The 141,331-nt window shown below is 42.0% G+C and overlaps 2 protein-coding genes across 2 annotated transcripts; one reads left to right on the plus strand and one right to left on the minus strand.

The window, feature by feature from the left end:
* Positions 1-8,106: 8,106 nt before the first annotated feature.
* Positions 8,107-110,273, minus strand: ATXN10 (ataxin 10). Its single transcript, XM_070755262.1, has 11 exons — positions 109,993-110,273; positions 105,240-105,431; positions 99,511-99,593; positions 86,281-86,377; positions 79,973-80,137; positions 77,836-77,916; positions 72,024-72,168; positions 62,919-63,027; positions 59,206-59,372; positions 43,186-43,249; positions 8,107-8,392 (listed from the first exon to the last, which is right to left on the minus strand). The coding sequence occupies exons 1-11, from the start codon at positions 110,136-110,138 to the stop codon at positions 8,202-8,204; spliced, it is 1,440 nt and encodes a 479-aa protein (XP_070611363.1). The 5' UTR covers positions 110,139-110,273; the 3' UTR covers positions 8,107-8,201.
* LOC139169305 (tigger transposable element-derived protein 1-like) lies at positions 110,002-114,676 on the plus strand. The gene is made up of 2 exons (XM_070755260.1): positions 110,002-110,113; positions 112,799-114,676. The coding sequence occupies exon 2, from the start codon at positions 112,856-112,858 to the stop codon at positions 114,551-114,553; it is 1,698 nt and encodes a 565-aa protein (XP_070611361.1). The 5' UTR covers positions 110,002-110,113; positions 112,799-112,855; the 3' UTR covers positions 114,554-114,676.
* Positions 114,677-141,331: the final 26,655 nt, after the last annotated feature.

Here is a 141,331-nt window from a genome sequence, read left to right on the forward strand (position 1 = left end):
AGTCCTGCAAAATGCACCATTTTCAAGAAACATTAATAATAACAATAACAATAATAATACTAATAACAACAACAACAATTGATCACATACTAAGCTGCTGCAAAAAGATCGCACAGACTGACTACAAGCATAGACACAATGCTGTGGCACAGATGATCCACTGGAACTTGTGCCAGAACTGCCCTCTACCAGTGGCAAAGAACTGGTGGGATCATAAGCCCGAAAAAGTGGTCGAAAATGAGCAAGTAAAACTACTGTGGGACTTCCGACTTCAGACTGACCGAATTCTGAAGCATAACACACCAGACATCCTGATTGTGGAGAAAAAGAAAGTATGGATCATCGACATCGTAATCCCAGGAGACAGCAGAATTGAGGAGAAGCAGCTAGAGAAATTTGTGAAATACGAAGATCTAAAAACCAAGCTGCAACGACTCTGGCATAAGCCCGTGAAAGTGGTCCCAGTGGTACTTGGCATGCTGTGCGCAGTGCCAAAGGATCTCAGCAGACAATTGAAAAACATCGGAATTGACAAAATCTCCATCTGTCAACTGCAAAAGGCCACTTTACTGGGGTGGCACACATAATTTGCCACTACATCACACAGTCCTAGATACTTTGGGAGCGCCCGACTGGTGATGAAATATGAAATCCAGCATAATGATGTTGTTTGCTGTGTTGTATTGTTGATATCAACAACCTGACCCCACTTCAGACAAATGGTTATCCAACATCTTAAAAACTTCCAGTGTTGGCGCATTCACAAACTTTGGAGGAAAGTTTTTCCACTGATTAATTGTTCTGTCAGGAAATTTCTCTTTAGTTTTAAGTTGTTTCTCTCCTTGATTAGTTTCCACCCATTGTTTTTTGTTCTACCCTTAGGTGCTTTGGAGAATAGTTTGACTCCTTCTTCTTTGTGGCAACCCCTGAGATACTGGAAGACTGCTATCATGCCTACCCTGGTCCTTCTTTTCATTAAACTAGACATACCCAGTTCCTGCAACCATTTCATATGTTTTAGCCTCATTCCTGTATATTTTATTATTATTATTAATAATTATTATTTTGCTAAACCAGATTTCTTTTCTGTTTTACTTAGGGGAGTGAAGGAATATTTGCAAGAGGTTAATTTTAAACTAGTAGTGTAATCAGACCCATTTAAAAGGAACGGTATAGGATGGCATATGTCCATCCTAGTTTATATCCCCAAACCCCCAACACTTTACCCTTAGATTACCTACGGTTGACCTATCCAGATTCCTAAGAGGTCAGTAAGGGGCGAGTACAAGTGCACTAGAGTGCCTTCCGTCCCCTGTCCTACTGCTCTCCTATATCTCCTATACCTTTCTTCCATTCCTATATCTCTTCTTCTATTCTTTCATTGATACGTTCTATTACTATATCTTCTTTTCTATTATTTCTTAGATATATTTTACTATGAGTATCTCCTCTATAACCTTCATCATGTATTTTACTATGTATATATAGATACCCACTAAAACCCTCATTGTATATTGGACAAAATAAATAAATACAGGAGGAGAAGAACGGAGGAAAAACTAGTGTCTTGAAATAACCCTTATCTCGAACAAGATTTGTTCTTGTGAACTTTTGAGCACACAATTGGCTACATGAAATCACAAAATTAGATATGTGAAATTAGTAAAAATGGTTGCAGGAACTGGGTATGTCTAAATTAGACATACCCAGTTCCTGCAACCGTTTCATATGCTTTAGCCTCATTCCTGTACATTTTGCTAAACCAGATTTATTTTCTGTTTTACTTAGGGGAGTGAAGGAATATTTTGCAAGAGGTTAATTTTAAACTAGTAGTGTAATCAGACCCATTTAAAAGGAACGGTATTTTATAGCATATGTCCATCCTAGTTTATATAGGAGGAGGAAAAACTAGTGTCTTGAAATAACCCTTATCTCGAACAAGATTTGTTCTTTGTGAACTTTTGAGCACACAATTGGCTACGTGAAATCACAAAATTAGACATGTGAAATTAGTAAAAATTGCTGCAGGAACTGGGTATGTCTAAATTAGACATACCCAGTTCCTGCAACCGTTTCAATTGCTGCCAACCTGCCTTCCATTGAGGACCTGTATACTGCACGAGTCAAAGAGAGGGCGGGGAAAATATTTACTGACCCCTCATATCCTGGACACAAATTGTTTCAACTCTTACCCTCAAAACATCGCTACAGAGCACTGCACAGCAAGACAACTAGACACAAGAACAGTTTTTTTCCGAACGCCATCACTCTACTAAACAAATAATTTCCTCAACACTGTCAGACTTTCTACTAAATCTGCACTTCTATTCTACTAGTTTTTCTCATCATTCCTATCACCCATTTCCTCCCATGTTGACTGTATGACTGTAACTTGTTCCTTATATCCTAAGATTTTTATTAATATTGCTTCTTCATTGCTTATTTGACCCCTATGACAATCATTAAGTGTCATACCACATGATTCTTGACAAATGTATATTTTATTTTATGTACGCTGAGAGCATATGCACCAAGACAAATTCCTTGTGTGTCCAATCACACTTGGCCAATAAAAATCTATCTATCTATCTATCTATCTATCTATCTATCTATCTATCTATCTATCTATCTATCTATCTATCTGTTTTAGCCTCATAGCTGTATATTTTGCTAAACCAGATTTATTTTCTGTTATACTTATGGGAGTGAAGGAATATTTGCAAGAGGTTAATTTTAAACTAGTAGTGTAATCAGACCCATTTAAAAGGAACGGTGTTTTATAGCGTATGTCCATCCTAGTTTATATAGGAGGAGGAGGACGGAGGAAAAACTAGTGTCTTGAAATAACCCTTATCTCGAACAAGATTTGTTCTTTGTGAACTTTTGAGCACACAATTGGCTACGTGAAATCACAAAATTAGATATGTGAAATTAGTAAAAATGCAAAGCAAACCCCACCCACACATACACACAAAACCCTAGAGGCAAAAAACAGTTTGGGGCATGGGAAGTTAATTGACTGCTGTCTCTCTCTCTCTCTCTCTCTCTCTCTCTCTCTCTCTCTCTCTCTCTCTCTCTCACCCCAATTCATTTTCACCACCCCTCCTTTCCAAAGTGGCTGAGTTCAGTAACAATGCAGAAAAAGTCTACAAAATAAGAGAGGGGCAGCTCCCATTCTTCGAGCCCTCTTGAATTAATTAACTGGAAATGGGTTTTGTCAATGTTTTGGGAAGGCAGGGGGTGGAAAGAAACAGGGTAGAATTAATCACAGTGAGAAGCGATCACTTAAAGCTCCCAGAGTTCAGAAACAGCCCATGAGAAGCAAAAATTAAGAAAAGGGGGAAGTGGGCTGCCTTACCAAGGAAACTAATAAAATTCAAACAAGCATCCCATTTTCTAAGAAACAGATAAGGCCACCAAGCTGCCTGCCTGCCACAAAGCAGTTTCAGTACTTCGGAAAACATAAACAACGACCCCCAAATGCAAGGGGTACTTATTGCTGTTCTATCCTTTAAAAAAAAACAGCATTTAAGACTTTTGGGGGTTTGCATTTTGGTAGAAGAAACAGACATTTGTCAAACAAGTACAGTGGTAACTCATGATACGTACCCCTCATCTTACGAACAACCCGAGATACAAACCCGGGGTTCAGAAAAATTTTGCCTCTTCTTACGAACTTTTTCCTTCTTATGAACCCGCCGCCGCCGCCGCTGAGAAGCCCCGCCACCCGGCTGTCGCTTTTTGAAACAGCCCGGGGGCTTCCCAGCGTCCTCCTGAACCCGAACGCCAAACCTGAACTTCCGGGTTCAGCGTTTGGGAGGCCGCCGAGAAGCCCCTCGGCTGTTTTAAAAGACGACAGCCGGGCGGCGGGGCTTCTCGGCGGCCTCCCGAACCCAAACTTTTGCCGAACTTCCGGGTTCAGCGTTCGGGAAGCCGCTGAGAAGCCCCGCCGCCCGGCTGTCACCTTTTAAAACAGCCGGGGGGGCTTCTCAGCGGCCTCCCGAACGCTGAACCCGGAAGTTCGGGTTTGGCGTTCAGATTCAGGAGGACGCTGGGAAGCCCCCCCCCCGGCTGTTTTAAAAGGTGACAGCCGGACAACTGCGGGTTTTTTTTTGTTGCACAGATTAATTGATTTTACATTGTTTCCTATGGGAAACAATGTTTCATCTTACGAACTTTTTGTCTTACGAACCTCCCCTGGAACCAATTAGGTTCGTAAGACGAGGTATTACTGTACTGATAAATATATTGCTCAAAAAAATGAAGGGAACACTCAAAGAACCCATCCTAGATCTGAATGAATGAAATATTCTCACCGAGTACAAAGTTGAATGTGCTGACAACATGTGAAATTGATTGTCAATCAGTGTTTCTTCCTAAGTGGACAGTTTGATTTCAGAGAAGTTTGATTTATTTTGGAGTTACACTCTGTTTTTAAGTGTTCCCTTTATTTTTTTGAGCATTTCATCTTTTTGGTGTATTTCATCCCTTTGGGAAGCAGCTTTTTAGACTTGTTTAAATGTAGAAAATATGACTTCAGCACCCGAGTTGTTAATGCATGGAACTCAATACCGGACTCTATTGTTTCCATCACCAAACTCCCAAAAACTTTACCCGTAAGGCTGTCCTCACCTGATTCCTAAAAGGTCAGTAAATGCACCTACGTGCCTACCATCCCTGTCCTAGGTTTCTCTCTTATTAGTATCAATATCATGTATAAAAAAAATGTTATTTCTTTATATACTACCAATACCTATTTGACAAATAAAATAATTGGGGGGGGGAACCTGAGTGAATCTAACTGACCTTTATTTCTAAGTCTTTTGCAAAATGAGAGCTTGCGTTGACTTAAATGCAAATACAAGTACAGTGGTACCTCTACTTACAAACATTTCTAGATAAGAACCGGGTATTCAAAATTTTTCAAAATTCAAAATTTTTCAAAATTCAAAACAAGAACCATTTTTCACTTACAAACACAAGCCTCCGAAATTGTAACTGAAAAAGGCAGGGAGAAGCCTCCGTGGGGCCTCTCTAGGAATCTTATGGGAGGAAACAGGGCCAGAAAAGGCGGGGAGAAGCTTCCGTGGGGCCTCTCTAGGAATCTCCTGGGAGGAAACAGGGCCAGAAAAGGCAGGGAGAAGCTTCCGTGGGGCGTCTCTAGGAGTCTCCTGGGAGGAAACAGGGCCAGTAAAGGCAGGGAGAAGTCTCCGTGGGGCCTCTCTAGGAATCTCCTGGGAGGAAACAGGGCCAGTAAAGGTGGGGAGAAGCTTCCATGGGGCCTCTCTAGGACTCTCCTGAGGGAAACAGGGCTGGAAAAGGCAGGGAGAAGCCTCCATGGGGCCTCTCTAGGAATCTCTTGGGAGGAAACAGGGCCGGAAAAGGAAGGGAGAAGCCTCCATGGGACCTCTCTAGGAATCTCCTGGGTGGAAACAGGGCCTCCACCCTCCCTGTGGTTTCCCCAATCGCACACATTATTTGCTTTTACATTGTTTCCTAGGGGAAAAAATTGCTTCTTCTTACAAACTTTTCTACTTAAGAACCTGGTCATGGAACAAATTAAGTTCATAAGTACCACTGTACTTAAATACAGACCACAGTTATAGATCTGGTTCAATTTTCATTTTACATGTAGTTTTGTTCGCACTCTGGAAGGGATGAAGAGACTTGTGTCTGTATTTTTCCATCACCGAGCGAGCATCGTAGGACAGCAGCATGAATCTCTTGCAGGCAAAATTCAAAAGGATTCTGGTGGCAACTTTTATTACCTTTCAACACATTTTATTAAAAGCCAGAAGCCTTAAAAAGCTTCAGCTCACTTCATCGGGAGCATCGTAGGTCTTAACCAATGTAGGATTAATTTGAGAAGAGGGGAGAAGGGAAAGGAAGTGGGGGGAAAGAGAAGAGAATGGATATGGAGTTATATGCAGCACATCAATCACAATTTGTGTTCCCAATAGAAACATAGAAGACTAACGGCAGAAAAAGACCTCATGGTCCATCTAGTCTGCCCTTATACTATTTCCTGTATTTTATCTTAGGATGGGTATATGTTTATCCCAGGCATGCTTAAATTCAATAGAAATCTCTCTTGACTATAGGCAGTAATGCTTCTGCCCCCACTTGGGGTTAGTAGGTTTATGCACTATTTACTGAATACTTAATAGTTTTTTAATTGTCCTTTTTCTAGTACCTTAGTAGGATCCTTAATTACTTTTAAAATAGGAAATTAAATAGTATGTTTTTAGAAACATAGAAACATAGAAGTCTGACGGCAGAAAAAGACCTCATGGTCCATCTAGTCTGCCCTTATACTATTTTCTGTATTTTATCTTAGGATGGATATATGTTTATCCCAGGCATGTTTAAATTCAGTTACTGTGGATTTATCTACCACATCTGCTGGAAGTTTGTTCCAAGGATCTACTACTCTTTCAGTAAAATAATATTTTCTCATGTTGCTTTTGATCTTTCCCCCAACTAACTTCAGATTGTGTCCCCTTGTTCTTGTGTTCACTTTCCTATTAAAAACACTTCCCTCCTGGACCTTATTTAACCCTTTAATATATTTAAATGTTTCGATCATGTCCCCCCTTTTCCTTCTGTCCTCCAGACTATACAGATTGAGTCCATTAAGTCTTTCCTGATACGTTTTATGCTTAAGACCTTCCACCATTCTTGTAGCCCGTCTTTGGACCCGTTCAATTTTGTCAATATCTTTTTGTAGGTGAGGTCTCCAGAACTGAACACAGTATTCCAAATGTGGTCTCACCATCATTCTATATAGTGGGATCATAATCTCCCTCTTCCTGCTTGTTATACCTCTAGCTATGCAGCCAAGCATCCTACTTGCTTTCCCTACCGCCTGACTGCACTGTTCACCCATTTTGAGACTGAACAGTGCAGTCAGGCGGTAGGGAAAGCAAGTAGGATGCTTTTTACCCCATAAACGCTTTAATCATTTTAATCATTATCTAGAATTGAACTTCTATAGCAATTAAATAAAATTGAGCTACTTGCCTAATCTGTTATCGCACTGTACCTTGTGGTTTCAGTACAAAACCTGAAAATGTTACGGTGCTCCTCAACAAATAATGCCGTCTATCATTTGTCCTTTTTGTGGGGGTGGCTATTCAAATAATGTGACTTAATCCACTGAAAAAAAGCCCAAGCACTTCTCTGAAAACTTATCTTGGTCGGTAAGCCACTCCCAGTCACATGACCTTTAAGCCACCCCCCGCGGACACATGATTGTCAAGCCACTCCCACCCGGTCGCATGACCATCAAGCGACACCCACAAAACAAGCCACACCCACAATGTGGCAGTAAAATTTTTGGCAGCCCATCACTGACTATAGGTAACTAATGAGTGATGGAAGCTATAAAACCTATAGCTTCAAATAAATGTTTAAGAAACAAAGACCAGGGAAGTCTTAATACCACTCTACTATGCCCTGGTCAGACCATACCTGGAGTACTGTGTTCAGTTCTGGTCACCACACTTCAAAAAAGACATTGAAACTCTGGAGAAGGTGCAGAAAAGAGCAACCAAAATGATCAGGGGACTAGAAACCTAGACTAACGAAGAGAGACTGCAGGAACTGGGCATGGATAGCGTAGAGAAAAGGAGGGCCAGAGCAGACATGACAGCAGTCTACAGGTATACGAGAGGTTGCCAAAGAGAGGAGGGGATCACTTTATTCTCCAGGGCTCCGGAGGATCGGACGAAGAACAACGGCTGGAAGCTGACCAAGGAGAGATTCAACCTGCAAATAAGGAAGAACTTCTTGACGGTCAGAACGATCAACCAGTGGAACAACCTACCAGCGGACATTGTGAACTCCAATACTTTGGACATTTTAAAGAGGAAATTGGACTGCCATTTGGCTGGGATGCTATAGGGTTCCTGCTTAGGCAGGGGGTTGGACTTGATGACCCGCATGGTCCCTTCCAATTCTAACAATAAATAAACAAACAAACAAACAAACAAACAAACAAATAAACAAACTACAATTTCCATGTTCCTTGCCTTGACTCCAAGACTCCCATAACACCAATGGATTCCTTTTGACTTATTTTCAAAAACAGTCCCCAAAACACCACCGAAATGTTCACTTGATATTTTTTTATTGATCTCCCATCTAGCACAAATATATATTTCCTTTACGGGAGGAGGAAAAAGTCTTTTGCAGGTAGCAACCTATGGATCTGGCATCCGTTTCACAGATTTTAAAACCATCTTCTGGTCCCTCGACTCGATTTTCAGCCCCAGGCTCTCAAGGACTGGGTTATCCGCGGGGCCTTGCTGTTCCATCTGGGCAATGAATTCCTGGTTCCTGATGTTTTCTTCTGTCAGGTTATGAATGGCGTAAACGGCCCACTGGTTTATAACTGTTCAACAGTGTCAAGGAATTTCTGCAAGTTCATTTTTGGTGTAAGCTAAAGTCTTAAATATGAGGGAAAGCGTAACTTACATGCATTGATTAAGCAAGTCGTATTATATAAGTATTCCTACATGGCTTAGGACCAGATTACTTATGGGACTGTCTTTTGCCTCACCTGTCCAGAGTGACTGGTTAGATCCCACAGAGTTGACCTTCTCCGGGTCCCATCAGCCAAGCAGTGACAGTTGGCAGGACCCCGGGGAAGGGCCTTTTCTGTGGTGGCTCCAGTCCTCTGGAATCAACTCTCCCCAGGGATTCACACTGCCCCCACCCTCCTGGCCTTTTGAAAGGCTTTAAAAACATAGCTGGGGGCGTTGAGCGACAACATTCTGCTCCGCCCAATGGTAATGAATGAATGATGGATAAGCATTTTTTGAATATTGGGGTTTTAAATTTTGTATTTTCATTTGGTTCCTGTATGACGCCCTGAGATGGGCAGCCTATAAATTGAAGGAAGGAAGGAAGGAAGGAAGGAAGGAAGGAAGGAAGGAAGGAAGGAAGGAAGGAAGGAAGGAAGGAAGGAAGGAAAGGAAGGAAGGAAGGAAGGAAGGAAGGAAAGAAAGAAAGAAAGAAGAGTTAGTATGATTAGTATTATGAGATAAACCCAGAAGCAAAACAGCACACAATACCTTTAGATAATTAATAGTGGTTTTATACACAGCTAAACATATACAAAACTTATACAAGGTTAAATACTTTATCATACAGCTATTGATTCATGGAGAAGAGCAATGCCAGCACATTATTTTATCCCCTGATTAGGGCCTTAAAAAAAACTTTATTCAGAGAGAGTAACAATGAAAGAGCTTGCAAGCCAGTAAGAGCTGGGAACATCATTAACACCTGGAAAGAAACATTCAGAACAAGTAGAGCAATGGGGGGGAAAAACCCAGCAAAGACTTAGGGCTTGGAAAACATACATACATACAAGGAGCCATAAAACAAAACCTTTAGGAAACAGAAATCCCTCCATATCTTTAAATGATCCATTTAAGAACAAGCTACTAGAAGGATGTCAAAGTTTATGCCAACACCCCAGAGCCTAAAATGAAATGAGTTTAACCACAGAAATGAGACTCATAGCACGATCCTATATATGTCAACAGAAATGTAAACACCACTGTACTTAAACACGATTTACTTTAAATGTCTGCAAGATCACTGCTGCAAAACAATAAACCCAGACGGAGATAAGTGTTTCTCCCAACCCCTTTAAGTTTTAATGGCTTTTTCCTCTTACTCTGCATCATTTCAATCAGAATAGAGCCGGAAGGCCCTTTAGAGGTCTTCTAATCTAACCCCTTGTTCAATCAGAAGACCCTATGCCTTTTCAGACAAACGGTTATCCAATCTCTTCTTAAAAACATTCCGTGTTGGGGCACTTACAACATCTGCAGTTGTGGGCCTTCCAAGGCATACCGATATTCATCCAACACTCCGCGGACTGCATTGGCTGCTGATTGGTTTCCAGACGCAATTCAAAGTGTTGGTAATGACCTATAAAGCCCTATCGGACCAAATTACTTCTGGGACTGCCTTCTGCCATATGAACCTCAACGACCGGTTAGGTCCCACAGAGTCGGCCTTCGCAAGGTCCCAACAACTAGACAATGTCATTTGGTGGGGCCTAGGGGAAGATCCTTCTCTGTGGGGGCCCCGGCCCTCTGGAATCAGCTCCCTCCGGAGATTCGTACTGCCCCTACCCTCCTCGTCTTCTGTAAAAGCTTAAAGACCTATTTATGCCACCAGGCTTGGGGCCTTTAGACCCTAGCCCCCTGCCCAACGAGTGTAGTATGTTTTGCTGTGTGAATGGTCATGAATGATTTTAAATCTTATTAGAGTTTTTAAAAAGTTTTTTAGTATATTAATTGTATTTTTAGATATGTACATGGTGCAGTATATTGTTTTTGACATGTTTTGAGCCGCCCGGAGTCCTCGGAGAGAGGTGGCACACAAATCCAATAAATAGATGATAGATAGATAAATAGATAGATAGATAGATAGATAGATAAGATTAGATAAGATTAGATAAGATTAGATAGATAGATAGATGATTGATAGATTAGATAGATAGATTAGATAAGATTAGATAGATAGATAGATAGATAGATAGATAGATAGATAAGATTAGATAGATAGATAAGATTAGATAGATAGATAGATAGGATAGATAGATAGATAGATTAGATAGATAGATAGATAGATAGATAGATAGATAGATGATTGATAGATAGATTAGATAGATAGATAGATGATTGATAGATAGATTAGATAGATAGATAGATTAGATAGATGAGAGAGAGAGAGAGAGAGAGAGAGAGAGAGAGAGAGAGAGAGAGAGAGAGAGAGAGAGAGAGAGAGAGAGAGAGAGAGAGAGAGAGAGAGAGATAGTGTTCTGCCGGGCTCTCTGGTAGAAGCCTCCCGAAAATTCACAGGTACAAATTTCAGACACACACACGTTTGAAAATTCAAAACAATGTCCTTTATCACAAAATTCAAAAGAAACAAAGCACCCTTTTTGTATTGCAAAGAACACTCTTCCCCAAAACAACCTTGTCGGCTGTACAAGTCCCTTAATCAGTCCTTAAGTACTTAGCTAGGTTCCCCCTGATTTATTCCATTTTTTACCCACAAATTCCATGATAATTTCCTGATATTCCCCGAGTCCTCAGAGAGGGGCGGCATACAAATCCAATTAATAAATGAATTTCCCGAACCGCCAATTTCCCTCATAATTCCCTGATTTCCCTGTTTTCCAGGTTTGCTGGACACCCTGTTGTTAGATTTATAAGCGGCCCGACTCCAAAAACGGACTCTGGGCGACGAGAATTTTTATTCTGCACCTCTGTTTATTTCATTGGCTGTACTTAGTGCAAATGCTTAGTTATAGCTTGAAACATATTTCTTTAAAATATGTAAACTATGATTTTTTTTTTTTAAAGAAAAAACCCTATCAAGACATATTTGCTCAGGATACTAAGACGCAAGATAGCCTTGAAACGATCCTTTCACGGTGGTCCCCTCCGAGCAAAGTTGGAGGCAAAACATTAGACGGAGGTTTAATCATTTCCATTATCATCGATAGAAACTATTTTTCTGAGCATATCCATTAAAACTACTTACGGAAACGCTGCAAGGGAAATGTTATGTCACTAAAAATATATAATTGCTCTCAGTGCACCGACAGAAGGAGGAATTCTGACTCACAAAGCGGCGTGCCTGTAGGGCACCAATTATTTGCTACGTGTAGCTTCACATCTAGGAGAAAGCTATGCGCATAATTCACTCGGAGCCTTCATATTTTCTTGCTCAGTTTCATAGGGCCATATGCCTACAGGGAGACTTAGCCAAGCAAGACTCTTCGCAGTCTGGGTGGGGCAAGAATGCCAGCTGAAAATAGGAGAAAACCTACAGAAATGTCGGAGAACGTGGAGAGTGAACATTGCTTTGTAAATCTGACAAATCCAAGTTAGTACAAAGTTGTGGACGGGTTGTGGTTAGCTCTGGCCCAGCTCCTGCCCCAAGGACTGTGGATGTGGGGGAGACATCCACATGCTGCAGGCCTGTTTTGCCCCCGGTGGAATCTGCTGATGAAGGCTCCTCTGACCAAGAAGACATGAGTGACAGGGAGGAGGAGAGTGTGGCAGACAGCTCAGAAGGAGATCAATTATCTAGCTCCTCCTTGGATTCAGAACAAGAGTTAATGATACAGCCACGCATGCGGAGAGCGATGCATAGGCAACAACAACTGAGAGATTATTATCAAAGAAAATGAGGCCACCTGTGGTTGGGGGGGGCTGTGGTAATTAGTGAGGCTGCTATAAATAGCAGCCTGTGGGTTTGGCCATTGTGGAGGATTATCTGATCCTTGTGTTTTGTGACTGCTTTACTGACTTTGACCTTTTGTGTGCTGATTTCCCACCGCTTTGAAACTAAACCAGGGCAAAGTGTGTTTCACTTTGTGAAAGAAGAAGGACTGTGAATTGCCTCACAGCTGCAAGCTAAGTATCACAGAACTGATAAGGGACTTGTACAAATTACCAGTTTGTTTGGAGACGAGTGCTTTTTGCTATACCAAAGAGCTTAGGTTAAGTGAATTTTCCTTATAAAGAACATTGTTTTGAATTTTCAAACGTGTGTGTGTCTGAAATTTGTACCTGTGAATTTTTGGGAGGAGTCTACCAGAGAGCCCGACAGAACAGGACGAGACTATTTATTTATAGGGTTTGTTCCCAGTATTCCGAGAGCAGAACTTGTTTTCATAAAAAGAGAACTTTTATTTTATTTATGTATTTATTAATTAAATTTGTATGCCGCCCCTCTCCGCAGACTTGGGGCAGCAGCAGTAAAAAAGACAAATATAACAAATCTAATATAAAAAGTAATTTTAAAAACCCCAATTTAAGAGACCAATCATACAAACAGACATACCATGCATAAATTTTATAAGCCTAGGGGGAAGGGAGTATCTCAATTTCCCCCATGCCTGACGACAGAGGTGGGTTTTAAGGAGTTTACGAAAGGCAAGGAGGGTGGGGGCAATCCTGATATCCGGGGGGAGTTAGTTCCAGGGAGTCGGGGCCGCCACAGAGAAGGCTCTTCCCCTGGCTCCCGCCAAACGACATTGTTTAGTCGACGGGACCCGGAGAAGGCCAACTCTGTGGGACCTAACCGGTCGCTGGGATTCGTGCGGCAGAAGGCGGTCCCGGAGATATTCTGGTCCGATGCCTGAACTAGTTTTTAGTACCTTAAAAACTTTAATATTGAGCAATTAATCTAATTTTTTTAGATAGATTATTTTTTTCAGTGACACAAGGGCCTGAGCTAGAGATATTCTCTTCTAGATTCTTCTAGATTTCAATCCTAATCCTATAACTATACACTGCCATTACTTCACTGGGTTGAGTTCAGCTTTCAGAATGATCTTTGATTGGGACTTTTTCAAAAAGTCATTACTGACAATAGCTACATTATTAGCACTTTAATTTAAAATGAGAGATCATTAGCCGAGATAATAAGGTACATATCACACAGGTGATTTATTGCAAACTGAATTTCTACTTATATAACTTTAATGATTATTAAACAAGAAATAAAAAGTAAATCTGTCACTAACATCTAATATAGGCTCTTAGTGCTTCAGCGTGGATTGATTGATATCCTACCTTAAAATGAATACTATGAGCATCATAATAAGGAGCATATTATTTCAATTACATTTAGAATTGGATTATAAATCAGCTTTAGATATACAGTGGTACCTCTACTTAAGAACGCCTCTACTTAAGAACTTTTCTAGATAATAATAATAATAATAATAATAATAATAATAATAATAATAATATTATTATTATTATTATTATTATTATTATTATTATTATTAATTAGATTTGTATGCCGCCCCTCTCCGTAGACTCGGGGCGGCTCACAACAGTGATAAAAACAATACGTGGTAACAAATCTAATAATTAAAATCTAAAATAACAGTTTTACATTACAAAGTCTAAAAAGAAAAAAAACCCCAATAGATAAAATACATACACACAGTCATATCATGCACAAAATTACATAGGCAAGGGGGGGATGTCTCAGTTCCCACAAGCCTGACGACAGAGGTGGGTTTTAAGGAGTTTACGAAAGGCAAGGTGGGTAGGGGCAGTCCTAATCTCTGGGGGGAGTTGATTCCAGAGGGTCGGGGCCGCCACAGAGAAGGCTCTTCACCTGGGTCCTGCCAAATGGCATTGTTTAGTCGATGGGACCCGGGGAAGGCCCACTCGGTGGGACCTAACCGGTCGCTGGCATTTGTGTGGCAGAAGGCGGTCCCGGAGATATTCTGGTCCGATGCCTTGAAGGGCTTTATAGGTCATAACCAACACTTTGAATTGTGACCGGAAACCGATCGGCAACCAATGCAGACTGCGGAGTGTTGGTGTGACATGGGCATATTTATGGAAGCCCATGATAGCTCTCGCAGCTGCATTCTGCACGATCTGAAGTTTCTGAACACTTTTCAAAGGTAGCCCCATGTACAGAGAGTGACAGTAATCGAGCCTCGAGGTGATGAGGGCATGAGTGACTGTGAGCAGTGACTCCCGGTCCAGATAGGGCCGCAACTGGTGCACCAGGCGAACCTGGGCAAACGCCCCCCTCGCCACAGCTGAAAGATGGTTCTCTAATGTGAGCTGTGGATCGAGGAGGACGCCCAAGTTGCGGACCCTCTCTGAGGGGGTCAATAATTCCCCCCCCCCGGGTGATGGACGGACAGATGGAATTGTCCTTGAGAGGCAAAACCCACAGCCACTCCGTCTTATCAGGGTTGAGTTTGAGTCTGTTGACACCCATCCAGACCCCAACAGCCTCCAGCTTATTTATCTGTTAATGTTATTCTCTTTAGTCTACTCCAAGGAAATTTGCCAAGTTCTTTTTAAAAAGGGACTTGGGTGTTGTAGTGGGTTTATAGCTTTCTTTCTTTCTCTCTCTTTTTTTCCCCCCCTTGTGCAACTTTCCCATTCAATGCCATGAATACGCACGATTTTCCTTAATCCACTGCCTGAGCTGAGAGCCAGAGACCTCATGGATGGCCCATAAGACCCAAGTGTCACAGGAGATTAAACAAAACCCTCGGTTAATATTCAACATCACCCTCTTGTTCTTTTTCAAAAGACAGATAGAAGATTGGACATATTCTGAAGTCTATAATCCAACCAGCACTTTAAGCCCTTTATTGTATAGGCCGCATTTCAATGGCTGCTTCTGGCGTTTCCATGGTTACAGCAAACAGGAGCCTGTTTGTTGCCAAATGCAACAAAAGAAAATAAAACATACCAGGGTCGCCCAGAAAGTAATCCACCACATTTTTTTCCCCTCAGCCTACAATAATGGTACGAACGTGAAAATTTAGATATACGTTATTTGAATTGTCAGGAGTGCAGTGTGTAAATTTGGCGTTTCTTCAGACTGGTAGCGTAGCTGCAGCAGTGCTTCAAAATGGCGTCTGTAAGTGAGGCACGTTATTTGTTTATTTTATTTTATATTTTATATATTTTATTTTATTTTTTATTATATTATATTTTATTTTTTATTATACTTTATTTTCTTTTTTATTATATTTTCTTTTTTTTATTTATTATATTTATATGCCGCTCACTCCAAACGGACTCTGAGCGGCTAACAATCAGAATAAATACAACAACAAAATCTAATAATAAATAGCAATAATAACTATAATATACTTGCAATCAGCCTAATTCCAGGCCTGCCGGAAAAGCCAGGTCTTAATGGAGGTAGTTGGTTCCAAAGGGTCGGAGCCACCACAGAGAAGGCTCTTCCCTGAGGTCCCACCAACCAACAAGAAGCCGGGGTGGCGCAGCAGGTAGAGTGCTGTACTGCAAGCCACTGAAGCTGACTGTAGATCTGAAGGTCAGCGGTTCAAATCTCATCACAGGCTCAAGGTTGACTCAGCCTTCCATCCTTCCGAGGTGGGTAAAATGAGGGCCCGGATTGTGGGGGCAATAGCCTAGCTCTGTTAAAAAGTGCTATTGCTAACATGTTGTAAGCCGCCCTGAGTCTAAGGAGAAGGGTGGCATAAAAATCGAATAAATAAATAAATAAATAAATAAATAAATAAATAAATAAATAAATAAATAAATAAATAGAACGAACGAACAAACAAACGAACAAACAAACAAACAAACAAACAAACAAATAACATTGTTTGGTGGACAAGACCTGGAGAAGGCCAACTCTGTGCGCCCTTACTGGCCGCAGAGAGGTATGATTATAAGCAGCTTATAGTCATTGAATTTCTCACAGTAGAGAAAAACTGTTGGGAACATTCACAAACGTTTGTGTACACCTTATGGAGAATCTGCAATCGACAGAAGTACGGTTAGTTGCCGGGCACAGAGGGGGAGGCCATTAGAAGACAGAAATAGCTTCGTGAACAGGAGTGGTACCGACAGGGCATACACGCCCTTGTGTCTCGCTGCAGGAACGCCATAGAACAGGATGGCGAATACGTGAAAAATAGGGAGTGTAGAAGAAAAGGCATTCTTTCTTGTGTGTAAGTTTCATTGTGTTCAATATATAATTGTTGAAGAAAAAAAATGCAGTGCATTACTTTTTGGGCGACGCTCGTAGTAATCACTGTAGCTCCAGTTTGACCCATTTCCTTTGGGTGCCTTAAAAAACAGGAACGCAATGCAGCATTACGATGAACCTGGTTAATGGTATGATAAGATGAACATTTTTCCATCTTGCTTCCCCCGCAAAAAAATACTGGATGCTGGATGCAAATACAGGAGAGAGCCTTTACCAAAGCAACCCAAATTCATGTCCCTGGCTTAAGCTACAATCTTAATAATACCGTAGAGTTGAAATGTAATGCTAATTTGCACCATTCAGAAGAACCCTTTCGGTATTTTTTTAAATGTTTTCTTAGGATTGTAGGAAATGGTTTTCCTTACCTAAAGTAATCTAGGGGAAAAAAACTTATGCCAGACCCATTCTGGAATACAGCTCATCTGTCTGGAACCCACACCACATCTCAGACATCAACACTCTCGAAAACGTCCAAAGATATTTCACCAGAAGAGCCCTTCACTCCTCCACTCGAAACAGAATACCCTACGAAAATAGACTAACCATCCTGGGTCTTGAAAGCTTAGAACTGCGGCGCCTAAAACACGATTTAAGTATTGCCCACAAGATCATATGCTGCAACGTCCTTCCGGTCAACGACTACTTCAACTTCAACTGCAACAACACAAGAGCACGCAACAGATTCAAACTTAATATTAACCGCTCCAAACTTGACTGTAAAAAATATGACTTGTCGAAGCGTGGAACTCATTGCCGGACTCAATAGTGTCAACTCCCAACCCCCAACATTTCTCCCTTAGACTCTCCACGATTGACCTCTCCAGGTTCCTAAGAGGCCAGTAAGGGGCGTACATAAGTGCACTGATGTGCCTAACGTCCCCTGTCCAATTGTCTTTCCTTTTCTCATATATCATATATATTCTCTCCCTCTCATCTACTTCTCTTCTTTTTTTACTTACTCTCTTTATATATATTACTTAATGTCTATTCTCTTCCATATGTAGAAAGATAGAAACATAGAAGACTGACGGCACAAAAAGACCTCATGGTCCATCTAGTCTGCCCTTATACTATTTCCTGTATTTTATCTTAGGATGGATATATGTTTATCCCAGGCATGTTTAAATTCAGTTACTGTGGATTTACCAACCACGTCTGCTGGAAGTTTGTTCCAAGGATATACTACTCTTTCAGCGAAATAATATTTCCTCACGTTGCTTTTGATCTTGCCCCCAACTAACTTCAGATTGTGTCCCCTACTTCTTGTGTTCACTTTCCTATTAAAAACACTTCCCTCCTGAACCTTATTTAACCCTTTAACATATTTAAATGTTTCGATCATGTCCCCCCTTTTCCTTCTGTCCTCCAGACTATACAGATTGAGTTCATGAAGTCTTTCCTGATACGTTTTATGCTTAAGACCTCCCACCATTCTTGTAGCCCGTCTTTGGACCCGTTCAATTTTGTCAATATCTTTTTGTAGGTGAGGTCTCCAGAACTGAACACAGTATTCCAAATGTGGTCTCACCAGCGCTCTATATAGCAGGATCACAATCTCCCTCTTCCTGCTTGTTATACCTCTAGCTATGCAGCCAAGCATCCTACTTGCTTTTCCTACTGCCCGACCACACTGCTCACCCATTTTGAGACTGTCAGAAATCACTACCCCTAAATCCTTCTCTTCTGAAGTTTTTGCTAACACAGAACTGCCAATGCAATATTGTATATTGGACAAAGAATAAATAAAATAAAATAAATAAATAAAAACTTTCATCAGGATCCACCTAACTCTCCAACTCAAAACTTGGTGAGAAGAAATCATTACTGAGTAAGGCAAAGCAATTCCAGAAAAGGCAAAATGCGGGGATTATTGCAAGAGAGAAGAACAATAAAATGGCAAATACTTTCGTGTTTTTATAGAAGTAGCCACACTCGGAACAACATGTCCAATCCTGGACCCAATAAAAGAAATGGATCCCAAACCATAAATCAGAAGACGTCCTCTGCAAAACCTATTTAACTCAGAAACAAGAGCACAAAAGATGAAAGTTATAGGCAAGTTTAAGGAAAATTGTATTAGAATCCAGGTACAGCCAAGATTTAGTAACGGTTCTGCTTCTCCTGAAAACTATTTTGGGGTTTTGGTACCATCAGACATCTAAGAGACTAGTATCCCAAATCCACCAAGGTCTTCCTCTGTTTCCAGGCTTGGGGCAGTCTGCTTCTACTGCGGTCCTTCGAGTCAAAAAGAGGGCTGTGCAAATATTTACTGACCCCTCGCATCCTGGACATAAACTGCTTCAACTCCTACCCCCAAAACGCTACAGAGCACTGCACACCAAGACAACTAGACACAAGAACAGTTTTTTTCCTGAACGCCATCACTCTGCTAAACAAATAATTCCCTCGGCACTATCAAACTATTTACTAAGTCTGCACTACTATTACAAGCATCTACAACTCTTTCAGTCAAATAATATTTTCTCACATTGCTTCTGATCTTTCCCCCAACTAACCTCAGATTGTGCCCCCTTGTTCTTGGGTTCACTTTCCTATTAAAAACATTTCCCTCCTGAACCTTATTTAGCCCTTTAACATATTTAAATGTTTCGATCATGTCCCTTCTGTCCTCCAGACTATACAGATTGAGTTCATTAAGTCTTTCCTGATACGTTTTATGCTTAAGACCTTCCACCATTCCTGTAGCCTGTCTTTGGACCCGTTCAATTTTGTCAATATCTTTTTGTAGGTGAGGTCTCCAGAACTGAACACAGTATTCCAAATGTGGTCTCACCAGCGCTCTATATAAGGGGATCACAATCTCCCGCTTCCTGCTTGTTATACCTCTAGCTATACAGCCAAGCATCCTACTTGCTTTTCCTACTGCCTGACCACGCTGTTCACCCATTTTGAGACTGTCAGAAATCACCACCCCTAAATCCTTCTCTTCTGATGTTTTTGCTAACACAGAACTGGCAATACAATATTCAGATTGAGGATTCCTTTTCCCCAAGTGTATTATTTTACATTTGGAAACAATAAACTGCAGTTTCCATTGCTTTGACCACTTATTTAGTAAAGCTAAATCATTTGCCATATTATAGACGCCTCCAGGAATATCAACCCTATTGCATACTTTAGAGTCATCAGCAAATAGGGATACCAAATCTTCCTCTATGTCACTCACAAACATATTAAAAGAATAGGACCCAGAACAGACCCTTGTGGCACAGTCTCGGCTCAGAATACTCGCCATTAACCCCAACCCTCTGATATCTATGCTTCAGCAAGCTGCAAATCCACTGAACTATCCAGGGATTAAGTCTAAACCCTGAATAGTTCCTTGGATAGAAGATAATTGGTCCCTCCCACAGGACATAAAAGGGAAACACACTGATGTGCTCATTGCAGGAAGCAACTTAGTTCCATTCTGGTCAGTGTAACCAGAGGTCCTTGCCAATTAGGTCTTTGGCAACGTGTCAATAGAGATAAAGGTTGGTGCTTATCTGCCTTCCTCCGAAAGACCTCCGTCAGATTCATTAATATTGATTGGAACTTGTTCTGTCGGGCTTTCTGGTAGAATCCTCCCAAAAATTCACAGGTACAAATTTCAGACACACACACGTTTGAAAATTCAAAACAATGTTCTTTATAATGAAAATTCACTTAAACTAAGCCCTCTTTTGGTATAGCCAAGAGTACTGGTCTCCAAACAAACTGGTAATTTGTACAAGTCCCTTATCAGTTCTGTGATACTTAGCTTGCAGCTGTGAGGCAATTCACAGTCCTTCTTCTTTCACAAAGTGAAACACACTTTGCTCTGGTTTAGTTTCAAAGCGGGGGAAAATCAGCACACAAAAAGTCAAAGTCAGTAAAGCAGTCACGAAACACAATGATCAGATAATCCTCCACAATGGCCAAACCCACAGAGTGCTATTTATAGCAGCCTCACTAATTACCACAGCCCCACCCAACCACAGGTGGCCTCATTTTCTTTGATAATAATCTCTCAGTTGTTGTTGCCTATGCATCGCTCTCCGCATGCGTGGCTGTATCATTAACTCTTGTTCTGAATCCAAGGAGGAGCTAGATAATTGATCTCCTTCTGAGCTGTCTGCCACACTCTCCTCCTCCCTGTCACTCATGTCTTCTTGGTCAGAGGAGCCTTCATCAGCAGATTCCACCGGGGGCAAAACAGGCCTGCAGCATGTGGATGTCTCTCCTACATCCACAGTCCTTGGGGCAGGAGCAGGGCCAGAGCTAACCACAACAGGAGCTTATTACAGATGGGAATGAATATAATGCACAGCCATTGAAATAAAAAGAGGGAGTGTTCGGGATTAAGTTTGTGTTTTATGATTTATCAGGAAGCCTAGGTCAGAACAGGTTTGCATGCTTTTATGATAACCAGCGCATTTGCTAAATTTCCTTTGGGGGTCAATAGGTCCCCATAATACAGGAAAAGAAAGGCAGAGGAGTGTACAAACTGAATGTGACTTTCAACAAAGGCACATCATCTGTAAGGATAATCTATATTTATATCTTTGGTTCACTTTAGGATTTTTTTCTTTTTGGAATGGTTAACAATTTGTCACTCCAGAATTTGAGAAGCCACTCATTCCTGATACAGCCAAGAAAGGAAATTTCAATTTGGAAAGAGTGATGTTAATAATAATTCAAGGCTAACCGAATACTTGGAAAGAAAGATTCATAGTGATCGTTCAGATCAGAGCAATTAATTGTTTTACATCTCTTGGAGGAAGGCAGCTTTTAGATAGGGAGAGGTTCCTTTGAAGAAATTTGCAGCTTTTAAAAGGAAAGTCAAGCCTTAAATGCTAGCTTAAAACCAAAAAAATGGTGCGCGTACAATCTTGCCGCAGCAGCTGCCCATATTTTCAAGTGACATTTTTAATCGAAACCTATAATTTATATGTAACTGAAAATCCTTGGCGTTTAAAAATAGGGAGGAAAAATCACACTCTTGGACAATATGAAGCCAAACATTCCATGCCTATGATATTCAGTTTTAAAAGCTATTTTTATTTCAACCAGCCCTTCTTTAATGTTCTGGAGGACTGTGCCCAGATAGGTTCCGCTACCAAGAATTCTGCACATTGCTACATTTTTCAATAAAAGAAAACACCCTTCAGCTATTATTACTTAACCATCTGAAATGCAACACTTAAAAGTATAATGATGTAAAATGGCATTGAAACGCCAGCTAATACAACATGGCTATCTCAAGATCCAGCAAGATCCTACGTGCTCCTTCTGTTCATGCTTCCCAGATACATACGACTAGGCTGCCCTTTCCGTATGTCGACATTGACCTAAACCCGGATCTCAAATACATTTTTCAAAATTGGTGGGAAAGCATGAGAACTATCCCTTGTTACATGCTACATACCGTATTTTTCGGTGTATGACACACCTTTTTCCTCCCTAAAAGAGGCTGATAATTAGGGTGTGTCTTATACTTTGAATGTCGCTTCCTCCAGCCCCCACCCCCCAGCCCTTACTAGCTGCTAACAATCTTCCTAGCTCTTACCTTGCAGGCTCTTTCATTGTTTCTCTCTGTGAAGAATATTTTCCAAGCCCTAAGTCTTTGCAGGGTTTGTTTCATTACTCTAACTTGCTCTGAGTAAGTTTCTTTCCAGCCCTGACTAGGTGCTAACAATGTTCCCAGCTTTTACCGGCTTGCAAGCTCTTTCATTGTTACTCTCTGCCAAGAATGTATTGTAGGGTTTTTTTTTCCCATTGCTTTACTTGCTCCAGATATTTATTTCCATCCCTAACCAGGTGCTATTAATGTACCCCAAGAGAGACAGAGGGAACTGGGCATGGATAGCCTAGAGAAAAGGAGGGCCAGAGCGGACATGATAGCAGTCTACAAGTATATGAGGGGATGTCACAGAGAGGAGGGGATCACTTTAGTCTCCAGGGCACCAGAGGGTCGGATGAGGAACAACGGCTGGAAGCTGACCAAGGAGAGATTCAACATGGAGATAAGGAGGAACTTCCTGACGGTCAGAGCGATCAACCAATGGAACAACCTACCAGCGGATGTTGTGAACTCCAACACTCTAGACATTTTTAAGAGAAGATTGAACTGCCACTTGACTGGTGTGCTATAGGGTTCCTGCTTGGGCAGGGGGTTGAACTTGATGGCCTTCATGGTCCCTTTCAACTCTAACAATAAATAAAATAAAATAAAATTAAATTAAATAAATAAATAAATACCCAAGCTCTTTCATTGTTTCTCTCTGTAAAGGATGTTTTCCAAGTCCTAAGTCTTTGCAAGGTTTGTTTCATTACTCTAACTTGCTCTGAGTAAGTTTCTTTCCAGGTGCTAATGATGTTCCCAGCTCTTACTGGATTGCAAATTCTTTCATTGTTACTCTCTCAGAATAAAATTTTAAAAAGCCCTTAATCAGGGGATAAAATAATGTGCTGAAGCTGACCAGACTAAAGACACTAGCTAGATGAATACCTGGTAAGCAGATTCTTTTCCCTATTTTCCTCCCCCAAAACTAAGGTGCGTCTTATATTCCGGTACGTCTTATGCTCCGAAAAATAAGGTAGTTGCCTGCACAGACAGATGGGCTATGAACAAAACTGTTTCAAATGACTGCCGTGATATCAAATGATATCAAATGCAGCAGAAGCCAAAAAAGCCAACTCAATCCTAAGCTGCATCAACAGAGGAATACGCTCCAAGACCAGGGAAGTACTAATACCACTCTACTATGCCCTGGTCAGACCCCACCTGGAGTACTGCATCCAATTCTGGTCACCTCACTACTAAAAAGACATCGAAACTCTGGAGAAGGTGCAAAAAAGAGCAACCAAAATGATTAGGGGACTCGAAACCAAGACTTACGAAGAGAGATTGAGAGAACTGGGCATGGACAGCCTAGAAAAAAGAAGGTCTAGAGGGGACATGATAGCAGTTTACAGATACTTGAGGGGTTGCCACGGTAAGGAGGGGGTCTCTTTATTCCCCAGGGCACCAGAGGGCCGGACGAGGAACAATGGTTGGAAGTTGACCAAGGAGAGAGATTCAACCTGGAAATAAGGAAGAACTTCCTGACGGTCAGAGCGATCAACCAATGGAACTGCCTGCCAGGGGAGGTGGTGAACTCCCCAACTCTGGACACCTTCAAGAGGAGATTGGACTTCCATTTGGCTGGGGTGCTGTAGGGTTTCCTGCTCAGGCAGGGGGTTGGACTCGATGACCTAACGGTCCCTTTCAACTCTATAAATAAATGAATGAATGAATGAATGAATGAATGAATGAATGAATGAATGAGAGTTTTATGCATTTCAATACTGCCAAAGAAAAATAATAGTCCAGGATAATTTAATAAAAGGCAAAAGAACAAAAACAGAATCTTCGCAGATACAGATTATTTGGGGGAAATATCTGCAGAATTGTGAAGGAAGTGTGCAGATTACAACTGCTCTTTGGATGTGAATTTAAAATTTTTTTGTATTGTTTAATACTATATGCCCAATAGTGGGTTATAAATCCCATCACTACCAGTTCGTTCATGTGGGCGCACCCCTGCGCATGTGCAGAAGCATCCTGGGAGGGTGGGTGGAGCCTCTTGCCGCCACTACCGGATCGCTGAACTGGGTCAAAACGAGAGCAACCCACCACTGTATGTGCCCCCAGGTTGGTTAGATTTAATTAGCATTATTATTATTCTGTGGATGCTGTTTCAGAAATAACTACAGTGATACCTTGTCTTACAAACTTAATTGGTTCCGGGACGAGGTTCTTAAGGTGAACAGTTTGTAAGACGAAACAATGTTTCCCATAGGAATCAATGGAAAAGCGATTAATGCGTGCAAGCTCAAAACTCACCCCTTTTGCCAGCCAATGTGCCCGGTTTTGCGCTGCTGGGATTACCCTGAGGCTCCCCTCTATGGGAAACCCCACCTCCGGACTTCTGTGTTTTTGCGATGCTGCAGGGGAATCCCAGCATCGCAAAAACAGGTGCTTTGCTGGCAATGGAAGTCCGGAGGTGGGGTTTCCCAGTGAAGGGAGCATCAGTGAAATCGCAGCATCACAAAAACACCAAAGTCCTCGAAACCCCACCTCCGGACCTGTGTGTTTTTGCGATGCTGCAATTTTGCTGAGGCTCCCCTCACTGGGAAACCCCACCTCCGGACTTCCGTTGCCAGCAAAGCGCCCATTTTTGCACTGCTGGGATTCCCCTGCTGGGATTCCCCTGCAGCATCACAAAAACACGGAAGTCTGGAGGTGGGGTTTCCCATGGAGGGGAGCCTCAAGGGAATCCCAGCACCGCAAAAATGAGTGCTTCGCTGGCAATGGAAGTCCAGAGGCGGGCCATCCCAGCGGTGGCAGTGGGTTTGTAAGGAAGCAAAAAAATCTTAAACCCCAGGTTTGTATCTCGAAAAGTTTGTATGACGAGGCGTTTGTAAGACGAGGTATCACTGTAGTTGGTAAAACGATTAACATGCCTTCTAATACATATCCTTCTTAGAAGTGCATCCTTTATTTTCAGAAAGGACCTCAACATGAATGTAAATCTGCCCTTTTAAATGTTCTTAGTGGGTTTTTTGAATCAGAATATTAACATTATTAACTTTGCATGATGCGGCTTCATACCATTCTATATTTATTTATTCATTCATTTATTCATTCATTCATTCATTCATTCATTCATTCATTTAATTCAATTTTTATGCCATCCTTCTCCTTAAAATACTATATACTATTCATATGTGCTACTCAATTGTAAACTATACTCCTCAGTAAGACCTCAGTATTTACAGCCCCTACTTGACAAAATCATACACTGGGACTGTAATAAACAATTATCATATATTCTTCAGGGTACAAATATGTATGTAGTTTCTAGAACCGCTAAGTTTATAGTCAGGGCTGTTCAGATGAGAATACGTTTTATAGAACATATTGGGGTGGCATGCAAAGGAGATGAACTCACTTAAGAGTATTTTATATCGGTATCTTAGATTTGTTTAATATAATCCTTTGCACGAGTTATATTCTCATGTTTTACTACTCAATTTTAGCATATTATACTGCATTTTAACTTATTTATTTAAATTTCCTCTATTTTAGCCAATTTTATTGTATTTTAACCAGTCACAGTTTTATGACGACCGATGTGGTTCTTTTTCTCGCTTTGATATGGTCGATTGACTAATCAAATAAAGTTGATATTGAACCTATTCATATAGGGTATTTAGCTGAAAAGAGATAGAAATAAAGAAATGGAACACAACACACTTTATCCAAAGATCTCGCACTACTAATTGCGTAAAAATAATCCAAACAATAAAACCAAAAGAATATATTATATTTCATTAAAAAAAAAGCATTTCCAAATCTTGGTGACAGCTTAGCCCTGAATGGATAGTCACATATCTTGTCTGGAGCAGAAACTGGCAATACTGGGAGCTACCACTAAGTCTTGGGGATTAAATCTTTTGAGTGCCCAGCAGCCATTAGTTTATCATCTGAAGCTAAAATGGTTCTAGGTAAAGGACCACCAATCAAATGCCATAAATTCATGCCTCTTCCACCAAAAAATAAGTGCTGTCTTCATTTTCCAGCCAACAAAGAAATGAATTCTTCCAAAATTAATAAACTGTGAGAGTCCCAACTTAAGTTCTCTTGACACTTAACTCTCACTGTGTTTTTTTATATCTTTTCCAGGGATACAGCTGAGCACAGAAGCAAAAAAATCAACGAAAATAGGTGAAATCTCCAAAATCTCACAGTCGCGAATTTTGAACTATTCAAAAATTTAAAAATATGAAGTTCCTGTATTTTGACAAATGCCGTCATAGTAACATTTATTTATTTATTTATTTATTTACTTACTTACTTACTTACTTACTTACTTACTTACTTACTTACTTACTTACTTATTGGATTTGTATGCCGCCCCTCTCCGTAGACTCGGGGCGGCTAACAACAGTGGTAAAAACAACATGCGACAATCCAATACTAAAACAGCTAAAAACCCTTATTATAAAACCAATCATATATACAAACATACCATACATAAATTGTAGAAGCCTAGGGGGAAATAATATCTCAGTCCCCCCATGCCTGACGGCAGAGGTGGGTTTTAAGGAGCTTACGAAAGGCAAGGAGGGTGGGGGCTATTCTAATCTCTGGGGGGAGTTGGTTCCAGAGGGCCGGGGCCGCCACAGAAAAGGCTCTTCCCATGGGTCCCGCCAAACGACATTGTTTAGTTGACGGGACCCGGAGAAGGCTAACTCTGTGGGACCTAACTGGTCCCTGGGATTTGTGCAGCAGAAGGCAGTCCCTGAGATAATCTGGTCCGGTGCCATGGAGGGCTAAATAGGTCATAACCAACACTTTGAATTGTGACCGGAAATTGATCGGCAACCAATGCAGACTGCGGAGTGCTGGTGTAACATGGGCATATTTGGGAAAGCCCATAATTGCTCTCGCAGCTGCATTCTGCACGATCTGAAGTTTCCGAATACTTTTCAAAGGTAGCCCCATATAGAGAGCGTTACAGTAGTCGAGCCTCGGGGTGATGAGGGCATGAGTGACTGTGAGCAGTGACTCCCGGTCCAAATAGGGAGTTTCTTGAACCGCTAAGTTTATAGTCAGAGCTGTTCAGATGAGAATACGTTTTATAGAACATATTGGGGTGGCATGCAAAGGAGATGAACTCACTTAAGAATATTTTATATCAGTATCTTGGGTTTGTTTAATATAATCCTTTGCACGAGTTATATTCTCATGTTTTACTACTCAATTTTAGCATATTATATTGCATTTTAACTTATTTATTTAAATTTCCTCTATTTTAGCCAATTTTATTGTATTTTAACCAGTCACAGTTTTATGACGACCGATGTGGACCTTTTCCTCGCTTTGATATGGTCGATTGACTAATCTAATAAAGTTGATATTGAACCTATTCATATAGGGTATTTAGCTGAAAAGAGATAGAAGGCTCTTTCCCTGGGTCCCGCCAAACGACATTGTTTAGTTGACGGGACCCAGAGAAGGCCCACTCTGTGGGACCTAACTGGTCGCTGGGATTCGTGCAGCAGAAGGCGGTCCTGGAGATAATCTGGTCCGAAGGGCTTTATAGGTCATAACCAACACTTTGAATTGTCACCGGAAACTGATCGGCAACCAATGCAGACTGCGGAGTGTTGGCGTAACATGGGCATATTTGGGGAAGCCCATGATTGCTCTCGCAGTTGCATTCTGCACGATCTGAAGTTTCCGAACACTTTTCAAAGGTAGCCCCATGTAGAGAGCATTACAGTACATTACAACATCATGATCACGAATAAAGCAAAATGGTTAATAAAATGACTTCTAGGTGATTCTGCCTGAGACGATGAATACGGGTAGAATACTTGCTGGAAATGTCAGCACCTATTCATTATCTCCAAGAGCCTGACCACTTCACCAATAAAGGGCTGCCCTGAAACCCTACACTTTATGATTAAGCTAACATTGCATTTTTAAATTTTTATTCATTTTATTAATTAACTGGCAAAAAGACAAATGACTCAGCAACTGGAACATTCTTTCAATTGAGACAGAGAGCCGCACGGTTTAACCCATTCTAGCATTGGATTAAATACACACATTCGGCTGTTCTCCACGTTGTTTATCTTTTTGGGACCAGATCAGGAGAATCTGTGAATATTCCCTGGGCTCCATCTGTGAATCTTGTGACAGGCAAACTCTGTTTGGCCTCTAAATGTTGAAACATAGAAACATAGAAGACTGACGGCAGAAAAAGACCTCATGGTCCATCTAGTCTGCCCTTATATTATTTCCTGTATTTTATCTTAGGATGGATATATGTTTATCCCAGGCATGTTTAAATTCAGTTACTGTGGATTTACCAACCACGTCTGCTGGAAGTTTGTTCCAAGCATCTACTACTCTTTCAGTGAAATAATATTTTCTCACGTTGCTTTTGATCTTTCCCCCAAGAAACTTCAGATTGTGTCCCCTTGTTCTTGTGTTCACTTTCCTATTAAAAACACTTCCCTCCTGAACCTTATTTAACCCTTTAACATATTTAAATGTTTCGATCACGTCCCCCCTTTTCCTTCTGTCCTCCAGACTATACAGACTGAGTTCATTAAGTCTTTCTTGATACGTTTTATGCTTAAGACCTTCCACCATTCTTGCAGCCCGTCTTTGGACCCGTTCAATTTTGTCAATATCTTTTTGTAGGTGAGGTCTCCAGAACTGAACACAGTATTCCAAATGTGGTCTCACCAGCGCTCTATATAAGGGGATCACAATCTCCCTCTTCCTGCTTGTTATACCTCTAGCTATGCAGCCAAGCATCCTACTGGCTTTTCTTACTGCCCGACCACACTGCTCACCCATTTTGAGACTGTCAGAAATCACTACCCCTAAATCCTTCTCTTCTGAAGTTTTTGCTAACACAGAACTGCCAATGCAATACTCAGATTGAGGAAATTGAGTATTACAACAATTTCCATTTGTTCGGCTTACTTTTAAACAAGTTACTTTTTTTTTTCTTGTAGATGACATTTTAAATTTTGCTTTTATCTGCCTTTTTATTCAAAATCCATTTTGAATATTATGATCCCAGAAATATGTAACATACTGTACCGTCTTTTGCTATGATGGTGCAGCTGATTTCCAACAGCACCTGATTGTTATTTTGAAATTACCGTGTTTTTCGGAGTATAAGAGGCTGAAAATTTGGGTGCCTCTTATACTCTGAATTTAGCTTTTCTGAAGTTTTTTTCCCCTCCAGCCCTAACTAGGTGCTCATGATCTTCCTGGCTTCCTAGTAGAATTCGAGACCAAGGTATAAAAATAAATTAGAATTACTTTATAATATGTAAATAGATATATTGCTCTTAAAATGATATATGGAAAATATGTCCCCATTTTGGTGGAGGGGTATGAATGGTGTTTGGTGGTGAGCATTTTGAACACTGAGCACATTGTTGTGTGTTGTGTGAATGTTTTATTGATATACAGTGATACCTTGTCTTACAAACTTAATTGGTTCCGGGATGAGGTTCTTAAGGTGAAAAGTTTGTAAGACGAAATAATGTTTCCTATAGGAATCAATGGAAAAGCTATTAATGCGTGCAAGCCCAAAATTCACCCCTTTTGCCAGACAAAACCTCCGTTTTTGCGCTGCTGGGATTCCATGAGGCTCCCCTCCATGGGAAACCCCACCTCCGGACTTCTGTGTTTTTGCGATGCTGCAGGGGAATCCCTGCAGGGGAATCCCAGCATCGCAAAAACGAGCGCTTTGCTGGCAATGGAAGTCCGGAGGTGGGGTTTCCCAGCGAGGGGAGCATCAGTGAAATCGCAGCATCGCAAAAACACCGAAGTCCTCAAAACCCCACCTCTAGACCTCTTGTGTTTTTGCAATGCTGCGATTTCACTGAGGCTCCCCTCACTGGGAAACCCCACCTCCGGACTTCCATTGCCAGCGAAGCACCCATTTTTGCACTGCTGGGATTCCCCTGCAGCATCACAAAAACACGGAAGTCTGGAGGTGGGGTTCCCATGGAGGGAACCTCAGGGGAATACCAGCAGCGCAAAAACGGGTGCTTCACTGGCAACGAATGCTTCGCTGGCATCCCAGAGGTGGCGGCGGGTTTGTAAGGTGAAAATAGTTTGTAAGAAGAGGCAAAAAAAAATCTTAAACCCCGGGTTTGTATCTCGAAAAGTTTGTATGATGAGGCATTTGTAAGATAAGGTATCACTGTATTGTTATTTATAAAAATCAATTAAAAATTATTTTTATTAAAAAAAACTATATTTCTGGCTTTCTACTCCCTTCAAAGAAGGTTTTTTCGGCCCTAAGTCTTTGAATAGAATAGAATAGAATTTTATTGGCCAAGTGTGATTGGACACACAAGGAATTTGTCTCACACACAAGGAATATGCCCTCAGCGTACATAAAAGAAAAAGATACATTTGCCAAGAATCAAGTTACAGTCATACAGTCCTAAGTATGGAGGCTTATTTTCATTCCTACTCCTTCTGAAAAAGTTTTTTTCAGTCCTAATCAGGGGATAAAATAATATGGAGCTGAACAGACTAAGGATGCTAGCCAGATAAATACCTGGTAAGTGTTGTGGTTGGCTCTGGCCCAGCTCCTGCCCCAAGGTGTGCAGGTGGATGTGGGGGAGACATCCACATGCTGCAGGCCTGTTTTGCTCCCAGTGGAATCTGCCGATGAAGTCTCCTCTGACCAAGGAGGCCTGAGTGACAGGGAGGAGGAGAGTTTGGCAGACAGCCCAGGAGGAGATCAATCATCTGTATCATCTCTGGATTCTGAACAAGAATTAATGACACATCCACGCATGCGTAGAGTGATGCATAGGAAGCAACAACTAAAGGATTATTACAAGAGAAAATGAGGCCACCTGTGGTTGGGTGGGGCTGCTGTAATTAGTGCTGCTGCTATAAATAGCAGCGCGTGGGTTTGGCCGTTGTGAAGAATTATCTGATCGTTGTGTTTCATGAATGTCTTGCTGACTCCGGCCTTTGTTTGTTGACTTTTCACCACTTTGAAACCAAAGCAGAGCAAAGTGTGTTTCACTTCGTGGAAGAAGAAGGGCTGTGACTTTCTTCACAGCTGCAAGCTAAGTACTTACGAACTGATAAGGGGCTTGTACAAACTACCAGGTTGTTTTGGGACGAGTGCTCTTTGCAATACAAAAGAGTGCTTAGTTTCTTTTGAATTTTGTGATAAAGAACATTGTTTTGAATTTTCAAACGTGTGTGTGTCTGAAATTTGTACCTTTGAATTTTTGGGAGGCTCCTACCAGAGAGTCCAGCAGAACAGTAAGTAGATTTTCCCCCCCCCCCTATTTTCCTCCTCCAAAATTAAGGTGGTCTTATACTCCAATAGGTCTTATACTCTGAAAAATACGATATTCTCCTGTACTAAATAGAAAAACCGCAAAAAGGCTCCCACCCTCCTTGTCTTTCGCAAATTATTCAAGACCCACCTTTATCGCCAGGCATGGGGCAACTGAGACATCCTCCCCCAGGCTTGTATATTTTATGTTTGGTATGTATGTGTTGTATGGTTTTAAATTGTTGGGGTTTTAGATATGTTTTATTTTAATATTAGATTTGTCTCACTGTTATATTGTTTTGGTATTACTGTTGTGAGCCGCCCCGAGTCTTCCGAGAGGGGCGGCATACAAATCTAATAAATAATAATAATAATAATTAAAAAAAACATTCACACCTTTAAAATATAACATATCCATGTTTTCCTTTTCATTGGCCCAGATGGATTTCCTAACACATAGCTGTACTGTAACTATCTATGAAAAACGGGTTGCTTTCCCTCCGTAAAAGTCTGTCCTGGCAAAACACAAAATAACCTGCCATTGTTGTACACCGCAGCAACTTGATTTCTCTCGGATTTAACCTAAGGTTTCATAAACCACAATTATACTAATCACTGCCATGAGGTCAAAAGTATTTCGCCTCCGCCTCCGAGATGATTGGCAGATGGAACAAAACGATGGGAAACGCTCTTCGAATGGAGATTTGAAAAAAACCAGCTTTTAAAGTGTATTTTCAGCATCCTCTCCAAGGGTAAACCGTCGGTGTGCAGATCTCCCATAACCAATGCAGAAGGAAAACCACAGGTTTTCTTAGCGCAAACGCTATCAATTTTGGTTCCTTCTAGGTAGCCAGCAAGCCTGATCGCTCAGAGAACGCAACCCAATTTCTCTCCTTTAAAGTATTCCCGATATTTCAGTTGCGGGACAGTTTGCACACCAATGTTAACACAACACAGAAGCTTTTACTACAGGTCAAAAGCCACTTCCCTTCATCAACCAGACATTAAACTGTCTATCATCAGAATTGTCTGCTACCAGCTAACACAAAACCATGTGTGCAAGAAAGCTAAAGGCATTTATGAAGATCATCTTGGCTGAAATCCTGAATCCACTTATTCCGGAGTAGTTCCAGAGAGGGTGGGTGACTACCGTAAGGAGATCTTCTTTTCTCCCAGCTAATGCAGAACAGATTTTCTGTTTTTTCAGGAGGAGGAATCGAGGAAAGAAATTATCGGATTGTAAGGAAAGGTTTTGTTACAGGGCCCATAAATTGGACAGAAACCGACTTCATGCAAAAATGTCTATCTCAACTTTTTAAGGCCTATGCGTCAGTTTAAGTTACCAATTCTTAAAAATTGCTATTTGGAATAGGATAAAGGTCTTATGAGTTGGAGGGGGAAATGGGGAAGAGGAACAGTTGCTGTCTAGTCCAGAATTTATTTTCGTAGATTTTCACGGGGATAGGTATGTAGGTTTTGGTGTGTTCGGGTCTTTTCCCGTGTAAGGTTGAGAGCAGTGGTCCCCAAACTACGGCCCGCAGGCCGGATGCGGCCCGCTGAGGTCTTTTAACCGGCCCGTGGCAGCACACGAGATTTTAACGATTGATATAATTAGAGAGAGAAAGAGGGAGAAATAGAGAGGGAGAGAGAAATGAAGAGGAGAGATAGAAAGGGAGAGAGAGAAAGGGAGAAATAGAGAGAGGGGGAGAGAGAGAGTGAGAGATACAAAGAGTTAGAAAGAGAGTGAGTGAGAGAAAGAGAGAAGAGAGAAAGAGAAAGAGAGAGGGACAGAGAGAAAAAAAGAAAGAGAAAGAGGGAGAGATAGAGAGGGAGAGAGAAAGGAAGAGGGAGAGATGGAAAGAGAGAGAGAGAGAGAAAGAGAAAAATGAGAAAATGGTGGAGGGAAAGAACGAGGGAGGAAAATGAAACAAATGAGAGAAAAGGAAGAGGGAAGAGAGAAGTGGAGAGGAAGGAGGGAGGGAGGGAAGGAAGGAAGGAGAAATGGAGTTTGTTGATTTAAGTTTAAATTTACTTGTTAATAAAGAAGTATAAATTACTTAATTACTTTATTATTAATTACTTAATTACATATTACTTCTTCTTTATTTTAAATATTGTATTTGTTCCCATTTTGTTTTTTACTTTAAATAAGGTATGTGCAGTGTGCATAGGGATTTGTTCATAGGGTTTTTTTATAGTCCAGCCCTCCAACAGTCTGAGGGACAGTGAACTGGCCCCCTGTGTAAAAAGTTTGGGGACCCCTGGTTGAGAGTGTCTTTGCGACATTTCAACGATATCACACTCGTCATCTTCACGCTGGTATTTTGGGCTTCGCGCTGGTGCGAATCAAGCGTGGTTGGTTTTTGCATTTGGAAAAATGGCATTTCCAACCACGCTTTATTCACACCAGCACGAAGCCCAAAACACCAGCCTGAAAATGACAAGTGTGATCTTGTCGAACTGTCACAAAGAAATTCTCAACTTACACGGCAAAAGACCCAAACATACCAAAACTTACTTACATATATATATAAATTACACTGACATATCTATATATATATATAATAATAATTATAATAATAATTATAATAATAATAATTATTATTATTATTATTATTATTATTATTAATTGGATTTGTATGCCGCCCCTCTCTGTAGACTCCGTAGACAAATATATCTTTGCCCAGGTTCGCCTGGTACACCAGTTGCAGCCCTATCTGGACCAGGACTCACTGCTCACAGTCACTCATGCCCTCATCACCTCGAGGTTCGACTACTATAATGCTCTCTACATGGGGCTACCTTTGAAGAATGTTCGGAAACGTCAGATCGTGCAAAATGCAGCTACGAGAGCAATCATGGGCTTCCCCAGGTATGCCCATGTTACATCAACACTCCGCAGTCTGCAATGGTTGCCGATCAGTTTCCAATCACAATTCAAAGTGTTGGTTATGACCTATAAAGCCCTTCATGGCATCGGACCAGAATATCTCAGACCGCCTTATGCTGCACGAATCCCAGCGACCAGTTAGGTCCCACAGAGTTGGCCTTTTTCGGGTCCGGTTGACTAAACAATGTCGTCTGGCGGGACCCAGGGGAAGAGCCTTCTCTGTGGTGGCCCCGACCCTATGGAACCAGCTCCCCCCCAGAGATTAGGATTTCCCCCACCCTCCTTGTCTTTCGCAAACTCCTTAAAATTGAGACATCTCCCCCAGGCCTATATAGTTTTATGCATGGTATGCTTGTGTTGTATGTTCTTTAAATAATGGGTTTTAGATATTTTTAAATATTAGATTTGTTCTCTGTACATTGTTTTATTATTGTTGTGAGCCGCCCCGAGTCTGCGGAGAGGGACGGCATACAAACCTAATAAATTAATTAAATAAATAACTAAATAACTAAATAAATAAATAAACAAACAAACAAACAAACAAACAAATAAATAAATAAATAAAAATAAATTATACTTACATATACAGTAATACCTCATGATACGAACTTAATTGGTGCAAGGAGGAGGTTCGTAAGACGAAAGGTTCGTAAGATGAAACATTGTTTCCCATAGGAAACAATGTAAAGTCAATTAATCCGTGCAACCAAAAAAACCCCCGCAAAAAATCGGCTTTCGGCGACTGCTGGGAAGCCGCGCGGCTGTTTTAAAAGGTCGCAGCCGGCCTGGGGGGCTTCCCAGCACCCCCCCCCCGAACCCGGGTTCGGGGTTCGGGGGGGTGCTGGGAAGCCCCCCAGGCCGGCTGCGACCTTTTAAAACAGCCGTGCCGCTTCCCATCTGTCTCCTGAAGCCGAACGGCAAAGCCGAACTTCCGCGTTCGGCTTCAGGAGACAGGCTGGGAAGCAGCGCGGCTGTTTTAAAAGATCGCAGCCGGCCTGGGGGGCTTCCCAGCACCCCCCCGAACCCTGAACCCCCCCAAACCCCGAACCCCGAATATATGTGTGTGTGTGTGTGTGTGTGTGTGTGTGTGTAGATTGTTCTGAGTTCGGGTTTTGCCCCGTGTAATATTTTGAGTGTCTATGCGACGTTTTGGTGAAATCACATTCACCATCATCAGGCTGAAGTTTTAAGCTTTAAGTTTTAAGCATAGACACTCAAAATATTACACGGGGCAAAACCCGAACTCAGAACAATCTACATACATATACCCGTGAAAACCTACGAATATATATATATATATATATATATATATATATCTGTATAATTTATATATATAGTCAATGACTACTTTAGCTTCAACTGCAACAACACAAGAGCACGCAACAGATTCAAACTTAATATTAACCGCTCCAAACTGGACTGTAAAAAATATGACTTCAGCAACCGAGTTGTCGAAGCTTGGAACTAATTACCTGACTCAGTAGTGTCAACCCCTAACCCCCAACATTTTCCCCTTAGACTATCCACGATTGACCTCTCCAGGTTCCTTAGCGGTCAGTAAGGGGCGTGCGTAAGTGCACCGTCCTCTGTCCAATTGTCTCTCCTTATCTCATTTATCTTTTCTTCCTTTCAAATTTGTTCACCTATACTTTTAGATCTTTTCTTCTATTCGTTTCTTTAGTTACATTACTAAATATCTATTCTCTTCCATGCGTATTACATATTGGACTAAACAAATAAATAAAATAAAATAAATAAATAAATATAAAAATTAATGAATTATGTTAAGTTTTCAAAAATCAAGCTGGGGAGGTCATTTACTCAAAAGCTTTATTCAAGAATGAAGAAACGACCCAACACGGGTATTATGCAGACAAACCAAGGTTAAACCTGCCTCACTAACCCCTTTTGCCTTGAAGCGGATGTTAAAAACCCTGCAGGCAGATCTGGAAGATCAGGGAGGCAAATTCTGACCCTTTCTCTAACTCAAGAGAAGCCTGAGGCTTCTGGCTGAGCAGAGAGAGAGAGAAAAGTCCATAATTAAGACATCATCAAACAATGGAGGGATGACCACCAACTGAGAGAGTTTTAAAAGAGGATTAGACAAATTCATTGAGGTTATTCATGGCTGCCTGCTAGCTATCGCTCCCTTCCTTCATATCTTAGACGCCATTCCTCCCAATTTTACCGTCAAGGGAATATAAAACAGTTGTTAAAAGAATAAGCTCTAAATCCCCAGATCATGTTTGGGGAGGGGAGCGACAACTGGCTTGAAGCTATGTGGATGGAAAGATCAGTGGAAGATGGGACCTCTTAGGGGAACAGAATAGAGGCCAACACCAACAGAATTGGTGTTCAAAGAGAGGAATGATGTCACCTGCACCATGAAATCACCACACAAATGACTTAATCGCACAATAATAACAATAATAATAATAATAATAATTTTATTTATTTATTTATTTATTTATTTATTTATGCATGCATGCATGCATGCATACCGTATGGACAGTTGGCAGAACAAACATTGCATGGCCAGTTCTTGGAGAAGATTGAAGGCAAAGTGGATAAAGAAAAGACCTGGTCATGGCTTATAAGTGGAACACTCAAAAAGGAGACAGAAGGACTAATACTGGCAGCACAAGAACAGGCCATTAGAACAAATGCTGTCAAAGCCAGAATTGAAAAATCAACAGACGATCCAAAGTGCAGACTCTGTAAAGAAACAGATGAAACAATCGATCACATACTCAGCTGCTGCAAAAAGATCGCACAGACTGACTACAAGCATAGACACGATGCTGCGGCACAGATGATCCACTGGAACTTGTGCCGGAACTACCATTTACCAGTGGCAAAGAACTGGTGGGATCATAAGCCCGAAAAAGTGGTCGAAAATGAGCAAGCAAAACTACTGTGGGACTTCCGACTTCAGACTGACCGAATTCTGAAGCATAACACACCAGACATTGTGATCGTGGAGAAAAAGAAAGTATGGATCATCGACATCACAATCCCGGGGGACAGCAGAATTGAGGAGAAGCAGCTAGAGAAATTAGTGAAATATGAAGATCTAAAAATCGAGCTGCAACGACTCTGGCATAAGCCTGTGAAAGTGGTCCCAGTGGTACTTAGCACGCTGGGCGCAGTGCCAAAGGATCTCAGCGGACATTTGAAAACCATCGGAATTGACAAAATCTCTATCTGTCAATTGCAAAAGGCCGCTTTGGTGGGATCGGCAAACATAATTCGCCGCTACATCACACAGTCCTAGGTGCTTGGGAAGCGCCCGACTGGTGATGAAATGCAAAATCCAGCATAGTGATCTCGTTTGCTGTGTTGTACTGACATAATAATAATTTATTAGATTTGTATGCCGCCCCTTTCCGAAGACTCGGGGCGGCTCACAACAATGATAAAAACAATATTGTAGTGGCACACATCTAATATTAAGAGAAATAACTAAAACCCTATCATATTAAAAACAAGCAAAACATACATACCAAACATAAATTATAAGGAGCCTGGGGGAAAGGTGTCTCAAATCCCCCATGCCTGCCGGTATAGGTCAATGACATAGAAATGGATTGTAACAGGCAACCATGCATGAGGCTAAATGGACCTTATTCCAGGTCCAGATCTTGCCACAAACATGCTTCGTTTTTCTATTTTTTGAGGAGAAAGTTGAATCCAGCAAAATTAAAATGAATTATATTGAACGGGTCCAAAGACGGGCTACAAGAATGGTGGAAGGTCTTAAGCATAAAACGTATCAGGAAAGACTTCATTAACTCAATCTGTATAGTCTGGAGGACAGAAGGAAAAGGGGGGACATGATCAAAACATTTAAATATATTAAAGGGTTAAATAAGGTCCAGGAGGGAAGTGTTTTTAATAGGAAAGTGAACACAAGAACAAGGGGACACAATCTGAAGTTAGTTGGGGGAAAGATCAAGAGCAACATGAGAAAATATTATTTTACTGAAAGAGTAGTCGATCCTTGGAACAAACTTCCTGCAGACGTGGTAGATAAATCCACAGTAACTGAATTTAAACATGCCTGGGATAAACATATATCCATCCTAAGATAAAATACAGAAAATAGTATAAGGGCAGACTCGATGGGCCATGAGGTCTTTTTCTGCCGTCAGATTTCTATGTTTCTATATTGTATTAGATCGTTTACTATTTTTTGTTTAAACACAAAATGCTTTCAAACCAGCATCAAAATTAAAACTGGCTCAAGGAGGCACCAGTTCGTTCTCATTTAATAAGAAGACACGAAGCTTAGAGCTAAGTCTTTCTTAGGGGTATTCACTAAGGACACCCCCATCCCCAATACTCTGGTGGGTTGGGGGAATGCTAAGCTTCCTTTAGTTTAGAAACATGGAAACATAGAAGATTGACGGCAGAAAAAGACCTCATTGTGCATCTGCCCTCATACTATTTTATCCTGTAGTTTAGCCTAGGAGGTGTGAAAATCAGGATCTAGAAGCATAGATTCTCCACAGTTCTCAGGAATTAGATCACCTAAGATCCAAAGAATCACATGCTCATTAGCTGTCAGGATTTATCTTTCCTTATCTCTTCTGGAGACTTGGCAAATTTATCGCAAACACTGTAGAAAACACATACAGCGGTACCTCTACTTACGAACTTAACTCATTCCGTGACCAGGTTCTTAAGTAGAAAAGTTTGTAAGAAGAAGCAATTTTCCCATAGGAATCAATAATAATAATAATAATAATAATAATATATTAGACTTGCATGTTGCCCCTCTCCGAGGACTCGGAGCGGCTCACAACAAGCGATGTAAAAGCAAATAATGTGTGTGATTGCAGAAATCACAGAGGGGGGGGGGGGTGGAGGCTCTGTTTCCTCCTAGGAGATTCCTAGAGAGGCTCCACAGAGGCTTCTCCCCGCCTTTTCCGGCTCTGTTTCCTCCCAGGAGATGCCTAGAGAGGCCCCACGGAGGCTTCTCCCCACCTTTTCCAGCTCTGTTTCCTCCCAGGAGATTCCTAGAGAGGCCCCACAGAGGCTTCTCCCCACCTTTTCCAGCCCTGTTTTCTCCCAGGAGATTCCTAGAGAGGCCCCACAGAGGCTTCTCCCTGCCTTTTCCGACCCTGTTTCCTCCCAGGAGATTCCTAGAGAGGCCCCACGGAGGCTTCTCCCTGCCTTTTCGGGTTACAGTTTCAGAGGCTCAGGTTTGTAAGTGAAAAATGGTTCTTGAGAAGAAGCAAAAAAAATCTTGAACACCTGGCTCTTATCTAGAAAAGTTCGTAAGTAGAGGCGTTTGTAGGTAGAGGCACCACTGTATGTTCCTGAGGAGCTTTCCATTCAATCCCTGTTACTTTGATCAACAAAAATCTTTCTTTCTTTTTTAAAATCAAAGGACGCCAGATGTTTATATTAAATATATATTACATTTCACTAGTCAAATATAATAAAGAATGCAAGCTAACCTATTTGTTTGGTTCAGATGACTGATCAGATGTTAGCTGACGCAAAAAAAAATTCAGGATGAACTACAATGACCAAGTTTGGTGAGGTATGATTCCTAATCCTAATTTCATGTGACAACAATGAATCTGGGATATTCAGAAAGTTAGAGAACAAGATATAATGAGCTACATCCAAACTCTTTTCTTTAAAAGCTGTCCAAAAAGATATAGTTTCTCTCTTTGATTGTTACCCATCAAAAGAGGTATGGCCATCTTAGCATAAGAGATTCAAAACTCAAGTCAAGTAGATTATAGGGAGGGAGAAAGGAACTACAATTTATTTTTAACATTTCTGGAAGATTCTTGCCAGGGATTGTGTGAAATCTTACCTTGTCATTTTCCAGTATCTTATTTTACTGAAAAGAAATTATAAACCAAGGTAAAAAGCAAAATGGAAAATTAATACCTCGTATTAAAAATGTATTGTTACTTCTTGTTAGTAAAAAATAAAGATGGGGAAAAGATTTTGAAAGAAATAGTACAACTCACCACATTACAAAATTAGTTTTAATGCTAATAGCAAATGAAGTTACCATAAATTATGAAAAGAAAAAGAATTAGGAGTACAGTGATCCCCCGGGTATCGCGACCCCGATCATTGCGAAACGGCTATATCGCGAGTTTTCAACCCGGAAGTAACACCATCTGCACGCATGCGTAGATGGTGGAGTTTGCGTTCCGGCAGATCAGCTGCTGGGCGGCCGAAGGAACGTTCCCTGGGTCTTCCCGCCGGCATGGGGGGCTTCCTAGCACCCCCCAAACCCGGGTTGGGGGCTCGGGGGGGGGTGCTAGGAAGCTCCCCATGATGGCGGAGACCTGTTAAAACACTCGCGCGGCTTCCAAACTGAGTCCTGAAGCCAAGCGCAGAAGTTCGCCTTTGGCGCTTGGCTTCAGGACTCAGTTTGGAAGCCGCGCGAGTGTTTTAAAAGGTCTCCGCCAACAATGGGATCTTCCTAGCACCCCCCAAACCCTGGTTGGGGGCTCGGGGGGGTGCTAGGAAGCTCCCCATGATGGCGGAGACCTGTTAAAACACTCGCGCGGCTTCCAAACTGAGTCCTGAAGCCAAGCGCAGAAGTTCGCCTTTGGCGCTTGGCTTCAGGACTCAGTTTGGAAGCCGCGCGAGTGTTTTAAAAGGTCTCCGCCAACAATGGGAGCTTCCTAGCACCCCCCAAACCCGGGGGGGGGTGCTAGGAAGCTCCCCATGTTGGCGGAGACCTTTTAAAACACTCGCGCGGCTTCCAAACTGAGTCCTGAAGCCAAGCGCCAAAGGCGAACTTCTGCGCTTGGCTTCAGGACTCAGTTTGGAAGCCGCGCGAGTGTTTTAACAGGTCTCCGCCATCATGGGGAGCTTCCTAGCACCCCCCCCCCGAGCCCCCAACCCGGGTTTGGGGGGTGCTAGGAAGATCCCATTGTTGGCGGAGACCTTTTAAAACACTCGCGCGGCTTCCAAACTGAGTCCTGAAGCCAAGCGCCAAAGGCGAACTTCTGCGCTTGGCTTCAGGACTCAGTTTGGAAGCCGCGCGAGTGTTTTAACAGGTCTCCGCCATCATGGGGAGCTTCCTAGCACCCCCCCCGAGCCCCCAACCCGGGTTTGGGGGGTGCTAGGAAGATCCCATTGTTGGCGGAGACCTTTTAAAACACTCGCGCGGCTTCCAAACTGAGTCCTGAAGCCAAGCGCCAAAGGCGAACTTCTGCGCTTGGCTTCAGGACTCAGTTTGGAAGCCGCGCGAGTGTTTTAACAGGTCTCCGCCATCATGGGGAGCTTCCTAGCACCCCCCCCCCCGAGCCCCCAACCCGGGTTTGGGGGGTGCTAGGAAGCTCCCCATGTTGGCGGAGACCTGTTAAAACACTCGCGCGGCTTCCAAACTGAGTCCTGAAGCCAAGCGCAGAAGTTCGCCTTTGGCGCTTGGCTTTAGGGCTCAGTTTGGAAGCCGCGCGGGTGTTTTAAAACGTCGCTGCCAACATGGGGAGCTTCCTAGCACCCCCCAAACCCGGGTTGGGGGCTCGGGAGGGTGCTAGGAAGCTCCCCATGTTGGCGGAGACCCGTTAAAACACTCGTGCGGCTTCCAAACTGAGTCCTGAAGCCAAGCGCAGAAGTTCGCCTTTGGCGCTTGGCTTTAGGGCTCAGTTTGGAAGCCGCGCGGGTGTTTTAAAACCCCAATCTTCGGCTCCTCGCTGCTGCGGCGGAAGTAAAAACACCATCTGCGCATGCGCAGATGGTGTTTTTACTTCCGCAGCGCTACTTTGCGAAAACCCGATCATTGCGAGGGGTCCTGGAACGGAACCCTCGCAATGATCGGGGGATCACTGTAGATCAAAATACAGTGATACCTCGGCTTACAAACGCCTCGTCATACAAACTTTTCGAGATACAAACCCGGGGTTTAAGATTTTTTTGCCTCTTCTTACAAACTATTTTCACCTTACAAACCCACCGCCGCTGCTGGGATGCCCTGCCTCTGGACTTCCGTTGCCAGCGAAGCACCCGTTTTTGCGCTGCTGGGATTCCCCTAAGCTCCCCTCGATGGGAAACCCCACCTCCGGTCTTCTGTGTTTTTGTGATGCTGCAGGGGAATCCCAGCATGGGAATACCAACAGCGCAAAAACGGGCACTTCGCTGGCAACAGAAGTCCGGAGGTGGGGTTTCCTTGCGAGGGGAGCCTCAGTGAAATCACAGCATTGCAAAAACACAGAGGTCTGGAGGTGGGGTTTCGAGGACTTCTGTGTTTTTGCGATGCTGCAATTTCACTGGTGCTCCCTTCGCTAGGAAACCCCACCACCGGACTTCCATTGCCAGCAAAGTGCTCATTTTTGCGATGCTGGGATTCCCCTGCTGGGATTCCCCTGCAGCATCACAAAAACACGGACGTCTGGAGGTGGGGTTTCTCATGGAGGGGAGCCTCAGGGGAATCCCAGCAGCGCAAAAATGGCGCTTCTGTTGGCAAAAGGGGTGAATTTTGGGCTTGCACGCAATCACTTTTCCATTGATTCCTATGGGAAACATTGTTTCGTCTTACAAACTTTTCACCTTAAGCACCTCGTCCCGGAACCAATTAAGTTTGTAAGACAAGGTATCATTGTATTCTTATTTGTTTGTGTCCCACTTGAATAGAATAGAATAGAATTTTATTGGCCAAGTGTGATTGGACACACAAGGAATTTGTTTTAGTGCAAATGCACATTACTATTACAAATAAGGCAATAACACACATACCTTCCTTCTCCCGTGCTTTTTGATTGATCTTAATCGAGAATGGAGTTTTGCAACATTTTTCAAGGCACCGGAACAATTCTGTATTATTCCCAAAGAACTGATATATAAATCTGAGCTCCACCGAGGGATTCATAATTAAAATTATAATGTTAATAAAAAGGATACAAGGATTATTGTCATCAATGCTGCAGTTATCCAAGATCAATGGGATGCCGTTTAACTCATACACCTAGGTGGGGAGGGGGAAAAGCATATTTAATACCATTTTAATTGATTTACAATATTTGTAAACGTGCAATGTGCAGCAATCCAAACTACAAAACAAAATTTAATATATGATTATTATATCCCAATCATGGATGCAATCATAAAATAAGCCGTGGTGCCTAATAAAGCAATCTTCCAGGCCTTCATAAGAGCCGTGGTGGCTACATTCCAGCAGTGACTATTTCAATTCAATTCAATTTATTAGATTTGTATGCCGCCCCTCTCCGAAGACTCGGGGCGGCTCACAACAATAATAAAAACAGTATAACAATGGAACAAATCTAATAATAAAATTATGTAAAAAACCCCAACAATTTAAAAAACCATACAGCACATACATACCAAACATAAAATATAAGAAAGCCTGGGGGAGATGTCTTAATTCCCCCATGCCTGGCGATATAGGTGGGTCTTGAGTAACTTGCAAAAGACAAGGAGGGTGGGGGCCTCCAGGGGGTGGGGAAGCTGTTTTCATCCTCCCCAGGCATTGAATTATGGGTGTAGGCACTCGCGCATGCGCAATTATTATTATTATGTATTATTATTTATTAGATTTGTATGCCGCCCCTCTCCGGAGACTCGGAGTGGCTTACAACAACAATACATAGTACAAATCTAATCGTTAAAAAAGACAGTTTAAAACTCTTATTATTACAAACAGTCATGCCTCTCAAACAAACCATACATAAAATGAAACGGCCCGGGGGAATCAATTTCCCCATGTCTGACGGCAGAGATGCCTTTTTAGGAGTTTGCAAAAGGCAAGGAGGGTAGGGGCAGTTCTGATCTCCAGAGGGAGTTGGTTCCAGAGGGTCGGGGCCGCCACAGAAAAGGCTCTTCCCCTGGGCCCCGCCAGACGACATTGTTTCGTCGACGGGACCCGGGGAAGGCCAACTCTGTGGGACCTAACCGGTCGCTGGGATTTGTGCGGCAGAAGGCGGTCCCAGAGATATTCTGGTCCGATGCCATGAAGGGCTTTATAGGTCATAACCAACACTTTGAATTGTGTGCACGCTCTCTTGGTACCCAAGGGAAAAAAGCTCGCCATCACTGCCCCTGGCCTATGGTCCTGCTTTCCTTGATCCAGAGTTAGGGGAAGTCTAGATGTTCAAGTCCAGAATGGGCCTGGTCCAGATTACTGAAGGCCCCACTCAGAGTGAGAACTTCACACAATAGATCTGGTTTTTGATTCGAAACAGTGGTGGCGGGATTTGGAGTTAGGGGTATTGACCTCGGTCCCTGGTCACGAACAGGTCATTCCCTGCCAGAATTCTGAAAGATTAAACCCGCACAACTTAAATTTGCCAAGGCTGAGCGAACATTACATTATAGATTCAGTAGAGCATTTGGCTGAGCATCCTCAGAGGAAATATATTTAAATATTTTTCAATGCCTTCCTTGTTGCCTTTCCGATTAAATTAATTCATTTCACAACATCACAGCACAGGTTGCCCCCAAGGTACGGATACAGCCTTTCCAAAGTTGCATTTTTTGACTAACAATCTCACTACAACTTCTTTCGGAACTTATTTTTTTAATTATACTATTAACCATAAGAATGGAAATACATCACCCATTTTTATATAATGGATTTTGCATTAATCATAAGATGTTAAATTATTCTTTGTTGTGTAAATGATTGAGTTCCAGACTAGCAAGGCTCCTGGAACCAAAATGATCTTTGTTGCAACTAAAACTTAACTTGCAACCGAGTACAGTGATACCTCATCTTACAAACGCCTCGTCATACAAACTTTTCAAGATACAAACCCGGGGTTTAAGATTTTTTTGCCTCTTCTTGCAAACTATTTTCACCTTACAAACCCACCACCGCTGCTGGGATGCCCCGCCTCTGGACTTCCGTTGTCAGCGAAGCATCCATTTTTGCACTGCTAGGATTCCCCTGAGGGTCCCCTCCATGGGAAACCCCACCTCCTGACTTCAGTGTTTTTGTGATGCTGCAGGGGAATCCCAGCAGCGCAAAAATGGGCACCTCGCTGGCAATGGAAATCCGGAAATGTGGTTTCCCAGCAAGGGAAGCCTCAGTGAAATCGCAGCATCACAAAAACACAGAGGTCTGGAGGTGGGGTTTCGAGGACTGGTGTTTTTGTGATGCTGCGATTTTACTGATGCTCCCCTCGCTGGGAAACCCCACCTCTGGACATCCGTTGCCAGCGAAGGGCTCGTTTTTGCAATGCTGGCATTCCCCTGTTGGGATTCCCCTACAGCATCGCAAAAACACAGAAGTCAGGAGGTGGGGTTTCCCATGGAGGGGAGCCTCAGGGGAATCCCAGCAGCACAAAAACAGGCGCTTCGGCTGGCAAAAAGGGTGAATTTTGGGCTTGCACGCATTAATCGCTTTTCCATTGATTCCTATGGGAAACATTGTTTTGTCTTACAAACTTTTCACCTTAAGAACCTCGTCCTGGAACCAATTAAGTTTGTAAGACAAGGTATCACTGTATAGTTACATCACGATTCAAGAGCTAAAGACACACTCCTCCTTCTCCCCCCCAAAAGTAAAGAATAGTCACATATTGGTTTAAAATGTTTGGCTATGTCCAGGCATGCTAGCGCTCAGCGTAAAAGCTCTTGCTGTGACAACGTAATTACGGATTCTGACAATTTTCACTCCAGAAGGCATACATGAGATATCACTCAATTTTTGGCAGCAATTTCAGCAGCAATGGAAAAATGAGTACTTCTAATGTCGGATAGACTTCCCAACTGAAGTCTTTCTGCGACTAATATCGGCTTTAATTCGTTTAATTCTTTAAGATGTTGGCTGCTTCATGTTCTTCACTGCTATGTTTTAGCCAAGTAACCAAGAGCTGAAAAAAAGCTAAATCAACTCTTTTATCTGTCTCTTCCCCACCATATGTGTTCAGTTCTGGAGACCTCACCTACAAAAAGATATTGACAAAATTGAACGGGTCCAAAGACGGGCTACAAGAATGGTGGAAGGTCTTAAGCATAAAACGTATCAGGAAAGACTTAATGAACTCAGTCTGTATAGTCTGGAGGACAGAAGGAAAAGGGGGAACATGATCGAAACATTTAAATATGTTAAAGGATTGAATAAGGTTTAGGAGGGAAGTGTTTTTAATAGGAAAGTGAACACAAGAACAAGGGGACACAATTTGAAGTTAGTTGGGGGAAAGATCAACGTGAGAAAATATTATTTGACTGAAAGAGTAGTAGATCCTTGGAACAAACTTCCATCAGGCGTGGTTGGTAAATCCACAGTAACTGACTTTAAACATGCCTAGGACAAACATATATCCATCCTAAGATAAAAATACAGGAAATAGTATAAGGGCAGACTAGATGGACCTTATTATAAAAACCAAACATACATACAGACATACCATGCATAAAATTGTAAAGGACTAGGGGGAAAGAGTATCTCAGTTCCCCCATGCCTGGCGGCAGAGGTGGGTTTTAAGCAGCTTACAAAAGGCAAGGAGAGTGGGGGCAATTCTAATCTCTGGGGGGAGTTGGTTCCAGAGGGCCGGGGCTGCCACAGGGAAGGCTCTTCCCCTGGGTCCCGCCAAGCGACCTTGTTTAGTTGACAGGACCCGGAGAAGACCCACTCTCTGGGATCTAACTGGTCACTGGGATTCGTGCAGCAGAAGGCGGTCCCTGAGATAATAATGTTCTCAGCTCTTCCTGGCTTGCAAGTTCTTTCACTGTTACTCTCTCTGAATAAAGTTTTTTTTAAGCCCTAACCTGGCGATAAAATAATGTGGTGGCTAAAGACATGATAACACACAAATGAATACCTGGTAAGCAGATTCTTTTCCCCATTTTACTCCCCCAAAACTAAGGTGAGTCTTATACTCTGTTGTGGTTAGCTCTGGCCTAGCTCTTGCCCCAAGGACTGTGGATGTGGGGGAGACATCCACATGCTGCAGGCCTGTTTTGCCCCCGGTGGAATCTGCTGATGAAGGCTCCTCTGATGAAGAAGACATGAGTGACAGGGAGGAGGAGAGTGGGGCAGACAGCTCAGAAGGAGTTCAATTATCTCGCTCCTCCTTGGATTCAGAACAAGAGTTAATGATACAGCCACGCATGCGGAGAGCGATGCATAGGCAGCAACAACTGAGAGATTACTATCAAAGAAAATGAGGCCACCTGTGGTTGGGTGGGGCTGTGGTAATTAGTGAGGCTGCTATAAATAGCAGCCTGTGGGTTTGGCCATTGTGGAGGATTATCTGATCGTTGTGTTTCGTGCCTGCTTTACTGACTTTGACCTTTTGTGTGCTGATTTTCCCCGGCTTTGAAACTAAACCAGAGCAAAGTGTGTTTCACTTTGTGAAAGAAGAAGGACTGTGAATTGCCTCACAGCTGCAAGCTAAGTATCACAGAACTGATAAGGGACTTGTACAAATTACCAGTTTGTTTGGAGACCAGTGCTCTTGGCTATACCAAAAGAGGGCTTATTTTAAGTGAATTTTCATTATAAAGAACATTGTTTTGAATTTTCAAACGTGTGTGTGTGTCTGAAATTTGTACCTGTGAATTTTTGGGAGGATTCTACCAGAGAGCCCGACAGAACAGCTAAGGACATTATAAGACACAGATGAATACCTGGTAAGCAGATTCTTTTCCCCATTTTACTCCCCCAAAACTAAGGTGCATGTTATACTCCGTAAATTCATCGTCAGTCTAATGCCAGAGGCTAGTTCTCGGCTTCAGAACTTTTCTACCCACCCAATAAATTTAGTTTATTGAGAAATTCAGGATGTTGAGGACTATATCCTCACTCAGGTTTTTAAAAATTACGATAAGTGTCTCAACAGAAACTACTTTGGAATTGAGGAAGCTGGGCTATGCCTTGATATCTGCATTTTCATTTTATACTGCATTTCTTGCCAGGATTATGCTCTTTTGAGATATGACCTTTGTCCTACATATCTGCTATAAACGTGACATTTTTAAAGTGCCGAGAGTCGGGCAAGCTTTTCCGTTTTCACACCTGTACTTCCTCTATGCCCGGTTGAAGGACAGCTGTAGCGCTAAATGCGTAACCAGGAAATGTACTCAGGAAGGGAACAAGGCTTTGATAGGGCAGAGATAGATCTGAACCCACATACTGACCGCAAGTTCCTTCTTGTTGTACGTTCTGCACCTTCTACATTGTATAACCCTTTTTTTTACTTTCTGTATAAGGAAACATTGACAACTAGTATCCAAGTAAATCAAACTTCTGTGAAATCAAACTCAACCCGGATAAGACGGAGTGGCTGTGGGTTCTGCCTCCCAAGGACAATCCCATCTGTCCGTCCATAACCCTGGGGGGGGAATTATTGACCCCCTCAGAGAGGGTCCGCAACTTGGGCGTCCTCCTCGATCCACAGCTCACATTAGAGAACCATCTTTCAGCTGTGGCAAGGGGGGCGTTTGCCCAGGTTCGCCTGGTGCACCAGTTGCGGCCCTATCTGGACTGGGACTCATTGCTCACAGTCACTCATGCCCTCATCACCTCGAGGTTCGACTACTGTAATGCTCTCTACATGGGGCTGCCTTTGAAAAGTGTTCGGAAACTCCAGATCGTGTAGAATGCAGCTGCGAGAGCAGTCATGGGCTTCCCTAGGTATGCCCATGTTTCACCATCACTCCGCAGTCTGCATTGGCTGCCGATCAATTTCCGGTCACAATTCAAAGTGTTGGTTAAAGCCCTTCATAGCACTGGACCAGAATATCTCCGGGACCGCCTCCTGCCGCACGAATCCCAGCGACCGATTAGGTCCCACAGAGTGGGCCTTCTCCGGGTCCCGTCAACTAAACAATGTCGGTTGGCGGGCCCCAGGGGAAGAGCCTTCTCTGTGGCGGCACCGGCCCTCTGGAACCAACTCCCCCCAGAGATTAGAACTGCCCCTACTCTTCCTGCCTTCCGTAAACTCCTTAAAACCCACCTTTGCCGTCAGGCATGGGGGAATTGAAACACCTCCCCCAGGCTTGTTCAATTTTATGCATGGTATGCTTGTGTGTGTGTGTCTGTTAGTATATGGGGTTCTTTTAAATCTTTAAATATTTTAAAGCTATCTGAATTATTTATGATTTGTCATATCTTGTTGTGAGCCGCCCCGAGTCTTCAGAGAGGGGCGGCATACAAATCTAAATAATAAATAAATAAATAAAATAAATAAACGTGGACAATCCTGAAACCCCCAGATAACCCCATCTACTTAAGAGAGAAGAAGACAGCTGGAGTTAATTTTTCAAAAAAAAAAAGTTGGCTCTGGGTCTCTCTCAAAGCAAGGTGCAAATTTCCATCTGGTTTTTCTGGTAAATCGGGAGGAAGAAGGCTCATGTATTTTCTAACGCAGATCGCAGTGCCAGTGCTATAGGCGCTTTGGCTTATAAAAGATGGAACTGTGGTTTGTGGCAAAAAGTCTATTATCAGAAATCACCACATCCTGCAAATCTGCTGAAAATTTATGGGTGGGAGGCTCCTTTCCCCTGACGTCTGCTGGGAGAGCGAAGGTTGCTATGGGACTTGCCGCTTTAAACCCTCCCAGAGGTCTTTTGCCTTCTGCACAGAGAAAACCCAAGGCTCACAGATTCAAAGCACCCTATCATTACCCTATTGATTTCTAAAGACCACATCGCCCACCTAAACTATCTCCCTAAATAGAACATCAGCCTGTATTAGATTTGTAAGACTGTAAGACTAAATCAAATGAGACTTGTGGCAAACGTTGGTTATTCTCCTATCTCTGTGATGGCGAATCTATGGCATGTGTCAGTACTGTGTGTTTGACTAGTTGGATTTTCCAATATATATCGTATTTTTTGGAGCATACCTTTTTCCTCCCTAAAAGAGGCTGATAATTTGGGTGCGTCTTATACTCTGAATGTAACTCTCCCCTTCCCCCCTACTAACTAGTTGCTAACGATCTTCTCAGCTCCTACCTTGCAGTCTCTTTCATTGTTTCTCTCTGCAAAGAATGTTTTCCAAGCCCCAAGTTTTTGCAAAGTTTTTTTTTTCATTGCTCTAACTTGCTCCAAATAAGTTTCTTTCCAGACCTAACCAGGTGCTAACAATGTTCCCAGCTCTTACTGGCTTGCAAGCTCTTTCATTGTTACACCAACACTCCGCAGTCTGCATTGGTTGCCGATCAATTTCCGGTCACAATTCAAAGTGTTGGTTATGACCTATAAAGCCCTTCATGGCATCGGACCAGAATACCTCCGGGACCGCCTTCTGCCGCATGAATCCCAACGACCGGTTAGGTCCCACAGAGTTGGCCTTCTCCGGGTCCCGTCGACTAAGCAATGTCGTTTGGCGGGACCCAGGAGAAGAGTCTTCTCTGTGGCGGCCCAGACCCTCTGGAACCAGCTCCCCCCAGATATCAGAGTTGCCCCCACCCTCCTTGCCTTTCGCAAGCTCCTTAAAACCCACCTCTGTCGTCAGGCATGGGGGAATTGAAATTCCTTCCCCCTAGGCTTATAGAATTTATACATGGTATGCTTGTATGTATGAGTGGTTCTTTAAATTGGGGTATTTTAGATTGTCTTTTAATATTAGATTTGTTTACATTGTCTTTTTATATTGTTGTTAGCTGCCCCGAGTCTTCGGAGAGGGGTGGCATACAAATCTAATAAATACTAATACTAATATTAACACTAGTACTCTCTGAAGAATGTTTTTCAAGCCCTAAGTATTTGCAGGGGGTTTTTTTGTACATTAAACCTGGGCAAAGTTGCAATATTCATATTCATTTTCAGTCTACATTTCCCCAAGCTTGTTGTCTCATCAATTCTGTAAAGTTGAATTGGTTGAGAATGAGCGATTTCCCCAAAAGAACCAGTAAGTTTCAATCATAAATCATGATGTGTCTGATTCTAAGACCAGCTTCTATCTATGACATAACTTGGCCCAGGGCCCACTTAAACATGACTGTAATTGCCTTAATATCATTAGGACTTTTGCCATCTGAATAACAGATTTGTGGAATCCAAAATCATCGTTAAAATCATGAGTGGAGAGAAGAAGAAATCAAAACAGGATCATTTTCTTCTGGGGGAAAAAAATAATCTCTCTGATGATGAATTTCAACAGAATTGGCTACCGATACAATGAATGAATGGGATTTCACCAACATCCAAATAGCTGCTTTGGATAGACAATTACAGTGATACCTCGTCTTATGAACTTAATTGGTTCTAGAATGAGGTTTGTAAGGTGAAAAGCGATTAATGCGTGCAACCCCAAAACTCACCCCTTTTGCCAGCTGAAGAGCCCGTTTTTGCACTGCTGGGATTCCCCTGGGGCTCCCTTCCATGGGAAACCCCACCTCCAGACTTCCGTGTTTTTCTGATGCTGCAGGGGAATCCCAGTAGGGGAATCCCAGCAGCGCAAAAACAGGAGGTGGGGTTTCCCAGCGAGGGGAGCCTCAGCGAAATTGCAGCATCGCAAAAACACAGAAGTCCTCGAAACCCCACCTCTGGACTTCCGTGTTTTTGTGATGCTGCAATTTCGCTGAAGCTTCCCTTCCTGGGAAACCCCACCTCCAGACTTCCGTTGCCAGCGAAGCACCCATTTTTGCGCTACTGGGATTCCCCTGAAGCATCGCAAAAACACAGAAGTCCAGAGGTGGTGTTTCCCATGGAGGGGAGCCTTAAGGGAATCCCAGCAACACAAAAACGGGTGCTTCGCTGCCAACAGAAGTCGCAGTGGCGGCGGCTTGGGTTTGTAAGGTAAAAATAGTTTAGAAGAAGAGGCAAAAAAATCTTAAACCCCGGGTTTGTATCTCAAAAAGTTTGTATGACGAGGTATCACTGTATATTGTCCTGACACCTTTAAAGCAGTGGTCCCCAACGTTTTTTCCACCAGGGACCAGTTTCAGCAAGGCAATTTTTCTATGGCCCGGTGGGGGCGGAAAGGGGTGTGGTTGGGGGCGGGATTAAGCATGGGGGTGCTGGTCCTTCCCGCCCCTCTTTCCCACCATCGCCCTGTGGCCGGCAGAACCTGCCTCCCGAGGCCTCTTTCCCAGCGGGAGATGAAGCACTGGAGGGAGGGGGCGGCGGCAGGAGGACTGGCAGCTGCTGACTCCACGGACCGGTGCAACATGCCCCGCGGACCGGTACTGGTCCGCGGACCGGCGGTTGGGGAGCCCTGCTTTAAAGAACTAACCTCTCATATACTTTGAACCATTATTCAGTCTTTTGAGGAGAAGTGGATTTCTGTCTTCAAAAAATATTAAAAATAATATGCTGTAATTTATTTAAACTATGTAAAGATGAGGAAAGTTAAAATAATCTCCAGAAGAGAACCCAAAATAGTAGATCAAACGGTCAGTACTGATGACTTATGTCTAAGAAGAACTCCATCTCATGCTGAGATTGCAATTCTCAGAGTTGTGAGATGGGTACCACAACCTCCCAAGTGGTGGCAATTTCCCAGCATGAAATCCTACCCTGCATCCTATTGCGACGACGATTTCAGTTTCCATAAACAATTCACGGAAAGCCATCTAGCATCTAAACCCATCTAACTCCTCAAAGTATCTCTTCTGACAACTGAACAGTAAACATTCATACCAACACTCCCAATGCCCCATCATGAAGAGCTGATGGGCTACATCTTCCATAATTTTTCCAAAAAATATTGAAACAAGAAATCTTCCACTTGGAACTGATGGACAAACAGACGGTTGAGAAAGGAAAAAAACAATGGAAGTTGGGTTTTGTATATAACTGCAGCAAGATTACTGTACGTACAAAGTTGGAAGGATTTTGCAATCCCTCCAATGCATGAATGGATGGTAAAGATGATAGAACTTGGTGAGATGACCAATTTGTTTTGATCAGATAAAACACAATACTAAGGCCCACCTTAGTTTTTTGGGAGGAAAATAGGGAAAAGAATCTGCTTACCAGGTACTCATCTGGCTAGCATCCTTAGACAGCACATTATTTTATCCCCTGGATAGGGCTTAAAAAAACTTTATTTGGAGAGAGTAACAATGAAAGAACTTGCAAGCCAGTAAGAGCTGGGAACATCATTAACACCTGGAAAGAAACATTCGGAGAAAATAGAGCAATGGAAAAAACTTTGCAAAGACTTAGGGTTTGGAAAATATTATTCACAGAGAGTAACAACGAAAGAGCTTGCAAGACGGTAAGAGCTGGGAACATCGTTAGCACCTGGTTAGGGCTGGAAAGAAACTTATTCGGAGCAAGTTAGAGCAATGAAAAAAAACCCTGCAAAGACTTAGAGCTTGGAAAACATTCTTCGCAGAGGGAAACAATGAAAGAGCCTGAAAAGTAAGATCTGGGAAGATTGTTAGCAGATTGTTAGGGGAAGGGAAGCTATATTCAGAGTATAAGACACACCCAAATTATCAGCCTCTTTTAGGGAGGAAAAAGGTGTGTCTTATACTTCGATAAATATGATACCTATATTTTCTGGTAACTGGAAACCTCTTAAGGACTTTTTTCATAATACAGAAAAAAAGTAACAATCTGGAGCTCTGTTATTGGCTGCAGAGGCCTTCAGAAAAAGCCTTGCCTGATGCAGAAGAAATGGGACGAGATGTGAGAGGCCTGGCTACAACTGTCCAAAGCCGAAGAAGTTCCTGAAGAACTCTGACCGCAAAAAGAAGGCTGGGGGTGATGCATACAAGTGAACTTCTGCTTGGGCCGTTGGGCCGTTTTCACCGTCCCCAGGCTTTAGGAGGCTTTCATGAAGGCTGGGAAGAGCGAAAACAGCTGAAAAGCAAGCCGAAAATCAGCTGTCTAGAGCTTACATGAGGCAACGCCTTCCGTGACCCCAAGTATGACTGCACATGCTACTTGTGGCCCGCATGCCATAGGTTTGCCATCACTGATATATGACATTCAGATAATTTTAAAAAAATTTAATTTTAATTTTTTTATTTTAATTTTTAAATTAATTTTTCCTGAAAATGTTTATAATGTAGTAACATAAACTTTGCCACTATCCAATTCTTATTTCATTTTCCCCATATAATCCTGATTAATCTACGTAGAGACTCTAGATGCTAAATAATCGGCCGCATAAATCCCAGTGGCCAATTAGGTCCCACAGAGTCAGCCTTCTCCAGGTCCCGTCGACCAGACAATGTCGTCTGGCAGGACCTAGGGGAAGAGCCTTCTCTGTGGCGGCCCCGGCCCTCTGGAATCAGCTCCCTCTGGAGATTCGCACTGCCCCCACCCTCCTTGCCTTTCGCAAGAGCCTTAAGACTCATCTATGTCACCAGGCATGGGGCAATTAGATTATGCCCCCCCCTTTCTGACCATGAAATGTGATGTGTGGATGTGATTGAGCTATTGACTGCTTTGTAATGGGATTTCAGTTTATAGTTTTTAATTATTAGATTTGTACACATATTGTTTTTGTATTGTGTTCTGTGAGCCACTCCGAGTCTTCGGAGAGGGCGGCATACAAGTCTAATTAATAATAATAATAATAATAATAATAATAATAATAATAATAATAATAATTCAATTTCATGAATCTTGGTTGAATTAGATAGATCTATTAAAAGGCTGGATTGCTAAGATTAATACATTTTGTGGAAGGCTATAATTTTGCCGTTCTTAATCAAGTGCCCAAGAAAAAACATAGAGTTACTGTAAAGGATCTATAAGAACCGAAGTATGTAGCTGGCAGAGATGAATTCTGCCTCGGGCGTCTTCCAACAGGCTAATACATGAAACAACCAATCATGAGATTTCATAGTGCTTTTTGGAGTCACAATTAAAGCAAGCTATTCCTGCTTTCTCCAAACAGTTCAGTGCTTAGCAACAAACAAACCCGGCAAAATAAAAACAAAAAATCCAGAGAGGATAAGAACTTTCTGTTTAGACAGAAAATATGGAAGCAACTTTATTAGCAATTATTTAGCACTTCATTAAACTCCATAAGGCTTTATTTTAGTTTTGTTTCCATTTGGGATAATATTATCAAACAGTTCAAAATAATTCTGATCCTACTTACATATCTTTTTCCCTTTTCTAACATTTTACTTGCTGCAAAGTATAGGGTAGGGCCCATTGGGTTCAAATTGTAGCATGATTCAACTGTTTTTGACTTAAAACTAGGAGGATTTAGCCAACGTGATTCATAAACCTTGATCTGTGCCCTGTGAGAACCAAGATTCTTTGATTTAAATTTAGGAACCATGCTTAAGCACACCGTGATGCGGTGAAATATGTAAATTTAGTCCCATCAATCCATATGTCCATCTCCCAACCTTGATTGATCCATCCATCCATCCAATTTACTGTATATGGCTGCCTGTCTGTCTGTCTGTCTGTCTGTCTGTCTGTCTATCTATCATTTATTTATTCATTCATTCATTCATTCATTCATTTATTTATTAAATTTGTATGCCGCCCCTCTCTGCAAACTCGGGGCGGCTCACAGCAGTGATAAAACAGTATACAATGATAAATCTAATATTAAGTCTAAAATAACAATTTTACATTAAAAACCTAAAAAAAACCTTATATAAAAATATACACCCAAACATTCCATACATAAAACTACATAGGCAAGGGGGAGATATCTCAGTTCCCCCATGCCTGACGACAAAGGTGGGTTTTAAGAAGTTTACGAAAGGCAAGGAGGGTGGGGGCAGTCCTGATCTCCGGGGGGAGCTGGTTCCAGAGGGTTGGGGCCGCCACAGAGAAGGCTCTTCCCCTGGGTCCCGCCAGACGACATTGTTTAGCCGACGGGACCGGGAGAAGGCCAACTCTGTGGGACCTAACCGGCTGCTGGGATTCGTGCGGCAGAAGGCGGTCTCGCAGATATTCTGCTCCGGTGCCATGAAGGGTGAAACTCTGAGCAGCAACCAAAAATAAGGTATTCTAGGAATATGAAATCACACACATACACACACACAGCAGCTTGCTCCTAAGATGACTAAAAGTATTTGCTTCCACTCTTAAACTTGCCAGTCCAAACTGGACGATGCTAGTGGCACTATCTGTTCAAAAATGCAGTATAAATTTTTCTCTTCTTTTTATTGAGATTAATATTAGATTTAGTTTAGTCGACAAGATTGTTTGACTTTATACTAGTTATAACTACTTTTCCTTTTTCTACAATATCACTTTTTCCTTATTTGATATTTTTGTATTAGTAGCATTGAATTACGCATTTAATCATGTATTCCTTTTTCTGTATCTGCATTTATACTTTTAAGAAAAGTGGGGATGATACATCCCCACAGTCTATGTTAAATGTTTGTAAGTCTGTATGTTATTTTAAGAAAATTAATAAAAATATTGGGGGGGAAAATGCAGTATTATACATTAGTTCTATCCTCTGTTGGCACCAAGATCTCTGGGAAGGAATTCTGAATAACCACCGATGGCCAATTGTAAATTTTTCAGATTTTCCAGGGAAAATATTCAAGACAAATTTGCGACTCTGCATTGCCTGATTAGGCTTCATCCTAAAACTGCCTACTTAACAGCCTGTCTTTGAAAGCTAAAACAACACATAAAACAATGACTAATGGTTTTCGACATTCAGAAGGCGAGGTCATGCTAACCTCCATAAATTAGCTGGCATGTAGGGGCCAAACTTAAGTGGGACATTAAAGGCTTCTTTACATGTAATCCCCAAAGTATTTAAAATGGGGCTAGGGAGGAACCGAAATTAATAAGATTCAAGCCAGTTTGAAGAACTGCGGAGAGAGGCGGCATACAAATCCAATCAATCAATCAATCAATAAATAAGACGAAAAGTCCTTCATCTCCTGCAACCAGTACAGTGATACCTCGTCTTACGAACTTAATTGGTTCCAAAACGAGGTTCTTAAGGTGAAAAGTTTGTAAGACGAAACAATGTTTCCCATAGGAATCGATGGAAAAGAGATTAATGCGTGCACGCCCAAAATTCACCCCTTTTGCCAGCCGAAGCGCCTGTTTTTGCGCTGCTGGGATTCCTCTGAGGCTCCCCTCCATGGGAAACCCCACCTCCGGACTTCTGTGTTTTTGCGATGCTGCAGGGGAATCCCAGCATCGCAAAAATGAGCGCTTCGCTGGCAATGGAAGTCTGGAGGTGGGGTTTCCAGTGAGGGGAGCATCAGTGAAATTGCAGCATCACAAAAACACCAAAATCCTCGAAACCCAACTCTGGACCTCTGTGTTTTTGCGATACTGTGATTTCACTGAGGCTCCCCTCACTGGGAAACCCCAGCGAAGCGCCCATTTTTGCACTGCTGGGATTCTCCTGCTGGGATTCCCCTGCAGCATCACAAAAACACGGAAGTCTGGAGGTGGGGTTTCCCATGGAGGGGAGCCTCAGGGGAATCCCAGCAGTGCAAAAACGGGTGCTTCGCTAGCAACGGAAGTCCGGAGGCGGGGCATCCCAGCAGTGGCGGTGGGTTTGTAAGGTGAAAATAGTTTGTAAGAAGAGGCAAAAAATTCTTAAACCCCAGGTTTGTATCTCGAAAAGTTTGTATGACGAGGCGTTTGTAAGACAAGGCATTACTGTATCTGTATTATATGGAAATTCCTGTTCAGTGTGAAACCACCGAGCTGAAGTTCATCAAGAAATACATCTCCTTATCCTATGGATCAGGGGTCTCCAACCTTGGCCACTTGAAGACTTGTGGACTTCAGCTTTGCTGGCTGAGGAATACTGGGAGTTGAAGTCCACAAGTCTTAAAATGACCAAGGTTGGAGACCCCCCACCCCCCTGCTATGGACAATATACAGATAATGGTTTTTCATCCCATTATAATCTTAAATATTAATGGTCCCTCTCCCGGGGATTCAAGGGACCATATAGCTTCCTGGCTATTGTTAAGTCAATGGCTTTAACAGAATGGTGTCCACTAGAGGTCTACGACAATTCGCCATGGCCAACTTGCTGAGGGACAACTCACCATAGTCAACCTACCACAGGACAATTCACATTCACAAAGGAATGGTGAAATAGACTCATTGAAAAAAAGATGTAAAAGGAAGGACAGAAGGAAATGTGAATGGCAAAAATGACAAAATAACGTATTTTAAATAATTAGAAACATAGAAACATAGAAGATTGATATCAGAAAAAGACCTCAGCCCTTATACTATTTCCTGTATTCCTGTACAGTGCAGTCAGGCGGTAGGGAAAGCAAGTAGGATGCTTGGCTGCATAGTTAGAGGTGTAACAACCAGGAAGAGGGAGATTGTGATCCCGCTATATAGAGTGCTGGTGAGGCCACATTTGGAATACTGTGTTCAGTTCTGGAGACCTCACCTACAAAAAGATATTGACAAAATTGAACGGGTCCAAAGACGGGCTACAAGAATGGTGGAAGGTCTTAAGCATAAAACGTATCAGGAAAGACTTCATGAACTCAATCTGTATAGTCTGGAGGACAGAAGGAAAAGGGGGGACGTGATTGAAACATTTAAATATGTCAAAGGGTTAAATAAGGTTCAGGAGGGAAGTGTTTTTAATAGGAAAGTGAACACAAGAACAAGGGGACACAATCTGAAGTTAGTTGGGGGAAAGATCAAAAGCAACATGAGAAAATATTATTTGACTGAAAGAGTAGTAGGTCCTTGGAACAAACTTCCAGCAGACGTGGTTGGTAACTGAATTGAAACATGCCTGGGATAAACATAGATCCATCCTAAGATAAAATACAGAAAATAGTATAAGGGCAGACTAGATGGACCATGAGGTCTTTTTCTGCCGTCAGACTTCTATGTTTCTATGTTTCCATTATTTAATGATATATAAACGCAAATAAATATTGTGAAATCTCCCTGATGATTATTACTATAAAACAACCATTTTCAAAAAGTGCTCAAAATCCCAGGTTGGGTGATAGCAGGAGATGGAAATGAGGAACCACATCACATTGGTCGTTTCTTTGCAAAACGGAGCCAAAGCTAAGTGACATTGACGCTACAAGGTGCTTCTATTCTCCAGCTTACCTTGTCTTGGTTACCCTTATTCCTGTAGCATAAATTTCCAATCAGACGAATCAGATGTGATTTAAAGCCCACGGCTGGATGGGAAATTTCTTCCTGCTCTCTGGAATAAGTGACGGTGAAGATATTTGTGGTCTGCTTCCCAGCAAGCTGAACAAGCTTCAAAAGGCCTAAGCAAAGAAGGTAATTTTTGCAAGACAGTAACGTCAAAGAAAATCAAGGTGATTCATCTTACAATTCAAAGAAACAATTTGGAAGGGGAAGGAGCAGGGAAGGAATCTGTAATGTAGCACTGTCGCCTAGGCAACTCCTGATGGCACGGGCGAGGGTCCGTGTTGCCCGTCGTTGCTGCAACCACTTGTGGCTGGTCTTCTATTTCTAGTTAGCCAGAAGCATCCCTCTCTCTCTCTGACTGCTCTCTGCTATTTCTGGTTTGTCTGTGTGACTATTCTGCATTGGTTGCAGATCAGTTTCCCGTCACAATTCAAAGTGTTGGTTATGACCTATAAAGCCCTTCATGGCTCCGGACCAGAATATCTCCGGGACCGCCTTCTGCCGCACGAATCCCAGCGGCCGGTTAGGTCACACAGAGTTGGTCTTCTCCGGGTCCCGCCAACTAAACAATGTCGTCTGGCGGGACCCAGGGGAAGAGCCTTCTCTGTGGCGGCTCCGACCCTCTGGAATCAGCTGCCTCCAGAGATTAGGACTGCCCCCACCCTCCTTGCCTTTCGTAAACTCCTTAAAACCCACCTCTGTCGTCAAGCGTGGGGGAACTGAGACATCTCCCCCTGCCTATGCAGTTTTGTGCATGATATGACTGTATGTATGCTTTTTATATATTGGGGTTTCTTGCTTTTAGACCTTCTAAATGTAATACTGTTATTTTAGACTCTAATTGTTAGATTTGTCATTATATATTGTTTATATCACTGTTGCGAGCCGCCCCGAGTCTATGGAGAGGGGCGGCATACAAATCTAATAAATAATAATAATAATAATAATAATAATAATAATAATAATAATATTCTGTAGAACTGTGTGTTCAAATGACGGTTTATTGTATTTTGTAAGTAAGGCTTATAGTACTGTGTAATGTATCGAGAGAAGCCTATAATATTGTATATGTATTGAGTGTATTGACTGATGTAATTGTGTATGACTAGGATTGTTCTTGACTAAGCTATCTGCCAAAGTAAATAATACTTATACACTTAATGTATCTGGTTATCTGAATTACTACTTGTATCTCTGGGCTATCAGCTGGATACCTGCCACCTCCACGTTTCTTCTGTGCATCCTTGGTAACTCAAGGATCACTCTGCACACTCCTTATCACTTAACACAAACCACGTCCAAAATCTTGCCAAGAAAACTGCAGGGACTAGTCTAGGTAATCCACAGGAGTCAAGGTCAACTTGAAATTATTCATACAGTCACCCCACAGTCGCCCGAGTCTTTGGAGAGGGGCGGCATACGAATCTAATAAATGAATGAATGAATGAATGAATGAATGATAATAATAATAATAATAACAATAATAATAATAATAATAACAATAATAATAATAATAATAACAATAATAATAATAATAATAATATAATAATAATATTAATATTGACATAATATTAATTATTATATTAATTATTATGTCAATATTAATAATATTGACATTATTATTATTATTATTATTATTATTATTATTATTATTATTATTATTATGTCAATACAACACAGCAAACGAGATCACTATGCTGGATTTTGTATTTCATCACCAGTTGGGCGCTTCCCAAGCACCTAGGACTGTGTGATGTAGCGGCGAATTATGTTTGCCGATCCCAGTAAAGCGGCCTTTTGCAATTGACAGATGGAGATTTTGTCAATTCCGATGGTTTTCAAATTTCCGCAGAGATCCTTTGGTACTGCGCCCAGCGTGCCAAGGACCACTGGGACCACTTTCACTGGCTTATGCCAGAGTCGTTGCAGCTCGATTTTTAGATCTTCGTATTTCACTAATTTCTCTAGCTGCTTCTCCTCAATTCTGCTGTCTCCTGGGATTGCGATGTCGATGATCCATACTTTCCTTTTCTCCACGATCACAATGTCTGGTGTGTTATGCTTCAGAATTCGGTCAGTCTGAAGTCAGAAGTCCCACAGTAGTTTTGCTTGCTCATTTTCGACCACTTTTTCGGGCTTATGATCCCACCAGTTCTTTGCCACTGGTAAATGGTAGTTCCGGCACAGGTTCCGGTGGATCATCTGTGCCACAGCATCATGTCTATGCTTGTAGTCAGTCTGTGCGATCTTTTTGCAGCAGCTGAGTATGTGATTGATTGTTTCATCTGTTTCTTTACAGAGTCTGCACTTTGGATCGTCTGTTGATTTTTCAATTCTAGCTTTGATAGTATTTGTTCTAATGGCCTGTTCTTGTGCCGCCAGTATTAGTCCTTCTGTCTCCTTTTTGAGTGTTCCACTTGTAAGCCATGACCAGGTCTTTTCTTTATCCACTTTGCCTTCAATCTTCTCCAAGAACTGTCCATACAATGCTTTGTTCTGCCAACTGTCCATACGACATTGAGTTACATTTTTTCTGTACTGGTCCTTAGTTTGCTTCACCTTGAGAAGCTTCCTATTGTTGACCTCCATCAACGCTGACTCTTTGCTCCCCTTCACGTAGTCAGCTAATGCATGCTTCTCTTCTTCTACTGTCTGCTTCACTTGCAAAAGTCCTCTGCCGCCTATTTTCCTTTGTAAATACAGCCTGTCAACGTCACTGCGGGGGTGTAGTGCATGATGGATCGTCATTAATTTTCTGGTTTTCCTGTCCAGGTTGTCCAGCTCTGCTCTGCTTGAGTCCAGTTCACTATGCCAGCTGTGTATCTAATGACAGGTATGGCCCACGTTTAAATACACAGCTGGCATAGTTGTTGTTGTTGTTGTTGTTGTTGTTGTTATTATTATTATTATTATTATTATTATTATTATTATTATTATTATTATTATCTGTGGGGAGAACCAGACATGCCTGGCGAAAAGCTGAAAAGCAGGGATTCTAGGATGCTGACTCACAGTGACCCTTCCCTTCTGTTCTTTATGTTCGAACCACTTTCGATAACAAGTGGAACTTAAGAGAGCCTCCTACATACATAAAATGAAAAGGATTGCAGACTCTTTATAGCAGAGGGTCTCCAACCTTGGCAACTTGAAGCCTGGAGGACTTCGACTTTGCTGGCTGGGGAATTCTGGTTTAAAGTTGCCAAGGTTGGAGACCCCTGATTTATAGCATGTTCAAAGAAATGTTCAAAAGTGTTGTAAATAAAGGGGCAGAAATAATGTCCCAGTGTTATTGCTTAGTGCAGATTGTCTTTGACTTACAACCACAACTGAGCCCCAAAATTCATGTTGCTAAATGAGAAATGTGATCCTCAGATCATGGCAACTGCCATTAAGTATGAACCAGCTGTCAAGCTAGGTTTGACTCTACAGTATTCTGATTCCGATCCAAACATAAATCACATGGCCATGGGAAAGTGTGGGAAATGGTCCTTTTTCAGTGCTGCTGTAACTTTGAGCAGTCACTAAATGAACTGTTGTAAGTCAGAGGCCTAGCTGTGTTTACTTACGTAGCAATTGTACAAACTTGACTTCCCAGCAAAATTAAACACTATCTTTTCTTTCAAAGACACTGTTTTGAAATCATACAAATAGTTCTCACTTACTGATGGCTACTTCAAGCAAATCGGTACAACTTTGGAAACGCTGCAGTTCTTCGGGATTTGATGTCGCTTCACAGAGAACATCCAGAAGACGAATCGCAACTAGGGCTCCCTACAGAAAAGAGGCAATACGGTTGAAATCAAAAAATGCACTTCCACCCTCTTTTCGAGGGGGTCAAATACTCTGAAAAATACGGGGTGGTTTACCTTTGGGTGCTAAGACTTCATTGTGGTTGTGTATTAGAACAATACACAAAAGGAATCCTCAATCTGAGGATTGTATTGGCAGTTCTGTGTTAGCAAAAACTTCAGAAGAAAAGGATTTAGGGGTCGTGATTTCTGACAGTCTCAAAATGGGTGAACAGTGCAGACAGGCGGTAGGGAAAGCAAGTAGGATGCTTGGCTGCATAGCTAGAGGTATAACAAGCAGGAAGAGGGAGATTGTGATCCACTTATATAGAGCGCTGGTGAGACCACATTTGGAATAGGGTGTTCAGTTCTGGAGACCTCACCTACAAAAAGATATTGACAAAATTGAACGGGTCCAAAGACGGGCTACAAGAATGGTGGAAGGTCTTAAGCATAAAACGTATCAGGAAAGACTTCATGAACTCAATCTGTAGAGTCTGGAGGACAGAAGGGAAAGGGGGGACATGATCGAAACATTTAAATATGTTAAAGGGTTAAATAAGGTTCAGGAGGGAAGTGTTTTTAATAGGAAAGTGAACACAAGAACAAGGGGGCACAATCTGAAGTTAGTTGGGGGAAAGATCAAAAGCAACATGAGAAAATATTATTTTACTGAAAGAGTAGTAGATGCTTGGAACAAACTTCCAGCAGACGTGGTTGGTAAATCCACAGTAACTGAATTTAAACATGCCTGGGATAAACATATATCCATCCTAAGATAAAATACAAAAAATAATATAAGGGCAGACTAGATGGATCATGAGGTCTTTTTCTGCCGTCAGTCTTCTATGTTTCTAATATCTAATTAAATTAACTACCGTATTTTTTAGAGTATAAGACACATTTTTTTCCTCCCTAAAAGAGGCTGATAATTTGGGTGCATCTTATACTCTGAATGTAGCTCCCCTCCCCCCAGCCCTAATTAGCTGCTAACAATCTTCCCAGATCTTACTTTGCAAGCTCTTTCATTGTTACTCTTTGCGAAGAATGTTTTCCAAGCCCTAAGTCTTTGCAGGCTTTATTTCATTGCTCTAATTTGCTCCGAATAAGTTTCTTTCCAGCCCTAACCAGGTGGTAACAATGTAACCAGCTCTTACCAGCTTGCATGCTCTTTCATTGTTACTCTCTGCAAAGAAGAATGTTTCCCAAGCCCTAAGTCTTTGCAGGGTTTTTTTCATTGCTCTAACTTGCTCCAAATAAGTTTCTTTCCAGCCCTAACCAGGTGCTAACGATGTTCCCAGCTCTTACCAGCTTGCAACTTCTTTCACTGTTTCCCCTCTGCGAAGAATATTTTTTTCCCATTGCTCTACTTGTTCTGAATGTTTCTTTCCAGGTGCTAGTGATGTTCTCAGCTCTTACTGGTTTGCAAGTTCTTTCATTGTTACTCTCTACCAGTACATTTTTTAAAAAGCCTTAACCAGAGGATAAAATAATGTGCTGGCTAAGGATGCTAGCCAGATGAATACCTGGTAAGCAGATTCTTTTTCCTATTTTCCTCCCCCAAAACTAAGGTGAGTCGTATACTCCAGTGTATCTTACTCTATGAAAAATACAGTACAGTGGTCCCCCGAGTTTCGCAATCCCGATCTTCGCTAAACGCTATGTCGCAATTTTTCCACCCGGAAGTAAAAACACCATCTGCGCATGCGCGCCCCTTTTTTCTATGGCCACGCATGCGTAGATGGTGGAGTTTGCGTTCCCCTGGCAGATCAGCTGCTGGGCGGCTTCCCTGGGTCTTCCCCCTCTTGCTGGCGGGGAGGGCGAGCGGCGGGCATCAGCGAGGAGCCGGGGTTTCCCCTTTGCGTGGGCGGCCGGTAAGACCCCAGCGCCGCTTCCCAGCTGAGTCCCGAAGCCAAACGCGGAAGTTCGCCTTTGCCTTCTGGCTTCAGGACTCAGCTGGGAAGCGGCTGCGAGCGAACGGCATGGGCGGGCAAAGGGCGGAGCGAGCGGCGGGCGCGGCAGCAGCAAGGAGTTTGCGTGGGTGGTGGGGAAACCCCAGCGCCGCTTCCCAACTGAGTCCCGAAGCCAAATGCGGAAGTTCGCCTTTGCCTTCTGGCTTCAGGACTCAGCTGGGAAGCGGCGCGAGCGAACGGCGTGGGCGGGCGAAGGGCGGGCGAGCGGCGGGGCGCGCGGGCAGGCAGGCGGCGGACAAGCGGCGGGCGGACAAGCGGCGGGGCGCGGCAGCAGCGAGGAGTTTGCGTGGGCGGCGGGGAAACCCCAATATTCGGCTCCTCGCTGCTGCGGCGGAAGTAAAAACACCATCTGCGCATGCGCAGATGGTGTTTTTACTTCCGCACCACTACTTCGCGAAGAATCGATTGTCGCGAGGGGTCCTGGAACGGAACCCTCGCGATAATTGGGGGACCACTGTACTCCAACTCCTGTTTGATATTCAAAATTCAGCAAGAATTTAATTATGTATTTGGGGTGATTCGACACAAAATGTAACCCTTCCCTGGTACAGAGCTGAAAGGATTGGATACTGTAGCCTGGAGGTTAATTCTCTGCCTTACAAGGCAAAAGGTTGCAGGTTCAAGTCCCAGTGGGTATGGCTAGCCGATGAGGCCAAAATAAGGCCGAAATAGATCTATCCTAGTCTCCCTTAATTTTCAAATTCAGCAAAAACATGTGACATATATATCGTATATATACACACACTAAATCATTTCTAAGATAATATGCTGGGATTCTCATTAGATAACCCACAGATCCAAGATCACAATTTATGATCACTAAGAATCCGTATAGCTGAACTACCATAATTTATATTAAGCTTCTAATAACTATTCAACTGGTATGTTAAAGAATATTTCTGAATGAGAGGGCTTTTAAAAAAATATTTCTATCCAAACAGTATTAGAATACCGGAAACAGGATAAATTCTCATTTATTTACTCAACTGCTAAATCATTCTTGGCATTGTCTAACCACACCTGGGCTAATATATGCCAATTCTATCAATTGCCAAATTATCATTTGCAGGGAAAAAAAGTTTTTAAAAATAAAGGCTGGATTTGCAGGAGGCTTGTGATACAGCATAGTTTTTATCCAATTTTATCTAATTATTAAGCTCTTTTGTTATAAAATATTCCAAGAATTAACTTGGGATTGATTAGCTAGCAATTAACCCAAAATTTATTCCAACATTCTTTTACTTAGGAAGGCAATTAGCATATGATTTAATTGAATTACATGTATTGCTAAGCTATACCCATTTAAGCATACAGACAGGAAACAGTTACAATTTTTGGGTTTCCTGGCAATGCTATCAAAAGGGGCTTGGGTAGGATGGCAAAACAGACTTTAGGGCAGTGTTTCCCTACCTTGGCAACTTGAAGATATTTAGACTTCAACTCCCAGAATTCCCCAGCCAGCATTTCCTGGCTGGGGAATTCTGGGAGTTGAAGTCCAAATATCTTCAAGTTGCCAAGGTTGGGAAACACTGCTTTAGGGGATAATCAGAACTGCAGAAAAAACAATTGCTGCCAACCTGCCGTCCATTGAGGACCTGTATACTGCATGAGTCAAAAAGAGGGCTGTAAAAATATTTACTGACCCTTTGAATCCTAGACATAAACAGTTTCAACTCCTACCCTCAAAACAGCAATATAGAGCACTGCACACCAAAACCACTAGACACAAGAACATTTTTCCCCAAACGCCATCACTCTACTAAACAAATATTTCCCTCAACACTGTCAAACTTTTTACTAAGTCTGCACTTCTATTCTACTAGTTTTTTTCTCAGCATTCCTATCACCCGTTTCCGCCAACTTACGACTGTATGACTGTTATTTGCTGCTTGTATCCTTAAGATTTTTATTAATATTGTTTCCTCATTGCTTATTTGACCCCTATGACAATCATTAAGTGTTGTACCTCATGATTCTTGACAAATGTTATCTTTTTCTTTTATGTACACTGAGAGCATATGCACCAAAGACAAATTCCTTGTGTGTCCAATCACACTTGGCCAATAAATAATTCTATTCTATTCTATTTGTTTATTTATACCTTATTTGTTAATTTGTACCCTATGACAATCATTAAATGTTGTACCTCATGATTCTTGACAAATGTAAATTTTCTTTTATGTGCACTGAGAGAATATGCACCAAAGACAAATTCCTTGTGTGTCCAATAACACTTGGCCAAAAAGAATTCAATTCAATTCAATTCTATTCTATTCTATTCTATTCTTTGATTCTTGACAAATGTAAGTTTTCTTTTATGTGCACTGAGAGCATATGCACCAATGGCAAATTCCTTGTGTGTCTAATCACACTTGGCCGAAAAGAATTCTATTCTATTCTTTGATTCTTGACAAATGTAAATTTTCTTTTATGTGCACTGAGAGCATATGCACCAAAGACAAATTCCTTGTGTGTCCAATCACACTTGGCCAAAAAGAATTCAATTCTATTCTATTCTATTCTATTCTACTCTTTGATTCTTGACAAATGTAAATTTTCTTTTATGTGCACTGAGAGCATATGCACCAATGACAAATTCCTTGTGTGTCCAATCACACTTGGCCAAAAAGAATTCAATTCTATTCTATTCTATTCTTTGATTCTTGACAAATGTAAATTTTCTTTTATGTGCACTGAGAGCATATGCACCAATGACAAATTCCTTGTGTGTCCAATCACACTTGGCCAAAAAGAATTCAATTCTATTCTATTCTATTCTTTGATTCTTGACAAATGTAAATTTTCTTTTATGTGCACTGAGAGCATATGCACCAAAGACAAATTCCTTGTGTGTCCAATCACACTTGGCCAAAAAGAATTCAATTATATTCTATTCTATTCTTTGATTCTTGACAAATGTAAATTTTCTTTTATGTGCACTGAGAGCATATGCACCAATGACAAATTCCTTGTGTGTCCAATCACACTTGGCCAAAAAGAATTCAATTCTATTCTATTCTATTCTTTGATTCTTGACAAATGTATATTTTCTTTTATGTGCACTGAGAGAATATGCACCAATGACAAATTCCTTGTGTGTCCAATCACACTTGGCCAAAAAGAATTCAATTCTATTCTATTCTATTCTTTGATTCTTGACAAATGTAGATTTTCTTTTATGTGCACTGAGAGCATATGCACCAATGACAAATTCCTTGTGTGTCCAATCATACTTGGCCAATAAAGAATTCCATTCCATTCCATTCCATTCTATTCTATTCTATTCTAAGATGGCAGCCATGATCACACAATCAGAAATGCCACTCCCATTTTTTATGAGTCGTAGACAACAAAGCGTGGAGCAGGCGGTGATCACACCTGCCATCTTTGCCCCCCAAAGTGTGGTTCTTCTTCTAACCTTTTCCCTTGGTACCAAACCCCTCCCACTGCCAGAATGCAAGAAAACAAAGCCATTTTCCAATTCTTGCAGTAAACATCAACATCCTTGCAATTGATTGTATTTGTATTTGTATTTATTAGATTTGTATGCCGCCCCTCGCCGAAGACTCGGGGCAGCTAACAACAATATAAAAAGACAATGTAAACAAATCTAATATTAAAAATAATCTAAAAAACCCCAATTTAAAGAACCACTCATACATACAAGCATACCATGTATAAATTCTATAAGCCTAGGGGAAAGGGAAATTTCAATTCCCCATTTCCTGACGACAGAGGTGGGTTTTAAGGAGCTTGCGAAAGGCAAGGAGGGTGGTGGCCATAGTTCCCTCTAAGCTGAGCAGTGAGCAATCGCTCACTTAAAAATCATCATCAACTCAGAGTTTTCCAAACCTGCCCAGAAGCCGAGAGGGAAAGAGTGAGAGGGAAGGAGAGAGAGAGGAAGAGAGAGAAACAGATAGAAAAAAGAGAGGAAGGAAAAGAGAAAGAAAAAGAATGGGAGTAAGGAAGAGAGAAAGTTTGAAACTAGCTCAACTATTTAAGTGGCATTTTGATATTGATAGAGTTGCCCTATTATGAGCTCACTGTTATAGACACACAGTATTTATTTATTTATTTATTTATTTATTTATTTATTTATTTATTTATTTATTTATTTATTTACTTACTTACTTACTTACTTATTTACTTATTTACTTATTTACTTATTTACTTATTTACTTATTTACTTATTTACTTATTTACTTATTTATTTATTTATTTATTTATTATTTCTGTGCCGCCCAGTCCCGAAGGGACTGCCGCTCAGACACTATATTTTTCCGCCCACCCCCCAAAAAATTAGAGGGAACACTGCTGGTAGCATGTAACTGAGTTACATCTATTAAGATAAATGTGATACTGGCATTATTTGACTTTTTATTAGTAGTACCTGGCTATGCTACACTGTTATACTGTTTTTTATATGCTGTTGTGAGCCGCCCCGAGTCTTCGGAGAGGGGCGGCATAAAAATCTAATAAATAATAATAATAATAATAATAATAATAATAATAATAATAATAATATGCTGCTCCCAGGTGCTTCTGTTGTTCTGCACCGTCCAGCAAACTGCAGAAACAGGTATGGGGAGAGAGGGAAGAAAGGATTGGCGGGACCTAGGGGTAGAGCCTTCTCTGAGGGGGCCCCGGCCCTCTGGAATCAGCTCCCCCCAGAGATTCGCACTGCCCCCACCCTCCTTGCCTTCCGAAAGAGCTTAAAAAAAGAATGGGAGTAAGGAAGAGAGAAAGAAAATCAAAATCTAGTTTGAAACTAGCTCAACTATTTAAGTGGCATTTTGATATTGATAGAGTTGCCCTATTATGAGCTCACTGTTATAGACACACAGTACAGTATTTTATTTTGAAATTCTCTGAGGCAAAACAGGGTGAGTTGTTTGTTTGTTTGTTTGTTTGTTTGTTTGTTTGTTTGTTTGTTTATTATTTTTGTGCTGCCCAGTCCCAAAGAGACTGCCGCTCAGACACTATACTTTTCCGCCCACCCCAAAAAAAAAATTAGAGGGAACACTGGTGGGGGCAACTCTGATATCTGGGGGGAGCTGGTTCCAGAGGGCCGGGGCCGCCACAGAGAAGGCTCTTCTCCTGGGTCCCGCCAAACGACATTGCTTAGTCGACGGGACCCAGAGAAGGCCAACTCTGTGGGATCTAACTGGTCGCTGGGATTCGTGCGGCAGAAGGCGGTCCCGGAGATATTCTGGTCCGATGCCATGAAGGGCTTTATAGGTCATAACCTATTGATGTGCATTACTATGTGACTTGAGTTGAGATGAGCACATTTAATGTTTAATTTTATTTTATTCAATGAACAAATCTGAGACACAAACTGACTGTATGGCAAATGTAGAGGACTTCTTTTTTTCCCTCCCACACCAGACTCACTATGGCTTAAACATTGCACTGTAAGTAGGCAAATATGTGCAAGGAACGTTTGTCTAACCTCTTCACATTTCAAAAGAGAGAGCGCTCTATGGGAAGAGAAGACTGATAAAATATTTATCCACCAAAGTGTGGCTGGTTTTGTATGCAGGGAAGTTCTTGCCCTTGAGCTGAACTGTCACAAAGCCGGAGATGTACTTGACCCTTCTTTTATTCTAGGGTCAAAATCTGTAAGATGGCAGGGGTGAGGAGCTGACCTTTTTTTTTTTTTTGGGGGGGGGGGTGTTTAATAAACATTTTTTTTATTTTTATAGACAAACATACAATACATAATTAGGAACATAGAAGACTGACGGCAGAAAAAGACCTCATGGTCCATCTAGTTTGCCCTTATACTATTTTCTGTATTTTATCTTAGGATGGATATATGTTTATCCCAGGCATGTTTAAATTCAGTTACTGTGGATTTACCAACCACGTCTGCTGGAAGTTTGTTCCAAGGATCTACTACTCTTTCAGTAAAATAATATATTTCTCACGTTGCTTTTGATCTTTCCCCCAACTAACTTCAGCTTGTGTCCCCTTGTTCTTGTGTTCACTTTCCTATTAAAAACACTTCCCTCCTGAACCTTATTTAAGCCTTTGACATATTTAAATGTTTCGATCATGTCCCCCCTTTTCCTTCTGTCCTCCAGACTATACAGATTGAGTTCATTCAGTCTTTCCTGATACGTTTTATGCTTAAGACCTTCCACCATTCTTGTAATCTGTCTTTGGACCCGTTCAATTTTATCCATATCTTTTTGTAGGTGAGGTCTCCAGAACTGAACACAGTATTCCAAATGTGGTCTCACCAACGCTCTATATAGCGGGATCATAATCTCCCTCTTCCTGCTTGTTATACCTCTAGCTATGCAGCCAAGCTAGAGGTATAACAAGTAGGAAGAGGGAGATTATGATTAATTCATCAGTGTATCATTTGCATGCTTCTTCTTTGCCTTCTCCCTACTCCCCAAACCTTAGAATTTATCATATCATTCATTGTAAGATTTAATCCCTCTTTCTTTACGATATTATACATATTTATTTTTTGGTTTGGTTTGGTTTGGTTTGGTTTGGTTTGATTTGATTTGTATGCCGCCCCTCTCCGTAGACTCGGGGCGGCTAACAACAATAATGAACAGCCTATAACAAATCTAATGTTTAAAATAATTTAAAACCCTCATTTAAAAACCAAACATGCACACAAACATACCATGCATAAATTGTATAGGCCTGGGGGGAAGGAATAGTTCAATTGCCCCATGCCTGACGACAGAGGTGGGTTTTAAGGAGCTTACGAAAGGCAAGAAGGGTGGGGGCAATTCTGATCTCTGGGGGGAGTTGGTTACAGAGGGTCGGGGCCACCACAGAGAAGGTCCCACCGAATGACATTGTTTAGTCGACGGGACCCGGAGAAGGCCAACTCTGTGGGACCTAACTGGTCACTGGGATTCGTGTGGCAGAAGGCGATCCCAGAGATGGGCTGCCCCTTTGCTGTGTGGGCCCATCATGCTGTAGAACTCCAGGCTATATTTTACAATTCACCTTTTAATGCAAGAGTAGAAGATTTTACCTCCTCGTCGTCTGTGGCAGAAACCAATCTTAACACCGACTGGCACTTCTCTTCAAAAGATGCTGCCAGGAACGTGGCCATCTCTTCACCAATTAAGACACTATTTTCCTTCATTTCTGACAGAATTACTTCTAACAAGAAAGTCCTAAGGAAACAAAAAAAAAAAAAGGAAGTGTTGCTGGACAAGAGTTACAGAGCTTGAGGTACAAAGTCAATTCAGATAGTCCTCAGTCGATTCCAAGTTGCAAAGAAGCCCCAGAGAGCTCAAGAGTCTCCTTGTGGCTTGTGAAGATCTCCGGGAGCCCCTGCGACGGCGGAACGCTCAGCCATTGAAAAGCGCTGTGAGGATCTCCTAAAAGACTGGCTGGAGACTCTACGGCAGTGATGGCGAGCCTTTTTTTCCCTCAGGTGCCGAAAGAATGTGGGCGTGCGCTATCGTGCCCATACCCACAATTCAATGCCTGGGGAGGGCAAAAATTGTCTCCCCTACCCTCCCCGGAGGCCCTCTGTAGGCCAGAAACAGCCTGTTTCCCAACTTCTGGTCCCACAGAGTTGGCCTTCTCCAGGTCCCGTCGACTAAACATTGTCGTCTGGCGGGTCCCACTAGCGATGAACCAATAGCAGGCCGCCTCTCATCCACACCCAGCTCGGGCTGCCGCGCACTTGTCATTGTGTGGCCACGGAGAGTAGTTGAAGCTGCTACTCCTCCCTGTGGTCCTGATTTCTAATCTTGGTCAGGACTGGAGGTAAATGTTGCCACCACTAGATGAAGCCTCAGCCTCAGCTGGTTATGTCTATCCTGATGGTGTATTCCTTCTGCCGCACGAATCCCAGCGACCGATTAGGTCCCACAGAGTTGGCCTTCTCCGGGTCCCGTCAACTAAACAGTGTCGTTTGGCGGGTCCCAGGGGAAGAGCCTTCTCTGTGGCGGCCCCAACCCTCTGGAACCAGCTCCCCCCTGAGATTAGAACTGCCCCCACCCTCCTCGCCTTCCGCAAACTCCTTAAAACCCACCTCTGCCGTCAGGCATGGGGGAACTGAAATATCTTCCCCAGGCCTATACTGTTTATTTATGGTATGTTGTGTCCATGTTTTTTAAAATTTATGGGTTTTTAGCTTTCTAATGATTGAATTTGTATTATATATTGTTTTCTGTTGCTGTTGTGAGCCGCCCCGAGTCTGCGGAGAGGGGCGGCATACAAATTTAAGAAATGAATGAATGAACGAACGAACAAACAAACAAACAAACAAACAAACAAACAAACAAACAAACAATATGTACTGTGTCAGAGTGTCATTTCGGTTGGTGGTGTGCCCCAGGATTTTGTAAATGTAAAAAATGTGCCACGGCTCAAAAATGTTGAAAATCACTGGATTAGAAGACTCCAACATCCCTGTGAACCCTATGATTCTATGTTCTATGTACCTACTCTTAACGAAACATGCAAGCAAGCTCGGCCAACATTAAGGATTTCCACTAAACGAGATATGAAGGTTGTGGACTACAGCATCCATCCTGAAAGACGCATGCTACTACCACTAATTTATAACTGAGGAAATTTCTGTGGTGGTTAAAAAGTTCCCGATATTCGGAGAATACTGATTTTTTTAATTTTTTTTTTAAATCAGAATAAATATTTTAACAGAGCAGTCCTGCCGAGCACAGTAGGGAGATCTGTAGCGAACAAACCATTTCATCAAAGGCCCTTCTGGGTTTGTGCTGGCACGAAGGAAGGAAAACCAGCACTTTCCATCCCGTCTTTTATGTTTCGATTTGTTTGCGGAAATATTTCCCCCTTTAGCTGCAAGCAACAGGAGGGCAACAGCTGGAGAACAAGCCTCCAAGCCCTGCTTTATCATTAAGAGCACATCAGGGGATGGGACATGCCCGGTCTGCCCACACCATTAGTCCCAATTTCCCTTTTTTTAGAAACTTTAACCATGGTTGAATTTTGCAGAAGGTTAAGGAGGTCTGCACAGAATTGGTAGCAGAGTAAACATAGAAAAATAGAAGACTGACGGCATCTAGTCTGCCCTTACACTATTTCCTGTATTTTATCTTAGGATGGATATATGTTTATCCCAGGCATATTTAAATTCAGTTACTTAAATTCACGTCTGCTGGAAGGTTGTTCCAAGCATCTACTACTCTTTCAGTAAAATAATATTTTCTCATGTTGCTTTTGATCTTTCCCCCAACTAACTTCAGATTGTGTCCCCTTGTTCTTGTGTTCACTTTCCTATTAAAAACACTTCCCTCCTGAACCTTATTTAACCCTTTGACATATTTAAATGTTTTGATCCTATTCCCCCCTTTCCCTTCTGTCCTCCAGACTATACAGATTGAGTTCATGAAGTCTTTCCTGATAAGTTTTATGCTTAAGACCTTCCACCATCTTTGTAGCCCGTCTTTGGACCCGTTCAGTTTTGTCAATATCTTTTTGTAGGTGAGGTTGCAATGGATGGAGGTTGCAATGCGTTGCAGAAAGCCGAGAGACAAGACTTATCTGATGGTATCCCCACCCACAAATACAGACGGAGCATCAATTATTTCCACACAGTCTTAAGTAGGAAGGCTACGGAGAGGGAAGGCTATGGAGAGGGACAGCATACAAATCTAATAAATAACAATTATTATTGTTGTTGTTGTTGTTGTTTGTTTGTTTGTTTGTTTGTTTGTTGGATTTGTATGCCGAACCTCTCCGTAGACTCGGGGCGGCTAACAACAATAATAAAAACAGCATGTAAATCCAATACTAAAACAACTAAAAAACCCTTATTTTAAAAGCAATCATACCTACAAACAAACATACCATGCATAAATTGTATAGGCCTAGGGGGAAAGAGTATCTCAGTTCCCCCATGCCTGACGGCAGAGGTGGGTTTTAAGGAGCTTACGAAAGGCAAGGAAGGTGGGGGCAATTCTAATCTCCGGGGGGAGTTGGTTCCAGAGAGTCGGGGCCACCACAGAGAAGGCTCTTCCCCTGGGCCAAATGACATTGGTTAGTTGATGGGACCCGGAGAAGGCCCACTCTGTGGGACCTAACTGGTTGCTGGGATTCGTGCATTATTATTATTATTATTATTATTATTATTATTATTATTATTATTATTTCTGAATGCTTTTTGGATGCCTTAGGTCAGGGGTGTCAAATTCAAGGCCCACAGGGCCCTCAGATCTGGCCCGTGGAGCCACCCTAGAACCAGCAAAGGACTAGCCCACGATGTCTGTGTTGGCAAAAATGGAGGTCACCCATTTTTGCCTGTGATGGTCTCCAGCCGCTCTCTACCAGTGAAAATGGGGCAAAACAAACTAAAAACTAAACAAAATTTCCTCTTTTGAATTCGAGCATGCAAGGGATGGGAAAGGGAAAAGGGGGAAGAGGAAAGGCCAAGAAAAAGAAAGGAAGATGGGAAGAGACCAAGGAAGGAAAAAGAAGGAAGGAAGGAAGGAAGGAAGGAAAAAGAAGGAAGGAAGGAGAAGGAAGAGGGAAGGAAAGAAGGAAGGAAAAAGAAGGAAGGAAGGAAGGAAGGAAGGAGAATGAAGAGGGAAGGAAGGAAGGAAAAAGAAGGAAGGAAGGAAGGAAGGAAGGAGAAGGAAGAGGGAAGGAAAGAAGGAAGGAAAAAGAAGGAAGGAAGGAAGGAGAATGAAGAGGGAAGGAAAGAAGGAAGGAAAAAGAAGGAAGGAAGCAAGGAAGGAAGGAAGGAAGGAGAATGAAGAGGGAAGGAAAGAAGGGAGGAAAAAGAAGGAAGGAAGCAAGGAAGGAAGGAAGGAAGGAAGGAAGGAGAATGAAGAGGGAAGGAAAAATAAGGAAGGAAGGAAGGAAGGAAGGAAGGAGAATGAAGAAGGAAGGAAGGAAGAAGAAAGGAAGGAAGGAAGTATCAGTCGCTGGGATTCGTGCGGCAGAAGACGGTCCCGAAGGTATTCTGGTCCAATGCCATGTAGGGCTTTATAGGTCATGACCCACACTTTGATTTGTGACTGGAAACCAATCAGCAGCCAATGCAATCCGCGGAGTGTTGACAAAACATGGGCATATCTGGGGACGTCCACGATTGCTCTCGCGGCCGCATTCTGCACGATCTGAAGTTTCCGAACCCTTTTCAAAACATTAACAAAGCATGTACATTACTGATACCCAAAACATCGCGTTTGATATTTCTAATCTTCTTTACTTTGCTAATATATCCTCTTGAGTTTTATTTCATGTGCTGGCTTGTTTGTAAGGAGACTTGGCTGATTGGGAGGGGGGAATTATCTTGCCATTCATTTGGCTGGAGGGTTGAAGGTATCTGAAATGATTTGGCAGATAGACACTTCGTTGTGTTTTACTTTGGTGGGTGGGGGGGTTCGCTCTAGTTACGAAATGAGAGTTTAGGTTGAGTCATTCCATGCAGCAGGGCGCGATGCTCTTACGAAATCAGGGCCCAGGCATGAAATCTTCCCTTTTTATACCCCCAGTCTTCGCATTTCTTTACAAATGGTGCAGAATGCAGCATGGGCTTTCCTAAATATGCCCATGTTACACCAACACTCCGCAGTCTGCATTGGTTGCCGATCAGTTTCCGGTCACAATTCAAAGTGTTGGTTATGACCTATAAAGCCCTTCATGGCACCGGACCAGGATATCTCCGGGACCGCCTTCTGCCGCACGAATCCCAGCGACCAGTTAGGTCCTACAGAGTGGGTCTTCTCCGGGTCCCGTCAACCAAACAATGTCGTTTGGCGGGACCCAGGGGAAGAGCCTTCTCTGTGGCGGCCCTGACCCTTTGGAACCAACTCCCCCCAGATATCAGAGTTGCCCCCACCCTCCTTGCCTTTCATAAGCTTCTAAAAACCCACCTCTGTCGTCAGGCATGGGGGAATTGAGACTTTCCCTTCCCCCCAGGCTTATAAAATTTATGCATGATATGTCAGTATGTATGATTGGTTTCTTAAATTGGGGTTTTTAAATTAACTTAATATTAGATTTGTTTACATTGTATTATTATTGTTGTTAGCCGCCCCTAGTCTACGAGGAGGGGCGTCATACAAATCTGATAGATAGATAGATAGATAGATAGATAGATAGATAGATAGATAGATAGATAGATAGATAGAAATAGATAGATAGATAGATAGATAGATAGATAGATAGATAGATAGATAGATAGATAGAAATAGATAGATAGATAGATAGATAGATAGATAGATAGATAGATAGATAGATAGATAGATAGATAGATAGATAGATAGAAAAATAGAAGACTGACGGCAGAAAAAGACTTCATGGTCCATCTAGTCTGCCCTTATACTATTTCCTGTGTTTTATCTTAGGATGGATATATGTTTATCCCAGGCATGTTTAAATTCAGTTACTGTGGATTTACCAACCATGTCTGCTGGAAGTTTGTTCCAAGGATCTACGACTCTTTCAGTAAAATAATATTTTCTCACGTTGCTGATCTTTCCCCCAACTAACTTCAGATTGTGTCCCCTTGTTCCTGTGTTCACTTTCCTATCAAATAAATAGATAGATAGATAGATAGATAGATAGATAGATAGATAGATAGATAGATAGATAGATAGATAAATAAATTCAGGGCGCCAACCTGGATTCTCCAACTCCTATCCAAATCTTTGCCAGTTGTGGCTGGATTGTAAATGTTAACCAACCAATTTAAAACCATTACTGACACAGAAACATGTATTTATGTGCCAACTATAAAACCACACTGTTCCCCCCTCCCCCCCCCCCAAAAAAATCCATGTGAACAGGATACTCTAGATGGTATGCTAACTACTAAAACCCACATTGGTTTTTGGGGTTACCTTTCTGCATCGCTCAGTTTGGCATAGAGAGTTTTGACCAACTCGGGGCACTTCACCAAATGATTGGTAACAATCAAGGTCCTGAAATTATGAAAAAAACACATTAAAAAGTAGAACGTATTGTTGTCGGTTGTAAATAAACAGCAAAGTTAACACCTCTGCACTGTATTAATGTAGTTCCCACTGAGGTCCCACAGAGTTGGCCTTCTCCGGGTCCCGTCGACTAAACAATGTCGTCTGGCGGGACCCAGGGGAAGAGCCTTCTCTGTGGCGGCCCCAACCCTCTGGAACCAGCTCCCCCCGGAGATTAGGATCTCCGCCACCCTCCTCGCCTTTCATAAACTCCTTAAAACCCACCTTTGCCGTCAGGCATGGGGGAATTGAGACATCTCCCCCAAGCCTATATAGTTTATGTATGGTATGTTTGTATGTATGCCTTTTTTAAATAATGGGTTTTAGATATTTTTAAATATTAGATTTGTTATTGTGCATTGTTTTTGCTATTGCTGTGAGCCGCCCCGAGTCTACGGAGAGGGTCGGCATACAAATCAAATAAATAAAAAATAAATAAAAAATAGTTTACATTGGTAACAGTCAAATTATATTTCTTACAGCACCACTGTTACATAGCCAATAATATTAAAATTATTAATATTTATCCTTATATTTGTCCAATATTTTGAAAAGGCACTGCAAAATTTCTAAAGTGAATAAACTACCTTTTTTGGGCTATAACTCTTTTTAAATACTTTTTTTAGACACAATGGTTCAGATCAAGGCTCATAGGTGTAATTCAAAAGCGACTCTTAATCTGAATCACATTTCTGATCATCATTAGAATCCAGCTTCCTTTCAGATGAGTAAAACAGGTTTCCACAAGCAAAAATGCTTCTCATTGATTCATTCATTCATTCATTTATTTATTTATTTGGATTTGTATGCCGCCCCTCTCCGAGGACTCGGGGCAGCTCACAGCATATATAAAAAACAGAACAATAATGTAATCCAATTAATACTACAATTTAAAAACAATTAAAAGGAAAAAAATTAACCAAACAATTGACTTATTAACCAAACATTCAGAAGTCATACTTAATGCATTCAGTGGTCAGGGGAAGATCTAAAAGTTCCAAGCCTGGCGGCAAAGTTGAGTTTTTAAGCTCTTTCGGAAGGCAAGGAGGGTGGGGGCAGTGCGAATCTCTGGAGGGAGCTGATTCCAGAGGGCCGGGGCCCCCACAGAGAAGGCTCTACCCCTAGGTCCCGCCAATCCTTTCTTCCCTCTCTCCCCATACCTGTTTCTGCAGTTTGCTGGACGGTGCAGAACAACAGAAGCACCTGGGAGCAGCATATTATTATTATTATTATTATTATTATTATTATTATTATTATTATTATTATTATTTATTAGATTTTTATGCCGCCCCTCTCCGAAGACTCGGGGCGGCTCACAACAGCATATAAAAAACAGTATAACAGTATAGCATAGTCAGGTACTACTAATAAAAAGTCAAAAAATGCCAGTATCACATTTATCTTAATAGATGTAACTCAGTTACATGCTACTAGCAGTGTTCCCTCTAATTTTTTGGGGGGTGGGCAGAAAAATATAGTGTCTGAGCGGCAGTCCCTTCAGGACTGGGCGGCACAGAAATAATAAATAAATAAATAAATAAATAAATAAATAAATAAATACTGTGTGTCTATAACAGTGAGCTCATAATAGGGCAACTCTATCAATATCAAAATGCCACTTAAATAGTTGAGCTAGTTTCAAACTAGATTTTGATTCTTTCTCTCTTCCTTACTCCCATTCTTTTTCTTTCTCTTTTCCTTCCTCTCTTTTTTCTATCTGTTTCTCTCTCTTCCTCTCTTCCTCTCTCTCTCCTTCCCTCTCACTCTTTCCCTCTCGGCTTCTGGGCAGGTTTGGAAAACTCTGAGTTGATGATGATTTTTAAGTGAGCGATTGCTCACTGCTCAGCTTAGAGGGAACTATGGCTACCAGTATAAGAGTTTTACAGTCCCTGGGCTGAAAAGGATTTAAAAGAAGCTGTAATTTATACCCTGTAGAATGGAAGGAGATAAAAACCGAAACAAGACCCCTCGTTACCGTTTTGAAAAAGTTGAACAGAATACATACGTCCATTCCGATTCTGGCCATCTCCTACAAGCTTGAAAAACACGGAGGGCAATCTCCAAGTTGTTTTGTTCCTGCAGTTGCTTGGTTCGCTCCGGATTAAGGCACGTGAAAAGAACCATAGAGCAATAATCCACGATTTTCTCATCTTGGTGACTTAAACAATTCCTTTTAAAAAAGAAAGGAAAGACACAAGGACAGTCACTTGCGACGGCAGTGGCTAAACTATAATACAAGGGTCGCCCAGAAAGTAATGCACCCCATTTTTTTTCCTCAGCCTACAGTAACGGTACGAATGCAAAAGTTTAGATATACATTATTTGAATTGTCAGGAGTGCGTGTGTAAATTTTGAGTTTCTTCAGACAGACAGCAGTGTTTCGAATAGGCGTCTGTCAAGTGATGTATGTTACGAGCAGCGTGTCATAATTGAATTTCTCACTGCAGAGAAAGAAACTTTTGGGAACATTCACAAACATTTGTGTAGAGTTTATTATTATTATTATTATTAATAATAATAATAATAATAATATTAATATTATTAATATTAATAATATTATTAATATTAATATTAATATTAATAAATATTAATATTAATATTAATATTAATATTGATATTGATATTGATATTGATATTGATATTGATATTGATATTAATATTAATATTAATATTAATATTAATATTAATATTAATATTAATATTAATATTAATTATTATTATTATTATTATTATTATGTCAATACAACTCAGCAAACGAGATCACTGCTGGATTTCGTATTTCATCACCAGTCGGGCGCTTCCCAAGCACCTAGGACTGCGTGATGTAGCGGCGAATTATGTTTGCTGATCCCAGTAAAGTGGCCTTTTGCAATTGACAGGTGGAGATTTTGTCAATTCCGATGGTTTTCAAATGTCCGCTGAGATCCTTTGGTACTGCGCCCAGCGTGCCAAGGACCACTGGGACCACTTTCACTGGCTTATGCCAGAGTCGTTGCAGCTCGATTTTTAGATCTTTGTATTTCACTCTTTTCTCTAGCTGCTTCTCCTCAATTCTGCTGTCTCCTGGGATTGCGATGTCGATGATCCATGCTTTCTTTTTCTCCACAATCAGGATGTCTGGTGTGTTACGCTTCAGAATTCGGTCAGTCTGAAGTCGGAAGTCCCACAGTAGTTTTGCTTGCTCATTTTCGACCACTTTTTTGGGCTTATGATCCCACCAGTTCTTTGCCACTGGTAAATGGTAGTTCCGGCACAAGTTCCAGTAAATTATTATTATTATTATCATTATTATCATCATCATCATTATTATTATTTATTAGATTTGTGTGCCGCCCCTCTCTGAAGACTCGGAGCTGCTCACAACAAGAAACAGTACAAATCCAATACATTAAAACCCTTAATATAAAAAACAATCATGCATCTCATACAGACTATACATAAAGCGGAAATGGCCCAGGGGAATCAATTTTCCTATGCCTGACGACAGAGGTGGGTTTTGAGGAGTTTGCGAAAGGCAAGGAGGGTGCGGGCGGGCCTAATCTCCGGAGGGAATTGATCCCAGAGGGTCGGGGCCGCCACAGAGAAGGCTCTTCCCCTGGGTCCCGCCAGACGACATTGTTTCGTCGACAGGACCCGGAGAAGGCCAACTCTGTGGGACCTAATTGGTCGCTGGGATTCGTGCGGCAGAAGGTGGTCCTGGAGATATTCTGGTCCGATGCTATGAAGGGCTTTATAGGTCATAACCAACACTTTGAATTGTGACCGGAAACTGATTATGGAGAATCTGCAGTCGACAAAAGTACAATTATGCACTGGGCACAGAGGGTGAAGCCATTAGAAGATGGTTCGGCAGAGCTCCAAGGCTTCGTGACTAGAACAAGGAGTGGTACCAACAGGACATACACGCCCTTGTATCTCGCTGGAGAAAGGCCATAGAACAGGACGGAGGTTACGTGGAAAAATAGAGAGTGTAGAAGAAACATTGTTCTTTCTTGTGTGTAAGTTTCATTGTGTTCAATAAATAATTGTTGAAGAAAAAAATGTGGTGCATTACTTTTTGGGCGACCCTGGGGTTTTTTTGCAATCAAAGTTATTGTGAAATATTTTGAGAAAATGAGAGTAGTGCAAATAAGAAGAGTGAAAAATGACTGAAGGCAGAGAAATTTTCAACAAGAAGAGACTGGGGGAAGTGGGAGTGTTTAGCAGTAAGAAATAACGTTGAGGGCAAAATATTGATTTATCTATTTGCTAGGGTTATACATTGCTCCAATCCATAGTGACTCTGAGTATTTCACAAACCCTACTTTTATAAATATGGTTAATCAATGACAGCAAAATACTACAGTACAGGGCTGTCAAACTCGCGCCCCAAATACGTCATATTATTATTATTTGTTCTGCCGGCGTGTTTCAACTGCCCCTAATTGCAGGGTAATTAGTCCAGGAAGACACACATCACACGATAAAAGGAAAACCCAAAAGTTTTTATAAACAGTAAAACAGAAACAGCTCCCTTTTTAAATGTCAAAGGGATTTTCTGGTACACACAAGGCACAGGTTAAATGTAATCCAATTGCTCACCCAATAACTGGGAAATTGAGTTCAATTCTAAAGTCCAGAGAGTCCACACACAATCTTGAACAGCACAAAACCCACGATCTTGACGAAACAATGAATCAGATAAACTACCATGAGGCTAAAACACCAAGCTGCACTTTTATCTGTAGCACTAATTGCAGCAGCCCCACCCAACCACAGGTGGCCTCATTTTCTCTTGTAATAATCCTTCAGTTGTTGTCTCCTATGCATCACTCTACGCATGCGTGGATGTGTCATTAATTCTTGTTCAGAATCCAAGGATGATACAGATGATTGATCTCCTCCTGGGCTGTCTGCCAAACTCCCCTCTTCCCTGTCACTCACGCTTCCTTGGTCAGAGGAGACTTCGTCGGCAGATTCCACCGGGAGCAAAACAAGGCTGCGGCATGTGGATGTTTCCCCCACATCCACCTGCACATTCCTTGGGGCAGGAGCTGGGCCAGAGCTAACCACAACAATTATGATTATGATTATGGTTATGGTTATTATTATTGTTATTTAGATTTGTATGCCGCCCCTCTCCGCAGACTCGGGGTGGCTATGCTGGCTATATCCACACCCAGTTTAGCGAAAGTTGTGACACGTCATGTGACGCCATGAGTTTGACTTCCCCGCTATAAGTACAAAGCACAATTTAGTTGACATCAACAAAATAACTCAATCAACCACCAAGAGGAAATGGCTCACAATGTCTGCTTCTAAGGCTCACTTTAATTGCCTTTTAAAAACCCAACAGACACTATTAACAGTTCAACACTCTTCAAACCTCTGAAAAGGAATCATCCATGGAGAACAAGCCATACCCATTCCTATTGTTCCTGAATGCAGGACGTAGACGAGTGAAGCGACAGGAGAGTAGATATATCAGCTAAGTGCCAGCTTGGCACAGCTGTTAAATGCACTGGGTTAAAAACTGGGAGATTACGCATTCCAATCCTGCCCTAGAAATGAAGCCAATTGAACGATATTGCACCAATTCCTCTCTCTCTCAGTTCCGGGAAGAAAGTAAGGGAATACCATGTCAGAAAAAGTTGTTGGGAAAAAAGCATGGACTTGTCTAGAACCCGTGTTTCTCCCAAAGTAAGACCAGGTCTTTCTTTCGTTCTTTCTTTTCTTTTCTTTCTTTCTTTCTTTCTCTCTTTCTTCTCTCTCTCTTTCTTTCTTTCTTATTTATATATATATATATATGACATATAAAGCCCTTCATGGCACTCGACCAGAATATCTCAGGGACCGCCTTCTGCTGCACGAATCCCAGTGACCAGTTAGGTCCCACAGAGTGGATCTTCTCCGGGTCCCGTCAACTAAACAATGTCGCTTGGCGGGACCCAGGGGAAGAGCCTTCTCTGTGGCGGCCCCGGCCCTCTGGAACCAACTCCCCCCAGAGATTAGAACTGCCCCCACCCTCCTTGCCTTTCGTAAGCAACTTAAAACCCATCTCTGCCGCCAGGCATGGGGGAATTGAGATCCTTTCCCCCTAGGCCTTTACAATTCTATGCATGGTATGTCTGTATGTATGTTTGGTTTTTATATTAATGGATTTTTAATCATTCCTAATATCAGATTACTATTGTACACTGTTTTATTGTCGCTGTTAGCCGCCCCGAGTCTCCGGAGAGGGGCGGCATACAAATCCAATAAATAAATAAATAAATATATCTCATACAGTAATGGTACGAATGCGAAAGTTTAGACATACATAAAGCAGAAACGGCCCAGGGAAATCAATTTCCAAGTGCCTGGCGACATAGGTGGGTTTTAAGGAGCTTACGAAAGGCGAGGAGGGTGGGGGCAATTCTGATCTCTGGGGGGAGCTGGTTCCAGAGGGCCGGGGCCGCCACAGAGAAGGCTTTTCCCCTGGGTCCCGCCAAGCGACATTGTTTAGTTGGGATTCGTGCGGCAGAAGATGGTCCCGGAGATATTCCGGTCCGATGCCATGAAGGGCTTTATAGGTCATAACCAACACTTTGAATTGTGACTGGAAACTGATCGGCAACCAATGCAGACTGCGGAGTGTTGGTGTGACATGGGCATATTTAGGAAAGCGGATGATTGCTCTCGCAGCTGCATTCTGCACGATCTGAAGATGTTTCTCTAATGTGAACTGTGGATCGAGGAGGATGCCCAAGTTGCGGACCCTCTCCGAGGGGGTTAATAATTCTCCCCCCAGTGTGATGGACGGACAGATGGAATTGTCCCTGGGAGGCAAAACCCACAGCCACTCCGTCTTATGAGGGTTGAGTTTGAGTCTGTTGACATCCATTATATTATTTGTTTGCTCCAAAAGATGCATTAGGGCTTACTTTCTGGTTAGGTCTTATTTTTAGGGAAATACAGTACTAAATGCATCCATCTTGCTGAGGATCTTAACTGGGGCTTACTTTTGGGGTAGGGCTTATATTATGAGCATCCTGAAAAAGCATGCTGGAGCTTTTTCAGTTGGGTCTTATTTTCAGGGAAACAGGGCAGTTGCCTGGAATCAATATTGACTCAAAGGAAACCCAAAAATGTCCCTGCTAACCAAGTTCACTTGTTCCTTTTTCATCTGCAAATTAAGTCTTTTTTTAAAAAAAAAATATCTAATTACTATTGACATTTTTACCTATTTATTAAGTCCAGGTATTCACTGAATACAGTGGTACCTTGTCTTACAAACTTAATTGGTTCTGGGACGAGGTTCTTAAGGTGAAAAGTTTGTAAGACGAAACAACGTTTCCCATAGGAATCAATGGAAAAGTGATTAATGTGTGCAAGCCCAAAATTCACCCCTTTTGCCAGCCGAAGCGCCTGTTTTTGCGCTGCTGGGAAACCCCACCTCTGGACTTCTGTGTTTTTGTGATGCTGCAGGGAACTCCCAGCAGGGGAATCCCAGCATCGCAACAACGAGTGCTTCGCTGGCAACGGAAGTCCGGAGGTGGGGTTTCCCAGCGAAGGGAGCCTCAGTGAAATTGCAGCATTGCAAAAACACCGAAGTCCTCGAAACCCCACCTCCGGACCTCTGCGTTTTTGCGATGCTGCAATTTCACTGAGGCTCCCCTCGCTGGGAAACCCCATCTCTGGACTTCTGTTGCCAGCGAAGCACCCGTTTTTGCGCTGCTGGGATTCCCCTGCAGTATCACAAAAACATGGAAGTCCAGAGGTAGGGTTTCCCAGCGAAGGGAGCATCAGTGAAATCCCAGCAGCGCAAAAACGGGTGCTTCGCTGGCAACGGAAGTCCAGAGGCGGGGCATCCCAGCGGCGGTGGTGGGTTTGTAAGGTGAAAATAGTTTGTAAGAAGAGGCAAAAAAATCTTAAACTCCGGGTTTGTATCTTGAAAAGCTTGTATGACGAGACGTTTGTAAGACGAGGTATCACTGTACATCCAAACCTGAAGGAATTTTACCTTCTGCATCTATAGATGATAGAAACCAGATCTTGCCTAAGATGGAGAAACCACCTACCTGAATTTGATTAAACATAAAACTTTAAGCCGCAGAGAAAAGCTCGTGGTCCTGCAATCCAATTTAATCCAATCTAAAACAGAAACTCTCGTTTTGACTCTTTAAGTTAACGTAGAGGAAGAATATATTCCAAAATCCCTTATTTTCCCCCTGTTTTTTTCCTCTCCAGAGACTTGCAAACATTGTCAATGAAGCTTAAAATCAAGCACAATTAAAGTATCTTTCAAAGCAACTCTACCCATTTTTGGGAGAAGTGACACCTGCAGATGCTTACGAGAACAGAGAAGGGAAAGCAAGTGTCCATATTGAATTCTGGGAGTCACGGTTCCCTGTTGCAATATTTCCAAGAAACTGGAGGCCACAACGAAAAGCTAAAAGAGAAAAAGAAAGACGCATGTCAAAGAAACATAGAAACATAGGAGACTGACGGCAGAAAAAGACCTCATGGTGCATCTAGTCTGCCCTTATACTATTTTATCTTAGGATGGATATATATTTATCCCAGGCATGTTTAAATTCAGTTACTGTGGATTTACCGACCACGTCTGCTGGAAGTTTGTTCCAAGCATCTACTACTCTTTCAGTAAAATAATATTTTCTCACATTGCTTCTGATCTTTCCCCCAACTCACCTCAGATTGTGCCCCCCTTGTTCTTGGGTTCACTTTCCTATTAAAAACACTTCCCTCCTGAACCTTATTTAACCCTTTAACATATTTAAATGCTTCAATTGCCCCCTTTCCCTTCTGTCCTCCAGACTATACAGATTAAGTTCATGAAGTCTTTCTTGATAAGTTTGATGCTTAAGACCTTCCACCATTCTTGTAGCCCTTCTTTGGACCCGTTCAATTTTATCCATATCTTTTTGTAGGTGAGGTCTCCAGAAATGAACACAGTATTCCAAATGTGGTCTCACCAGCGCTCTATATAGCGGGATCACATTCTCCCTCTTCCTGCTTGTTGTACCTCTAGCTATGCAGCCAAGCATTCTACTTGCTTTCCCTACCGCCTGACCGCACTGTTCACCCATTTTGAGACTGTCAGAGACCACTAACCCAAATCCTTCTCTTCTGAAGTTTTTACTAACAGAGAACTGCCAATACAATGTTAAGCAGAAACTATTACTGCTTATGTTAGGCGGAAGCTATTACTGCTGATTTCCCGTAATAGAGATATTGCCTTAATTCCAAGACATATGTTTTAGTTGCAAAACAGCATCAAAAAGGAATCATTTTTCATTTGAAAGGGAAACTAAAATAAAATAAAAATAAAATAAAAAAATAAAAAAAAAAAATAAAAAAAATAAAAAAATAAAAAAATAAAAAAAATAAAAATAAATAAAATAAAATAAAATAAAATAAAATAAAATAAAATAAAAATAAAATAAAATAAAATAAAATAAAATAAAATAAAATAAAATAAAATAAAATAAAATAAAATAAAATAAAATAAAATAAAATAAAATAAAATAAAATAAAATAAAATAAAATAAAATAAAATAAAATAAAATAAAATAAAATAAAATAAAATAAAATAAAATAAAATAAAATAAAATAAAATAAAATAAAATAAAATAAAATATAAAATAAAATAAAATAAAATAAAATAAAATAAAATTGCAAGTTCGGCCAGGTAACAAAACATCGTGAAGTCTCCACGCTGTATAATTTCCCATTTTCTTAAAAGTTTCCCACCACCACCACATATTTATACAATGAATTATTTCAATGAAGCACAGGAAAGAGAGTTAGACAAGTGAACAAACAGACAATGGAAGGAAAGGATAAATCCAATGCAGGAACAGGATTATTATAGGCTGCATGGTGTAAAACGGCAATATTTCAAAAGGAAAAATATTGAAGTCACTCACAACCCTCTTTATTTTTAGAGAGCTTGGCAAACCGCTGCAATTTGCAGTCAAGGAACTCAACACCCTTCAGATCTCCGTACGGGAAAATTGAAGCCAGCCATATTCCATCGCCAGAATTTGCTTCCTTTCAAATGCATCCAGTATGCTAGTTTTAGATATTACATACATTATATAAATCTTCCTCTCTGTATGATTTGGGGGTTTTGTAAAAAAAATTGATTTTAAGTGTTTGGTTTTTTTAAAAAATCATTCAATAGCTTTGATCAACGAAAGCCCAACAGATTTAAAGTTAGAACGACAACAAAAACTTCTAAAAATGAAACAAACAAGCAAAATTTTGGAGACACCCACAACATTAAGACAAAAATCAATAAATCCTCAGTTTCTCCTTGTTTCAGAGATGGCAATTACGAAGGAAATCAATGAAGCAGGGGAAGTGATGTTCCGGTGTCTGGAGGCTGTTGGGGTCTGGATGGGTGTCAACAGGCTCAAACTCAACCCTGATAAGACGGAGTGGCTGTGGGTTTTGCCTCCCAAGGACAATCCCACCTGTCCGTCAATCACCCTGGGGGGAGAATTATTAACCCCCTCGGAGAGGGTCCGCAACTTGGGCGTCCTCCTCGATCCACAGTTCACATTAGAGAAACATCTTTCAGCTGTGGCAAGGGGGGCGTTCGCCCAGGTTCGCCTGGTGCACCAGTTGCGGCCCTACTTGGACCGGGACTCACTACTCACAGTCACTCATGCCCTCATCACCTCGAGGTTCGACTACTGTAATGCTCTCTACATGGGGCTACCTTTGAAAAGTGTTCGGAAACTTCAGATCGTGCAGAATGCAGCTGTGAGAGCAGTCATGGGCTTCCCTAGGTATGCCCATGTTACACCAACACTCTGCAGTCTGCATTGGTTGCCGATCAATTTCCGGTCACAATTCAAAGTGTTGGTTATGACCTTTAAAGCCCTTCATGGCATCGGACCAGAATATCTCCAAGACCGCCTTCTGCCGCAAGAATCCCAGCGACCGATTAGGTCCCACAGAGTGGGCCTTCTCCGGGTCCCGTCAACTAAACAATGTCGGTTGACGGGCCCCAGGGGAAGAGCCTTCTCTGTGGCGGCCCCGACCCTCTGGAACCAGCTCCCCCCAGAGATTAGAACTGCCCCTACCCTCCTCGTCTTTCGCAAACTCCTTAAAACCCACCTTTGTCGTCAGGCATGGGGGAACTGAGATATCTCCCCCGGGCCTATACAATTTATGTATGGTATGCTTGTGTGTAGGTCTGTTTAATAATGGGTTTTTTTTAATATTTTAAATTGTAAATTATTAGATTTGTTATAAACTGTTTTTATTGTGTTGTGAGCCGCCCCGAGTCTACGGGAAGGGGCGGCATACAAATCTAATTAATAATAATAATAATAATAATAATAATAATAATAATAATAATAATAATAATAATAATAAAAAATGGGGGTATTAGTTCAAAGGAACGAGGTGGGAGAATTTAGAGAAATAAAAGAAGCAGTGATAGAAAGCGCTCAGGTGGTAATAGTCCTAGGCTGGAAGGATGCAACAAAATGGACAATACAAAATTGGTATTGGTACATGGTAGATCACATTCATTTTGATATTATGGATAAGAGGTTGAATTCGGCTAATGAAACCAATCTGCGGGAACTGATGGGATGATGGGATAAGGTAAGAGGGTACCTGGTCTATAGAATTCGAGAACAAGCTATAAAGAATAAATTAGAATCACTTTATAATATGTAATTAGATTTATTGCTCTTGGGTGAAAATGGTATATACAAAATATGCCCCCATTTTGGTGGAGGGGTATGAATGTTGTCTGGTGGCGGGCATTTAGACACTGAGTACATTGTTATATCTTGTGTGCTGTGTGGAGGTTCTATAGTATAGAAATTAATTAAAAAGAGATGGGATTTAATTACCTATTAAAATATAAATAGCCGGACATAGGAAAACAATTGGAAGTCTTGATTGCCAGGCCCTGAAAACTGTAATGAATATTATATACTCATTATATTTGTAATTCCTTGGTAAGTCCACACTTGAAATACTGCATCGAGTGTAAAAATGATGGTGAGACTCTAGAAAGGGTGCCGAGAAGAGCAACAAAAATTATTATTATTATTATTATTATTATTATTATTATTATTATTATTATTATTATTATTTAGATTTGTATGCCGCCCCTCTCCGTAGACTCGGGGCGGCTCACAACAGCAATAAAACAATTCATGACAAATCTAATAATTTTAAAACATTTTAAAAAACCTTGTTATTAAGCAGACATACATACACTCAAACATACCATACATAAATTGTATAGGCCCGGGGGAGATATCTCAATCCCCCCATGCCTGGCGGCAAAGGTGGGTTTTAAGGAGTTTGCGAAAGACGAGGAGGGTAGGGGCAGTTCTAATCTCTGGGGGGAGCTGGTTCCAGAGAGTCGGGGCCGCCGCAGAGAAGGCTCTTCCCCTGGGGCCCCCCCAACCGACATTGTTTAGTTGACGGGACCCGGAGAAGGCCCACTCTGTGGGACCTAATCGGTCGCTGGGATTCGTGCGGCAGAAGGCGGTCCCGGAGATATTCTGGTCCGATGCCATGAAGGGCTTTATAGGTCATAACCAACACTTTGAATTGTGACAGGAAATTGATCGGCAACCAATGCAGACTGCGGAGTTTTGGAGTAACATGGGCATATTTAGGGAAGCCCATGACTGCTCTCGCAGCTGCATTCTGCACGATCTGAAGTTTCCGAACACTTTTCAAAGGTAGCCCCATGTATTATTATTATTATTATTATTATTATTATTATTATTATTAAGATTTGTATGCCGCCCCTCTCCAGAGAAAAATGATTAGGGGGCTGGAGGCTGAAACATATAAAGAACAGTTGCTGGATTGGGTCTCTCTAAGTCAGGGGTCGGCAACCCATGGCTCTGGAGCCGTATACGGCTGTTTGGCCCCTCCTGTGCCATCACTGGCTGGCCTCACCTTGCCCTCCCTCACCTGGCCTGAGAAAGTAAGGGTGACCGTGTGAATGGAGAAGCAGTCGGGGCTGATTCTCTGGCACTGGTTGAGGAACGTAGCCGCCTCCGGCCAAGACTTCCCTTCCGGCGACCCTCCTCCTCTCCCGACTCCTTGCCTGGCTGTCGCAGGGCCAGGAGTGTGCGCATGCGCAGGGAGACCCCCCTCAAGCGAGTGGCAAAGACGCACCCGAACTGGTAGCGACCCGCTAGTGACATCACAATGATGTCACGGAACCAGTTCGGTTGGTGCCAGCCTGTGGGCGCCGCCATCTTTTTTTTAAAAAAAAAATAGGGGTTGGAGGTATTTTTTATATTCTTCTCTACATGCAGAGAAGCTGAGTTTCCATGACTCAGCATATGCCGCCATCTTGTTTTCGGCTTTTTAAAATTATTATTTTCTCGGATTTTTTTTCCACTCTGCATGGGCGAGGTTAAGTTAGAACCCACCCCTGGATCCAATATATAGGAAAACAAGAAGGGAGGACTACGATCAAGAGCTGTAAAAGGCCTCTCTTTCAAAGAGAAAAAGTTGAATGTCACGTCTTAACACGGTTGGGTTAAAAAAAGCTGCAGAACGCCCTACGAAAGCAGACTATCAATCCTAGGTCTAGAAAGCTTAGAATTACATCGCCTAAAACACGATTTAAGTACTGCCCACAAGATCATACGCTGCAACATTCTGCCTGTCAATGACTATTTCAGCTTCAACCGCAACAACACAAGTGCACGCAACAGATTCAAACTTAATATTAACCGCACCAAACTTGACTGTAAAAAATATGACTTCAGCAACCGAGTTGTCGAAGCGTGGAACTCATTACCAGACTCAGTAGTGTCAACCCCTAACCCCCAACATTTCTCCCTTAGACTATCCACGATTGACCTCTCCAGGTTCCTTAGAGCAGTGATTTTCAACCTTTTTTGAGCCGCGGCACATTTTTTACATTTACAAAACAGTGGGGCACATTGAGTGGGGGCGGGGGGGTGGCTAAAAAAACTTTGGACAAAAAAAAATCTCCCTTTCGCTCTATTTCTCCCTCCCTCTTTCTCTTCCTCTTTTTTTTCTCTCTCTCTCTCCATCCCTCTTTCTCTCTTCCTTCTTTCCTCTTTTTTGCTCTCTCTCTCTCCCTCCCTACCTCCCTCTATGTCTTTCTCCCACCTTCCCTACCTCTCTTTCTCTCTCTCTCTCTCTTGCTTTCTTTCTTTCTCTCTCTTGCTCTTTTGCTTTCTTTCTCTCGTTTTCTTTCTCTTTCTTGTTTTCTTTCTCTCTTGCTTGCTTTCTCTCTCTCTTGCTCTTTCTCTCTTTCTCTTTCTTTCTCTCTCTCTTGTTTTCTTTCTCTCTCTCTGAGCTTCGCGGCACACCTGACCATGTCTCGCGGCACACTGGTGTGCCACGGCACACTGGTTGAAAAACACTGCCTTAGAGGTCAGTAAGGGGTGTGCATAAGTGCACTAGTGTGCCTTCCGTCCCCTGTACAATGGTCTCTCCTTATCTCATTTATCTTTTCTTCCTTTCAAATATGTTCACCTATACTTTTATATCTTTTCTTCTATTCTTTTCTTTACTTATATTATTACATGTCTTTCTCTTCAATGTGTATTATGTATTCGACGAAATAAATAAATTAATTAAATAAATAAATAAATAAATAAATAAATTACACAATTCACGGTAACTTAGGGGAGTCCTAGGTCTAGCCCTGTGTTCTGAAACAGCATATCACAGTGCCCTCTAGTGGCCAAAGCTTCCAGCTCTCCAACTGGTCCCAATGACATGCAATCCTTTTTTTAAATAAAAAAAACCGCTACAATAATAATCCCTATAAAATTGCCAGTCTACATTTTAAAAGTAAATGGGCAAATGGCCCTGTCAGGCAACTGAGGATCAAACACAAAAACCAAAAAAGTTGATAGAGTTGAAGGACTGAGTTCCAACTCCTATGTTTGCCTGGCATTTTGGGGTGGAGGTGGGATGGGGTAGATACACATCTGTCTGAAAATAAGCATGCAGATGTTATATCAGGGCCTTTTCCTCTTTCTCCTGGAACAAGTTCTTCCTATGTTATCTCCCCTTTTCAAGATACTGATGAAACCTGCAAGTTCATACATCCTAATCAAGATTTATAACCAACAGGTGGAAGTAAACAGCATTATTGCAACAACTGTTCAGAATTATATTCTTTTAATATCTGTACTGTTTTTAAAGGAAGCAGTCGCTTCCTTATGTGCCTAATTTTTAAATGCACTACAACCTGATGTACAGTAATTAATAGCAAGGTGAATTCCAATAGGAGAAAGATCTCTGGAGTAAACAGCGCCATCTGCTGGCAACTCCTTAAAGCAACAGTCTTACTTCTGCCTGTATACAGTATAAAGAAATGGGACAGTTTGATGTTTATGACAAAATACAGGCAGTCCTTGACATATGACCACAACCAAGCCCCTAAATTTATGTTGTTAAGTGAGACATTCCCCAGGAAATTTGAGAGCGGCACAAAAGCCCAGCCAGTTTCCTGCCATTCCCCCTTTAATCCCGGCCATCTCGGGCTTTTCTGGGCTGCCAGAGGAGCCTTTCGGTGGAGCTTAAGGAGGTTTTGGCAGCCCAGAGCGAACGAAGCATTTTCCTTTATCTGGGCACTTGGAGAGGGAATAAACCTCTGCCAACGCCCAGAGAAAAGAAAGGCTCCCTTTGCTCTGGGCAGCTGAAGAGTCACCAAAGTGAAGGAAAGGCGCCGGCTACAAAGCAAGCGAGTGAGAGGAGAGGGAGAGGAGAGGAGAGGGGAGCCCTTCAGCATGGGAAGGAAGAGGAAGCAGGTAGCAGTACCAGCAGCCAGAGTCCCTCTTTTTTTTTTTTTAAGCCTTAAAGTTTTTGATTTTTTTGATTCCCCTCCCCTTCTTCCTTCGGCAGCGACTCTCCTCCTCCTCCTCTTCTTCCTCCTCCTCCTCCCACCCAAATTCCGAGCTTTTATTTCTTTCCTAATGGGTTTGCATGCATTGTTTGCTTTTACATTGATTCCTATGGGAAAATTTGCTTCTTCTTAATAATGTTTCTACTTAAGAACCTGGTCACGGAACGAATTAAGTTCTTAAGTAGAGGTACCACTGTATATATAAAATGATCCTTGATTTATTATTTATTTATTTATTTATTTATCAGATTTGTATGCCACGCCTCTCCACAGACTCGGGGCAGCTAACAGCAATAATAATACAGTACAATGTAAACAAATCTAATATTTAAGTTAATTTAAAACCCCAATTTAGAAACCAATTATTTATTTATTTATTTATTTATTTATTTATTTATTTATTTATTTATTTATTTATTTATTTATTTGATTTGATTTGATTTGATTTGATTTGATTTGATTTGATTTGATTTGATTTGATTTGTATGCCGCCCCTCTCCAGAGACTTGGGGCGGCTAACAGCGACAATAAAACAGTGTACAATAGTAATTTGGTATTGATGATTAAAATCATCATACTGACATACCATGCATAAATTTTATAAGCCTAGGGGGAGGGAAAGTCTCAATTCCCCCATGCCTGACGACAGAGGTGGGTTTGAAGGAGCTTACGAAAGGCAAGGAGGGTGGGGGCAACTCTGATATCTGGGGGGAGTTGGTTCCAAAGGGTCGGGGCCGCCACAGAGAAGGCTCTTCCCCTGGGTCTCACCAAACGATTTGCCATTTGCTGGTTCTTAAATATAAGATAAGGAGAGGCACACTCATATCTGATCTCATTTGCCATCCAAACTTTGAGAAGAAACAAGAAGGGGTGAAACTTTGGCAAGCGTACCATAATGTATGCAGGAACATGCTTCATAAAATTATAATTAATATCATCTGCGGGTCCAACCCTATTTCTATTTCAGCTAAAATGCTGGTAGACCAGTTTGCTTCTATGCGATCACAAAAAAACTATGTGTCTGCATGTATCCGTATATATGTGCCTGCATGTTTGTGTGTGCGCGTATATATATTTTCAAAACATCCTAACTGGTAAAACAAGTCCCGAATCCATTAGAGCAAAATGTATGCCGATGCACATGATTCCCTGTCATTTAATTGTCAAGCAGCAGAATATTTTGCTTTTACTTGTTGCTCCATTACTTTCTGTGACACACAACACACCAAAAATTCTGATTTATTGGTGGTGACATATGAAAACAATCGCTCAGGAGTATTCCCAACTGATCCCATTGGGATTTTTTTGTGCCATTTCATTCAAAGGGTATTTACAAAATTGAGATGTGAAATCTAATGCTTTTTGATTAATTTCTGAGCTTTGGGAGTGGGGGGAGCCATCCACCAATTAGGACAGCCTGAAAAACTCCTCCACCCCAACACCAGGCTTGGGGTTTTATTAATTCAAGAGACAGTCGTGTTTTGGGAACGGTGGGCAAAACGTTGGTTGACCACATTTGACTCCCTCTCCCCATCAAAACCTGGGTAACTGATTCATCCGTCCACTTGCCAGATTTAATCTAGAGGGTGTGCTGAATGTTTTGAGTTCACAATATTTGTGGCCTGTGGTTAAATGTTCTCAGGGCCCGTAATTTCCTTGCACCTTTTATTAATTTTTGAAGACGTAGACAATGCGTATAACCCAATGAAACAACCAGAACATATCCCATGCTTGTTGTCCATTATCTACTTTCCTTTTCAATATTGACAAAATTGAACGGGTCCAAAGACGGGCTACAAGAATGGTGGAAGGTCTTAAGCATAAAATGTATCAGGAAAGACTTCATGAACTCAATCTGTATAGTCGGGAGGACAGAAGGAAAAGTGGGGACGTGATCGAAACATTTAAATAGGTTAAAGGGTTAAATAAGGTCCAGGAGGGAAGTGTTTTTTTTAATAGGAAAGTGAACACAAGAACAAGGGGACACAATCTGAAGTTAGTTGGGGGAAAGATCAAAAGCAACATGAGAAAATATTATTTCACTGAAAGAGTAGTAGATGCTTGGAACAAACTTCCAGCAGACGTGGTTGGTAAATCCACAGTAACTGGATTTAAACATGCCTGGGATAAACATATATCCATCCTAAGATAAAATACAGAAAATAGTATAAGGGCAGACTAGATGGACCATGAGGTCTTTTTCTGCCGTCAGACTTCTATGTTTCTATGTTTCTTTTGATCCTCTTTTAATTGATTGAACACTTACATCCTACGCCCCATACAAATATCCCACTATTGTGCCAATTATAGAAACATATAGAGACATAGAAGATTGACGGCAGAAAAAGACCTCATGGTCCATCTAGTCTGCCTTTATACTATTTCCTGTATTTTATCATAGGATAGATATATGTTTATCCCAGGCATGTTTAAATTCAGGGACTGTGGATTTATCAACCACGTCAGCTGGAAAATTGTTCCAAGCATCTACTACTCTTTCAGTAAAATAATATTGTCTCACGTTGCTTCTGCTCTTTCCCCCAAGTAACCTCAGATTTTTTATTTTTACATTATTTTTAATATTAGATTTGTACATATTGTCTTTTTACTGTTGTTAGCCGCCCTGAATCCACGGAGAGGGGCGGCATACAAATCTAATAAATAAATAAATAATAAATAAATCAAATCTCAAATCAAATTTCAAATCAAATCTCAAATCAAATCAAGAATCAAATCTCAAATCAAATCAAAAATCAAATCAAGAATCAAATCAAGAATCAAATCAAGAATCAAATCTCAAATCAAATCAAAAATCAAATCAAAAATCAAATCAAGAATCAAATCAAGAATCAAATCAAGAATCAAATCAAAAATCAAATCAAAAATCAAATCAAGAATCAAATCAAGAATCAAATCAAAAATCAAATCTCAAATCAAATCTCAAATCAAATCTCAAATCAAATCTCAAATCAAATCAAAAATCAAATCAAGAATCAAATCAAGAATCAAATCAAAAATCAAATCAAAAATCAAATCAAGAATCAAATCAAAAATCAAATCTCAAATCAAATCTCAAATCAAATCTCAAATCAAATCTCAAATCAAATCAAAAATCAAATCAAGAATCAAATCAAGAATCAAATCAAAAATCAAATCAAGAATCAAATCAAGAATCAAATCAAGAATCAAATCAAAAATCAAATCTCAAATCAAATCTCAAATCAAATCTCAAATCAAATCTCAAATCAAATCTCAAATCAAATCTCAAATCAAATCTCAAATCAAATCAAAAATCAAATCAAAAATCAAATCAAGAATCAAATCAAGAATCAAATCAAGAATCAAATCAAAAATCAAATCAAAAATCAAATCAAGAATCAAATCTCAAATCTCAAATCAAATCTCAAATCAAATCAAAAATCAAATCAAAAATCAAATCAAAAATCAATCTCAAATCAAATCTCAAATCAAATCTCAAATCAAATCTCAAATCAAATCCCAAATCAAATCTCAAATCAAATCTCAAATCAAATCAAAAATCAAATCAAAAATAAATAAATAAATTTTCACCCCTCTTTGGGGGAGGGAGTGTGTTTTATATTCCGAAAAAGACGATATATCCTGTTTAGAAACAAAAGAATGGAAAGCAATTCTGCACAGTCCAGAGATCTTATTAAACCTGTTAGTTATAAGACTGGACAGAAACATGTTCTCTATCAATTACATACTGGTAGAAAAACTCACTTCTCTTTCTGTAGTTAATTTATTGCCAGGTGTCCCAACTGAAGGATCACTTAAAATATGCTTGTAGTGTAATAGTTTCTATGCTTAATTGCCCATTTCTTTCCTACTCTTAAGTCACTGACATAAATAGTAAAAATAAAGAGAGAATTGCAGTAATACCAGTTTTCCTGCTTTGCGTTTCCCTATCGTGCACAGAATAATTACTTTGTTTAATAAATGCCCCAATAATGCTAGATTGAAGATATCCAAGGCCTGTAATACATATAAAATAAATATAAAATTTCAAGAGGGAGTCTTTCATCCAATACCACAAACATACAGTGGTACCTCGTGATACGAACCCCTCGCCATACGAACAATCCGAGATACGAACCCGGGGTTCAGAAATTTTTTGCCTCTTCTTCCGAACTTTTTCTGTCTTACGAACTCGCCGCCCGAATGCCGAACCCAGAAGTTCGGCAAAAGTTCGGGTTCGGGTGGCCGCCGAGAAGCCCCGCCGCCCGGCTGTCGCTTTTTGAAACAGCCGGGGGGCTTCTCGGCGTCCTCCCGAACCCGAACGCCAAACCCGAACTTTTGCAGAACTTCCGGGTTCAGCATTCGGGAGGCCGCCGAGAAGCCCCGCCACCCAGCTGTCGCTTTTTGAAACAGCCAGGGGGCTTCTTGCCGTTCTCCCGAACGCCGAACCCGGAAGTTCAGCAAAAGTTCAGGGTCGGCGTTTGGGTTCAGGAGGACGCTGAGAAGCCCCGCCGCCTGGCTGTTAGCTTTTCAAAAGAGCTGCAGAGCTGTCGGGCGGGTCGGGAGGCTGGAAAGGAGGTGGGGAATCCCAATAGGGAATTCCATGGGCGGAGCTTTGACATCACGAAGACGTCCTTCCTGGCCGGCCGAAACGTGGAGAACGCTGAGAAGCGCCTGGCTGTTTCAAAAGGTGACAGCCAGGCAGCGGTGGTTTCTTGCGGTTTTTTTCCTTGCACGCATTAATTCATTTTACATTGTTTCCTATGGGAAACAATGTTTCATCTTACGAACTTTTCACCTTACGAACCTTCTCCGGGAACCAATTAAGTTCATAAGACGAGGTATTACTGTACTAATAGCTGGAGAAGAGTGTTCACACTCAACAGCCCCACCAAGCCTGCTGGCAAAGGCGTGTTTTTAAAGCCTTTAGAAAGGCCAGGAGGGTGGGGGCAGCGTGAATCTCTGGAAGGAGTTGATTCCAGAGGGCCGGAGCTGCCACAAAGAAGGCCCTTCCCCTTGGCCCTGCCAGTCAGCACTGCTTGGCTGACGGGACCTAGAGAAGGATGACTCTGTGGCATCTGACCAGTCACTGGAATATAGACAGTCCCATAAGAACTCTGATTAATTAAAATATTGAAAATTGGTAACTTTGAAAAATGCTTTTGTGTATGGAATAAGAGATTAAAAACTAGTTTTGAATGATTGTTAGAAATGTTTTAGAACTCTTAAAAAGTCAAAGCCAGCTTGTATTAAAGAGTAAAATATGAAAAAAGATGTAATAACCATTTTTGATTATTGTTTAGGAAAGACACAAAGTAAGATATATTAATACTAGATATGTGTAAAGTGGAGAAAGACTATGTCTTCGACTTTTAGAATGAAAGGAGAATAATAGGGAGAAAAGGGAGAAAGAAAAAAGAATTAAAATAAAGATAAAATCAGATGGGGAAAAGACTAAAAGGGATATTAAGATGGAAAAAAAATGTGAGAAACGGGCTGGAAAATTTAGAAATGGAAGGATGATAGTAGAAACTCTGCATCAAAAGTGAAATGATAACGAATTGTATTTATTAAGAAAAATATTGTTAAGACTATAGTATGGATGTATGAAACCCAGAAAGTAAACAGTCACGACATGAGATATATAAAGATCAAAAATAAATAAAATAAAATAACAGCAGTTGCACAATACTTACCTATCAGGTGTGATTCCAAATCACTTTCTAATTTCTGTAACAACTGAATCACATGGATAGAGGCATCAATGAGACCCAGGCTCCTATTATTAAAAACAAAAAAAGGTCAATTTACAAATGGAGAAATCCACGTTATACGCAACATTATTCTATCAACATCATAAAAGTCCTACAAAACCCAAATACTGTATACATTTCTCAAAAAAAATAAAGGGAACACTCCTAAATCTGAATGAATGAAATATTCTCATTGAATACTTTGTTCTGTACAAAGTTGAATGTACACAACAGCAGGTGAAATTGATCAGTCAATCAGTGTTGCTTCCTAAGTGGACAGTTTGATTTCACAGAAGTTTGATTTACTTGGAGTTGTGTTGTTTAAGCGTTCCCTTTATTTTTTTGAGCAGTGTACATATATACATATATACAGAAGTGGGCTTCTAGACGGAACACAATTCAAAGTGTTGGTTATGACCTATAAAGCCCTTCATGGCACCGGACCAGAATATATCCGGGACCGCCTTCTGCCGCACGAATCCCAGCGACCGATTAGGTCCAACAGAGTGGGCCTTCTCCGGGTCCCGTCGACTAAACAATGTCGTTTGGCGGGACCCAGGGGAAGAGCCTTCCCTGTGGCGGCCCCGACTCTCTGGAACCAGCTCCCCCCGGAAATTAGAACTGCCCCCACCCTCCTTGCCTTTCATAAACTCCATAAAACCCACCTTTGCCGCCAGGCATGGGGGAATTGAGATACAGTGATCCCTCGATTAGCACGGTCTCGATTAGTGCGAAACGCTACAACACGGTTTTTCACAAAATATTAATTAAAAAATATTCCACGGTTTTTTTGCTATACCACGGTTTTTCCCACCCGATGACGTCATACGTCATCACCAAGAGTCACTTCTCTGTCTCTTTCTCTTTCTTTCCTGTCACTATGCTTCAATCATTTTCTCATTTCTCTTTTTTCTCCCCTTTTTTCTATCATTTCTCTCTCTCTTTCTTCCTCTCTCACACTCTCTTCCTCCCTTCTCTCTCCCCCCCTCCACTTGCCCACGAGAAGAAAAAAAGCAACCTCTGCCGGGCAGCTCCCCTTGTGCCCCCGCTTTGTGCCTGCCTCTTTTGGGGATTTTTTTTTCTTTTCTTTTTTGCGCTGGCGGCGGGAGCTGTTGGGGAGGGCTCTGCCGGGAAGGCCTCTCAGCTGCAGAGCCGAATGGGGGCGGAGGCAACAGCGGAGCCCGGCGCTGGGGCCATGCGAGGCTGTTCATCCAGGGGGGCGTGGACTGGCAAGTCGCCCTCCTTTCTCTCTCTTTCTCAAGATCGCTTGCCGCTTGCCTATTGCAGCGAAGGAGGCGAAGCAAGGCTCCAAGCTGCAAAGCGGCAAGCGGCAAGCGATCTTGGGGTTTCCCCTTTGCCTGGGCGGCGGGAAGACCAAGGGAAGGTTCCTTCAGCCGCCCAACACCTGATCCGCTCCGCAGCGCGGCAGCAGCGAGGAGCCGAAGATGGGGTTTCCCCTTTGCCTTTACCCCATCTTCGGCTCCTCGCTGCTTCCGCGCTGCGGAGCAGATCAGCTGTTGGGCGGCTGAAGGAACCTTCCCTTGGTCTTCCCCGCCGCCCACACGCAAACTCCACCATCTGCGCATGTGCGGCCATGAAAAAAATGGCGCACATGCGCAGATGGTGGTTTTTACTTCCGCATCCAGTATAACGCGGAAATCGGTTAGCGCGGGAGGTCTTGGAACGTAACCCCCGCGCTAACCGAGAGATCACTGTATCTCCACTGGTCCTATACAATTTATGTATGGTATGTTTGTATGTATGTCTGCTTAATAACAGGGTTTTTAAAATGTTTTTAAATTATTAGATTTGTCATGAATTGTTTTATTGCTGTTGTGAGCCGCCACGAGTCTACGGAGAGGGGCGGCATACAAATCAAATAAGTAAGTAAGTAAGTAAGTAAGTAAGTAAGTAAGTAAGTAAGTAAGTAAGTAAGTAAGTAAGTAAGTAAGTAAGTAAATAAATAAATAAATAAATAAATAAATCAGCCAACCAACCAACCAACAAACAAACAAACAAATAAATCAACCAACCAACCAACAAATAAATGCATGCATACATACATACATACATACATACATACATACATACATACATACATACACTCTATAACCAACAGAAAACACAGAGCAAAGCAATTCTTTGCTACTGTTAACCTTTGTGGTGGCATCAAGATGTTGGCAGGAAAAAAATGGAATTAAGGTAAATGAGGAAAATGAGCCTCAATTATCTTCTCAACAAGCCTATTAAATCTTAATGCTAATGGCCTGTGTTATATGATCACCCTGTCAGCTTCCTGGATCAGGTGGGTTTGCCAGCATCCAGAATTGAGGCTATCTCTTTAGCACAGCTGTACAGCAAATTGGTGCTGAGCTTGGACTCTTAAAATCCACCCAGGCAGCTCCACAGAGAAGCAATTTAACCCTTGGGATGGTCTTTCAGGGCAGCCCCAGATAGACGAAACTGCAACAGTCCAACCATGAGATGATTTGGAATACTGTGTTCAGTTCTGGAGACCTCACCTACAAAAAGATATTGACAAAACTGAACGGGTCCAAAGACGGGCTACAAGAATGGTGGAAGGTCTTAAGCATAAAACGTATCAGGAAAGACTTCATGAGCTCAATCTGTAGAGTCTGGAGGACAGAAGGAAAAGGGGGGACATGATCGAAACATTTTAATATGTTAAAGGGTTAAATAAGGACCAGGAGGGAAGTGTTTTTAATAGGAAAGTGAACACAAGAACAAGGGGACACAATCTGAAGTTAGTTGGGGGAAAGATCAAAAGCAACGTGAGGAAATATTATTTTACTGAAAGAGTAGTAGATCCTTGGAACAAACTTCCAGCAGACGTGGTAGATAAATCCACAGTAACTGAATTTAAACATGCCTGGGATAAACATATGTCCATCCTAAGATAAAATACAGGAAATAGTATAAGGGCAGACTAGATGGACCATGAGGTCTTTTTCTGCCGTCAGTCTTCTATGTTTCTATGTTTCTATGACAAGGATTCAAATGACTGCAATTTACACCTTTCAACCAAGGGATGCAACTGGCATACAAAACATAATGGCGCCAATGATTAATTGGCTATGGATTCTTCCCTCTGTCCCAGCAGGAACAATGAGACCAGGAAAAACACCAGATTGCAAGCAAGCTCTGAATATGGGAGCGAGATCCACTCAGAACTAAAGAAGAACCATGTCTGGTTGCTAATGGTCTCCAAACCCAAAGCCACTCTTTTTTGTTAGGGTGCAGCCTGAGGTTGGTTTGGAGATCCTAACCAGTTCTCGGCACTCAGGCCATTTCATCTTTCACCAATGGCCAGATTCATTCAACTCTGTGAAAATGAGTATTAGAAACATAGAAACATAGAAGACTAACGGCAGAAAAAGACCTCATGGTCCATGGCCCTTATAATATTTCCTGTATTTTATCTTAGGATGGATATATGTTTATCCCAGGCATGTTTAAATTCAGTTACTTTGGATTTACCAACCATGTCTGCAGGAAGTTTGTTCCAAGCATCTACTACTCTTACAGTAAAAAAAATATTTTCTCATGTTGCTTTTGAACTTTCCCCCAACTAATTTCAGATTGCCGAAGGAAGAAGATGAAGTGAGGGCAATAAAAAAAAATTCCTAAACTTTAAGGCTTTTTTTAAAAAAAGGACTCTGAACGCGGCGAGGAGGAGCATGCGCCTCCCATACACCCGGCGCGAGGCTGCCTCCCATACATTGCACCAGAGAGAGAAACCTGGGGGGAATGGCAGGAAACTGGCCGGGCCTTCGTGCCGCTCTCAATTTTCCTGGGAAATTTTTCCGGGCTCAGGTTCTTAAGTAGAAAATGGTTCTTAAGAAGAGGCAAAAAAAATCTTGAACACCCGGTTCTTGTCTAGAAAAGTTCTTAAGTAGAGGCGTTCTTAGGTTACCACTGTATTTGGTGGTTCATAGATACCAAGTGTTCTGCCAGGCTCTCTGGTAGAAGCCTCCCAAAAATTCACGGATACAAATTTCAGACACACACATGTTTGAAAATTCAAAACAATGTCCTTTATCACAAAATTCAAAAGAAACAAAGCACCCTTTTTGTATTGCAAAGAGCACTCGTCCCCAAAACAACCTTGTTGGCTGTACAAGTCCCTTAATCAGTCCTTAAGTACTTAGCTAGTAGCTGTGAAGAAACGTCACAGCCCTCGTTCTTCCCACGAAGTGAAACACACACACACTTTACTCTGCTTTGGTGTTAAAGGCGTGAAAAATCCACAAAGTTCAGACACAGCGAGGCACGATCCTGAAGAACTGCGATCAGATAATCTTCCACAACGGCCAAACTAGCACGCTGCTATTTATAGCAGCAGCTCTAATTACTGGAGCCCCACCCAAACACAGGTGGCCTCTCTTATCTCCTGTAATATGTCCTTACTTGGTCTCTTCGATGCATAACTCTGCGCCTGCGTGGGTCTAACACTTCGTCATCCGAATCGACCGAAGATAATGGAGATTGGCTTCCTGGGCTGTGTGCCAAGCCCCCCTCTTCCAAGTCACCCCCACCTTCTTCTTCGTCCAAGAAAACTGAACTACCTGACTCTGCCGGCAACAAAACAGGCCTAGGACAGGTTGACGTTTCCCCTGCCTCCACCTCCACATTCCCTGGGGCAGGAGCTGGGCCAGAGCCAACCACAAGGTACTATAAAAATAGTACAAAATTATGAAGAGTTCACTGAACTTCCATCTCTGAATAGTTCTACTGTACAACATACTCAGGCAGCATAAGAGAAGAAAATAGCCGCCTACCACCCAAAAAGCAGGGGGAGAAGCAAAATTGCAAAATGAGTCTAATCTAATACCTTTGAATAGAGTCAAACAAACACAATATTATGCAAAGGTCAGTTAGCCTGACCTATGAATTCACTCACTCACAAGATTTCATTCCAATGCCAGAGACAAATCATCTCCTATTAATATGCTGAGAGCAGACAAAAGATGAAATGAATTAACAAAGTGAGAGCTGGGTTTCAAAGAGAGTAAGCTTCCCAAGTTAAATCCGATAAAAACTCAAAAATATGAACAAACGATGGAATTTAATCATTCAAATTTGGAATACTGTGTTCAGTTCTGGAGACCTCACCTACAAAAAGATATTGACAAAATTGAACGGGTCCAAAGACGGGCTACAAGAACGATGGGAGGTCTTAAGCATAAAACGTATCAGGAAAAGACTTCATGAACTCAATCTGTATAGTCTGGAGGACAGAAGGAAAAGGGGGGACATGATCGAAACATTTAAATATGTTAAAGGGTTAAATAAGGTTCAGGAGGGAAGTGTTTTTAATAGGAAAGTGAACACAAGAACAAGGGGACACAATCTGAAGTTAGTTGGGGGAAAGATCAAAAGCAACATGAGAAAATATTATTGTACTGAAAGAGTAGTAGATGCTTGGAACAAACTTCCAGCAGACGTGGTTGGTAAATCCACAGTAACTGAATTTAAACATGCCTGGGATAAGCATATATCCATTGTAAGATAAAATACAGGAAAGAGTATAAGGGCAGACTAGATGGACCATGAGGTCTTTTTCTGCCGTCAGTCTTCTATGTTTCTATGTTTCTATGTTTCAAATAAAGCTATGCATGTATAGGCCCCACTCACAGGAGCCAAAACTATACCTCATAGCATTTTGGCTATTTCCACACTGCGCACAAGCATTCCGAAGGCATCTAAAACATTCCGATAGCAGTTGCAACCGCGAATCTAGATGCGCCAACGTCCTGGCGTCCTGGCAGGTCATGTCAATTTCATCTGCGACTTTTTTCAAAATCTGCAGGAGATCTCGGAACAAACTTTCAGTCGCTGTTTCCCTGAAATGAAAAACAAACACGAAGTGAAGTCATTGCATTATTATTATTATTATTATTATTATTATTATTATTATTATTATTATTATTTATTGGATTTGTAGGCCACCCCTCTCCGTAGACTCGGGGCGGCTAACAACAATGATAAAACAACATGTAACAATCCAATAATAAAAACAACTAAAAACCCTTATTGCAAAACCAAACATACACACAAACATACCATGCATAACTTGTAATGGCCTAGGCATGTTTAAATTCATTCACTGTGGATTTAACAACCACATCTGCTGGAAGTTTGCTCCAAGGATCTACTACTACTCTTTCAGTCAAATAATATTTTCTCCCATTGCTTCTGATCTTTCCCCCAAGTAACTTCAGATTCTGCCCCCTTGTTCTTGTGTTCACTTTCCTATTAAAAACACTTCCCTCCTGAAACTTATTTCACCCTTTGACGTATTTAAATGTTTCGATCATGTCCCCCCTTTTCCTTCTGTCCTCCAGACTATACAGTTATTTTTCTATTTCTATTTCTATTTTATTGGATTTGTATGCCGCTCCTCTCCCTAGACTCGGGGCGGCTAACAACAATGATAAAACAACATGTAACAATCCAATAATAAAAACAACTAAAAACCCCTATTGTAAAACCAAACGTACACGCAAACATACCATGCATAACTTGTAATGGCCTAGGGGGAAGGAATATCTCAACTCCCCCATGCCTGGCGGTATAAGTGAGTCTTGAGTAGGGAGGGTGGGGGCAGTTCTAATCTCCGGGGGGAGTTGGTTCCAGAGGGCCAGGGCCGCCACAGAGAAGGCTCTTCCCCTGGGGCCCGCCAAACGACATTGTTTAGTCGACGGGACCCGGAGAAGGCCAACTCTGTGGGACCTTATCGGTCGCTGGGATTCGTGCGGTAGCAGGCAGTTCCGGAGGTAATCTGGTCCAATGCCATGTAGGGCTTTAAAGGTCATGACCAACACTTTGAATTGTGACCGGAAACTGATCGGCAGCCAATGCAAGCCACGGAGTGTTGAAGCGTTGAGGTTTACTTTATTTTTTAATATTAGATTTGTTACATTGTCTTCTTTATTGTTGTTAGCCGGCCCGAGTCTTCGGAGAGGGGCGGCATACAAATCAAATCAAATCAAATCAAATCAATAAATCAATAAAATAAATAAAATAAAATAAAATAAAATAAAATAAAATAAAATAAAATAAAAAATAAAATAAAATAAAATAAAATAAAATAAAATGAAATGAAATGAAATGAAATGAAATGAAATGAAATGAAATGAAATAAAATAAAATAAATAATAAACCTCTGTAACAAGGGTTTCAAACTCAAGGTCCGCAGGCTGGTTCCAGTGCTTAAATCTGGCCCATAGGGCTGGCTTGGAAATATCAAAACGTGTCGCACGCAATGGCCATGTAGCCCGTTTTTGGCCTCCCTGGCCTCCAACAACATTCTGATGGCCAAAAATTAAGGCCTCCTCACCGTCCATTTTTGGGTGGCAGAGTGAGCAGGAGGTGTCTGCCCCATCTCCCTCCTGCTCACATAGAAGTCTGACGGCAGAAGAAGACCTCATGGTCCATCTAGTCTGCCCTTATACTATTTCCTGTATTTTTATCTTAGGATGGATATATGTTTATCCCAGGCATGTTTAAATTCAGTGACTGTGGATTTACCAACCACGTCTGCTGGAAGTTTGTTCCAAGGATCTACTACTCTTTCAGTAAAATAATATTTTCTCATGTTGCTCTTGATCTTTCCCCCAACTAACTTCAGATTGTGTCCCCTTGTTCTTGTGTTCACTTTCCTATTAAAAACACTTCCCTCCTGAACCTTACTTCACAAGAAGAGTCCTTCACTCCTCCTCACGTAACAAATTACCCTACTCCTCCAGACTTCAAATACTACATCTAGAAAATTTACAACTAGGTCGGTCTCCCGAACTGATTTAACTGTTGTTCATAAAATCATACATCATAATGTACTCCCTGTCAGTGACTGCTTCACCTTTAACAACAACAACACAAGAGCATGTAATAGATACAGAATGAATGTAAATCGCTCCAAACTTGACTGCAGAAAATACGATTTCAGCAATAAAGTGGTCACCGCCTGGAATTCAATACCGGACTCGGTTGTTGCTTCCCCCAACCCCAAAATCTTTAACCTTACATTATCTACAATCGACCTCTCCCCTTTTCTAAGAGGTCTGTAAGGGGCGTGCATAAGTGCACTTTTGTGCCTAATGTCTCTGTCCTACTGTCTTATTATCCTTTCTATTACTACGTTCTACTTATGTTATGTTAAGTTAATATGTACTATAATACTATACTTGTTTGACAAATAAATAAAATAAATAAAATAAAATAAACCAGAACAAGTAGACACAACAACCCTTTCCCCCCTAATGCTATTAGTTGCTTAACAACTGATTCCCACAATACTGTCAAATAATTTACTAAGGCTGTATTATTGTTATTCTTCTCTTCCTTAATAGTATCTATCTCTTCCCATTTATTACTATAACCATATGCATGTATCTTTCAATTTATATTGTTTTTACTTGTTTTCTAGTACAATTTGATAGCTCATAAGCAATCTTGACTATCAGTAATCTTTTTATTCTTGATGAATGAATTTTATTCCCCTTATGTACACTGAGAGCATATACACCAAAGACAAATTCCTTGTGGGTCCAATCACACTTGCCTAACAAAGAAATCTATTATTCTAATTCTATTTTAAAAGTCTGCAGAGATTCTCAGTCATTGAGGTCATGGTTGCCCCAAAGGTGCTTTTTCAGGAAACAACTGGACTTTTTTGTTGTTTTCCCTTGAAGACGTATCACTTCCCATCCAAACAGCTTCTTCAACTCTGACGAGACGGTGGGGAATGGAAGGATTTATATTCCTTGGTCTGTTGCATAATTTCAAGGTTGACTCAGCCTTCCATCCTTCCAAGGTGGGTGAAATGAGAACCCAGATTGTTGGGAGCAATATGCTTACACTCTGTAAACCGCTTAAAGAGGGCTGTAAACACTGTGAAGCAATATTATTATTATTATTATTATTATTATTATTATTATTATTATTATTGCTAAATGCTAATTTGCACTGATCAAAACATCAACTGGAACAGAGTGTATGAATAAGGAAAATAAAGCATAGAAGGTGCAACTGTTAACTGGCTGTATACAGTATATACTGTAGATGTAAATAAATAAAACAAAAAAAAGGGAACAGAAATCAAATGTGTATGTATAGAAGAGCAGATAATAAAATGTAATTAGATCAATGTATTAATATTTGTATTGAATAGCTGTATGAATATATGTGCATGGTTTTTGAATGAACCGATCGGCAACTGTAACATTGACAGGAACTAAGTTTCCTAATGTATATGTTTGTACATATTGTGTTATGTTTTTTGTGTTAGTAGAGTAGAGTAGAGTAGAGTAGAGTAGAATAGAATAGAATTCTTTATTGGCCAAGGAATAAGATCACACAAGGAATTTATCTTTGGTGCATGTGCTCTCAGTGTACATAAAAGAAAATATGCATTTGTCAAGAATCATGAGGTACAACATTTAATGATTGTCATGGGATCAAATAAGCAACCAGGAAACGATCAATATTAATAAAAATCTTAAAGATACAAGCAGCAAGTTACAGTCATACAGTGATAAGTGGGAGGTGATGGGAGATAGGAATGCTGAGAAAAAACCTAGTGGTAATAGTAGTGCAGACTTAATAAATAATTTGACAGTGTTGACGGAATTATTTGTTTAGCAGAGTGATGGTATTTGGGAAAAAATGTTTTTGTGTCTAGTTGTCTTGGTGTGCAGTGCTCTGTAGCCACCTTTTGAGGGTAGGAGTTGAAACAGTTTATGTCCAGGATGCGAGGGGTCAGTAAATACTTTCACAGCCCTCTTTTTGACTCGTACGTACAGTACACAGGTCCACAGTGGAAGGCAGGCTGGCAGCAATAGTTTTTTTCTGCAGAAAATTATTATTTTCTATAATGATGATGATGATAATAATGATGATAATGATGATAATAATAATAATAATAATAATAATAATAATAATAATAATAATAATAATAATATCAACTGATGGTGTTACCTAGTTGGGATAATGAAACGTCTACAAAAAAAACCCCACAAGCAAGCTCAGAGAGCACCAATGACCCTTAAGGTTGAAAAAGACTACACTAGACTAGATGACCTCGAAGGCCCTTTCCACCCCTAGCATTCCCCAATGAATTATCTTCAAACCAGAAAAATAAATAAATATTCCTGGTCCATGAGGGGACCTCAATGCCTACGAAGCCACTATTGCGTAGCCACTTTAAGACCTGTGGACTTCAACTCCCAGAATTCCTCAGGAATTCTGAGGAATTCTGGGAGTTGAAGTCCACAGGTCTTAAAGTGGCCACGGTTGGAAGCGACCCCCAAGATCAGCCTCAGCGCAACGACACTCCCCTGCCTCCCCAGCCTCCGACGCGCGTGCGCGCCTCCCCACGTGACCCCTCCTCGCCGCCGTCCTGACCTTATTGCCGCCACCCGGAAGAGGCTGGTAGCCTGCTTCAGCGTCGCCAGCCCGTCGTCCGGGAGCATCGTCGGCTCCGAGGCGCGTTCTGCAAAGCTCCTCAACGCCGCCGCCAGCCCGGGTAAGGTTTCCTCGCCCGCCGCCATGGCAAAGAGGAGGGAGAGGGGAGTTGCGTGTTCGGGTCAGAGGTCACGAGGGTTCCCTTTGAGAAAAGCTGCGCGCCGCGGGCGCCTCTTTCTGTTTCGTTCTCAAGCCGCGTCCGCTTTTTTCCCTGCGCGTGCGCAGAGCAAGGCTTAATACGCCTCGCTTTGAGCAGTGAAGGATGGGCATGCGTGGATTTACTGCACAATTTAAGACTAGAATACGGTAGAATTTAGAATAGAATAGAATTTAGAATAGAACAGAATAAGAATAGAATAGAATTTAGAATAAAATAAGAATTTAGAATAGAACAGAATAAGAATAGAATTAGAATTTAGAACAAAATAAGAATTTAGAATAGATTAGAATTTAGAATGGAATAGAATTTAGAATAAAATAAGAATATAGAATAGAATAAGAATTTAGAATAGAACAGAATAAGAATTGAATAGAATTTAGAATAAAATAAGAATTTAGAATAGATTTAGAATAGAATAAGAATTTAGAAAGACAGAATGGAAATAAAATAGAATTTAGAATAAAACAGAATAGGAATAGAATAGAAGAGAATAAGAATTGAATAGAATTTAGAATAAGAATTTAGAATAGAACAGAATAAGAATTGAATAGAATTTAGAATAGAATAAGAATTTAGAAAGACAGAAGAGAAATAAAATAGAATTTAGAATAAAACAGAATAGGAATAGAATAGAAGAGAATAAGAATTGAATAGAATTTAGAATAGAATAAGAATTGAATAGAATTTAGAATAAGAATTTAGAATAGAACAGAATAAGAATTGAATAGAATTTAGAATAGAATAAGAATTTAGAAAGACAGAAGAGAAATAAAATAGAATTTAGAATAAAACAGAATAGGAATAGAATAGAAGAGAATAAGAATTGAATAGAATTTAGAATAGAATAAGAATTGAATATAATTTAGAATAAGAATTTAGAATAGAACAGAATAAGAATTGAATAGAATTTAGAATAGAATAAGAATTTAGAAAGACAGAAGAGAAATAAAATAGAATTTAGAATAAAACAGAATAGGAATGGAATAGAAGAGAATAAGAATTGAATAGAATTTAGAATAGAATAAGAATTGAATAGAATTTAGAATAAGAATTTAGAATAGAACAGAATAAGAATTGAATAGAATTTAGAATAGAATAAGAATTTAGAAAGACAGAAGAGAAATAAAATAGAATTTAGAATAAAAGAGAATAGGAATGGAATAGAATTTAGAAGAGAAGAGAATAAGAATTGAATAGAATTTAGAAGAGAATAAGAATTTAGAATAGAACGGAATAGAATAAGTATTTAGAATGGAACAGAATAAGAATTTAGAATAGAATAAGAATAGAAAAGAATGCTGTGCAAAAAAGAGTGTTGACATTTAGAGATACTGATTCAGTATTAGCAATCAAAATGCCAGCACAGAATAGAATAGGAATATAAATACAGTGGAACCCCAACATACGAGCTGCTCTATTTACGAGCTACTCGAGATAAGAGCTGGGAGAGGAGAGACATTTTTGTTCGTCTCCCGAGCTCAAATCCGGGATACGAGCCGAGAAGAGCCGGGCTGGCTTGCTTTTCTTCCTTCCCGCGCTGATGCAGAGCCACTCGAACAAAGCGTCGCGCCCCTCTGACGCTTTCGGCGGCTTCCGAAGCGACGCTGGGCTCTTTTGCCGCCAAAAGCGTCAGGGGGGCGTGACGCTTTGTTCGAGTGGCTCTGCATCAGCGCGGGAAGGAAGAAAAGCAAGCCAGCCCGGCTCTTCTCGGCTCGTATCCCGGCTCTTCTCGGCTCATATCCCGGCACTTGGTGAGTGGAGAGGCGGTCGCCTCCCCTGCCGCCCCACTCTGGGGGTCCTTGGCTTCTGCTGGGGGTGGGGGGATCCGAACGCTGTTTTGAATTTCACATTCCGAGTGGGCTGGCAGGGAGATAGGGAGCGCGCGCAACCGCCCGTGCGCCCCCGACATTGAATACATATCACCTTCGCCGGCCACGTCTCTCCTGCAACCCCCTTGCTGAGAGCACAGGACGAAAGTGCTCTCGGCAAAGGTGAGACAGGCAGAGCGGGAGATAGAGAAAGAGAGAGGGAAAGGGGGAGAGAGGGGGAGAGAAAGAGAGAGGGAGAGAGAGAAAGAGAGAGGGAAAGAGGGAGAGGGGGGAGAGAAAGAGAGAGTGAGAGAAAGAGAGAGAGAGTGATAGATGCTCAGTGAGCCTTTCTTTGAAGTTGCCTTTCTTTCTTTCTTTCTCTTGCTTTCTCTCCTTCCTTCCCTCCTTCCATTTCTTTCATTCCCCCTCTCTATTTTTATTTCTCTTTCATTTTCTTTCTTTCTCTCTTGCTTGCTTTCTTTCTTGCTCTTTTTCTTTCTCTCTTTTACCTTCCCTTCCTCTATTTCTTCTTTTCTTTCTCCTTCCTACCTTCTTCCCTCCCTCCCTCCCTTCAGTCCTTCCTCTCTTACTCTCCCCTTTCATAGGTTTCCTTGCTTCCTTCCTCTGTTCCTGTCCCTTCACCCTTTCTTCCTTCCTTTCTTTCTTTCTTTCTTTCTTTCTTTCCTCCCTTCTTTCCTCCCTCATTCCCTTCTTTCACCCATTCCTCTCTTGATCGCTTGGCTTCTTACTTGGCTGATTTTAATTTTTCTGCTTGCAGGCAAATTCGGGATAGGAGCAGAACTTCTGGTCTAGTTGGCTTCCGGTTGTCTTCCGCATGGCTCCAAAAAAGGTGTCCGGTACTGCAAAGGCCGCTGAGAAGAAGAAGAAGGTGATGATATCCATAGAACTTGCGAGGAAGTTCCAACGCAGTACGTCCACCATTTGTACAATCCTGAAGCAGAAGGACATCCTTAAAGGTGTTAAAGCAGCAAAAGGTGCGACAATAATTTCCCAACTTAGGACGTCTGTTCATGAAGAGATGGAGAGGTTATTGTTAATTTGGATAAAAGAAAAGGAGCTGGCCGGAGACACAATAACAGAAGCGGTCATCAGCGAGAAGGCACGTGCGATATTCTCCGATCTAAAGAGCAATGAACCATCCTTGTCGGGAGATCCAGATGAGTTCAAGGCAAGTCATGGGTGGTTTGACAGGTTCAGAAAAAGAAGTGGCATTCACTCAGTGGTTAGGCATGGGGAGGCAGCGAGTGCAGACATCAAGGCAGCAGAGGAGTTTGTTATGCGTTTTGCTAGCCTGGTTGAAAAAGAAGGCTATGTCTCTCAACAGATATTTAACTGTGATGAGACTGGGCTGTTTTGGAAGAAAATGCCCCGTAGGACTTTCATTACTGCCGAGGAAAAGAGCCTGCCAGGACATAAGCCCATGAAGGACCGTCTAACCCTTGCATTGTGTGCAAACGCGTCGGGTGACTTTAAAGTAAAGCCACTTCTCGTGTACCATTCAGAGAATCCTCGCGCGTTCAAGACGCACAAAATCCTAAAGGAAAGACTCCATGTCATGTGGCGCTCCAATGCAAGGGCAAGGGTAACGAGGCAGTTCTTTGTGGACTGGGTAAATCTTGTTTTTGGTCCTACGGTGAAGGAATATCTTTTAACTAATGAACTCCCCCTACAAGCCTTACTGCTGCTCGACAATGCTCCAGGCCACCCACCTGCTCTTCAAGAGGACATCCTTGAAGAATTCCAGTTTGTAAAGGTTGTCTTTCTCCCACCCAACACGACTTCAATCCTGCAACCAATGGATCAGCAGGTCATAGCTAACTTCAAGAGGCTGTACACGAAGCATCTGTTCCGCCGATGTTTCGATGTAACAGAGAACACCAACTTGACACTGCGTGAGTTTTGGAAGGATCATTTTAACATCGTTTCTTGCCTTAACATCATTGACCTCGCCTGGCAAGAAGTGTCAAGGCGAAACTTGAACTCGGCGTGGAAGAAGTTGTGGCCTGCTGCTGTTGCACCAAGGGACTCTGCTGAGCCCGAGGGTGAGACCGAGGACGTCACCGAGACTGACACCCCGTTGGAGGAGATTGTGTCACTCGGTAAGTGTATGGGTCTGGAGGTAGACGAGGGTGACATCAATGAGCTTGTCGAAGAGCATGAAGAACCGCTCTCTACAGAGGACCTGAAGGCGCTCCATGAGATGCAACAGACGGATCTGACCCAAGAGATGAGCCGCAGTGAGGAAGAGGTACAGGAACCACAGAAAGCCATTCCTACCAGTGAAATAAAAGCGATGCTAGCGCAATGGGAGAACGTTGTTAGTTACATCGAAAAAAATCACCCAGAGAAAGTAGCCACGAGTCGTTCAGCTGCACTGTTCAATGACACCTCGTTGACTCACTTTCGCAACATTTTGAAAAGCAGGCAAAAGCAGATGTCATTGGATAAACTTCTTACAAAAAGAGCTGCTCCAAGTGAAAGTGCAGCCAAAAAGGCAAAAACAGATGATTAGGCTACTGTGTACATATGTCAATTTAAAAGTTTAAGAAAGTTTACAAGTTAAGTGAAAGAAACTTCATTATTCATTTATATGTACATGTACATTTCTTCATTAAAAACATGTCTTTTTGCATAATTTAGACTAACTTTGTGAGTTTTTTGAGGGCTGGAACCAATTAAAATTATTTACATTAATTCCTATGGGGAAAAGTCGTTCGAGATAAGAGCTGCTCGACTTAAGAGCCCAGGTCCGGAACGAATTAAACTCGTATCTCGAGGTACCACTGTATAATTCTTTATTGGCCAAGTACGATTAGACACACAAGGAAATTGGTGAACAGGCTCTCAGTGTACATACAACAATAGTGATAGAAATTGTCATTGTAAAAATACATTTATCGTAAAACATTAGCTGCAACACTCTTTAAAGGGTGTCATAATCTTATGATGCCATTTGACTTTCCAGTGGAGCAGTTACTCCTCTTGTATCCTCTGCACACATAAGAGAAAAACAGAGTTGGAAGGAAATGTGTAGGCCATCTAGTTCAGGGGTAGGCAAAGATGGCTCTTCTATGACTTGTGGACTTCAACTCCCAGAGTTCCTGAGCCAAACATGCTAGCTCAGGAATTCTGGGAGTTGAAGTCCACATGTCATGGAAGAGACAACTTTGCCTACCCCTGATCTAATCCAACCACCCTTCCCTAGAAGAAGACGCTACACCAGTGATGGTGAACCTTTTTGTTGCTGCGTGCCAAAAATGGCAGTGCGTGCTATTGTGCACAGGCGTGCCAGTACCCATAATGCAACAACCCATATGCGCACAACCCTCCCCTGCAGGCATGCCACGCTGCATCGCTCCATTCGGCATTTGCTTAATAAGAATTGTGGAAGTGCAACGTCAACCTCAGCTGGCCCGAAGCTACCATATTATTATTATTATTATTATTATTATTATTTATTTTTATTATTTATTAAATTTGTATGCCACCCCTCTCCGTAGACTCGGGGCGGCTCACAACAATAATAGTACAATACATAACAAATCTAATAATTAAAAAGTCACTAAAAAAAACCTTATTAAAAGAAACATACACACAAACATACCATGCATAAACTGTATAGGCCCAGGGGAGATGTCTCAGTTCCCCCATGCCTGGCAGCAAAGGTGGGTTTTAAGAAGCTTATGAAAGGCGAGGAGGGTAGGTGCAGTTCTAATCTCCGGGAGGAGCTGGTTCCAGGGGCCGCCACAGAGAAGGCTCTTCCCCTGGGTCCCGCCAGATGACTGTTTAGTCGACGGGACCCGGAGAAGGCCGACTCTGTGGGATCTAACCGGTCGCTGGGATTCGTGCGGCAGAAGGCGGTCCTGGAGATATTCTGGCCCGATGCCATGAAGGGCTTTATAGGTCATGACCAACACTTTGAATTGTGACCGGAAACTGATCGGCAGCCAATGCAGACTGACCCCCTGTATGCCGCCCTGAGTCTGCAGAGAGGGGCGGCATACAAATCTAATTAATTAATAAATAAATAATAAATAAATAAATGCCTGCTGCTAGCTAATCTAAGCCAGAGAAGGAGCAGAGGGTGGGGCAAGCAGCTGCCCAGCCAGCAAATTCTACCCTGTGCACCAGAGCTTGGCTCCCAGTATTCCTTGTGCGCAGCCCCGCCACCCCAAAAAAGCACCAGGCATTGCAGGGGTGTTCTGTCGGGCTCTCAGGTAGACTGCTCCCAAAAATTCACAGGTACAAATTGCAGACACACACATTTGAAAATTCAAAACAATGTTCTTTATAATGAAAATTCACTTAAACTAAGCCCTCTTTTGGTATAGCAAAGAGCACTTGTCTCCAAACAAACTGGTAATTTGTACAAGTCCCTTATCAGATCTGAGATACTTATCTTGCATTTGTGAGGCAATTCACAGTCCTTCTTTCACAAAATGAAGCACACTTTGCTCTGGTTTAGTTTCAAAGCGGGGAAAAATCAGCACACAAAAGGTCAAGGTCAGTAAAGCAGTCAGGAAACACAACGATCAGATAATCCTCCACAATGGCCAAACCCACAGGCTGCTCTTTATAGCAGCCTCACTAATGACCACAGTCCCATCCAACCACAGGTGGCCTCATTTTCTTTGATAATAATCTCTCTCCTCATGCGTGGCTGTATCATTAACTCTTGTTCTGAATCCAAGGAGGAGCTAGATAATTGATCTCCTTCTGAGCTGTCTGCCACACTCTCCTCCTCCCTGTCACTCATGTCTTCTTGGTCAGAGGAGCCTTCATCAGCAGATTCCACCGGGGGCAAAACAGGCCTGCAGCATGTGGATGTCTCCCCCACATCCACAGTCCTTGGGGCAGGAGCTGGGCCAGAGCTAACCACAACACCGGGCAAAATTTCCAGAAAACCAAAAATCAGCTCGCCGTGTGTGCACATGAGCACTGGAGCTGATATAAGGCAAACTCCCAATGACTAAAAGCCAATCCGATTTCTCCGGTAAGCCTGTCTTAAAATAGACACTGCTTCTGGTGAGTGGGTGCACATGGAAGTACGAAAAACACATTCTTTTGGAATGTGTTAATTCTCGGGTTTGAAATCCAGAAAAGTTAAGCAGCTGCAGCCCAAGTAAATGCAAGTATGGTATTTGCCCTTGGTGCAAGAATAATAAATGTGACACAATTGTCATATGCAACAGGGTATTTATTTCTTTAATGAACCATTGGGAAGCTTTGAAAAGCACATATCGTATGCCTGCCTGCCAGATAGCTTTTAAATTCACAGGAGAACTGCCAAGAAATACATATTAAATGTGTTAGAATAAGGACTAGTTTTTTTATATACTTTTTAATATCCCTGAAAAAAAAGCTGGAATGTACCTGATGTTCCTAACCCCGCTTGCATCCTGCCGCTTGGCTGTCATTAACATTTCTACCTTTGAAAAGAACATGTCGAGCTCAATATGATGACGAGAAGATTAAATAATCAAGAAGAATCAGAATTTTATGACATTTGGCAGATAGTATATATTTGGTGGGAAACAAAGAAAAAGAAATAAATGGGATGTTGTATTTTGAATGTTTGAATTTAGTAGTTAAATTGTATTAGTTGGTGATTATTTATAATGTAAATGTAACCTTTTAAAAAGTTTTTTCATACAGATTCTTATAAACTTTTATATATGTTGATTTTTACTATTTTAAAATTGATCATTCTACATATTCTATAGATGTTAACAAAATACTTATTTTCTCTCTCTTTTTTAAAATTGCAATGATGACTTCCAATTTGAGCGGAGCGACTGTAGCTCCACTAAATGTTGTATGTTATGTTTGTCGTGTTTGTTTCTTTGAAAATTAATAAAATATATAGAAACATAGAAGACTGACGGCAGAAAAAGACCTCATGGTCCATCTAGTCTGCCCTTATACTATTTCCTGTGTTTTATCTTAGGATGGATATATGTTTATCCCAGGCATGTTTAAATTCAGTTACTGTGGATTTACCAACCACGTCTGCTGGAAGTTTGTTCCAAGGATCTACTACTCTTTCAGTGAAATAATATTTCCTCACGTTGCTTTTGATCTTTCCCCCAACTAACTTCAGATTGTGTCCCCTTGTTCTTGTGTTCACTTTCCTATTAAAAACACTTCCCTCCTGAACCTTATTTAACCCTTTAACATATTTAAATGTTTCGATCATGTCCCCTCTTTTCCTTCTGTCCTCCAGACTATACAGATTGAGTTCATTAAGTCTTTCCTGATACGTTTTATGCTTAAGACCTTCCACCATTCTTGTAGCCCGTCTTTGGACCCGTTCAATTTTGTCAATATCTTTTTGTAGGTGAGGTCTCCAGAACTGAACACAGTATTCCAAATGTGGTCTCACCAGCGCTCTATATAAGGGGATCACAATCTCCCTCTTCCTGCTTGTTATACCTCTAGCTATGCAGCCAAGCATCCTACTTGCTTTTCCTACTGCCCGACCACACTGCTCACCCATTTTTTAAAAAAAAATGAAAAGAACGTGTCGATGTTTTGGATTATTCCAGTTTTCTTCACACACACACACAAATTAAAGCCTGTCTCCTGTTTTAAGAGCTTTTAGATGGAGCATGGTTGTTAGAAATGTTAAACAAACACGCCAGTTCTCAATCAACCTGAAGCTAAATAAACAGCCAAGTGCTACGATGACTCCAGGCAAAAGGAAATCTTCCATAATCAACATGAGAAACAGGGATTAGTGTTGCGTGAAAGATATGTTGGACAGTCATTTCTCAGAGTTCAAGTTCAGTAACCTACTCTTGCAGATCACCAAGTTATTAAAAAAAGCACAACAAAGAATGTTCTTTCTGCGCCAACTCAAGAAGCTCAAACTGCCCAAGGAGCTGCTGGTACAGTTCTACAGAGGAATCACTGAGTCGGTCATCTGTACCTCTATAACTCTCTGGTTTGGTTCTGCAACCCAACAAGATGGACACAGACTTCAGAGGACAATCAGAACTGCAGAAAAAACACTGCCAACCTGCCTTCCATTGAGGACCTGGATACTGCACGAGTCAAACAGAGGGTGGGGAAAATATTTACTGACCCCTCAATACACAATAATAAACAATGAAGGTTATAGAGCAGTGGTTCTTAACCCTGGGGGTCGGGGGCCCTTTGGGGGTTGAACAACCATTTCACAGGGGTCGCCTAAGACCTTGGGAAAAGACAAATTTTTCATGGTGTTAGGACAGTGATGGCGAACCTATGGCACGGGTGCCACTGGTGGCACACGGAGCCATATCTGCTGGCACGTGAGCTGTTGCCTTAACTCAGCTCCAGTGTGCATGTGTGTGCTGGCCAGCTGATTTTTGGTTCGCCCAGAGGCTCTGGGAGGGCATTTTTGGCTTCCAAAGAGCCTCCAAGGGGGTGGGTGAGGGAGTTTTTACCCTCCCGTGGCTCCAGGGAAACCTTTGGAGGCTGAGGAGGGCAAAAAATGAGCCTACTGGGCCCACCAGAAGTTGGGAAACAGTCCATTTCCGGCCTCCAGAGGGCCTCTGGGGAGCGGGGAATGCTGATTTTGTCCTCCCCAGGCATTGAATTATGGGTGTGGGCACTCGGGCTTGTGCGATAGCACATACCCACGCTCTTTCGGCACCCAAGAGAAAAAAGGTTTGCCATCACTGTATTAGGAACTAACGCTTCTATTCTGGCACCTTGGAATATATGTTTACAATCTGACCAATCAGGTGTTTACGGTGGGCGTATCCCTCTGACCTTCCTGCCAATCAGCTTAAAGATCTGTGGGGAGAATTGGTGCTGGACTTATGGTTGGGGGTCGTCACAACATGACGGTCAATATTAAGGGGTCATGGCATTAGAAAGGTTGAGAACCACTGTTATAGAGGATATAATAGAGAAGAAATACGAGATATAGCAGAGACTATAGGACGGGACAGAAGGCACTCTAGTGTGCTTATGTACACCCCTTACTGACCTCTTAGGAATCTGGAGAGGTCAACCGTGGATAGTCAAGGGTAAAATGTTGGGGGTTAGGGGATGACACTACGGAGTCCGGTAACGAGTTCCACGCTTCGACAACCCGATTACTAAAGTTATATTTTTTACAGTCAAGTTTGGAGCGGTTAATATTAAGCTTGAATCTGTTGTGTGCTCTTGTGTTCTTGTGGTTGAAGCTGAAGTAGTCTTTGACAGGCAGGACATTGCAGCATACGATCTTGTGGGCAATACTTAGATCATGTTTAAGGCGTCGTAGTTCTAAGTTTTCAAGACCCAGGATTGTAAGTCTAGTTTCGTAGGGTATTCTGTTTCGAGTGGAGGAGTGAAGGGCTCTTCTTTGAACATTTTCAAGGGTGTTGATGTCTGAGATGCGATATGGGTTCCAAACAGATGAGCTGTATTCGAGGGTGGGTCTGGCGAAAGTTTTGTAAGCTCTGGTAAGTAGTGTGAGATTTCCAGAGCAGAAGCTAACGTAGGATTAGATTAACAACACTTGAGGCCTTCTTAGCGATGTTGTTGCAGTGGGCTTTGGCACTTAGATCTTTAGTTATTAGTATTCCCAGGTCCTTGACCGAGTGGGGATTATCTGTGATAATTTGTTTATTAAGTTTGTATTTGAAGCTCTGATTCTTTTTGCCGGTGTGTAGGACAGAGCATTTGCTGGTTGAGATTTGGAGTTGCCATGTGTTGGACCAGTCAGAAACTGAACCTAGGTCTTTTTGTAGAGTAGTTGTGTTATCAGTGGTATTGAAGAGTTTTACATCGTCTGCAAAAAGAACAGAGTTGCTTTCCTTTTGTGATAAGACTTTCAGCTGTATGATTGAAAAGGCCTTAAGTTTTTGAGAATTGAGAGGACCTCCAACGAGAATAGTTATTGCACAATTCTGGAAGAATGAAAATATGCCAAACGAACGGAATTTAATAAAAAAAATGTTAGATTGTGCTGAAGCAGACAAATTAACAATGGAGCTAAAAGGAAAAGAAAAAACCAAATACTACCAAATATGGGAAGAATTTTATAATTGGCTAAATAAAAGAACTCACCTTTACAGTGCTGCGTGACAAGGAAGTAATTTAAAGACATTTTAAAAAAATCAATTACTGTACAACAAACATATAACTTAAATCGCTGGGTTAAACATCGCCGAAAACTTAAGAACAAAACGAAGAGGACGCTGTCAACAGTCTCTACTAAATATATCTCTTGCTTGTTTTTTCTGTATTTTATTTTTTTTCTTTATGTAAATGTACTGTCTGTTGTTGTTGTCTTATATATATGTAAATAAAAACTATTAAAAAAAAAGAGAGAGAGAGGACCTCCTTCTATACCACCCGTGATGACTTTAATACAGCGGTCCCCAAACTACGGCCCGCGGGCCGGATGCGGCCCGCTGAGGTCATTTACCCGGCCCGTGGCAGCGTACGAGATTTTACCATCTATAATATACTAAGTTCCGAATGTCATCTCCACTCTGCTGCCGAGCGTCTGGCGGCGGCAAGAAAGAGGAAAGCCAGGAGGGCGGGGAGGAAAGCACCCTATGGCAGAGCAGCAACAGTTCCTCTGAGAAAGAAATTGGCCAATTGCTTTCCTCCCCGCCCCCTGGCTTTCCGCCTCCTCCTCCTCCAGACGCTCAGTTGCAGACCGTCTTTGTCCCTCCAGTGCGGCTTTTTTGGTTTTTTTTTTTTTTTGCACCGGTGAGGTTTGCGCGCGCTTGGGCACTTTTGGCGTGTGGGGGGTCTGCTGCGGAGAGGGAGAGAGAGAGAAAGAGGGAGACATAGAAAGGGAGTGTGAGAGAGAAATAACGCAAGAAAGAGAGGGAGAGAGAGAGCGGGAGAGTGCTGCTTTTTTGCTTCTTCGCTGCCCGCGGGGAGCCTGGAAGCCCTGCAAGAGCGTCTGGAGGGGGCAGTAAACAAGACCGGCTCTTCCTGCGGGCAGCGAAGAAGCAAAAAAGCAGCACTCTCCCGCTCTCTCTCTCTCCCTCACCGGTGCAAAAAAAAACGCAAAAAAAAACGAACGGAGGCGGCGGCGGCGAGCTCAAGGAACCAAGAGCCGGTCTTTCTCCGCGCTGAATTGTTGCAGCTTCTGAGGCCGCATCCGCCTCCAGGCGAAGGGATCTCCTCGGTGGGCGGCCTCGGTCCGAAAAGGACCGGCTGTTGGTCCCTTGGCGGAGGCAGAGGCGGCCTCAGAGGCAATGCCTCTGAGGCCGCCTCTGCCTCCGCCAAGGGGCCAACAGCCGGTCCTTTTCGGACCGAGGCCGCCCACCGAGGAGATCCCTTCGCCTGGAGGCGGATGCGGCCTCAGAAGCTGCAACAATTCAGCGCGGAGAAAGACCGGCTCTTGGTTCCTTGAGCTCGCCGCCGCCGCCTCTGTTCGGGCGAAGGGATCTCCTTGGTGGGCGGCGGCGGCGGCTGCAGCTTCAAGAGACCAACAGCCGGTCCTCGTTGAGCTGAGCTTCCTTTGGCTTCCTTCGAGGCGGCAGGTGAGCTTTGCAGTTTTGCCTCGAAGAAAGCCAAAGGAAGCTCAGTTTGGGGGCGGGCCTGAAGCCACCGCCGCCGCCTACTCTGCCCCGCACTTAGTCTGCACCGGGCAGCTCTGGCGGGCGCGGGGCAGCAGGGCAAGCCGCGAAGGTGGCGCAGCCAAACGTGGGTCGAGCGGGAGGGCACTGAGCAGTTGCGTGGGGTGGCGGTGGGGCGGTTGGCTGCAAGGCACTGGCGCCGGCGGCAGCTTGATGTGTTGCAGGACGCCGCACATTGCTGGCGCTGCGCTGGGCATGGGGCTGGCACCTCTGTCCCGGCCCAGCCAGTGGGCCAGTGCCAGTCCGTGCCCATGCCCAGCGCAGCGCCAGCAATGTACTGCGACCCGACGTTGGTGCCACTGTCTTGGAGCTTCTGCTTGCAGCCGACTCGCTCGCGGCGCGTTGCAGGGCAGAAAAAAAAAGAAGAGAGGAAGGAAGAGAGAAGAAACGGAGAGAGAGAGAAGGAAAGCATGAGAGAGAGGGAGAGAAAACAAGTGAGAGGGGGAGGGAATGTGAGAGAGAGAAAGAGAAAAATGAGAAAATGATGGAGGGAAAGAACGAGGGAGAGGGAAACAAAACAAATGAGACAGAAGGAAAAAAAGGGAGAGGGAAGAGAAGTGGGAAGGAGGGAGGGAGGGAAAGAAGAAGAAATGGAGGGAACAAGGAAGGAAGGAAGAATGAAATGAATTGAGGGGTGGAGGAAGGAAGGACTTTTTTGGGGGGGCGGTGTAAATTTTTAAAAAAATTTCTCTCAACATACATTCAAACAATACAATGTACCATCTAATTTTCCCTGAATAAAATGCAGTATTTTGTCAGTAACTAATATCAATCATCAAAAAAGTTGCAAAAGTTTTTTTTTCTAATGTTGTGATCCAGGTACATACTTTTCTTTTAATTAAATTCCCTCCTTAATGTTCCTTCTAAAAGTACAACACCAATTATATTTCTAACTTAACCATTATGCCAAAGTGCTTTCTTCTTTCTTTATATATTTTTCTATAAATATTTTTCTATATTTTTCTATAAACCAAGAAAACCTTGTATAACCAATCAGATGTTAACAAAAGAAAATTAAAAACAAAACATAAACATATATGAATCTCAGACTTCTTTCCCCCCCCAAATAGTACGTTCCCATTTTGTTTTTTACATTAAAATAAGGTATGTGCAGTGTGCATAGGGATTTGTTCATAGGTTTTTTTATAGTCCGGCCCTCCAACAGTCTGAGGGACAGTGAACTGGCCCCCTGTGTAAAAAGTTTGGGGACCCCTGCTTTAATACATTCAATCTTTTTTCTTCTTCTGAGTCTTTATGAGCATGGATTTCTCTTCCCTCCATTGGGAAAATAGCATTTAGCAATAGCATTTTGACTTATATACTGCTTCGTAGGGCTTTTACAGCCCTCTCTAAAGAGTTTTACAGAATCAGCAAATTGCCCCCAACAATCTGGGTCCTCATTTTACCCACCTCGGAAGGACGGAAGGCTGAGTCAACCTTGAGCCGGTGGTGAGATTTGAACTGCTGAACTACAGCTAGCAGTTAGCTGAAGTAGCCTGCAGTGCTGCACTCTAACCACTGCGCCACCCCGGCTCTACAATCTCATGTTATCAGTGTTACCAGTTGAGTTACCCACCAACGAAAGTCATATTTTTTCCCCCTTGAGAACTTCCTCTTGGGCTATTTGGCTTAGCCTACAGGACTCAGTTCTTGGCAACGAAGGCAGGTGAGAACAATGGCAATTATGTTACCTGTCTGCCAGGTTTGACGAAGGACTTCCTTTCTGCCAAATGGTAGTCATGCAATTTACTATGTATAGCTCCTTCCTACGCCAATTTCAAATTTCTCGTACAGCCAATTTCCCACATCACCACCTTTGGGGGGGTGGAATCTAAGTGGGAGCAAACTCGGTTCTTATATCAGATTCTGCAGCAAGATATTGTACTCGGCAATGTATAAAACTAATGAAGTGGACCTCCACCTGCCTTCCTTCTGCAGGAAATCAGCGGAAATGTGATCCAGATAATTGGGTCACCTAAGAAAGTCCGGGACTACGTGGCATCTCTTTCTAATTTCTCACTTAACACAGCTCTCTTTTGGAACAAGCTGCTCTTTGGATCCATTTTCAGTATTCAGAAAAGTTTTTAATGAGAGAAATTACAAACCAGAAATATATATATATATGAAAAGCTCTATTCTTTTGTTGGCGAAGATGCCTTCCAAGCAGTACATTAGAATAACAAAGGCAAGTTGACCTTGGCTCCCCTGACTGCTGACAACAAGTTAGGTCCCACAGAGTTGGCCTTCTCTGGGTCCCGTCGACTAAACAATGTCATTTGGCGGGACCCAGGGGAAGAGCCTTCTCTGTGGCGGCCCCGTCCCTCTAGAATCAACTCCCCCCAGAGATTCGAACTGCCCCCACCCTCCTCACCTTCCGCAAGATGTTGAAGATCCATTTATGTCGCCAGGCATGGGGGTAGGGCTAATCTCCCCTTCTGACTTGTACCATTTGAGTGGTTGTGTAGTATTGATTGTTTTTAGTAATAATGGGTTTTAACTTGTTCTTTTTAATATTAGATTTGTATTATATTGTATTGTTATTGTTGTTGTGAGCCACCCAAGTCTTCACAGAGGGGCGGCTGTTGTGGTTAGCTCTGGCCCAGCTCCTGCCCCAAGGACTGTGGATGTGGGGAGACATCCACATGCTGCAGGCCTGTTTTGCCCCTGGTGGAATCTGCTGATGAAGGCTCCTCTGACCAAGAAGACATGAGTGACAGGGAGGAGGAGAGTGTGGCAGACAGCTCAGAAGGAGATCAATTATCTAGCTCCTCCTTGGATTCAGAACAAGAGTTAATGATACAGCCACGCATGCGGAGAGCGATGCATAGGCAACAACAACTGAGAGATTATTATCAAAGAAAATGAGGCCACCTGTGGTTGGGTGGGGTTGTGGTAATTAGTGAGGCTGCTATAAATAGCTGCCTGTGGGTTTGGCCATTGTGGAGGATTATCTGATCGTTGTGTTTCGTGACTGCTTTACTGACTTTGACCTTTTGTGTGCTGATTTTTCCCCGCTTTGAAACTAAACCAGAGCAAAGTGTGTTTCACTTTGTGAAAGAAGAAGGACTGTGAATTGCCTCACAGCTGCAAGCTAAGTATCACAGAACTGATAAGGGACTTGTACCAATTACCAGTTTGTTTGGAGACGAGGGCTCTTGGCTATCCCAAAAGAGGGCTTGGTTTAAGTGAATTTTCATTATAAAGAACATCGTTTTGAATTTTCAAACGTGTGTGTGTCTGAAATTTGTACCTGTGAATTTTTGGGAGGAGTCTGCCAGAGAGCCCGACAACAGGCGGCATACAAATCTAATAAATTATTATTATTATTATTATTATTATTATTATTATTATCATCATCATTATTATCCAATATATTATTATTATTATTATTATTATTATTATTATTATTATCATCATCATCATCATCATCATCATCATCATCATCATCATCTCACTGCTTCAAGCCTGCCCTAATGCATCTGAATCGTTTTTAAAGGACGCTACCAAAACTGGACCCGATCCTCACATTGGAGCCTGACTAAGGCCGACTCCATTTATTTTGACTATACACTTGGCCCTTCAGTCTATTTCAACCAAAATTTGAACACCCTCCTTTCTTTCCCTTGTAGATTCAGAGACCACTTTGGGTGGCTTCGCCGGCCCCTCCTCGAAACAATCCTATCATGGGTCATTTGCCCTCTCGAGAAAAGTCTAATAAGGGGAAGAAGGGGGGGTCTCTCTTTAAGGCGCTGTTGAGTGTTTACTTTAAAATCAAATGTAATACCATTTGAAATTCCAAATAAAAAAGGAAGTTTGGTATCTACATCGCTCTACCCAGGCTCAAAAAAATAGCAATATGAATTAATGATTGACCCGAGGTTTATTCATCTGTTTGCTCTGGTATTCATAAAAATGCATAGTTGCCTTAGTAACCAGTACATCATACAGATTTTTTGTCTATCCTTGATCTAAAGTGGACTCTCTTGAAGAAATGCATACAGTTTCTCATGAGAACGCTTCCCCCCTTTATCCCCCTCTCTGTTTGGAAAGGACGAAGTAATGAATTGGCCTGTCTTTGAGGGCGCCATTTTGATCTTTTCTCGCCTCAGCAAATAGTCTCTGACTGAAAAACATCATGCTTTCTGGAGGTTTTTATTTCCATTTATTTATTTATTTTGTCCAATACACAATAATACACAATGAAGGTTATAGAGCAGGGGTCCCCAAACTTTTTACACAGGGGGCCAGTTCACTGTCCCTCAGACTGTTGGAGGGCGGGGCTATTAAAAAAAAACTATGAATAAATCCCTATGCACACTGCACATACCTTATTAAAAGGAAAAAACCAAATGGGAACAAATACAATATTTAAAATAAAGAAGTAATAAGTAATTAAGTAATTAATAATTAAGTAATTAAGTAATTTATACTTCTTTATTAACAAGTAAATTTAAACTTAAACCAACAAACTCCATTTCTCCTTCCTTCCCTCCCTCCCTCCTTCCTCTCCACTTCTCTCTTCCCTCTTCCTTTTCTCTCATTTGTTTTATTTTCCTCTCCCTCGTTCTTTCCCTCCATCATTTTCTCATTTTTCTCTTTCCCTCTCTCTCTCTTTCCATCTTTCCCTCTTCCTTTCTCTCTCCCTCTCTATCTCTCCCTCTTTCTCTTTCTTTTTTTCTCTCTGTCCCTCTCTCTCTTTCTCTCTCCTCTCTTTCTCTCACTCACTTTCTTTCTAATTCTCCCTCTTTGTATCTCTCACACTTTCTCTCTCCCCCTCTCTCTATTTCTCCCTTTCTCTCTCCCCCTTTCTATCTCTCCTCTTCATTTCTCTCTCCCTCTCTAATCCTCCCTCTTTCTCTCTCTTATTATATCGATTGGTAAAATCTCGTGTTCTGCCTCAGGCTGGTTAAAAGACCTCAGCAGGCCACATCCGGCCCATGGGCCGTAGTTTGGGGACCGCTGTTATAGAGGATATAGTAGAGAAGAAATATGAGATAGAGGAGAGACTATAGGACAGGGGACGGAAGGCACTTTAGTGCGCTTATGCACGCCCCTTACTCACCTCTTAGGAATCAGGAGAGGTCAACCCTGGATAGTCTAAGGGTAAAATGTTGGGGTTAGGGGATGATACTATAGAGTCCGGTAAGGAGTCCCACGCTTCGACAACCCGATTACTAAAGTCATATTTTTTACAGTCAAGTTTGGAGCGGTTAATATTAAGCTTGAATCTGCTGGGTGCTCTTGTGTTGTTGTGGTTGAAGCTGAAGTAGTCTTTGACAGGCAGGACGTTGCAGCATATGATCTTGTGGGCAATACCTAGATCATGTTTAAGGCATCATAGTTCTAAGCTTTCAAGACCCAGGATTGAAAGTCTAATTTCATAGGGTATTCTGTTTCGAGTGGAGGAGTGAAGGGCTCTTCTGGTGAAGTATCTTTGGACATTTTTGGGGGTGTTAATGTCTGAGATGCGATATGGGTTCCAAACAGATGAGTTGTATTCGATGAGCTGGTTTCTGAAACACTGGAACACCACCATCCTACGCCGGATATTTGGAATGCCGCTGGGTTATTTTAAGATTTTATTTATTAAAATCTCATGAGGAGATGTGCCCCTGCGTAAGATTTCAGCATGTGCAGAAGCAAAAAAAATCACCAAAATCTCTCTTGTGCGTCCATCCCCTCACGAGATTTTGCTTCCTGTGCATGCACAGAAGCAAAAACACACTGGGTTGTGTGCACGCACACACAGAAGAACAGAAGCTGCCCACACAGCGACCGTGGTGGCTAGGTAATTCTGGGAGTTGGAGTCCATACATTTTAAAGCATGCCGTCTGGGGAATTCTGGGAATTGAGGTACAAAGCCTACAGTTGCCGAGGCTGAGAAACGCCATTCTGTGACTGCAAAACTCTGAAAGACCATGAGATGGCAGCAGATGGCACTTTGTGTACCTCTGGGCTGCCATCTCTGGCCATCTGGAATACTGCAGCTCAGGTATACTAGAAGATGTGAAATTGATCAGAAATTTCCTCAGAGGCAGGTTTTCTTTGCTAAGTTTTACTGACACAGTCAATAGTCAAAAACACTTGTTTTATGTTGTGTGTATCTTTATATTGTAAAAAATCAATAAAAATATATATTTTTTAAAAAGGCACAGTCAATAGCGCCGAAACCCTACTTGTGTTTTAGATAATATTTGCAATTCACCCACATTGAATTTCTACAACTTTCACCAAGGATTACAAGTCTGATGTTTAGAAAGCTTCTTACTTATATTTACTAATAGAAAATTGACTACATGACACAATATTTTTTAGCTTGCATATATTTTCCCAGGTCAATATCTCTTGATATCACCTTATATAAGTTGCTAAACAATCGCCTGGTGCACCAGTTGCGGCCCTATTTGGACAGGGAGTCATTGCTCACAGTCGCTCATGCCCTCATCACCTCGAGGTTCGATTACTGCAACACTCTTTACATGGGGCTACCTTTGAAAAGTGTTCGGAAACTTCAGATCGTGCAGAACGCAGCCGCGAGAGCCATCGTGGGGCTTCCCAGATTCGCTCACGTATCTACAACACTCCGTGGCCTGCATTGGCTGCCGATCAGTTTCCGGTCACAATTCAAAGTGTTGGTCATGACCTTTAAAGCCCTACATGGCATTGGACCAGAATACCTCCGGAACCGCCTGGTACCGCACGAATCCCAGCGGCCGATAGGGTCCCACAGAGTTGGCCTTCTTCGGGTCCCGTCGACTAAACAATGTTGTCTGGCGGGCCCCAGAGGAAGAGCCTTCTCTGTGGCGGCCCCGGCCCTCTGGAATCAACTCCCCCCGGAGATTAGAACTGCTCCCACCCTCCTTGTCTTCCGTAAACTACTTAAGACCCACTTATACCGCCAGGCATGGGGGATTTGAGACACCTTTCCTCCAGGCTTATTATAATTTATGTTTGGTATGTATGTGCTGTTTGGTTCTTAATTATGATGGGGTTTTTAGTTTTTTCTTAATATTAGATTTGTGCCTGTATAATATTGTTTGTTAGCGTTTGTTGTGAGCTGTCCCGAGTCTTCGGAGAGGGGCGGCATACAAATCTAATAAATTATTATTAATAATTATTATTAATTCCCACAACCCTTTCAAACTATTTAGTAAGACTGTATTAATATTCTTCTCATCTTTCCTATTGTCTATCTCCTTTTCTATTTATAAGTATAACTTTGTTGCTTGTATCTTTACAATTTATATTGTTTTATTTAGTTTCCTAATACAACTTATGTTGATTCTATCTCTGTTGTATCTTATGATTGGTGATGAATCCTTTTTTTTATGAAGACTATGAGGATGATCTATCACTCATCGCTTTTATGTGCAATGAGAGCTTATGCACCAAAGACAAATTGCTTGTGTGTCCAATCACATTTGACCAATAAAGAATTTTATTCTATAGTTTCTTGTAGTGATTGAATAGAGCATGTGTTTCTTCTTATTCAAATAAAATAGGAAGTCCCAAACCATGCCAAGGCTCTTATTATTTCTGCAGCAAAGCAACTGAAATATAACAAATATAATATTTATAAATAAATATAATATTGGTGCAAGTTCGCCAGAACACTCCTCTCTTATAAAACTGTTAGGTTTAACAGATTAACAGAGTTGACAGGAGACCCTAAATTTGCCTCTATCTAGGATCGAACTTACAACCTCCTGCTTGTGAGGCAAGAGCTCCACCCCTAGGCTAGAGAGAGTACAAGAGGATATTGATCTCAAGAGTTATCATTATAAAGTTATTTAGGAAGGCAGTGGAGTACAAAAACCATTTACAATTCTGAAATCTGCTGCTATAACTCCATCTGTTGGACGGTCCTCTAAAATGAGGCATCGTTTTAATTTCCTAACACTTTTAACGAGGCTCTTTCCATAAACAATGGTTAAATCTCTTTATTTTGACAGTTTTTATCACTATTTTTATTTATTTATTTATTTATTTATTTATTTTGTCCAATGCACAATAATACACAATGAAGGCTATAGAGGTTATACTCGAGTAAAATATATTAGAGAACAAATAGAAGTGAAAATTTAGGAAGAGAAAATATCAATTAGAGAATAGAAGGATATTATGAGAGTAATATAAGGATAGAATAGAAGAATAGTAGATATGATATATGAGATATAGGAGAGACAATAGGACAGGGGATGGGAGGCTATGTCTTCTGCAGGGCTCCGATGCTTAAAATTCTATCTTTTAATCTATTTATTTTATTTATTTATTTTGTCCAATACATAAAGAGGGTTTTAGTGGGTACATATATACACATAGTAAAATACATGATGAAGGTTATAGAGGAGATACTCATAGTAAAATATATCTAAGAAATAATAGAAAAGAAGGTATAGTAATAGAACATATCAATGAAAGAATAGAAGAAGAGATATAGGAATAGAAGAAAGGTATAGGAGATATAGGAGAACAATAGGATAGGGGACGGAAGGCAGTCTAGTGCACTTATACTCACCCCTATTATAACTAACTAAGTGTATATATATAGCTATACAGGAGATGAGCAATATCTTTAATGATGTGGTAGTAAAACTGATGACAAGTGGCAGCTAGGATAAAATTCTTCCTTTCTTACCTTAAAATATATTTGGCTAACCACGAATTCCATTTTGAAAAGGAGGGTGATTAAAACACGTTCTTTGGCTAAATGAATAGTTAGCCAGCATTTTATTTGGTTTGAAATGCTTGGTGCACATTTGACTTCAATATATGAAAATTCTGAAATGAATTGTTTTCACAGAGTAGATTGAGCCTGTTTTAAGCCTTCTAACAGCTTAAAGGCAAAGATTCCCCTCACACATTATGTGCTAGTCATCCCCAACTCTAGGGGGCAGTGCACATCTCTGTTTCAAAGCCAAAGAGCCAGCACTGTCTGAAAATGTTTCTATGATCATGTGGCCGACAAGATTAAACGCCAAAGGCCCGTGGAATGCTGTTACCTTCCCACCTAAGGTGCTCCCTATTTTACTACTCACATTTTTACATGCTTTCAAACTGCTGCGTTGGCAGAAGCTGGGACGAGAAGACGGGAGCTCACTCCATTATGTGGCGGTAGAGATTTAAACCGCTGAACGGACGACCTTTCTGATCGACAAGCTCAGCGTCTTAGCCCCTGAGCCACCGCATCCCTTCTAATAGCTTACCAGTTATACAAAATAAATAATATTCTGGGGGTTTTCCGGCAAGTAAGGTTACAAGGCACAAAGCTCCCGCAGGGAATGTTCACGGGGGAAGTTGATATTACTATTGTGTAGCGAGAAGCCAGCGGAAGTGAATGAGCAGTGCTAGTGGTCAGTAGATCATCGACTGGCGTGGTGGTGAAGGTTAGAGATGACCGTCCTCATTCTGTTTCCCTCCAAGTGCGAAGTGCAAAATGGGTACGGAATTTCAATTTCGGAAGGATGAAAGTTCACGATGGAGACAGGAGTGGATGGCCGTCCATTGAGACTGATGATGTGGTGCAAAAATTGACCCCATTTTGTCACGTGCTATCTCGACATTACATCCTCTCCATAAACTGAAACAATTTCACGATGAATCGTAGCAGTGTTCATGCCCCTAGCATTCAGGTAGCGCATTGGCTCCCGGTCAGTTTCCGGTCACAATTCAAAGTATTGGTAATGACCTATAAAGCCCTACATGGCATCGGACCAGAATACCTCTGGAACCGTCTTCTGCTGCATGAATCCCAGTGACCAATTAGGTCCCAAAGAGTTGGCCTTCTCCGGGTCCTGTCAACAAAACAACGTCAGTTGGCGGGTCCCAGGGGGAGAACCTTCTCTGTGGTGGCCCCGGCCCTTTGGAATCAACTCCCCCCAGAGATCAGAACTGCCCCCACCTTCCTTGCCTTTCATAAATTGCTAAAGACCCACCTATGTCGCCAGGCATGGGGGAATTAAGATACCCCCAAGCATTTATAGTTTATGCATGAAATGATTGTGTTGCATGGTTTTAACGTTGGGGTTTTAAATGTTTTTTAATATTAGATTTGTTATACTGTGTTATTTTGTTGTGAGCTGCTCCGAGTCCACGGAGAGGGGCGGCATACAAATCTAATCAATTATTATCAAATTATTATTTTTATTACAGCACGCACTTTACACCTGGTGGGAAACAGAATGAAGACGCTCATCTCTAACCTTCACCACAACGCCAGTCGATGATCTACTGACCCCTGGCACTGCACGTTCACTTCCGCTGGCTTCCCACTACACGATAGTACAGTGATCTTTCGATTTTTTGCAGGGGTTGCATTCCCAGACAGCCCGCGAAAGTCGAATTTCCGCAAAGTAAAGATGCGGAAGTAAAAACACAATTTTTGGCTATGGGCAGCCAAAAACTACCCTGGCGCACCCTTTTCCAAGCCGCGCAAGGAGCCAGGCTTGAAGTTGGGGGCGGGGAGCGACGAAAGTGCAGAGGCCGGCAAAGATTGTTTTGAATGTCGGCCGCCCCTGCCCCCACAGCGCCTCCGGCCCCCTTGCCGCTACCCCCCACCCGCCTGATCCACCCCTCTCACCGGCTTTCTTGGGGCACGGGTCCTCCTACAGCAGCGCTGGCGGCTACGGCTTCTCGTCCTCCTCATTCGGCCGCTAGCCTCTCAGAGCGCTTTGAGAATGCCCGCCCCACCCCTCTCGCAGTCCCTTAGCTCAGAGCGCTTTCATCCCAGCTGTCAGCGAGGGGGCTGCAGGAGAGGCGGGGCAGGCGTTCTCACAGAGAGAGAGCAACAGACAGAGCGAGATAGAAAGGAGAGGGAGAGAGAGAGTGAGAAAGAGAGAGAGAGAGAGCAAGAGGGGGGAGAGTGGAAGGTAGAGAGAGAGAGAGAAATGATAGAAAAAAGGGGAGAAAAAAGAGAAATGAGAAAATGATTGAAGCAGAGAATGACAGGAAAGAGAGATGGTGATGACGTATGACGTCATCGGGTGGGAAAAACTGTGGTATAGGGAAAAAACCCGTGGAGTATTTTTTAATTAATATTTTTTGAAAAACCGTGATATAGACTTTTCGTGAAGTTTGAACCCGCGAAAATCGAGGGATCACTGTAATACCAACTTTCCCCGCGAACGTTCCCCATGAGAGCTACTTGCCAGATAACCCTCGTATTAACCACCTTAACATAGTTATGTATCTCTTTAGAAAGTTGTTTTCTAGCTCTGAGGAATTGTACAGCTGTTCCATTTCTTTAAGGGGCTATTTTGATCTTTGGAATGAAATGTGGCTGCTTCGAAGTGTTCTGGACGCTTGTACATCGCCTGGTCAAGCTCGAAAGGATTGTTCCAACCTCAAGAGAGGCTGTTTGAGTGTCCTAAGGTCAAATCAAAACAGGCACGTTCTGAGAATTTGGTTTGTTTCTCAACTAGAGTAGACCACACTGCTTCTTCTAAGGGGACAACAAACAAGTGGCGCTCTCTGTTCTGAGCTCAAAACAAAACGCATCTCCCATTTTTTATAGATGTGGGAGAGGAGCATAGAATTGTGGTCATCTTTACCATGCCAGAAGCGCCCACAAAGGAGGCCCCTAGATGGTGGTCATAACCCTATGGTCCATGTTGAGCCACATACTTAGGACATATTTCTCTTTCCATCTCTGTTCATCTGTCTTCCCCTTTTATACATACAGTTAGTCCTCAATTTACAACCAAGCTTGGGACTAGAATTAATAAGTACAGTAATCCCTCGCTACTTCGCGGTTCATCTTTTGCGGATTTGCCACTTCACGGGTTTTCAAAGGGGGCTTAAATCCATTTAAAATTTTAACTCCATTAAAAATTCATAAAATTCTTGTACAGTACTATCGTACTCTATTAAAGAAACTGGTAGGATATCACATGTAGCTGAGAAACATTGTAGAATGACTGTTTAATGCAAAGGATGGGTTTTAAAAGTCCAAATACAGTGGTACCTCAAGATACGAACCCCTCGTCTTACGAACAACTCGTGATACGAACCCAGGGTTCAGAAAAATTTTGCCTCTTCTTACGAACTTTTTTCGAGTTACGAACCGGCGTTCGGAGACTGCTGGGAAGCCGCGCGGCTGTTTTAAAAGGTGACAGCCAGGCGGCGGGGCTTCCCAGAAGCCTCCCGAACGCCGGTTCGTAACTCGAACAAAGTTCGTAAGAAGAGGCAAAATTTTTCTGAACCCCGGGTTCGGTTCGGGAGGTTGCTGGGAAGCCCCCCAGCCCGGCTGTCACCTTTTAAAACAGCCACGCCGCTTCCCAGCTGTCTCCCGAAGCCGAACGTGGAAGTTCGGCTTTGGCATTCGGCTTCAGGAAAGAGCTGGGAAGCGGCGCGGCTGTTTTAAAAGGTCGCAGCCGGCCTGGGGGGCTTCCCAGTACCCCCCCGAACCCCGAACCCCCGAACCTCGGGGGTGTGCTGGGAAGCCCCCCAGGTCGGCTGTCACCTTTTAAAACAGCCGCGCGGCTTCCCAGCAGTCGCCGAAAGCCGTTTTTTTGCAGGTTTTTTTTGGTTGCACGGATTAATTGACTTTACATTGTTTCTTATGGGAAACAATGTTTCGTCTTACGAACCTTTCATCTTACGAACCTCCTCCTTGCACCAATTAAGTTCGTATCATGAGGTATTACTGTACTTGTTAAATACATTAAAAAATATCTTTCCTCTACTTCACGGAAATTCGTTTTTCACGGGTGGTCTTGGAATGCATCTGTTCTGTCGGGCTCTCTGTTAGACTCCTCCCAAAAATTCACAGGTACAAATTTCAGACACACACACGTTTGAAAATTCAAAACGATGTTCTTTATAATGAAAATTCACATAAACCAAGCTCTCTTTTGGTATAGCAAAGAGCACTCAACTCCAAACAAACTGGTAATTTGTACAAGTCCCTTATCAGTTCTGTGATACTTAGCTTGCAACTGTGAGGCAATTCACAGTCCTTCTTCTTTCACAAAGTGAAACACACTTTGCTCTGGTTTAGTTTCAAAGCGGGGAAAAATCAGCACACAAAGTCAGTAAAGCAGTCACGAAACACAACGATCAGATAATCCTCCACAATGGACAAACCCACAGGCTGCTATTTATAGCAGCCTCACTAATTACCACAGCCCCACCCAACCACAGGTGGCCTCATTTTCTTTGATAATAATCTCTCAGTTGTTGCTGCCTATGCATCGCTCTCCGCATGCGTGGCTGTATCATTATCTCTTGTTCTGAATCCAAGGAGGAGCTAGAGAATTGATCTCCTTCTGAGCTGTCTGCCACACTCTCCTCCTCCCTGTCACTCATGTCTTCTTGGTCAGAGGAGCCTTCATCAGCAGATTCCACTGGGGGCAAAACAGGCCTGCAGCATGTGGATGTCTCCCCCACATCCACAGTCCTTGGGGCAGGAGCTGGGCCAGAGCTAACCACAACAGCATCCCCTGCGAAAAACGAGGGATTACTGTACTGTATTTTTCAGACTACAAGATGCACCAGAGTATAAGACACACTCTAGTTTTTTGGGAGGAAAATAAGAAAAAAAAAATTTGCCTACCAGCATCCATCTGGCTAGTGTCCTCAGCTAACAGCTTGGAACAGGTATACAGTGTTCCCTCGATTTTTGCAGATTCGAACTTCGTGAAAAGTCTATACCATGGTATTTCAAAAATATTAATTAAAAAATACTTCACAGTTTTCCCCCCTATACCATGGTTTTTCCCGTCCAATGATGTCATATGTCATCACCAAGCTTTCGTGCGCCTTTAATAAATATTTTTTTAATAAACTTTAATAAATAACCATGGTGAGTAATAATCTAAATGGTTGCTAAGGGAATGGGAAATTCCCTTTAGGGGTTTAAAGTGTTAAGGGAAGGCTTGTGATAGCCAAAAATAGTGTATTTACTTCCGCATCTCTACTTTGCAGAAATTCGACTTTCGCGGGCGGTCTTGGAACACATCCCCCGCGAAAATCGAGGGAACACTGTATATAAGTCTTGAGACTCCTGCTGGTTGTTTTTCCAGCTTTGCAAAGCTCGTTTGAGAGGTTGTTTTCAGCCTTGTAAAAAAGCTCTGTTTCAGAGGCTGTTTTCAGCCTCCAAAAGCTCCATTTTGAGAGGCTTGGAGGGGCTACACTTCAGTGTATAAGATGTAGGAGTGGGCTGCTGCCTGTATGGTGGGGAACGCAGTGAGGTAGCAAAAATGAAGCTCCACCCCAGAGCATCCAATTTGCACTGAAAGATGTTGAAAGAAAATGCAGGGCGACCTGCATAAGCCACGCCCACAGTGTAGTAGTAAAAATTAGAAATTATCTTTATACAATAATAATAATAATAATAATAATAATAATAATAATAATAATAATAATATTTATTGGATTTGTATGCCGCCCCTCTCCGTAGACTCGGGGCGGCTAACAACAGTAGTACAAAACAGCATGTAAATCCAATACTAAAACAGTTAAAAACCCTTATTTGTAAAACCAAACATACATACAAACATACCATGCATAAATTGTAAAGGCCTAGGGGGAAAGAATATCTCAGTTCCCCTATGCCTGATGGCAGAGATGGGTTTTAAGGAGCTTACAAAAGGCGAGGAGGTTGGGGGCAATTCTAATCTCTGGGGGGAGTTGGTTCCAGAGGGCCAGGGCCGCCACAGAGAAGGCTCTTCCCCTGGGGCCCACCAAACGACATTTTTTTGTTGACGGGACCCGGAGAAGGCCAACTCTGTGGGACCTAACCGGTCGCTGGGATTTGTGCGGCAGAAGACGGTCTCGTAGATACCCTGGTCCGGTGCCATGAAGGGCTAGGTGATGACCAATAATGATAATGATGATGATGATGATGACGATGACGATGACGATAACGATAACGATAACGATAACGATAACGATAATGATAACGATAATGATAATAATAATACATTAGAAATAGGCAGAGCTCCAAGTGCCCCATTGGCACCATTGTCATGAGTTCGCTTTTGTGAACTCGTCTCTGTTGTGATTCAGCCTGAGGCTGCTCAGGGACCAGCTGTGTCTCTGCTGGCTCCATGCCCGGAGGAGGATGACAGCGCAGAGGAGGGGGCTGAACAGTCGGACGGGGGAGAGGAGAGTCAGGAATGGGATGAAGGAGAACAGCATGAGAGCCCCGGGGGGGGCTCTCCCCAGCCAGTAGCTTGGAGTCATTAGGTGATGACGCACAAGCTGTCATTGACATGAGACAGAGACGTTCAGAGCAACGAAAGGAGCAGTTAAAGAGATATTTTCACCATTGAAGTAGAAACAGCTGGGTTTGGGTGTGGTACTGATCAGCAGGGTTTAAAAGGCAGGCAATGCCTTGAAGCCATGAGGAGTGTTATCAGCTTGGCGTGGCGTTATCCTGTCTTGTTTCTCGGCATCTCTGTTCCTGGCTTGTGGCCCAGCAGCTTTGGAAGATCCGTGGGAGGTGTAGGTCTGCTATCTACAGCCTTGGCTTGGCAGCAAGAATTCTGTATTGCTGCATGGACTTTTGGCCTCCGTGAATATATCTGAAGATACAGCGTTTTCCTGTTTGTAAGGACATTTTCTGTTACCTGTGTTTTTCTTGAATTTTATAAAATTGCCTTTGCCTTTTACCAGTGTGTCTGGCTTCTCTTTTTGGGTTGGTGTTGGCTTCTGGAGTGACCCAGACAGAACAGTCTCCAAATTATTTGGCAAGATCAACATGGTTGCCCCCGGTTTCTTTCTTTCTTTTTAAGTCCTCAGATTGTATTTTTTTATTCCTATTTGCTAGCCCCTTACATGTTTTGTTCCCTCAAAAGGGAGATCATTCTAGGAAGGGCTTTTCCTTCCTGAATGAAGATTGTTGAAAACGAAACAAGAAGAATGCATTCTACATTCTTGTGGTCAACATTGATACGAATGTGTTACTTTGCTTATATTTTGAACTATAATTCTGCCTTTGTTCTCCTCTGTGTTCGGGAGCAATGTGTAAGCAGGCAGGAATTAAAAATCGCCATCGTTGTGTGTTTGACTTAGATAAAAGTATCTTCAGGCTGTTTGCCATCCTACACTGCAGATTCTTCGATCTCTCTCGTTACCAAGGAGTTTCTTGGGGATATTTTCAAGGATGATGACCTTCAAGCTACACTAACAAAGAATTGGTTAGCAGCCGTCTGTCCTCTGTAAAATTATTATATTATTTATTTTATTTATTAGATTTGTATGCCGCCCGTCCTCTATCTTAGAGAATAATTAAAAGTGGACAAAAGTCCTCACCTACTGTTGTGGTTAGCTCTGGCCCAGCTCCTGCCCCAAGGACTGTGGATGTGGGGGGGACATCCACATGCTGCAGGCCTGTTTTGCCCCCGGTGGAATCTGATGATGAAGGCTCCTCTGACCAAGAAGACATGAGTGACAGGGAGGAGGAGATTGTGGCAGACAGCTCAGAAGGAGATCAATTCTCTAGCTCCTCCTTGGATTCAGAACAAGAGTTAATGATACAACCACGCATGCGGAGAGCGATGCATAGGCAACAAAAACTGAGAGATTATTATCAAAGAAAATGAGGCCACCTGTGGTTGGGTGGGGCTGTGGTAATTAGTGAGGCTGCTATAAATAGCAGCCTGTGGGTTTGGCCATTGTGGAGAATTATCTGATTGTTGTGTTTCGTGACTGCTTTACTGACTTGGACCTTTTGTGTGCTGATTTTTCCCCGCTTTGAAACTAAACCAGAGTAAAGTGTGTTTCACTTTGTGAAAGAAGAAGGACTGTGAATTGCCTCACAGCTGCAAGCTAAGTATCACAGAACTGATAAGGGACTTGTACAAATTACCAGTTTGTTTGGAGACAAGTGCTCTTTGCTATCCCAAAAGAGGGCTTGGTTTAAGTGAATTTTCATTATAAAGAACATTGTTTTGAATTTTCAAACGTGTGTGTGTCTGAAATTGTATCTGTGCATTTTTGGGAGGATTCTACCAGAGAGCTCAACAGAACACCTACAAAAAGATATTGATAAAATTGAACGGGTCCAAAGATGGGCTACAAAAATGGTGGAAGGTCTTAAGCATAAAACTTATCAGGAAAGACTTAATGAACTCAATCTGTACAGTCTGGAGGACAGAAGGAAAAGGGGGGACATGATCGAAACATTTAAATATGTGAAAGGGTTAAACAAGGTTCAGGAGGGAAGTGTTTTTAATAGGAAAGTGAACACAAGAACAAGAGGGTGCAATCTGAGGTTAGTTGGGGGAATGATCAGAAGCAACGTGAGAAAATATTATTTGACTGAAAGAGTAGTAGATCCTTGGATGTGGTTGTTAAATCCACAGTGAATGAATTTAAGCATGCCTGGAATAAGCATATATCCATCCTAAGATAAAATACAGTATAATAGTATAAGGGCAGACTAGATGGACCATGAGGTCTTTTTCTGCCGTCAATCTTCCATGTTACTATGTTTCTAAAAAAAAGGAAACCTCAGCACAGCTGATCTGTTCTGTGAATCTAAATCCTTGTGTTTTCTTATTCCCCCATCTAAAAACTTTCATAAGTTTCACATCCAGGGGTGAAATCCTACTGGTTCGGCACGGTAGAGAGTTGCTACCAGTGCGGTAGCAGACTGTGCACCAGTAGCGCCACCAGATTGTGCAAATTGTGCATGATTGCTCTGGTAGCAGTCCTTTGCTTTGTGCGCTTGTGCAAAAGCAAAATACAAAGGTCGCCCAGAAAGGAATGCACCACATTTTTTTTCAGCCTACAGTAATGGCACAAATGCGAAACTTTAGATATACATTATTTGAATTGTCAGGAGCGTGTGTGTAAATTGTGTGTTTCTTCAGACAGACAGCATAGCTGCTGCAGTGTTTCGAAATGGCATCTGTAAGTGATGTACGTTACAAGCAACATGTCGTTGAATTTCTCACTGTGGAGAAAGAAACTGTTGGGAACATTCACAAACGTTTGTATACAGTTTATAGAGAATCTGCAGTCGACAGAAGTACGGTTAGTCGCTGGGCACAGAGGGTGAGGCCATTAGAGATGATTTGCACAGTGCAGAAATGGCTTAGTGACCAGAACAAGGAGTGGTACCAATGGGGTATACACGCCCTTGTGGCTCTCTGGAGTAAGGCCACAGAACGGGACAGAGATTACGTGGAAAAATGGGGAGTGTAGAAGAAACGTCATTTTTTCGTGTGTGTGTAGGTTTCATACACACAATAATAGGTAATGACACCTGTTCTGCCGGGCTCTCTGATAGGAGCCTCCCAAAAATTCAAGGGTACAAATTTCAGACACACACACGTTTGAAAATTCAAAACAATGTTCTTTATCACAAAATTCAAAATCAACAAAGCACTCTTTTTGTATTGCAAAGAGCACTCTTCCCAAAACAACCAGGTAGTCTGTACAATTCCCCTTAAGCAGTCATTAAGTACTTTGCTAGCAGCTGTGAAGAAACATCACACCCCTTCTTCTTCCAATGAAGTGAGACACACACACACATTGCTCTGCTTTGTTTCCCAAGGCGTGAAAAAGCAACAAAGTCCAGCAACACAATATTCCTGACGAACTCCGATCAGATATTCTTCCACAACGGCCAAACCCACATGCTGCTATTTATAGCAGCAGCCCTAATTACTGGAGCCCCACCCAAACACAGGTGGCCTCCCTTATTTCCTGTAATATGTTCTTACTTGGTCTCTTCTACGCATAATTTTGCACTTGAGTGGGTCCAAAAT

The sequence above is a fragment of the Erythrolamprus reginae genome, chromosome 6, assembly GCF_031021105.1.
Source record: "Erythrolamprus reginae isolate rEryReg1 chromosome 6, rEryReg1.hap1, whole genome shotgun sequence".
In the NCBI taxonomy this organism is placed as follows: domain Eukaryota; kingdom Metazoa; phylum Chordata; class Lepidosauria; order Squamata; family Dipsadidae; genus Erythrolamprus; species Erythrolamprus reginae.

Bases quoted from the DNA above. Each gene is read 5' to 3' on its own strand.
- ATXN10 (XM_070755262.1), bottom strand. From the start codon at position 110,138: ATGGCGGCGGGCGAGGAAACCTTACCCGGGCTGGCGGCGGCGTTGAGG. The intron at 63,028-72,023 runs GTAAAATCTTCT...TCTTTTCTGTAG, and splicing joins CTGCCACAGACGACGAGGAG to GGAGCCCTAGTTGCGATTCG. The intron at 43,250-59,205 runs GTAAGCTGGAGA...CTCCCCACCTAG, and splicing joins ATAAGGGTAACCAAGACAAG to GTGTATGAGTTAAACGGCAT.
- LOC139169305 (XM_070755260.1), top strand. From the start codon at position 112,856: ATGGCTCCAAAAAAGGTGTCCGGTACTGCAAAGGCCGCTGAGAAGAAG.